The sequence below is a fragment of the Miniopterus natalensis genome, chromosome 7 (genome assembly GCF_054644295.1).
Source record: "Miniopterus natalensis isolate mMinNat1 chromosome 7, mMinNat1.hap1, whole genome shotgun sequence".
In the NCBI taxonomy this organism is placed as follows: domain Eukaryota; kingdom Metazoa; phylum Chordata; class Mammalia; order Chiroptera; family Miniopteridae; genus Miniopterus; species Miniopterus natalensis.
The window spans coordinates 83,543,083-83,662,394 of NC_142087.1; the positions used below are offsets into that span (position 1 = coordinate 83,543,083).

The following is a 119,312-nucleotide window of genomic DNA, read 5'->3' on the forward strand; positions in this document are numbered from 1 at the left end:
GGGGCCCTACCACAAATGACCTACCCCTGCCCAGCTACTTTTTAACTGCTCGCCCCAGTCCTCATCTGGGAAGACCTGGCTTGACAGAATGGCATCCTCCCCACCTCATGACCCTGTCACATTTCGTAAGCAAGGCCAGGGCCTCCTGCAGCCTTCAGGTTCCCAGCACATAGCACAAGAATGAGTGAATGAATGAATGAATGGGGGGGGAGGGGCTTGGAGACATGGGAGAGGGAAGCACTCACCAGGTTGGGGAAAAGCTCCTCCTGCTGACCTTTGGGCCCTGTGTTGGTCCTCTGTCCTTGGTGCCTGGCCACCCCTTGGACAAGCCTCCCTCCTTTATCTGCCTGCCCTTGGCCTGGCCCCCACCCAGTGACTTCCTGTCTCCGCCCCACAACAAGCTTTTCCATTACATGGCCTTTGTGGGGGGTGGGAGGACCAAAGAGACCAGGACAGGAAAAGAGGCCAGAGCCAGGGCTGGAGGGGGAGGAAGGAGCCTGAGCAGCCTGACAGCCCACCTGCAGCAGCCCAGACATCCGTATCGTGCACCCTCACCCAGGCAGGCCTGCTGCAGACCAGCTGCAAGGGACCCAAGAAGCCTGCCCTCACCTTGGAGCCCAGGATCAGTGAAGGCAGGCTGGACAAAGCAAAGGGCATAGCTGACCCACTGAGGGTCTGGCCACCTCTTCTGCAACTGGGGATCCTACCAGTGGCCGGGACGAGCTCATCACTACTTCCTACAGCTGCCCACACACGTTTCCGCTGGGCCTCCTGACAGTACAAACATGTGGTGGGGGCAGGGGGAGTGCCTGCAGGCTGCCTCTGTGAGACCCAGTCCAGGCTAGGTGGCCACCAAGGGGCCCATCTGGCAGAGCCAGGGGCCCCAGCTCTTCCCTCTCCTAAATCTGGCACTGAGCCTGATGGGAAAGAAAGCCTGTTCTGTGGGGAGAAAGCAGGGCTCTGACCAGGACGCAGCAGAGGACAGGTCCCCAGACTCCATCTCTCTCCATGCTGGCCTTGCAGCTCTGGGACTGAAGCAGCTGGCATCCCTGGCCCAGGTCCCCAAGCAGAACAGCATTCTCAGGCCCCCAGCTTATTGGTCAGAACTTCATTTTTTAAAAAAATGTTTTTATTGATTTCAGAGAGAGGAAGGGAAAGGGAGAAACATCGATTGGCTGCCTCCTGCACGCTCCCTACTGAGGAACCAGCCCGCAACCTGGGCATGTGCCCTGACTGGGAATCGAACCGTGACCTCCTGGTTCATTGGTCCACGCTCAACCACTGAGCGATATGGGCTAGACCAAACTTTATTTTTCCCCTAAAACTTTATTTATTTTATAAAACATATGGAATAAGTTATACTGGTAACACTTTTTGTTATTGTTAATCCTCACCAGAGGATATTTTTTCCATTGATTTTTTTTAGAGAGAGTGGAAAGACAGGGAGGGAGAGAGAAAGAGAGAAACATCAACGTGAGACACAGGGCCTGGCTGCCTCCCACCCCGCCAGGGAACTGCACCCTCTGTCCTCTGGTGCAGGGGCCGACGCTCTAACCAATGAGCACACTGGCTGGGGCGATAACACGTTTCTTCAAATTAGAGTAAATTAACGTCTGTACTCCGGAAGCACGGCCAGGAGGCAGGAGGCCGGCTGGGGAGGCGTGCGGAGGGCTGGGCGCTGGCTAACTCGCGGAGGCCGCCTCCTCCTCGTCGCTGCCGTCGGGGGCGGCGTCAGTCCCGAAGTAGCGGTCCCCGAAGTTCCCTGGAGAAAGCAGCAGACCCTGCGGTGGGGACGCAGGCCCATCCTGCCCCCAGGCCCCGCTGACCGGCCCAGGCAGCCTCACCGATGCCCGGGATGATGCGGAACAGGTCATTGACGCGCTTGTCCACCGCCGTGGTGATGATTCTCACGCGTGGGAACGCGTAGGCCACGGAGTGAACACCCATCTCAGCCATGAGCAGCGACAGCAGGAAGATCTTGTCCTCAGGCACGTCGTGGTCCTGCACCAGAAGGGACAGGATGGAGAATCCCACCCCAGCCCAGCCGCTCAGGGCCACTGTCCACTCACCAGGAGCACGCGCACCGCCATCATGGCCGCGGCGCCCGTGGACACGGTGCAGTCCATGAGGATCACGTGGTCGTCACTGATGTCCTTGGGCAGCCGCAGGTAGTGGAGCTGGGGGCGGCCAGAGCGTCAGGGCCGGCCCCAGTGCAGGGCCGCCCCGGCTCCCCGCGCCCCGGCGGCTCCCCCACGCCCGGCCCCGCGCACCTCCGGCTCCCCTGTGAGCGGGTTGGTCTGGATGAGAATGGTGCCTATGCGCACGTCCTTGCACACGGCCCGCAGCGCCGGCTCCATGGTCTCTCCGGCTCGCAGGATGGACACTCCGGTGATCTGGGCGGAGGGTGTGCGTGAGCTGGACCCCGCCTCCAGGGCCACCCGCCCGGCCCAGGCCACGCTCCGCGGGTACCTGCTTCCCAGCGTAGCACTTGCCGGCGTAGTCCTGCCCCTGCGGCGTCTGCACGACGCAGTCCTGCAGCCGAGCGGTTGGGGGCGCCAGTGAGCACGAGGGCCCGCCCGCCCGCCCGCCTGGCCCGCACGGCCCGCCCGGCCCTCACCTGGAAGGGCAGGAAGGACAGCGCGTGCTCGATGAGCAGCCGCATCAGCCTCTTGGAGTAGAAGATGAACTCGTCCCGGCTGGTCTCCTTGTCCCTGCGGGCCGGGCGCTCAGCAAGGGGCCGCCGCTGCCCGCCCCCCCGCGGCGCCCCGGGCCCTCACCTGATGATGGTGTGCATGCCCCGCACCTGAGGCGTGCTCTTGAGGACACTCAGCGTCTGGGGCAGGGGGTGGCACTGGTGTGCAGAGGCCAGCGCGGCCCTGGGGACACAAACTGGTTGGGGATTGGAGCAGGGTGTCTTCTCCCACAGCCCTGTCCTCCCACGTCGCACACCGTGAGGGCTGATGTGGTGGGGCCGGCAGGATGTGCACGTGGGAACCCCACCTCCGTGGCTCATCTGGAGGGAGGGCCCTTACGGAGATACCCCGCCCCCTCAAGGACAAGGCAAAGGTTAGGGGACACAGTGGACAGCGGAGCAGCTGGCCATCAGGTAGGAAGCAAGGCTGCCGGTGAGCCTCCCTCACTGGAAGCAGGGTGCCAGGCAGTGAGGGTGGGGCCTCAGGCCTACAGAAGAGTCCCCACCCCAGGACACCTCTCCCTAAGGGAACAGCTGAACGTTTGGGGCAGGGCCTGACCCCCCCTCCCATGAGAGGCCCCTCAGGAGAGGGGGTCAAAGCTGGCTGAAGCCACCCCTGCTGCCCCTGCCTGGCGGAGGGAAGGGAGCAGGAGTAGGGGGAGGGAAAGGAGGGGTAGGCAGGCGGGGATGTGCGTGGAGCTGGGGGGCAGGCAGGCGGGAAGGGGGGCAGGCAGGTGCAGCCCCAGCACAGCCCACCAGGGCACCACAACCAGCGCACTGCACTCAGTCCTCACATATCCCAGCGCAGCTTCCTCTGCTCGCCAGGTGAAGAATGTGTCGGGGAGGGAACAGGGCAGGTAACCCCAGGGTTTACAGAGAAGGAAAAGAACAGAGAAAAGACCACTCAGCAGGGAAGCACAGGGTCCCGCAGCATCAGCTGGCCTGGGGAGAAGCAAAGGCGGGTGGGGGCCAGGCAGCAGGAAGACCCAGGAGGGTGTGAGCGCTGGGTCGGCATCCCGCCTACCCACGAACACTTCCTGGGGCTTTGGAGGTGGGCGCCAGCTGCTGGCTGCTATTTCCTTGGCTGACCAGAGAAAGGAAAATGTAGCTGGGCCATGTTTAGGTGTTTTCTCCAGTTTGAAACCCTGGAAACTTTTTCTCAGAGCAGAGGCTTGTAGTGGACCTGACATGATGAGACCTGTGTGTGCCAGGCCTGGGTAAGCCCAAGGACCCACACAGTGGCAGAAGCTGGATGCTCCAGCACAGTGGCAGCTTAGGGGCTCTGAGCATGAACTGGGGGGATCTCCAACAGGTAGCTCAGTCCAGCATGTCCTGACTCCACAGAAAGCCCAGGCTGTAGGTGGGTTCCCTGTGCTGCCCACTGTGTGCAGACAGGAGAGAGGTGCAGCTCCAGGACTCCCAGGATGGCCCTGGCCTGTCCAGACTGGTCCCTCTGATGGGGCAGAGGTGCTGCTGAGGGACATGCCTGTGGCTACTACCCTGGGGTCAGGTAGTGCTGGCTCAGGACAGCTGAGCCTCTGGGGTTGGGAAGGAGCCTCCAGAGAGGTCTGGCCAGCCTAGGGTCAGGACTCAGTGTGACCTTAGGCAAGTCCCTTAACCTCTCTGTGCCTCAGTTTCCTCATCTGCCCAGAAGGGGAGGCAGAAGCAGTGTGGGGGTCACCACACCCCCTTCTGTGCCTGGAGCAGAGCTGCCACAGGTGGGCACAGTGGGTGAGGACAACCCAGGCTCCTAGCCCCATGGATGCTGGGAATGCCTCCGTCTGTACAGACAGGTATGAGATAGCTTACCTGACACTGAGCTCTCGCTGCGGCAGCGACACAGGAGACAAGGGAACAGGTGATGCGTCAATGATGGCAGCATGCTCACCTCGTAGTCACCGGACAGCCTGCTGCTGCCGTGTGCCCCATCCAGACACCCCACCCAGGAATGCACATGCCACAGCCCCCATGGAGGGATGGTCCCAGGTAGTAGACTGCCAGTCACAGGAAGGGGCCAGCTCCCTATAGCCTCTGACCTGGGCACCCTCTGACCTGGGCAGGCAGAGCCTCAGGCCTCCAGCCCAGAACACGTGACCTCTGGTCAGGGTTCTCAAGGGTGCTCAGGTCGTGGGACTTGCACCAAAACCCAACAGTCCTCCCAAAGGGTGGGAAGGATAAGAGTGGCCCCTTCTGTGGAAGGCCCAGCTGAGGCTGGGAGCGCTGGGGGCACCTGATTCCCACTTTCTCAGGGAACTGTGGCCATGTCTGCAGTACATAGGGCTGACTAAGCAGGACACAGGAAGCACGTAAGGCAACTAGAGCAGGGGCTATGGGTGGTGGTGGCAGGGGGCCGGTGGGGCTGGGACACGGGACCCTGGCTTGGCTGGCTCACCTCCTCCAGCTGGCTGTGCACATGCTGGACGATCAGGTCGATGGCCACTGTGTTCCCGCTCCCTGGGGTGGGGAAGGCAGGAGGGTGACACCAGCAGGAGGGTGATGGGTAGAGCATCCCCATCTGTCAACCCACAGTATGCTCACCTCGGGGCACCACGATGTCTGCCAGGCGCATGGTGGGCTGGATGTACTGGTCGAAGGCTGGCTTGACAAACTTGTTATACTGCTTGATGACCCCTGCGATGTCACGGCCACGCTCACTGATGTCCCGTCGAAGCCGCCGTACAAGGCGGATGTCGGAGTCCGTGTCCACAAAGATCTTCATGTCCAGGAGCTGGAAGGGAGCAAGCCACTGCTGGGTGAGGCCGGCAGGCGAAAGCCCTGCCGAGGCCCTGTCACGACCACAAGCAGGCCAGGCCACATGGCAGGTGGAGGATTTGGCTGGTGGTGTGTGTGGGCCAGGGCGGGGGGGGGCAGGTGGTGTTGTAAGCTGGGCTCAGTCAAAGGGCACAAGCTGGATACTCCTCACTAATGCTGTCACACCGGGGATGGGCTTGGTGAGTCCGGGGTCTGTCTCCACACTCATCACACAGTAGGTAACCCTGAAGGAGCCCAGGTGGTGCTGGGGGCAGCAAGTTCCTGGGCCTGAGCCTCAGAACTGCCACAGGAATAGTAAGCACAGAGCTGGCTGTGAGCACAGGCCTCCTGCACGGGCCTCAGGAGGGCTGGACAGAGAGCCACCGAGGTGTGGCCTGTGGCCTGGCAGGAAGGACAAGCTGTGCCATGCCTCCCCGGGGTCAGAAGCGCCCTGTGCAGACACACAGACACAGGAGGCCACCTGCCTCCCAGGCACCAGCACGCACATGTGAACCACCCCCACCAGCCCCAACATCACAGTGACCTTGGCAACCACACGGACCCTGAGTATGGTAGAGAGAACACCAACAGGAACGGGGGTGTGCAGATGAGGACAGAAAGGAAACCAAGGTACCGGCCCGGGGCTTGCACCCAGACCTGAGGAAGTGCAACCCCTCGGGCTGCTGCCAAGGGTATTTCCATATTCTCAGGTGGCAAGCCTGCTTGTTCTGCTCAACCCCATGTTCTTGACCCCCTCCTGGGAGAGACGCCACTCCTCACCTAACACCCAGGGACTGCACCACTGGATGGGACAGGTGACCGCAAGCCATGAGGACAGGGTGAGTGACAGGCCCTGTCCGGAGGAGGCATTTAAAGCAAGTCCTACGGGTGGGGGGGGGAGCTGGGAAGGGGTGGTCTTGGAGTCCCACCCTCACCTCCAGTAGAGTCTTGTCAGCAAAGGCCATGATGCCCTCGAAGATGATGACATTGGCGCCGTAGAGCGTCTTCTGCAAAGGGAAGGTGCCTGAGCTGGGCCCATCCTGCCTGCGCCCAGGTGCCCGCACAGCCCAGCCTGCCAGGCCTACCCAGTCCTTCTTGCGGCTGTGGGTGGTGAAGTCATAGACGGGCACCTTGACGCTCTTGCCCTGCTTCAGCTTCTGGAGGGTGGACACGATGAGGTCGAAGTCAAAGGCGTCCGGGTGGTCGAAGTTGTAGTTGTTGAGGGCAGCCTGCTCCTGCTGCTGCTGGGTGAGCACCTGTGGGGAGAAGCGGGGTGCAGTGCCTGCCACTCAGGGCAGGGCAGGGGCAGCAGGCCTTCAGGATGGCGGCCACACACATGGGGCACCCCTCACCTTGTAGAAGGAGTCCATGGACAGCAGGACCACCCAGGGCACGTCCAGGGCCTCGATGATCATCCTGGCCACGGTGGTCTTCCCAGAGGCACTGCCACCACCCAGGCCTGCAGTGGGGAGCAGAGCAGGTGGTCCTCACACCTGGGTTCCTGGGTGGGCAGGGCCAAGGCAGCCCTTTCCAACCAAGTCACCACTACCGGAAACTGCTCTCCAGGCCTGACCTCTTCCTGAGAGTGCAGGTCAGCAGAATCGCAGCGCTGGCACCAGAGGGTGGGGCCCTCCTCGCCCACCTGCTGGGGGTGGCCAGGCAGGGGGCGGCCAGCTTACCGATGGCAAAGGCCTCCTTGGACTGTGTGCCGTGCTCATTGTACCAGGGCGGCCGCCCTGCTGTATAGATGGTTCTCTTGCTGGTGCGCAGCAGGGGCGGCTCCGATTTGCACTGGCTGGTGGTGCGTTTCCGAGGTGAGCGCCCAGCACCCATGGGTGGGAGGAGCCTGTCCAAGGCTTCGGCATTGTTGCTGTAGGGTAGAAGCACACACGCACCTCAGCCCAGGGGCACCAAACCTGCCACCGATGCCAGGCCCAGCATGGCCGTCCTTATGACCCACCCCATGCAGGCACAGGGGCACAGCTGAGATGGCACGTGAAACCCGCCTGCTGCCCATCCACACTGCCTCGGTCACTGTTCACGCAAGTTCAGAGGGACAGCAAACCAAGATGGAGGGACAGTGTTGTGGGTGGATGCAGGAGGGGGACCCTGGGCTGGGAGATCTGTGGGGAGGCCACTGATTCTCATCTTCCTGCATCCTGTAAACTGCAGTGAGAGGGGGGACGCCCCCACAGCCTGCAAGGTGGAAGCTCAGTCTAGAAAAGGCAGACAGCACCTGTGCCCAGCTATCACCACACTGCATTGCTTGTGGGAGTGGACATGCTGACCTCTCTGTCAGGGCTGTGGTGTGGTTACTGGCCTGATACCCCAAACCCGTCAGGGAAGGCTTCTGGGGAGGTCCGTGTAGTTGAGCGACCTGGCTCAATGCCTGCTCATGAAAGGCCTGAGACGGACCAGGACACAGATGTCTTGGACATGGGTTGAGTAAGAAAGCAACTCTAAGATGTCCATGTGAGAACCAGCAATTGGAGATCGCCAACCTGCCTGCCCGTCAAGTAACCGCAGTGAGTGGGACATACAAGTGCACCTGGGCACTGAGATTTGGAACAGGATGCTTGAATGTCTTATAAGTATGTGCCCCTTTGTTATAAAAAACAGGCCAAACCATGGTCTGTCACCACTACAACCCACGGTGCCAGGATGGTGTTTGTGCACAGGTGTGGGGGGCACAGAAGGAGCTAGCTGAGGCCCAACACCTGACAAGTCACATCAGCAGCTCTGAGGGCACAGAGAACAGTGTCCACACACGTGTGAGTGGCAAGAAAGCCATCGTGTGACAGGAGGCACCCTGCACAGTCCTGGGGGAAGAAGTTGCCAGGGCAACGCAGAGAGCAGGTACGGGATATAATCAGCCAAGTCTGTGGCACCTCTGTGGAGAGAGCCATTACCCGTCGTGTTTCGCTCAGAACCCATGCTGACACTTGCCGTGGGGCTGAGTACAGCAAATAGTAGGTGCCCAGGTGGCATAGTGGGCCTGGGGACAGGCCGTGGCACTGCCACCAACAGCGAGAGCCATGAGGAGACAGACGGTGTCCCCAGGCCCGGTCAGAGGGCAGTGCTGGCTGCTCACCTGGAAGCCTTCCCAGCAAGCAACCTCCACACCCTGGAAATGGCAGATGGAGCCATCCCAGCGGCAGGGAGGCTCTGAGTGGCCCTGGAGGCCCCTCCCCCCTGTGCCCTTCTACTCAGGGAGAAAACCCCAAGAAATCATGGTTTGCCAAGGGGCAGGGCCTGGCCAACAAGGGTGTACCAGTGCCGAGGACAGCCTCGCAGAATTGACCCCTGACAATGGAGGTCTGAGGCTGGCACTGCTCCTGTCCTCCTTGCTTCTCACACCAGGCTGGTGGCCTCTCTTGTGGGAGCCTTCAGGTCCCTACTGTGACTGTTTCTTATCCTATAGAGGTGATGACGACTACCAGCAAGGACGACCTCTGAGGCTCATGCTGCAAACAGCCTGGGGCAGACAACTTCCCATGCAAGAGGGGAAAGTGGGCCATGGATATTCTGCCTGAAATCCACCCACCTCAGCTGGTCAAGGGCCTAACCGGTGTCAGGCCAGGTCTGCAGCCAGGCCCAGCCCCATGGCCTTCTCTAAAGCCCATCTCTCTGGGAGCCAGGGACAAAGCCTCACTCCTTTCACAGTGGGACTGACTTCAAGTTGGGAAAATCGCACAGGAGACCTCATTTCCCTGTTCACAGGTGGACAAGGTGCTCTGGCTATGATGACAGGTAATTTCAGCCAAAGGATTGGGAGATGCAGACCTGACTGCAATGAACAGTGACCAGCAAAACAATTGCCTGCGGGTGGTGGGCCCTGCCCACCCCCAAGCACCTGCCTGGCTCATTTGTTTCCTGTTGATTACATACAGCAAGAGTTGCCCAAGACACAGCCAAGGCCGGTCTCTTCAGCCCAGCTGCAGCACCACAGGCCTGCTACTCACCTGCCTTCCGCTCCAAGGGCCCAGCACCCCGAGATCCTGATGCCAGGGTAAGCTGGGGGACTGCTCATGGCTGGACACAGGGTGATCCAAGGTGTCTGCAGGGGCACCACCGCACTGCCTTAGACCCACAGCAGCCCCCTTAGACAACTCAGGAGCCCCCTGAACTGCCCCTCCATGGGTGGGTGACACAGACGGTGGGCAGCCAGGGTGGGGCCAGACCACTGGCTGGCAGAGGCTGCCCACTGAGAGGCAGGGAGCCAGCAGCTGTGCTGAAGGAGCAGCACTCACCACCAGCCCCAGGGACCGAGGTCACAGGCATAAGCGGATCACCCGACTGGGGCTGTGTGCTCGCCTGATATTAATAGCACTGACCCTGCTGGAGAATAGGCCAGCCTGGGGTGTAAACTGCCCCTCTGGTGCACAGGCTGACACACTATTGGCCCAGTGCTTGGTGAGGACCACCATGTATCCCCCTAGACCCTGGAAAGAGGGTCAGACCTCTGGCCTGCCTGGAGTTGCAGAGCCAACCGCCCCCAGTGGAACACGGAAATCTGAGGTATCTCTTGGCCAAGCTGAGCTGAATGTCAATGCTGAGCTGGGCGTACCATCCCTGTCCCCAAGGTGCCTTCTAGAAGCATAAACAAATCTGAAACTCTACTCTCCTGAGCATCTGAGAATAACTGCCCGCCCCACCCCCTCAACAGCTATGCTCCGGCATGTCCCCCAAGGCCAGCCGACGCTCATCACTGGTGGGGAAGAATGACACAGCCACTCCCCAGCCTGGCAGCAGGAGGAAGAGCAGGTTCAGAAAGGGTGGGTCAACTAAAGTATGTGTCCTCAGGTCTGTACAGGGATTTCCATCCACAGGTCCCAGCCTCCTCCCTCCCATCAATCCACTGAATGTCAGCTTTCCTTCTGACTCAGCTTCCGACATCACTATAGCTCTAAGAACCTCAAAGGAGAAAATTCTGCATGGGGACCTCCCTTGGCTGTCCAGGTAACATGGGTTTGTGTTTGCATCCACCAGAGGCATCTGGAGGCAGGACTGGCCTGCCTGTCTTTGCCCATAGGAGCTTCCCTCCTGACCTCTGGCCTGGGCAGACAGGCAAGAGATGGCCCACTCTCAGGGAGGCTGGACCTGTCCTGGACAGGGCTGCAGAGCTGGGACAAGTACTCATGGCCTCACTCCTGTCTGACATTCCATTGGGTTTAGGGAAGTTTGCCGGGTGAGTAAAATGAGGTGGGGGGGGGGGGGTAAGGAGGAGCTGGTTCACTAGGGCCAGGCCTCAGGGGTCCCAGATGAGCTCAGGGACAGTGGTTTCAGGGTGGCCTTCTCAGGGCAGTTGCAGGAATGGGGGTCTGTGAGGCTGCAGCCCCACCCACCACCCTGAAATCTCCCTGGCAGGACCCCTCCTTCCTGCTGCTCTGAGTCAGCCTCCCTGCACCCCACAGCTGCAGCTCCAACTCCACCTGGACAAAACCAGGACACAGCCTGAGGAGCGCAGGTACTGCCACATGCGCCCACTCATCCACCAGCATGTCCAGTTATAAGGGAGTCTGAGGTCCCTGTCCTCATGGGGCTGATCCTCTAGGGGTACGAGAAATGGCAAGGTGGGCAGACCACAGGGGTGAGGCTGCAGTGTGGAAGAAGCTGGAACAGTGGGCAGGGAGAGGCTTAGGGACACCCCGGCTCCACTAGAGGCAGCTGTAGGGCCCTCTGGGACTGCATGGACTGTGGGACAAGCACCAGTGTGGGGGAGCCGTGGACACCAGCGTCAGGGAGGAGTCCTGAGCAGAGGCAGCTCCAGGGCAGACCTCCTCCACTCACTGCCCTGCAGTCCACTCACTGCTCAGGTCCTGGCTCCCCTGCTCTGTTCACAGGGCAGGGCCCGCATGGTAGCTGACGCCAATCTGTCCTCAGGGAGTGCTTTGCTCAAAAACTTATCTGGCTCTGCCCTCTCTGATCTTTGGCTAAATCAAAGGTTCTTTGGAATCAGCAGGTGTCAGCAACTCAGGGCCTATTAGGCCCTGTCGCCGTGTACCAAGCTCTTAGTCACTGCTCGCTAGGAGGGTGTGAGCCCGGGAGGACACAAGATGCTGCTTCAGGCCAAGGCAGCCTTTTCCTGCCCGACCCCCCCGCAGGAGAGCAGGGGCGCCGTCGCTGCCCGGCGGCCTCCGGGACCCGCTCCCTGCAGCCCCCAGACCGCCCAGGCGGACGCCGGGGCCCAGGCTGGAAGCGGGCCTCCCGCGGGCACCCCGGCCTCCCGCGGGCACGGGTCGGACCCGGAAGCGAGGAACCGCCGTCAGGGGCAGGCGGCCGGCCAGGAGCGAGGCTCGGCCCCCGGCCCCCGGCCCCCCGGCCCGGAGCGAGGCTCGGCCCCGGCCCCCCGGCCCCCCGGCCCCCCGGCCCCCCGGCCCGCGGCCCGGGCCCCTCCCTGGCGCCGCCTCCCCAGCCGGGGTACGGAACGGCTCCTCCCCCACTCCACGCCCGCAAGTCCCCTCGGGCAAAGCCCCGACGGCAGCCTCGAGGGCCCCCACCGGGCGGGACGGCCAGAGGGCGCCATTCCCCACCTGGCCCCCAGAATCACGACCCGTGGCCTCCGGGCGGGGCGGAGGCGGATCCCAGAACCAACCGACCACCTCGAAGCGTCAGGCAGGCACACCCTGCGGCCCGGGGGCCCGCGAGCCGGTGCACTCGGCAGGGAAACAGAGTGAGCCTCGGGGTGCGGAGCGCACCACCGGCGCGGCCTCCGCCCGAGCGCCCAGCTCCGGGCTCAGCCCCCGCCCCCGGGCCTCCCACCGCGGCCGGGCCCGAGTGCGGCGAGGCCGTGCGCCGCGGGGACCGACGGGCCGCCCCGCCCCGGCCCGCGGGCAGCGCCCCTGAGGACCGGCTGGGGCGGGTCCTGCGGCTCACGTGGGCCGCCCCTCCCACGCGGACGGGAGGGGGCGCGCGACCCCGGCCCGCGCTCGGCCGCCGCGCCTACCGGTCCTCGCAGGCGGCCTCGCTCTTCGCCACCGGCCAATCCGTTCGGTCTCCGGCTGCGGGGGGCGGCGGGGACGAGCGGGGGCCATCGGCGGAGGCCGGAGGCGCCGCCATGGAGCTCCGAGGCCTCCGCGCTGGGCGAGGGGCCGGTGCGGGCGCACAGGCCACGGGAGCTGTAGTTCGGGGCCGCGCTCCGCTCGTCCGCAGGCGCGCCGCGCGGACTACAAGTCCCACAAGGCCGTGCGGCTGGGCCTCCCCGGGACTCGGAGTCCGGCAGCCCGGCACGTGCGGGCACCGGCCGCCCGGGGAAGGACCCCACCCGGCGTGTTACCACAAACGCAGCCGCACACAATCCCTGGGGGGGAAAAAAATCAATAAACATTTATTTGATACAGTCGTATTTAATACATACAGTTGATGACCCGCCCCCGTGCCACTCAGGGCCAGGGGGCGGGGACGAGGACCGGGGACAGATGGCCACGAGGTGGGCAGGGCCCGAGCTCACCAAAACATTTTGCAAATAAACACTTTGTAGATAGAATATATATGTATATATATGGTTACAAGTGATAGCTGGAACCTCTCTTTCAAAATGCACTTATGTACGGAGAACTGGCATTAAAAAACAAACAAACCAAGAAACCCAAAGTACAGGACACGTGGCTGCCAGGCCGGAGGTGCTGCCCGGCCCCCTTGAGCCTCAGAGCTCCTGGACAAGCCTCCTGAGGCACAGCGAGGAAACGCTGGGACAGCCCTGCCCTCCGCAGGTCAGGGTGCACCAGTTCTTTCCCTTCTGAACCACAGGAACAGCAGGGCAGGGGCTAGGGCTGGGATGGCCACCGGTCACACCAGGACACACCCTCATCTGCCTTGCACAAGCAAATAAAGTGCATCCTATTTTTGTGTGAAGTGTCAGCTGCTTTAGTCAGCCCCTTTCCTGTTCTCAGGGCAGGGGGTGGGCTAGGCCAGAGGTAGATCTTCAGAAAGGGACTCCGCCTTGTGCCCAGGGCTTGGGTCTCAGGCAGAGGCCATGCCCACCAACCCTGGGAGCCTGCCACTCTGGTCCCTCTCACTGAAGGTGTCAGTCAAGGCCAGGTAGTTACCTGGCTGTATTCCCGCCAGGGTGGGAGGTGGGCAGATCCTGCTGAACCACCCAGGGCTCTGCCCCCATCAGAGGTCTCTGCAGACCAGCTTGCCACTGAGTGCAGGAAGCAGGGAGAGAAGGGGGAGACAAGGGTCCAACCCAATAGCTACTTTTGGCAGCAGCCCCCACACCCACTTTAAAGACAAAGATGGGGGTTAAAGTGCTAAACATCAAGTTATCCAGGACCCCACCTCTTCCCACACATCTAGATGGGGTTCCCACACCAGGGACCATCTGTGGACTTTGGAGGGTGACCTGGAAACACCCCCAAGCAAAAAACAGCCCCCCACTCCCCAAGGGCCAAGTACCTGAGAGGCCGGGGCGGGCGGCTGTCCCCAGTAGAGGTGTTGAGGTCCAACCTCCTCCAGCCATTGGTGACAAGGGCAGAGAAAGTGTACCTGGGGTTCCCGTCAGCGCCTACTTCCCCCTCCCCTCTTGAGGCTGCCCCTGCAGGGGCTGCCTGACCCCACCTCCACCAGCTATACACCATAGTGACAGCACAGGAAAGAAAGCCCTCCTTTCCCAAAGCCCAGCCCATGCTGCCCCACCTTGACTTTGACACTGGGTCACTCCCATGTGCCCATGTATGTGAGTGGGGAGGAGTCCACATGCCTACACCCCCTCCCTACACCACCAGGCCAGGGCTGCCCAGGATCAGAGCCTCTGGACAAAGAAGCCAGAGACAGGCAGCACAGTGACCTGGTCCCAAAGCCCCTGGGAACCTGTCCCCCTACCACAGGGCGAGGAGAGCGGAGTCTAGCTTGGAGCCCCTCCTCTCCAGGGCTGGGTGAGGATGGCAGCTGGGGGGCAGAGGGGTGCCCAGTTGGTACTGCCTCCCTGAGCAGGGGAGGTACCTCAGGGACCCTAGCCCATACCCCAGATCCACCATCGGCACCAGGAAACCCTTAGCACCAAAATGTCAGATTGTTGTAAGTTTTTGTATAAAAAACAGAATAAAAAAAGGTTGTTACTTGTCACAGCAACAAGACTGGCATCCACTACACACCCAGGAGACACAAGCACACGGGCAAATATCAAAATTCACATCATCCAGGATCGGCAAGGCCGAGCCCTCAGCCCACCCCCGCCCCCCAGTGGAAAACAGCCTCCATTCAAACCCAGCAACTCTTAGTGTCATCCTCCCCCAGGCAGCCACAGCTGGAAGGTGGGGCCCAGGGAGGAGGCCACAGCTGTTGGCCAACTCCTCCAGGCACCCTGAATTCCAGCCTGAACCCTGCCCAACCTTCAGACCTAGCTGTTCTCAGGGCCTCAAAGGGAGCCAAGACAGCCCCGAGCTCCCGTCAACCCACTGTGACCTTGGCCAAGCCCCCTCCCAGGCCTTCAGCTCCCATATCAAAAGACCACACAACCATAAACAAAGGGGCAGGTATAAAAAGGGGTAGGGTGCTCCCCTGGGAGGCTGGCCACAGGCCAAACCAGACCAGCAGACAGAAGGCTGATTCCTGCAGTGGTCATTCCTCAGAGTTGGGCCCAGTTCCCTGCCCCACATGCCCATGGCCCCAGGGCCCAGACTGGCCCATCCCTAACCTATCAGGCTATCCCAACCAGTGGTATCAGCAAAGCTCCATGTGGCCCCAACTCCTGCAGCCCAGCAAATGGAAAACCAGAGGCCCTCCCTTGCCTCAAGCAGGGAGCACCAGAGGGGATGGCAGAGAGCCTGTCAGTGGGGCCACCTTCCTCTCCAGGATGGACACAAGCTAGTGGGTCAGGGGCCCAAACACAGCAGGGCTCACACAGGCGGGGGAGGACGGACCTGGAGAGGTAGAGAACAGAAGCAAAGGAACCAGAGGCAGGGAGGGGTGAGGGGGGTGAACTGTCAGGTCAGCATGGCAGCGGTCAGACTCAGGGTCTGTCCAGGGAGGTAGCTGGGGGTGCTGGGGTTCCAGTGTTGGGTAGAGAGGCGAGGCTGCTCAGGTACCCTCATCAGCCTAGAACCAGGGACCCCCAAGCCTTGGGCCTGAGGAAGCTGATGGGGCACTCGGCTCGCATGGCCAGGGCCAAAAGGCATCTGACCACTCTGCATACCCTCATGGCACTGAGGCCCAGGTCGTAGACTCTCCCTCTGCCCCTCCAGGGCCTAGACTCTGCCAGGCCCATGAATGTCCCTCCAGGCTATTGCACTTCTGTGACTGCCACTGGCCCTTCTCAGGAAGCCCCAGCCTAGATGTGCCCTGTAGCAGCCTGCACAGGGGAAGGGCCACCTTCGGGGAGAAGAGCAGGCTGGCTGCCCCCACTGGACAAAGAGTAAGCAGGGGTGGGGGTGGGGAACTGGAGGGCAGGATGTCCCAGAGCTAGCTACCCCACCCTGGTCAGAGGAGGGCTTGGCCAGTGTGGGGACCAGGCCCCCATCACCTGCCAGCCACCATGCTCACTTCTCGGGTGCCTTGCTGGCTCCCACCTTCCGGCTAGTGGAGCCCCGGGTCCCCTTGTCTCTGCCTCCTAGGGGCCAGTCATCCTGGCGGGGGGGAATCTTGGGTGCAGGCTCCTCAGGGGGCCTTTCCTTGGGCTTACGGCCCCGCTTCTTCCCTCCTGCCAGACTCTTCTCCTCCTTTTTGGGTGCCAATGAGTCCTGGCTCCTGTGTTTGGGAGGCAAGTCTGCAGAAGTTCGGAACCAGTTCTGAGGAGAAAAAAGCAGTGATGGAGACCCTGGGACAGAAGAGGGGTCCCCAAATTTCTCGGCTCTCCTAGGGAAGCTGGAAGCCACTTGAAAGAAAAGCTACCAGATCTTTCAATGTTGGCCTCTCACTCAAACATCACCCCACCACCCCACCCTGGTACAGTGCCTTCCATGGGCCAGCCACAGGCCCCAGGGGTCCCACACAGGCCGTGCCACCCACCTCCGAGTGGGCCTTGAGGATGTGGTACTTGACACCACTCTCGGAGCTGAACTCCTTCGGACACAGCAGACAGCAGTACTTTCCCACCAGGTGGTCTCCCTGCAAGAGACGGCAGCCCAGCCCAGACATTGGACCAGGACTCCACCACACCTGCGGCTACAGGGTAAGGCGACCACAGCTTATCTGGCTAGGTCAGTATGCCCACTTGTACCCACAGAGGAGCCCTGGTGGGCGGACCAACTGGGGACTGACTGACTTCTGGCTAGGGCAGGGGATGGCAAAGAGTCCTAGGCTGGGTTGGTCACGGACACCAGCAAGTCCCTGGGCTCATGGAGGAGGCTGCCCCAGAGGGCGAGGTTGCATGTCCCATGTGTGGGGATCCCTGAGGGGAGTGCTGAGCACCTATCGGCCATGGCTGAAGCCTAGGACTCACCTTGCTGCAGCTGGTGAGATGGGCCTTGAGGCCGGACACACTGGAGTAGATGGCTTCACAGCACTGGGGCAGAAGACAATCATGGGAAGGATCTCCTGGCAGCCCCTCACACATGCATAGCCCCTACCCCAGCCCAGGGACTCTGGGCCTCTCTGGACAAGTCAGGGGCCTGACCACAGGAGCCTTGGGATATGGGCAGGCTGGGCCTCTGAGGCTAAGGTCGAGGCCTCTCTGCCAACAGGGTTCTGTCTGAGCACCCTGCAGGGGTCCAGGGACCACAGGCAGGCTAGCCACTTGGAAGGCTCCCACCCAGGGCCACATCTGGGCTCTCTGTCCCTAAGTCCCAGTGTCCCCATGCCCACCCACCAGCCTGCCCCAGCTCACATCATTGGGACAGTTGACATGGCCTTTCTCCTTGACTTCATTCTTCCAGGCCTCCAGCAGCTGGGGGCTGAGCGTGGGGAGGCCTGGCCGAGTGTAGTTGAGCTGTAAAAACAGGTAGGCATGAGGGTGAGCCCAGGCAACGGGCAGAGCTGACACTGACACCCCCACTGCCCTAAAGAGGCCCTCAACTGTGCCCTCGGCAGGGAGATCTGAACCTTGGAAGGTCAGCCGATGGCCCAGGTCACGGGGGCAGGGCTATCACAGGTGACCCCATTTGGAGGCACGTCCTGCTCAGAGACCAGGCGGCTCACCCGTGCCGTCTCGGGCACCAGGTCATCTTTCATCTGCCGCTTGGTCCAGTCTCGGGCCAGTTCGTCCTCCGCAATCTCCTGCAGGTGGAACACAGCAACCTGGGCCGACGTGCGACGGATGCGGCCGCTGGGGGTCCGCTCAACACCCAACAGGTCCTCAGCCTCAGGGGGCTTGTCTTGGGGCTCCTCAGGAGGCTGCAGGGTGAGGAGGCCAAGGTGAACAACAGGAGCCATATGGTCTGCAGGTGCAGTGAGTCAGGCATGTGTCTTGGCAGGGACATAAGCAAGCGTGGTGGGGACATGTATGCTCAGTGCCTGAAGGACAGGAAGACCTGCCACTCACCGGGGCCGTGTGCTCGGAGCGCATGTGGTAGTCATGGCCGGCCTTAGAGCGGTAGGTCTTGCCGCAGTGGGTGCAGGGAAAGGAGGGGCTATCCACCTCACAGGGCGGCTTCCCACAGCGTCGCTGATGGTACTGGTAGCCCATGAGGCTGGAGAAGGCGGCCCCACAGCCCTGGGGGTCAGGGGTCAGTAAGAGGCCAGCAAGGGGCTGTGCCTGGCCCCACACTGCCCCCACACCCACACTGTCCCACTGACCTCCTGGGGGCATCGCAGCCTCCCCATTTGCTTCAGCACCTTGCGTAGCCGCTCACGTTCCTCCTGCTCACTCCCCTCAGAGGCCTCGGTGTCAGAGGGCTGGGGGGCAGGCCCAGCCTCAGTGCCCGTATCCCCATAGGGCCCCTGCCCCTGCCCCATGTCGGAGCCACAGATTCCGTAATCAGGCACAGTGAGGTAATGAAAGGTCAGTGTCAGAGCTGGGCAGGTGGGGTGGAGTGAGATGAAGTGGGAAGCCTGTGGTCAGTGGTCAGTGGTCAGTGGTCAGGGCTGGATGGCAGCTGGGCCCCGTGGTGTACCTTGGTGCTGTGCTCAGCCATGGTGTGGTAGTTGAGGCCGGCCTTGGACTTGAACTGCTTCCGACAGTGTTGGCACTTGAGGGCATCCTGCAGCTGCAGACATGTGACTCATGAAAACCTGCTCTGGGGCACCTCCTCCTGGAATCCCCAGGGGAAGCCTTACCTTCTGACACACCTCCATGTGCTTCTTGAGCCCCACGAGGGTCTTTCGGGTGACCACATTGCACGTGGGACAGACGGCCTCCCCCCGTTCATGGATGGCCCGCTGCCACTGTTCCTCAGGGCCACCTGTGGGGCAGGGCCAGGGTCTCAGGGGCTATGGCAGGCTCCTGGATGCCCTAGACGCCAAGCACAGAGCCCATGGTCCACACTCAGCCCCCCCTCCCTGTGTGGTCCAGGATCCGCCTCATAGTCAAGACCAGGCCTAGGGCCTGCCACAAAGTAGTCCCACCTGGGGTTGGATGGGCCACAGGGGCCAGCACCTCCTTGCTGACAGTGCTGGAAGGGGCTGGCACCTTCTTCCGGAAGTCCTCGGGGCTTGGCCCCTCCTGCTTCTTGGCACGGTAGCCTCGGGATTTGTCTTCCGCCTTGGCCAGGCCTGTGTGCACATGTAGGGTGGGGCAGGTATGGGCCAAGGGTGTGGGCACACCTGTGCATAGGCCCAGTCCCAGGGGTGCCTGGCTGACTGGGGCCTCACCTTTGAGTCCAAAGGTTCCTGAGATGGATGGCTGTTCCCCCGTGAACTTCTTGGGTGTTTTCTGTTTCCTTCCTGACTCAGGGGAGAAAAGGAGGGCCAAGGCTGGTCAAATAACCATTGGGAGGCTGGCTGCTGCCCCTGCCCTGCCCCCGCCACCCCCTCTTACTGTGCTTCGTGCGCTCGGCTCCCTCTTCAGGTAGGGACACAGGGCCGGTGGCCCTTGGTGCCTCCTTGTCCCCCAAGGGCCTGCTGCCCAGAGAAAGGGGGCCACTGCTGGGGTCTGTGCTAGGCTGGAAGGCTGAGCCCTGGCCTGTGGTGGACGGGCTGTACTCCCCATTCTCTGACCTCACCTGCTTTGGTGGAAGAGGGCAGGTGTCCATGCCATCTGCAACCCTGCAGGAAGCATTGAGGTAAGGGGCAGGACGGCTCACTGTGGGCCATTACCCCAGGCTGCAGCTGGGGAGTACCCTACCCCCAACCCAGAAGGCACCCCGTACCTTTTCTTCCCACTGGCCCTCCCCGTTGCACGAGGAGTTTTATTCTCAGACTTGGTCAGCAGCACCATTTTGCAGGACGGTGTATGTCTGCTGATGGCAATGGGCCTGCTGACTGTCACCAGCTTACTGACCACAATGGGCCTGCTGACCGTCACCGGCTTTGTGACTGGAACAGGTTTCGTAACTGTCACAAGTTTTGTCATCGGCACCGGTTTGTTTGTGGTCACCGGTTTGGTGACTGGCACAGGTTTGGTGACTGGCACTGGCTTGCTGACTGTCACTGGCTTGGTGACGGGCACAGACTTGGTGACCGGTATGGGCTTGGTGACTGGCACAGCCTTGGTGATCGGCACGGGCCTGGTGACTGTCACTGGTTTGGTGACTGGCACAGGCCTGCTGATTGTCACTGGTCTGGTGACTGGCACAGGCCTGCTGACCGTCACTGACTTGGTGACTGGCACAGGCCTGCTGACCGTCACTGACTTGGTGACTGGCACAGGTCTGCTGACCGTCACTGGCTTGCTGATACCGATGGGTTTGCTGACACCTACAGGTTTGCCAATAGTGACAGGTTTGCTCACTCCAATGGGCTTGCTGACCCCAACAGGCCGGCTGATGGTGACTGGCCGGCTGACTGGCCCAGGCTTGGGGGCAGGCAGGGGTCGGTCCATGTGGTTCCAAATCCGGTGCTTCTCCAGCTGGGTCTTGGAGGTGAAGGCGGCTTCACAGAAGGGGCAGGGAAAGGTCAGCCTTTCTGAGATAGCACCCTGGGTGGAGAGGGCAGGCGTGGGATGGGCCGCCCAGGCCTCTGTGCAGACATACCCCGAGCCAAGAGCTGGGGCAGGGTGGGCTCAGGCCTCCTCTTCCCCAGCCCATAGCCCCTTACCCCTTGGCACCGCTGGTAATGGTACTTGAGCCCGTAGATGCTGGGAAACTCCAGCCAGCACCCTGAGTTGGGACACTTCACCCGTGAGTGCACCTTGAATTCATCTTTCCACTGGTTCATCAGGGAGAGCTGGGCGTAGGAAAGGCCAGGCTGCTGACTCCTCAGCCACCCCAGCCTCTGCTGACCTGAGCCCCAGACTCAGCACCCTGCCCATGCCTACAGGGCAGAAAGGCTGCAGGAACCCTTAGATCTTGGGACCGGAGCAAGATCCAGGCCACCCTGAGCCATGAGGGTGCACTAGACCTGCTCAAGGGGCCCCAGGCCACCCCATAAATCCCTGAGGCACAGAGTGGCCCACTGATGTGGGCTGAGAGCTTGGTGCTGGATGTGTGGACGGCAGGCAAAGACAGGGCAGTGGCCTCAACCGGCAAACCCCAGCATGAGCCCCACCCCAGCCCTCAGGGAGCTCACAGGAATGTCTCGGAGGGCCTGGTTCTCAGCTTTCGGACGCCCCTTTTTCTTCCCTTCTGTCCTGTCGCTGGCTGGACTTCCCGGGTCAAAGCAGAGTGGGGCCTGGCTGGGTACTGTTTGCCCACCCCGGGCCACCGGCAACCCTGCAGCACATGGCACATCATGGCTTGGAGGCTGTGCTTCTTGTAGCCTTATCTGCTATCCAGGAGGCTGGTCAGGCCTGGAGTGAGTCTCGCTCCCCCCACCAATGAGGCATGGGGGTGTGTTGTGTGGAAGGTTGTAGTCATCCCAGGACAAGAATCCAGGACCCCTGGCTGCCCCACCCTGGGAAGGCTCTCAGGAACCCAGGCTGCTACCTGGCACCTAGGAGCTGGACATTTGGGACATGGCCCACACTCAGCACTGGCTGCCCCGTGACAGCTTGGAGTTGACCTTGGCATGACCTTTCTTACCCAGCTTTGGTGGGTCATGCCGCACAGGAAGACGGACCTCATTCCGGCTGCCATCCTTCCCAGGCCCACTCTTGCTGGACGCCGGGAGTCGGCGGCTGCCTCCAACACAGAAGGGGTCAGTCATTGCTGCAGAGCAAGTAGACAGACCTGTGAGGCCTACTAGGACTAACTCAGGACTTGGAATGACTGTCCTTGCACCCCACCCCCAGACAGACCTGCTCTTTGGTTCCAGGAAAGGGAGCCTGCCTGCCTGGGCTCTTGGTTACAGGGAAAGCAAGTGATGGGGGACTTCTGGTTTAGGGGAGTGACTGCCCAGCTGAGGTCTCCCCAGGAGACACCATCAGCTTGGAAGGATCTAACCCTGTCCTGAGCCCTCACCAGGTCGGATGGGCTCCCTCTGTCCTAGACACAGTCCCAGACGGTACGGAGAACCACGTACCTCACACCCAGCACAGGGCGAGGTGACCCCAGGAGTGGTGGAGTGCTTGGGCAGAAGGAGGCCAACAACATCCTTCTGGAGGCCAATTACGACACCAGCATGGCTGATGGCACACAGCCTGTGCCAGCCTGGCACCGCGGGACACCTTCCTTCACAGCCCCACCCAGACCCAAGGCAATGCCACCCTACCCAGGCAAGTGCCCCTGGATCCTTCTCCCCAAGACAGAGATGGAAGATGGCCAATGTGGGCACCAAGGGTCCCTAGCCCACTCCCCAACCACATGCGTCCCTCTCCAAGGGCAAGAGGGGTGGAGGCAGATGAAGGACAGAGGACCCTGCGGCACCTGGTTTTGTAGATCCATCCTATATGATTCCTTTCTCTGTTCCTGTTGGGGCCCCTCCACCCAGATGGAGGCCTCGTGCTGGCTGACCTCCTCGCTCCCGCCCTCTGGAGCCTCTCTGTCCCCCATCTACAGGGCCACCAGCACCACTCCAGAGACCACAAGCCACCAGCCACAGGGAACACTGCGCAGCCTAAGCTGGTTCTCCATGGGCATAAAAACTGGAGGGACTGAGCTCAGTCCTGTTGGGTCCTTCAACAGGAACACCCAGGGCCACAGAAGAGGGTGGGTGGGGGGATTGTGTGGCCAGGTGATCCCTCCCCTGATAGTTTCTAACTAACTTAGATAGGAGAGGAAGGAAGGCGCTACTGTGCCTACCAGATACAGAAACTCACAGGGCAGGCTAAGGTCAGAGGTCAGGATGGTCACTGACCATTGCCAAGGAGGTGCCCATATCCTGGGCCTGGAGAGAGGTATGGGTCTAGAAAGGTCTAAACAAACTTCTCAGAGTCCTCACACTGCAACTTCCAAAGGAGACGTGCCAACGTCAGTCCCCCCAGACTCATGATGACCCCAAGGGGCCCTCGGTGCAGGTGCCTGCTAGGACCCCCCTTTCCAGTCTGTCTTCAGCTCCGGTGGAGAATTCAAAATTGGGGGGCCTGGGGCCAGGGCTGGCATAGGAGGCAGAGACCTGTGACTCAGGGCACCAGGAGAAAGGGCTTCTACCCTCCTGGAGGGCCCAGCGGGGACGAAGAGGTGGGCTCTGCGCGGGCGCCTGGGGGGCACCACGGACTGACCGCAGGCAGCGGAACCACGGCAGGGTCCGGGCCGCTCCGCCCGGGGCCCGGCTCGGTCCGGCGGCGCAGGAGCGGCCGGGGTGCGCGTCCGGAGGCTGCCTCGCACACACCTGTCACCTGCGGCGGGTGCGGCCGGCCTGGCCCCGGAAGGGCCGATCGCGGGCGCCGGGAGGGGGGGCGAAGGCAGTGAACCAAAATGGCGACTTTTTCTGGAGAAGGAGGAGGCACGAACGCGGCGCCGGCGCGGGGCGCGGGGCGCGGCGCCGGGGGGCTCCGGGCGCGGCGGGGCGCGGCGGGCGGGGGCTCGGGCGCGGCCCCCCGACCTTCGCGCGGGGTCGGGGTCGGGGGCGCGGCCGGCGGGGGGCTGCGCCGGGACCCGGGCCGGGGGCGCGGCCGGGCGCTTACCTGCGGCGCCCAGCGGGACGGAGGTGGGCGGGGGCCGCGCCGGGCCGGGGCGGCAGGGGCGCGGGCGCGGGCGCGGGGTCCGGGCGGCGCAGGCTGCGCGCCGCGCTGCGCACATGCGCGCTCCCGCCCCTCCCACCTTTGACAGTTTTACTGCGGGGGGAGGGGGCCAACTCTCGCGGTATTCCTGCGGCCGCCTCGCGGCGGGAGGCCGGGGGGGCGCGGGCTCGCGCGGGCGGCTCCGCAGGCTGCGGGGCGCCGGGTCGCGCCCCGGACGCCTCCCGTGCCGGCCCCGGAGGGCGCGGCCGCCGTGCGGCGGGACCCCGCGCGCCTGGCCGTGGCGGCCGCGCGCGAGCGCTGCCCCCGCTGGCCTCGGGCCGCCGCCTGGGGCCGCCCGGGGCGTCGCTGGCTCCTGGCACGTGAGGCCCGCGCGTCGCTGGGGCTGCTGGCCGTCGACTGGACGGCCCGCCAGCCTTGGGAGGGGCGCCCAGGCAGCGGCCCCGCCTTGCCCCCCGGCCCCGGGGCCGGGCCCCTGCGGGAAGCTGGTGCGGGCTGGGCGGTGGACGGACGGCGACCGCAGGGGACGTGGGAATGAAGGGGAAGGGGCGCCAGCGAAAAGCGGAGGCCCTGCCCCGCGCCCGCCCCCGCCCTCCGGCCGTGCGCCCCACCCCCACCCCGCCCCGTGCACCCTGCAGTGGGCTCCGCTTCACTGCCTGGGCGCAGGGCACAAAAGATGGCACCTTCGCGGCCCACCTTCCCCCAGGGGCCCTGGGGATCCGCTCCCTCCAGGCCGACACGAGGCGCTCGCACAGAGGCCGGGCGAGGGGCGCGCTCTCCGGGGGGCTCGGCCCGTCAGCCCTCTTGGAGGTTAGGGACGGAGAGGGCTGTGTGACCCCGGGCGGAGGAGGGGATGTCCTTCCCTCACTGCCCTCGCCCACCCTGAGGCGAGGACATGCAGGATTTCGGGAGAGGCCAGCGTGTGCGCTGAGGCACATGCAGGGTTGTCAGCTTTCCCCGTAAGTCCGCCTGTCCGTGTGTGATGTCGATGGCGGCAGGTGTGTGTCCGAGCGGCCATGGACGCCCGTGAGGGTGTGTCTGTGCCCTGCGCGGGGGGAGAGGGCGCCCGAGCCTGTGCTGTCTGCGGGCCTGGGGTCAGGGCCCCGCGCAGCGCCGCGCGCCTCCGCTGGGGGTCGCGCGCCCGGACGGGTCGGAGGTGCTGCTGCGGGCTGTGCCCGCGCGCTCCGGCTGCAGGCCGGCTGAGCCTTTCCTACTGGGGTCGCCGCTGCCCGCCTCCCTGCGTCGGGGCCTGTGTTAGGACCCATGTGCTTTTATGCCAGGCATTGCCCTGTGGCAGCCTGCATGGGGGTCCCCAAAAGGTAGCCACATCAAATCCCTGGAACCCGCGAATGGGACCTTGTTTGGAAAAAGGGTCTTTGCAGATGTGATTAAGGATCTTGAGATGAGATCATCCTCCATTATGCAGGTGGGCCCTACATCCAGTGACAAGTGTCCTTGTGAGAGGGAGAGTGGAGACAGATGGAAGGTGATGTGACCACATAGTGCCGGCCCCAGGGATGTGTCCCTGAGCCCAGGACTCCCCGGGCAGCCACCAGCGCTGGAAGAGGGGAGGAAGGGCGCTCCCCTGCGCCCTGAAGGAGGCCGGCTCTGCAGATTCCAGACTGGTGGCCTGCGGGGCTGTGAGCGAATAGTGTCTGCTGTGCGAAGGCTCCCAGCTGTCATGTTGCAGCGCCAGGAGCCCGGCGGGCCCCCGTTGCCGTGTCCGGGGTAGCGCAGCCCCTGCCCGGGCCCTTCGCCTAGTTCCCCGGGGAAACGCACCACTGCCCCCTGGTGGCCGCCGCGGGCGGTGCGGGGCCCGGCAGCCCCTCCTCCCAGGCTCAGGGCCGCCCAGGGCTCTGCCCACCCGGCAGGCCCGCAGGCCCGCTGGCTGGAGCCCGACACCACACTGGGGCACTTGAAAACCAGGTTTATTTCTGGTCTTTTTCTCAGAATGTAAAAAAGTGAACGCAAAACAAGGAAGACAAGACAGGAGGTTGGGGGCAAAACAAAGGAGGGAGAAAGGGGAAGAGATGGGAGGGGCGCTCTGGAAAGGGCGATATCCTGATGGCACGGGCGGGGCACACTCACTGCAGCCACACAGGACAAGGGGGCTTCCCCTGAGGGACTCGGGGTGGGGGAACACCAGGCCAATTATTCAAATTCCACCTGGGACCTGAAACCACCAACCTCCTGTCCTGAAGCCAGCTCAGGGCACAGAGGTGGCTGGGGGCTCAGCCTCATCTGTCCCTGAGGTTTTCAGAGTCCTTTAGGGCAGTGGCAAGCGGGGGACGAGGAGGGAGGAGACTGCAGGGTGGCCCTCACTGTCCCTCTGCTGGGCAGCACCAGCCCCAACCTCGGGCCCTCTGGCCCATGGAGTGGTTGTCAGGTGCTGGCTGGGTCTCCAGTGGGCAGGCATGGGGGGGCGCAGTCCTCAGGACCATCTCTTGTGAGAATCCGGGTTTTCCTGGGGAAAGGGCAGTGGGAATGCCCGCCCATTACTGTGCCTCCAGGGTGTCCTCCTTGAGCCTGGGAGGAGGGAAGCTTTCCCAAACCCAAGGCCAGGACTGGGCCCAGCCCAGTGCTAGGCGCTGGGTCTCTATCATGCTGCATTAGGTCTTGGGTGCTGGGCAATCCTGGACCTGCCTCTCCTCAATTCCCATAAATAGATGTGGGCATGGTAAGGGTCTCATAAAAAATGAGTGAAGGCCCTGGGCAGGGTGCCTGGCTGGGTGGACGCCAATGACCATCATCTGGGCGGTGGGTTGGGCCTGGGCTGGGGCAGGGGACAGACACACAGCAAAGGGAGTCTGGCAGTTTATCCCACCTCTGTGGGTAGTCTTCTAGGTGTTGGGGGAGGGTGTGGAACTGGATGAGTGGGCAGACAGACAGACCTCTTGCCCTGGGAGAGGACAGGATGTCCAGAGGACATGGGTGAAGGGAATATAAATAAACACTCCCTGGGAGTCTGGGGGAACATTCAAACCCCCGGATCCAGGTGGCTGCCCCTAATGTCGCTAGCAGCACCAGGGGGTGGGCCTGGGCTCAGGTTCTGGGAGATGGGCCCATACTCAGGAAGCCCCCATCCACCCCATCCCAGGCATAGCCCAGAGTGCACAACCAGAGGTGGCTGGAGGTGGCAATCCTGGTCCCACCTGTACATTGGGCCAGGGTAGGCCCCTGGGGGCTCCTGAAGGTCCGAGAGGGGCTGTGCCTCGTCTTTGCCATGGGCTCCGGTCACAGTGCTGGGGTCTGGGGTTCAAGCCTCGGGCAGCACTAGGACATGTGTCCAAAGGAAGCTATGGGTGGATCGGTGAGGAGGAATGGGGGCCTCTGGCATTGTCCACACCACCGTGGGTGTAGAACAGCCCTTACTGGGGTCCCACAGCCGCCCTCCTGAGGTCCACCCACCCTCCCTGAACTCAAGAGGGGGAGGCTTGCAGCCCAGCCCCCTAGATGGCTCCAAGCCTCTCAGGCATTCCTGGATCCTCCCACTGACCTTGGCTGAGCAGCTGCAGGCTCCGCCCCTCCTCCCGCACCTGCAGGCGCAGCACCTGCTGCAGCACCTCCTGCCGTTGGGCCTCCTGTGCCAGCCCCATCCGCTGCAGCTTCTCCGCGTTCAGCCGAAGCAGTGCCCTACCTGGAGGGAGGGGAAAGGGGTTGAGCCAAGGTCAACATCCAATGGACATCAGGAGCCAAAGCAGAGAGAAAGAAGTGGGGAGGGGGTCACAGACTCAAAGACAGGGAGGAGAGACAGAGAGAGAGAGAAGGGGGGGAGACAGACACAGATCAATTCAGAGAGAGAGGGAGAGACAAGTTAGATAGGGACTGAGCAGAGAAAAGCCAGATGAAAATAAACAGGAGAGACTGGGAGAGACGAGAGATTCTGCAGAGACAGACCTGACGGAGAGGCTGAGTCAGGAGGAAACAGAAAGAAGGTAGCAAGAGAAAGCAGAGGCTCTCTGGACCCCCGTGCCCCCCCAGCCCCAACAGCACCGGTGATGGCATGCTGGGAGAAGGCTTCCACGTAGACGAGGTAGTTGTGGGGACAGTGCTTCTTGAGCCACTTGCAGACGTCCTGCTGACTCCACAGGACCACAGGCCTTGTCAGACCACCCAGGGAGGGACTTGTGTGATACAGGCCACAGTGGTCAGAGTATAGCCGGCCCTGTGGGGGAAAGTGCAGCAGATGCAGTGAAGTGGTGGGGAGCGCAGGGGCTGAGGCTGGTATGTTGGCTAGGTACCTGGGGGGCCTCTGTGCCCGGCTGCTGCAGGAGCTTGACCGGCCGGCCACCAGCTGCCCTCTGACTGCGTGAATCATGCCACGTGAGGCTGGTGCCTGGTGTCCTAGGCAGGTGGCAGGGGATGCTCTCAGCTGACATTGTGTGCTCCAGGAGGGTCCGGCAGAAACTAAAGTGGGCAGTGGCTGTGGAGCAGGGGGGCCTGGTCAGAGTGGTCAGTTGCAAAGCCAAAGGCTCCTCCCCCTGCTCAGCCCATTTCCCATCCACTGAAAAAGGAGCCACTTTCCCAGCTAGGGGCTTCTGACCCCATAAAGGCAGAAGGAAGCACCAAAAGCTGTCTTGGGGATTCCACCTAGCTCAAAGATGAACAAACACCTTTTCCTCTGAGTCCAATGCCCACGCCCTGGGGAGCAGAACAAATTCTGCCTAGATTAGAAAGAGGACATGCTCACCAGGGAGCCCAAGACTGACAGCCAGGGGCGGGGCTATCCTGGGACAGCCCTGACCTCACCCTTGCCCTGGGCTGGCACATGCCACACCAAACCAGGGTGTACACACTGGACATGCCTTCGACACCCTGTGTGGTAGGGAGGCCCCTGGGTGACTGCCTGCCCTTCCTTGTAGACTGAACTGAGGCTCTGCGGCCATGCGTGGAGCTGAGGCTTGGCCCTGTCCAGCTGTGTTCACTGGGAGTGACTCATTGACAAGAAGCCTGGAGGCCGGGCAGCCAACACCCAGGATTCCTCTCCCCACCTCCCACAGGGTCCTGGGCTCAGGACGTTCCCGTGCATGGCAGCTGTGTAGCTGGCTTGGGCAGCTAAGCACAGGAGTGCAGGGTGCAGCCATGTTCTCAGGGACCCATACACTTGTCAAGTTTTAGTTTTACCATCATTTCTGGGCTTGCTGCTGACATGAGTCAGCAGAGGGCAGACACCTGGACAGGCCCCACCCAAAGAGGCGCACAGGTCTTGGCACACAGGCGGTGCCCAGAAACATTGTGAATGAATGAACAGATGGACAGGGCACCCGGGCTTGCCCCCATCTTTACAGCATCCAGGCCCTGACTCAGCAGGCAGGGGCAGTTTCCCAGGCCAAGGCCTTCCCCCAGGAGAGGGAGAGGCCCTCCCTGCCAGCCCCCGGGGAGGGGAGGGGAGGGGAGGGCCGGGCCATGTGCCTGGGCAGGGTCTCAGTAATGGGGGAACCCACATCTTGTTCCTCCTTCCACCTCAAAAGATTCATCTGATTCAGCGCCTCCTCATTCTCGCAACTCCGTGATCAGAACCTAGTTGACTCTAAATTTGAGGTTAGGGTCAGGCGGAGTGTGACCAGTGTGGCTGCCGCCTTGAGGCGGCTTCTAGCACCGTGGGAAGAGGCTGACTCTAAGCCGGCACCCGGGAGGGAACCGGCGCCGGCGGGCCGGGCGGGGGGGCGCGGCGCGGGGCAAACCAGTCGGCCGCCTCCGCCCCCCGCACCTGCCCGGGCCAGCCGGGCCCCGCCCATCTGTTGACCGCGCTCGGTGCGCTATATTCGTTCACACTCGGTCTTCCCCTCCTCCCAACCCCAACGTCATAATTCCAGTAGAAATGGGGCGGGGGTGCCCGAACCTGGCTGCGGCCTCGGCCCCCTCTTGGCCCCAACGTAAGGGCTAGGGTGGGTTTTTTTTTTCTTTCCCCGAGCGAATAAAAGGTGACCTCACGGTGGTGCCAACCTGGGGACAGGAACCCCGGTCAGTCACCTCCCCCAAGCCAAGGGTGCGTTGATCCCCAAGGCCCGAGGCCGCGCCACCTCCCCCGGTCCCCAGAGCAGGACAAAGACACCAGGAACCCCGTTCGCCCAGGACGCGCTCCCCATTCAGCCCGCCGCCGCCGCTCGGAGTCCGCCAAGTCCCACCCGCGTCCCTTTCGGTCCCCAAGGCCCCAGCCCACGATATCCCCCGTCCGGGTCCAGCCCCGCTCACCGTCCACATCCCGGCGCTCTCCGAAGCCGGCGTGCACAGCCCGGGCGCGGCCTCGCGGGGGGCTCAGCTTGGTCCTCAGCTCCGCGAACATGGGGCCCGCGCGCACGCCCCTAGCCGGGCGCAGGGCGGCCCTTGTGGCCGGCGGGGAACGCGCGCCACCGCCCCGCCCCGCCCCGCGCCCCAACCGGTCCCCGCGCCGGGCGAGTCTGCGCGGCGAGGCACCTGCCGCTGAGCCCCGAGCGCCCGGCGCGCTCCGGAAGCTCGGAGGTGTGTCGGCGGCGCGCGGGTCTGCGCACGCGAAGAGTGTCCGCCAGCGCCCGGGGCGGCCGAGCGCACCTGGGCATGGCTCCAAGGGCCAGTGACTGCGCCTGCGGGGGTCCGGGCGTCCCCAGGCGCCTGTGAGGTCGGGAGTAAGGAGAGTCGGCCCGTGTGTGCGTGTGTGTGCCAGAAGGGGGGCACCCTACCGGGTGCTCCTCGGACCTTTTGCCCCTGGGGCCCAGGTCAAAGGCCAGACCAACCACGTCCAATCACTTCTCTCCATTCTCCTACGTCGATTTACTGCTTTAATTTACACAATTTCCAGACTTTTCCATAGGTCTCTCCCTCAAGTGGGCACTTGTTTCCTAGGTGGACAGCCGGGGAACGCTCCCTCCCCTCTGTAGCCCCAGAATCTGACTCAGTGCCCAAGGCTTGGCATTGAAAGGGGCTTGGCTGGCGACAGGGAGGAGAAACTCCAAGGAGGCTGCAGCACGCAGGAGGGATGCTTGCTCCAGGACACCAGCGAGAAGGGCCAGGGTGGGCTGGGGGCTGCCTGGTCCAGCGGGAGGCCAGGCTTCCGACCTGAGTTTTGCCTGTTCTGCCAAGAGCCTAATTGTTCTCCCCAGGTTTGTGTCCGGGCCAGAGAACGCCCCACCGCAGAGTGAGCGAAGGTGCACAGGGACGCGCAGCTGCATGCAGAGTACGGCCAGGCATGTCCGCCTGAAACTTGAGCACAGGGAATGACCTGTACCCACGACCGCCAACACACGCAGTAGAGGCCTGCACGGAAGTCACCCACGTGCGGTGGTCGACCTACCACGTACTGACTAGTTCTCGACATAGGTGCTGCATTTATTTACTTTCCTCAATGCGCTCTGGGCTGCGCTCCTGCCCTCACTGGAATGTTCGGGGCGCGATGGGTGCCGGCGTCTGAGCGCTGAGAGCTAGGGGGCGGCGCCCGCGCCCACGCGGGAGGGGCGCGCGCAGGCTCCGCACCGCCGGCCGCCGTGCAGCCGCGCCGGGGCCAGGGCGCCTCCGCAGGGCAGGGCAGAGCGCGCGGCTGGCGGGCCCAGGCAGGTCCCCCAGGGAAGCGTCGAGAACACGCAGGAAACAGGTGCCCCGCTCGGTTTCCGGGTCCCGCGGGGATGGTTCCGGATGGCGTCACCCGGGAACCTCGCCGGCCCCGCTGCCCCCCGCCCCTGCGCCGCGGCCGGAAACCACGTTTCTGGAACTTCCGCCCGGGAGCCCGAGGTGGGCGGGGCTTCGTGCGGACCGCGCGCTCTGCTTCCGGGGCGCGGATGACGCGGTGCCCGCGACTCCTTCCTGCGGCGGAGAGCCGGACGCCTGCGGTCCTCGGCCCCGGGCTCGAGTCGGCGCCTTCCCTTCCCGTTCGTCGTCGCCATGAACAAGAAGAAGAAGCCGTTCCTGGGCATGCCCGCGCCGCTCGGCTACGTGCCGGGGCTCGGCCGAGGGTGAGCCCTGGGCCCCGGGGGGCGGCGCGCGGGGAGGGCGGGGGCGGCCCGGGCCCGGCCGAACTACCCGACGGCGACGGGGCTGCGCGAGGCGAGGCCGTGTGGCTCCAGCTGGTAGGAGGACCGGTTTCGCGATCAGGACCGACCCCAGTGCGAGCGCCCCCGGCCGCCTGGAGCTGCGCGGCGCCCGAGCCCGCTCTGGCCCCTGCGGGGTCTCGCCCCGCCTGGCAGGTCTGCGGTCGGGGAGCGCGGGCTGCCCTTCCGCCCACGGACCCGCCCGCGCCGAGCGTCACCGGTCCTCTCCGCACCACCCGGGAGATGCCTCTGGCGGCCGCAGGGCCGCCTCCCTCCCGGTGCTGTGCGTGCTCTCACCTGCTCCTTCAGACTCTCAGCTCCCCGAGAGCCGCAGGCCGCGGAGACCGCGTAAATGGTTGGATGAGCAAGCAGCCGTCCTGTCTGTTCCGTTACTCATTAGTTAGGAAAAGTACTGGCTTTCTCTGGTTCGCGGCATTGTGTTAGAACCTGTGGGTACACATAGGCCTCATACTTGCCACTGTTTTTAGAGGACCTGCAGTTGGCTAGAGGAGGTGAGGTAAATGCATAAACTTATAAAGGGTAACATCTAGAACTTGGGCCCAGTGGTCAGGCGACGCTCTGTGGAGTGTTAGCATTTGGACCTAGTTTAGAAGGATGCAGACATGTGGCAGGGTTATAGGCGAAACTGGCATTTTGTGTGTTGGGCAGTTAAGGAAACAGATGAGGCATGGAGGCAGGTGAGGGAATAGCAAGGAGTCCGTGAACACAATGTGTGGTGACGGTAGTAGAGTTCCTGGAAGCGTTGGAGAGGCAGAGCTTCAGAGTTGTGGGGGAGGCTGGAGGCCAGTGGCTCAGTTGGTTCCCAGCCGATGGGAGTCATAGTCTGGGAGGAGGGTTTGGGAGGTAGACTCAGAACTACGGGGCAACAGATGGGATGGAGGAGGAGGGAGAGGGAGGCAAAGCTGATGCCACGGTATCTGCCTTGGTTCCTGGATGGCACTGTTGCCATCAGCCGAAACAGCCCAGAGCAGCCGCAGGGTGGGCACAGAAGAGGAACTCTGATGGGGTTAAGTTGGGTTTAAGGGCCTGTTTGGATGGGAGGGTTTTGGGAATGCAGTCTGGGGCTTCAAAGGAGAATCTCTCCCAAGGAGAGTGTGGTGGCAAAAGCAAGCCTGAGTCACCTTCTCAGGGTGGTTAGAAGGTTTGCTGCCTAAAGAGAACGGACTGGAAATGCATGAGAGCACAGCCATGTGTGGTTTACTGTGACCGGCATCTTTGGAGGTGTTAGGAAAAGAGGCCTTACTAAGTGACGAGTGTGGAGGGAAGAACGCAAGAACAAGGTAAATGGGTGTCTTGGGGTCTCCTGCAGCGCCACTGGCTTCACCACCCGGTCAGACATTGGGCCTGCCCGGGATGCCAATGATCCTGTGGATGACCGCCATGCGCCTCCGGGCAAGAGGACCGTCGGGGACCAGATGAAGAAAAGCCAGGCTGCGGATGACGATGATGAGGATCTGAATGACACCAACTACGACGAGGTGACTCGTGGTCTCCTGGCCAGTCTCCAGAAGGCTGAGCCGCTTCTTAGTCCTGTGTGCTGTTGGCACCTGTGATGGGTGGCTTGGCATGGCTGCTACATTTCCTGTTTCACCTATTCGTGGGGTTTCTGTACCATAGTGTGATAGGAGGGTAGGACAAATGAAAAGATTTGTTGTCTCTTCAAAAGAGATGTTCTTGCAGCTGTTACAATCACTGCATTAGGTTTTGTCTTGGCCAGTGGTGGGGGGGTGTACTTTTTTCATATTATAAAAGAAAGTTTACTTAGCGAGTTACAAAGGAGCATTTGAGATCTTGCTTCCTGGCTTATGTCTTCAGTTTGACTCAAATAAACTCATACAAATTTTTTTAAAAAGTTACAGAGGTAGTAGAAGTGAGCAGCTGGGCTGCGTAGACTCAGGAAACAAGTTACAGAAGCAGAAGGAGGGTCCTCGGAACTCAGGAGAGTATGTTGAAGATTCCAGTGGCTGTGCTCTGGGGGGTGCGAGCCTTGGCCGGTGGAAATGTGAAGTGGAGTTGGTGGTGGCGTTTGCTCCTTTGCTTTAGTGCCCACCCTCTTTGTTCCTAGTGCTTGGTCCATTGAAGCCTGCTTCAGATCGTTCTAACAGGTAGCGGTTTTCCTCAGAGGAGACGATTTTTAAAATTTAGTTTTGAAATAATTTAAAAATTACAGGGAACTTGCAAGAGTAATGTGGAGAATTCCTGCATACTGTTCACAGGCTTCTCCTCACCTCCCGTGACCTTAGTACAGTTATTGAACCAGGAGGCAGCGCTGACACAGCACTCTGAACTCATCTACAGGCGTTAACTCCAGTTTCCCGCCTGTGTCCTTACAGTCCAGGACGTGGTCCAGACCCTTGTTGCATTTGCTCCCTGAGTCTCCTCTGGGGAGGACAAGTCCTCCACCTCCTGCTCTTGACCGCCTTGAGTTTGTCTGATTGCAGAGTATTGTGCGGCAAGGATTTGCAACTGGACGTGTTCTGTTTCTGCGGGTGGGGTTTCGTGGGAGGAGACGCTGACCCCAGGTGTGTTTCTGGTTCTCAGTTTAATGGCTATGCGGGGAGCCTCTTCTCAAGTGGGCCATATGAGAAGGATGATGAAGAAGCCGATGCCATTTACGCAGCGCTGGACAAACGGATGGACGAGCGGCGGAAGGAACGGCGGTGAGGCCAACTGTTGCCCTTCACGGTCTTTTGTCAAACCTCTACTTTTATTTTTTACTTTTTTTTTTTTTTTTTTACTATGTCTTTATTGATTTCAGAGAGAGAAAGGAGAATGAGAGAGAGAAACATCAATGATGAGAGAGTCATTGATGGGCTGCCTCCTGTACGACCCTGCTGGGGATCGAGCTCGCAACCTGGGCATGTGCCCTGACCGGGAATTGAACCGTGATCTCCAGGATCCTAGGTTGACGCTCAACCACTGAGCCACGCCGTCCGGGCATTTTATCCAACTTTTTAAAAAAAGTTTTATTTTGTCTTAATTCAGCCTTGGAGAAAAATTGCAAGAATAGTATGTGTGTCTGCTCCGCTTTGAGCCCCTGGGTCTTGTCTGTGTCAGCAGCACCTGGATAAACTGTGGGCTGAGGACTACAGTGCAGAGCTTACGAGCTCCACCTTGGCTTCCAGAACCCTGCAGAATTGGGGGGATTATCCTGACTACATGTCAGGGTTACTGTCTTTGGGATGCGCGTAGTGATGTTGATTAATGTATGTTGAGTAATTGGAAATTATCTCTGTAAGTTCTTTATATTTTTAATTTAAAAAATGCATTCTGCCTTGGCCAGTTTGCTCAGTGGTTAGAGCACTGGCCTGCGTACTAAAGGGTCCCGGGTTCAATTCTGGCCGAGGGCACATACCTCAGTTGCAGGCTCCATCCCCAACCCCAGTCTGGCACATGCAAGAGGCAGCCAACCGATGTGTCTCTCTCACGTTGATGTGTCATCTCTCTCTCTCTGTTTCCCTTCTACTGTCTCTGAAAAACAATGGAAAAATATCCTCAGGTGAGGATTAATTTTTTTAAAAAGCATTTATTTATTTATTTATTTACTTTTTTATTTTACTTTTTAAATGTATCTTTATTGTTGAGAGTATTACAGGTATACCATTTTCCCCTGCAACTGATCCCCTCCACTTTGCTCCCACTCCCTCCACAGGCCTTCACCCCGTTATTGACTGTGTCCATGGGTTATGCATATATGCATATAACTTCTTTGGTTAATCCCTTCCCACCCTCCACCCCCCCTTCCCTCTTTCCTCTGAAATATGATTGTCTGTTGCATGCGTCAATGTCTCTGGATCTATTTAGTTTGTCAGATTCTTTTGTTCATTAGCTTCTTCTAAAAGAAGACCCTTCAACTTTTCCTGTAGTGCTGGTCTGGTGGTGATGAACTCCTTTAGCTTTTTCTGTGAAGCTCTTTATCTGACCTTCAGTTCTAAATGATAGCTTGATTGTAGTTCTGTTTTTCATCACTTTGAATATTTCTTGCCACTCCTTTCTGGCCTGCAAGGTTTCTGTTGAGAAATCAGCTGAGAGTCGTATGGGTGCTCCCTTGTAGGTAAATAATTGCTTTTCTCTTACTGCTTTTAAGATTCTCTCTTTGTCTTTAACCTTTGCCATTTTAATTATGATGTGTCTTGCTGTGAGCCTCTTTGGGTTCCTCTTGTTTGGGACCCTCTGTGCTTCCTGGACTTGAAAGTCGATTTCTTTCCCCAGGTAGGGGAAGTTTTCTGTAATTATTTTTTCAAATAGGTTTTCAGTTCCTTGGTCTCTTTCTGCCTCTTCTGGCACCCCAATAATACGAATGTTGGGCCTCTTGAAGTTGTCCCAGAGGCTCCTTATACTATTTTCATATTTCTGGATTCTTTTTTCTTTTTGTTCTTCTGGTTGGGTGTTTTTTGTTTCCTCATGTTCCAAATTGCTGATTTGATTCTCAGTGTCCTCTACTCCACTGTTGATTCCCTGTAAATTATTCTTCATTCCAGTTCCTGAACCCTTCATATCAAATTGGTATTTTATTATGTTATCGATTTTCTCAGTTATTTCCCTAACCATTTGCTTAAACATCTTTATAACCAAAATTCTGAATTCTCTGTCTGTTAGCTTGCTTGGATCTATTTCATTTAGTTCCTCTTCTAGAGATTTCTTCTGTTCTTTCCTTTGTGACATGTTTCTTTGCCTCTGCATTTTGGCTGCTTCCAGGTGTTTGTTTCTATGTATTAGGTAGAGCTGCTAGGTCTCCTGGAATTTGTAGAGTGGCTTTGTGTAGTAGGTGTCCTGTAGGGTCCAGTGGCTCAGCCTCTGCAGTCACCTGAGCTGGGCCTTCTAGGTGCTCCCCTGTGTGTTCTGTGTGCACTGTTCTGTTGTAGTTGAGCCTTGGTTGCTGTTGGCATCACTGGGAGGAATTGACCTCCAGGCCAGTTGGCTGTGAGGACCAGCTGCAACTACAACCAAAGAGCTGCTGTGCTGGAGGCACCCCTATGGAGCAGGATTTACTTCAATGGAGCTTTGGTGTTCACCAAGTGCACCCCTTGAGTGTGTCACTCGTGGATGTGGTAGGGTTGTAATCCAGTGTGGTTGAGTCTGACCACCAGGTGCACTGTCTCTGGGGCCTCCAGAGAGGTGCAAAGTGAGCCTCTGCCAGTGCCTTGCCCAGGGCCACCCAGCATGAGCTACACAGCAAACCGTAGTTGGCTGCTCCTTGTGCTGGGCTTGGAGGTGTCCAGGAGAGGCCAACCTGTAAGCCAATGCAGGCTGCCACTAGTGCCATGCCTGGGGTCACTTATCAAGCCGTATGGGGCCCGCTGCTGCTTGTTTGAGAGATTCTAGGAAAGTCCTAAGCATGAGGCTGGAGAGGCCACTTGCACAGAAAAGCCCCTGGAAATGGCCTGGGTGAGCCTGCAGGTGGGGAGGGGCGGGGCCTCCAGGAATCAGGGGCGGGGCCAAAGGTGCGAGTCAGGCGCTGGTGATTCAAGTATGGTGCCCGCCTGCCGGCTGTGTGCGGGGAGGACTCGGCAAAGGAGCAATGGCCTCCACCAGCTCCTCTGCCTGGGAGGAAGCCACCCCTCCACCCCTCCACCCCTCGCCTGGACTTCAGGCAGGTTAATTCCTCCCGAGTGTCCCAGGTCCTTTCAGGCTGCCGCCCAGCCCTGGGCTCCAAGGGAGTGCGCCTGAGTGAGTCCGTGCGCGGGCCCCTGAAGAGGAGCTGCTGGGGCTCCCACAGCCTCCGCGACCCTCAGTGACAGTCCCCGCTTGTTTCACAGCCCGGGGTTGTGGGGCGTCTCTTCTCGGCCTGGAGCCCTGGGCTGGGGGCCTGCTGTGGGGCTGGGACCCCTCCCTCCTCCGGGAAACCTCCGCCACTGAGATTCCCTTCCGGGTTTCAACCTGGGCACGGGGTGTGGGCCCAGGGCCACGTCTCTGCGATTCAGCCCCGATCCGCCCATGTCTGCGCCCCTCCTACCAGTCTTGATGCTTCTTCAGCTCCCTGGTTGCAGGGCTTCTGTTCAGCCAGATCTCAGGAGGCTCTGAGTGATGGTGGTTCTGTATTTTAGTTGTAATTTTGATGTAGTTGCGGGAGGCAGTGGGTGCAGCTGTTACCTATGCTGCCATCTCGTTTTTCCTGGGCAGCGGTTCTTCTAAAAAAGCATTTTTATTATAGGACATTAGAACAATAAGGTTAAGCATAGGTAAGAGAGTGACATTTATTCATAAACCCAGAAAGTGACAGTTGACATTTTGGTTCACTTTCCTCTTTCTGTTGCTTGTTACACATGCAATTTTGTAACTTCCCAAAATACGTATAGCATTTTTAATATTTTCACGATCATTTTAGAAGAATGAAACTGTCCTTTTTATTAAATTGATATGCACAAACATAGTAATTAAGTGCACAAGGTTAGCATATTAAAGATTTGATTCCAACTTTCTGGAAGTCATTTATTAAAAAGCTGAGCCACATGGATACTTATGGAAAATTGTATTAAGTGGTCTTAGAAAAGTGGTTGGCTTTTCAGAACTTCATTATGAAGGTTTCAAACAAGTAGAGAAGTGCAGCAAATACGCTCGTCCTGTGGAGTCGCAGCACTGGTCCCAATTGGCACATTGCCTTCTCTTCCCGTGCAGGTGGTCTTCGCTGGGCCACTCAGGGTCAGTTCACCCTCAGTGTTCAGCAGGCTGTCTTCCACATGGACCAGCACCTTTGTTCCGCCCAGCAGCATGTACCTGAACCTGAGAGCCGGGCCATACCCGTATTCCCTGCTTGTCCCAAGAACATGGCAGAGCTGTTTTCCTCCGAAACTAACGTATAGTCAGGCCAGTTCCCATGTCCTGTCTCCTAAGTCTCCCCCTACCTCTGCCTGAAGATAGTTTTTCCATTTCTTTTCAGCAAGAGTGGAAGGGAGAGAGAGAGGAGAGAAACATTGATAGGTTGCCTCCTGTATGCACCTCTACCGGGGCCAAGGATCGAGCCTGCAACCAAGATATATGCCCTTGACTGGAATCAAACCTGAGACCCTTCAGTCTGCAGGCTGATGCTCCTAACCACTGAGCCAAACCGGCTAGGGCATGACATTGGCTTTTTGAAGAGATCAGATCAGTCATTTTGTAGAAAGGCTTGTCCTTTAACCTGTCCTGCTCTCTATTCTTGTGGAGCAGACACTGGAGTCCAAGGACTGACTTACACCAGGTGGAGCATTTTTTTTTAAATATGTTTTTATTACTGATTTTCAGAGGGGGAGGGAGAGAGAAACATTGATGAGAAAGAAACATGGATTGGTTGCTTCCTGCATGCTCCCTACTGGGGATCTAGCCTGCAACCCAGGCATGTGCCCTGTCTGGGAATCAAACTGGGGATCAATCTGTGCATGGGACAATGCCCAGCCAACTGAGCCACACAGTCCAGGTGCAGCATCCTTCGCCAGGACACGTGATAGGTACACCTGTGCATTGCTCTGTCAGGCCGTGGCGACTGACACTGCAGCTCATGGAGAGGGTTTCTTTCAGACACACCGTTTGTCACAGTACATTCAGACTCCTACCTACAGATATCTTTCTTTTACCTTATAGAGGAAAGTATGAATCTCAGTGTTAGGAAGTTTTAGCTGCTTGGTTCCCGTCAACTCGTTTGCCAAACTTGGTTGATACTTTGTTACAGTGCTTATTACTCTGTGTTCAAATATAACCTCAGATTTCTTCCCAGTTTCTGGACCGGGTCCCCAATCAGCAGTAGCCCAGGAACTCTCTGTTCCTGGAGCCCAGCTGTACAGGGATGGTGCAGACCACTGTTCCTAGTCAGTGGAGCAGGGAGGCTGGCAAGGGCTTACTGTTTATGTTAGGTGGAGAAGAGGAAGGGCAGCTGGGCATTCATAGGATGGCCCTGCCTTTGTGATTTTGTAGAATTTTAAAGCAGCAAATATACTTGTGTTCAAATGCAAGTATTTATGTCAGAATAAGACAGCTTGTTTTTATTTTGGTGCATTTCTGCATGTTTTCATTTGGTAGATAATTGAGTTGTAATCTTTGATGATTTAATTAAGTATGATAAAATGATTTTGTTTCAGAACGGACATCCAGCATTTGTAATGTGTGCACACATTTTACTTCCTAGGGAGCAAAGGGAGAAAGAAGAAATTGAGAAATACCGTATGGAACGCCCCAAAATCCAACAGCAGTTCTCAGATCTCAAAGTAAGAAGGGGTGGCACCCAACTGCCTTCAGAGAGCCAGCCTGCTCTGGGTGGAACTGATGAGACTTCTCTAACTTTGCTCTTCATTTCACTCAGATGGTAGAAGATCCCTGCTTTAGTCTGTTTAATTGTATGTCTGTGTGCAAAAAGCCTCCCTCCCCCTCCCCCACCAAAAAAGGTGGGACAAATGTGGGTATTTTCTTTGTGACTTTAACTCTGTTTATACATTAGGTTTTCTAAACTGTATCTTCTGGGCTTTGACAGAACAGTTTACATGTGAGTGATGTCGAGCAGACCAGCAAATTGATTTTTGTAAATGAAATAGATAACCATTTCTGTATCAAAGTCCTTTCTACATATGATGATCTGGAGGCTGGGGCTAGGGAGAGCATATGAAATTCTGCCAGAGAATTAATGATTGGGGGCTGGTGTTTCCAGAGGAAGTTGGCAGAAGTCACAGAGGAAGAGTGGCTGAGCATCCCTGAGGTTGGCGACGCCAGAAACAAGCGCCAGCGGAACCCGCGCTACGAGAAGCTGACCCCTGTTCCCGACAGCTTCTTTGCCAAACATTTGCAGACTGGAGAGAACCATACTTCAGTGGATCCCCGACAAACTGTGAGGATCTGAAAAGAAGGGGATGGGCCTTGTTTAGTCTGGTTACGGTTAGATAGGTGTGGGGGGTGGTACTGGGGATGTTGGACCTGCTGCTTCCACAGTTCAGGCTCTGCTGCCACCAAGTCTGTCTGCACAACCACACATGTCCGGAAGTGCCTCAGAGAGAAGGTTCTTCTAGCATCTTATTCCTTCTCTCCTTAGCAATTTGGAGGTCTTAACACACCCTATCCTGGTGGACTGAACACTCCATACCCAGGTGGAATGACACCTGGATTGATGACACCTGGCACAGGTGAGCTAGACATGAGGAAGATTGGCCAAGCGAGGAACACATTGATGGACATGAGGCTGAGCCAGGTGAGAGTTCGTGTCATGTAACATCTCCTACGGATGATATTTTGAAATTTTTGTTTCCTGATTATAAAACTAATACATTTTTGTGGAAAGTTCATCTTTTGAAGTGTTTTGTCACAAGATAAGCAGACCTCAGTGCTGTACCATCCCTGTCCTGTTACACAGAGGGGCAGAATTCTGTATTCAGGCTTCTGGGTGCTCCACCTGCAGGGCGTGCACAGGTGTGCTGTGCTCAGTGCCAGCTGCCAAGGACTGCCCTGGCGTGTGGACTGTTGATGAGGCTTGGTGTCCACCTCTCTTTACCTGAAATGCAATGGATGTATTTTTTCCCTTCATGCCTACAATGGTGATGGCCCTTAGGGGGCACACATTCTGTTCAGTGCTCTGGAAGGAAGACCCAGGGGAAGTGAAACCCTTTCTTATTAGGACATGCATGTCAGAAACCAGGGAGGAAAGTACTTTCAGATTTGATTACATGTAAATATAAAGCTTGCACAACAGCACTGTAAAGTCAAAGAAACCAACAGATTGAGTGAGCGACTCATCATGCACATGACAGCTGGTGGCAGAGCAGTGTGTGTGATCTCCCTTTGTGTTGGAGAGAGGCATACCCTCCCCCCCGGATGCCCAGGGAACAAGGTGGGTGCACTGAGGCTTCCTGGAAAGTCCTTCTAAGGATCAATTTCACACACACTTAGAAGTAGAGAAAGTAGTGTTGTGAACTCTTCAACCAATGCAGTGGACACTTACATTTTAATTGATCTCTTATTGTATTCTTGAACTTCTTATGGTGAGCAAAGATTTTATAAAAACTGGTTGCTTCCACCTTTTGACTCTTGTGAATGGCGTTGCTGTGAGCCTTGTGTACTAATAGCTATTTGAGTCTCTGCTTTCAGTTCTTTTGAGTATAAATGCAGAAGTAGAATTGCTGGATTGTATGGTGGTTCTGTGTTCTATGTTCTGTTGCCCACAGTGGCTGCACCATTTAGACCAGCACTGCAAAGAGGTTTCAGTTTCTCCACATCGCTGACATTTGTTACTTATTTTTAAGACAGGAAGGGAGGGAGAGAGAGTCACGCGGGTTTGTTGTTCCACTACTCGATCCATTCATTGGTTGTTTCCTGACCAGGGATTGAACTCGCAGCCTTGGGGTTCAGGGATGATGCTCTGAACTGCCCGGCTGGGGCCTGTCTTCTTTTCCTTCTACGTGTCCATTTTCACCCAAGGGCATGCTTTCTTTACTCATCGAATATTACAGTGAGAGGAAGGGGGAGAGAAACAATGATCAGTTGCCTCCCATACGCCCTGGCGGAAGACTGAGCCTCGACCTGGGTACGTGCCCTGACCGGGAATTGAACCCTGACCTTTCTGGGTCATGGGTCAGCACTCAACCACGGAGCCACACAGCCCAGGCTGTTTTCATTTTTTAATAACTGCTGTCCTCAAGGGTGTGAAGTAGTATCTCATTGTATTTGCATTTCCCTGAAGTAATGTTGAACATCTTTTCATGTGCTTATTTGGTCATTTATATATTTTCCTGGAGAAATGTCTATTCAAGTTCTTTGCTTATTTTTTAGGACTTTTTTCTTAAGGAGCAGTTTTAGATTTACAGCAAAATTGAGAAGCAGGTACAGAGGTTTTCCACACACCCCGTTACCTGCCCCCATACACAATCCCCCATTATCAACTTCCCCGTCAGATGGTACATTTGTTACAGTCGATGAATCTGTATTTACACATTGACACCCAAACCCATGGTTTACATTAGGGTTAACTCCTGGCATTACATGTTCTCTGGATTTAGTGTCAGAGTAGTTTTACTGCCCTAAATATTTTCTGTGCTCCACTCACTCATCCCCTCTCCCTCCAACCTCTGGTCTGTTGACTGTCTCCATAGTTTTTATTTTCCCAGATGCCACATAGTTGGAACCATACAGTGTGTAGCCTTTTCTATTTGGCTTCTCAGTAACAGGCATTTAAGTTTCCTCCATGTATTCCGTCACCAAAAGGACTTCTTTGAGAAAAAGAAAGGATTGCAATCGGTACGTAAAGTGAGACCTTGCAGACATCCGCAAGAAGCAGCAGGAAAACCCTTTCCAGGGAGCAAGAGGAAGTGAGGAGGGCTCTGCAGCCACAGAGGCAGGGCTCCTCTGTTGTGAACGGACTTCCTGGGGGCTCTCATGGCCAATCAGGGGTGTGAGCTCCTCCCAAGGCCCTCCTGACACCTGTCCAGGGCAGTCTCTGTCATGCATTGTGACAGTTCAGGTGTCTGTTCTTTGAATCCTGTGTTGGCTGTCCTGGGTCTTTGCCCTCCTACCATATAATCTTTAGAATCAGTTTGTCAGTACTCACAAAGCAACCTGCTGGGTTCTGAGTGGGTTGCATTGAACCTGCAGGTCAAGTTGGGAACCACTGACGCCCTGACGACACTGTCTTCCTGTCTGTGAACGTGGGGCATCGCCATTGACTTAGTTCTTCTTTGGTTCCATTCATCAGAGTTTTGTACTTTTCCGCACAGAGATCTTATGTGTATTTGTTAGATTACATACACGCTAGTGTTTTACATTTCGGTGCTAATATAAATGGTATTGTGTTTTCATTTTATTTTTATTTTTTAAATATGTTTTTATTGATTTCAGAGAGAGAAAGGGAGAGGAAGAGAGAGATAGAAACATCACTGATGAGAGAGACACTGATCGGCTGCCTCCTGAATGCCCCTACTGGGGATCAAGCCCGCAACCTGGGCATGTGCCCTGACCGGGAATCTGACCGAAACCTCATTCATAGATTGATACTCAACCACTGAGCCACACTGGCCCGGACTCCGCTGGGACTTTTATGCTTTCACTTTTTTAATATAAATCTTTGTTCTGTATGGATGAAATTTGTTTGTCATCATCACAAACTTGTTTAAGTGAAGGTGGTTTCCTACTTCTAAAGTTTCTGAATCCACTGGCAAGGCAGGACTGTGGGAGGGGTGTCAGGGCCCCTCTAACCAGCGTGGCATGTCTTGCAGGTATCTGACTCTGTGAGTGGGCAGACTGTGGTCGATCCCAAAGGCTATCTAACAGATTTAAATTCCATGATCCCGACCCATGGAGGGGACATCAAGTGAGTGCTCCGAGGAACCAGGGGTGGGCTGAGACACAGGTTGCCTAGAATGTTTGGATTTTTTTTGAAAGATACGCAGCCAAAACAAGCGTGGGTATTCTCAGAAACATGGTGGAGTAGTTGGTTTTTCCATTTAAATACATTTTTGTCCATTTCTCGTGGACAGACATATACTCAGTGCTGGTCTGCATGGCTGCTGAGCAGACTGGGAACCACTGACTAGGGCTGCGAGCTGGGTCTCACTTGGGCTTCAGCTCTCACAGGAGTGTGTGTGTCAATGCCATGTGCCTCTCTCTGGGCCTGGGCATACCTCGAGGAGTGGAGGCCTAACCTGTGCCTCCTTGCCCTGTAGTGACATCAAAAAGGCCCGACTGCTCCTGAAGTCTGTTCGGGAGACAAACCCTCACCACCCCCCAGCCTGGATCGCATCTGCCCGCCTGGAGGAAGTCACCGGAAAGCTTCAAGTTGCTCGGAACCTCATCATGAAGGGAACAGAGATGTGCCCCAAGGTGAGGCACATGGGGGGCCCAGGGGACCCTCTGTATCATGCAGGACTCCTGTGGGGTATACTTGGGTTAGAGTAAAGCTGTCTGTCTGTTGAAGTTGAAACTACAGACAGTAGGACAGGTGAGGGTGAAGAGGTGAAAAGTGGGTGAGGGGTTTTTCCTGCTTGTCTTCACCTGGAGCGAAGGCCCGTCCACCATTAGTTTAATGGCAAGATAACCTTAGCTGGAAAGAGCAAAATTGCCCCCCCCATGTAAAAACCCTAAAGATTAATGCTAATCTTAAGAGAATATTCCACTTTTTTTTGGAGGTGGAGTGATTAGACAAGCTTTAAAATGTCCAATGAGACCCTCTAGGTGACCCTGCAGTATTGTGCAGACTGGATGCCTTTGACACGGGACATGCCCTGTGTGTACTTATCCCAGACTCTCGTGTAAATGAGAGCTTCCCAGGCAAACTTGGGGCCCCTGCCTATCTGTCTCCTCTGGGTCTGGATGGCCCCTTACTCTGCAGGGTGCTGTGCTCCTCTCACGGGTGTTGCCTTCCCTTCACTCCAACAGGTGTGCAACAGCCACAGTCCCAAGTGTTGGCGGGACAAGGGGTCCAAGAGATGACTTTTTGTTTGATTATAAAACCTGGATCTGAGGAGCCAGCCCTGTGTCCCGAGGCTGTGTGCATGTTTTGGGGGCTGCGCTCCATTGGTGCTGCCAGCTTGCATGTACATGTGCTGCTCTTTCTGTTTGCCCCACAGAGTGAAGATGTCTGGTTAGAAGCAGCGAGATTACAGCCTGGGGACACTGCCAAGGCCGTGGTGGCCCAAGCTGTCCGTCATCTCCCACAGTCTGTTAGGATTTACATCAGAGCAGCAGAGCTGGAAACGGACATTCGTGCCAAGAAACGGGTTCTTAGGAAAGGTGAGCCTCCATGGAGGTACTGCCAGGAGCTATGTCCTGGGCTGTTTTCTGCATGAGGGAGAGGTTGCCTTCTCCACACCTGGTGCCTGAGCCCCTGGGGAGCAGCTTCCCCTTGGCTGTGCTCAGGTATTGGTGGGAGTGGTTAAAGAATGGGTGACGTTTTCCAGGCCTTTTTCTGGCTGAGTTACCTCTGCCTTTGCATCCTCTGTGGGCGGAGTTTCCACCTGGCTGAGATGCTCAGGCACAGATCCCACGCCTGCCTTTTCCTGCTGTGCGACCTGCAGTGAGCTGGGTGGTCATGCTGGGATAGGCTTTCCTCCTCTGCAAGGTGGGGACAGTGCCCATTCAGAACCGGCTTCTGGGGGCCGGTGGGGTGGCGTGTGTGGGGGCGAGTGCGCGGCTCCCGGAGGCCAGGAGCTGAGTCTAACAGGTAGAAGCGGCCACAGCAGAGCTGTGTTAGATGAACTCCTTTTGTCTCATGGGACTCCTGCCAGTCAGCAGGTGGCCCTGACTGGTGCTGTAAACCAGGTAGCGGGGCCAATGGGTGCGCCACCTTTAGCAGTTTGAGTGCCAGGGAAACTGACTCCACCCAGGATTTGCTGTGGAGATGCAGCTTTGTAGGCATTGTTCCTTCCTGAGGAATTGACACACAGTAGTTTTTCCTTCACCACAGTAGTGGTGGGCGATGCTTTTGATATTTGTTCCAGAGCAGATGCTAGTTGGGGGTCAATCAGAGTGAGCCTGAATTTGTAGCACAGGTAGCATAAGGTGTATTTTTGGCAGTGGGGGCAGCTTTCAGTGAGTGGTTCCCAACTCTTGTGTTTAAGACGTGTGTTTAAGTGATACAGTAGAGGTGTGTGATGTCAGGCCTGCAGGTGTTATCACCTACAGTTTCTGACTCTTTACCATCTGTGGTTTTTTAAATTTTTTATTTTTTTAAAGTATGTCTTTATTGATTTCAGAGAGAGAGAGGAATTTTTTTTTTTTCTTTTAATATGTCTTTGTTGATTTCAGAAGGAGGAAGGGAGAGAGAAACATCAATGATGAGAGAGTCATTGATCAGCTGCTTCCTGCATGCCTCCACACTGGGAATTGAGCCACAACCTGGGCATGTGCCCTGACCGGGAATCAAACCATGATCTCCTGGATCGTAGGTTGATGCTCAGCCACTAAGCCACACCGGCTGGGCTACTGGCTGTGTTTGTTAAGAGGCCAGGTGGCATCCACCTTGTGTGTGACCCTGACTGCAGGTGTGTGTCATACTCTCAACTATTTTCCTCTCACGTCTGCTTCCCCCCTCCCACTGCTTTTTAGAGAGGGTGGAAGGGAGGGAGGGGGAGAGACAGAGAGAGACACATCAATTAGTTGCCTCCCACACGAGCCCTAACCAGGTCTGGAAATCGAACCCATGTCCCTTCGGTGTGTAGGCCGACTCTGTAACCACTGAGCCACACTGGCCAGGGTTCATGTCTGCTTGCTTAATTGCAGCCTCACTACCCATCAAATGCTCAGAGCCAGTCTCTTCAAAATGGGGCCAGGCCCGGCTGGTGTGGCTCAGTGGTTGAATGTCGACCTATGAACAAGGAGATTACGGTTGGATTCTGGGTCAGGGCGCGTGCCCAGGTTGTGCGCTTGATCCCCAGTAGAGGGCTTGCAGAAGGCAGCCAATCAATGACTCTGTCTCATCATTGATGTTTCTCTCTCTCCCCCCCTTCCTCTCTCTGAAATCAATAAAAAAACATTAAAAAAACACACACACAAAACCAGGGCCAGGAGCAGAAGCTTAGCACCTTTTTTGGTTTATAGAAATGAGCTTCCTACCTTTTTTTAGCCAGGAAACTACTTCTCTAATGACAAACACATTGAACCAGGCAGTTAGCATTATTTACTTAGGAAAGCTCTCCTGCACTTCCCCTGCCACAGCATGATGAATGGTTCACCACAGATAACCTGGGCTTGTTTCCAGTTGGCTTCAGATGTGGAGAAGGAGAGGCCCAGAGGAGCCTTTACTGGGACTGGGCTGTCCCAGACCTGGAGGAGCGCCGGCCTGAGCCATGCTCAGGTGGAAAGAACTTGGAATCCCCAGGTGGCCTGGTGCTGGTCCCTGCGCCCATTTTTTGAGGGGTTCCCGAATCAGCTTTTATTTCCAGGTGCCTGGGAAAGCTGGTGCTGCCTCCCTGTGCTCTTGATGAGCACTTGACAGCCACCACTTGAAAGATCTGATTTTTGAAAAGTAGGATGGTGCCATCAGTGACTCAAGACTGTGTAGGCTCCAGTCTCTGGCACGTGAACTCTGCCAGGAGAACCTCAGCTTCCGCTGCCGGCCAGGGACTCACAGCTGGCTGAGCAACCCTGGGCATGGTGCTCGACTTCCAGGCTGCAGTGTCTTCCTTTGTAAGAGCTTGTGGGTCTGCAAGCCTTGTGCTCTCAGGTGTGCCTTGGCTGCTTCCTGGTGTGAAGCACTCCATCGCTCTGCCAATAGTGCACTCACATAAAGTGGGGTCGTTTTCCCCGAGAGCATGACCTCTGGCCCGTGGAGTGTGGCAACCTGCAGCAGGCCCAGAGGAGAGGGACAGCACCTTAGTGTTCTCCCCACCGAGCTGCAGGCTGCTCGTCACATTGGCCTCTGCATGGTCCCTTCTTCTCACAGGCATCTCTTGTTCAGACTGCTCTTTTCTCCTCTGGGCTGTCCTTTACACGCTGTGAGCCACAGTGCTCTGACACAGCCTGGCAGAACTTTGTGTAAACCAGTTCCTGGATCCCAGGGGACTCAGCTGCCCTCAGATGCACACCAGCCTGGGCAGATACACATCCCAGGGTCATTTCTGTTTTCTTTTCTCATGGTTTCTGCATCCTCGCTCACTCACCACCTGCCTGCTGGCCCGTCCTGTGTGGGGGGACTGCCTTCTTGGCCCTGCATTGCTTTGTTTTCTAACATTGATTTTCAAGTGTGAATTATTGCCCTCTGCTATCCCCCAGGCCGGGGAGGGCCTCTAGAAAGAGCATGTCTCCTGTCCCAGCTCTCACCAGGATGAGACCATCTGACTCTGCTGACAGCAGCATCCTCTGGGACCCGCCGTCCTGCTTCCACTTCCCCTTTTCTGTGACCTAGTCTCTTGTGTGACCTTTCCCAGCCCTGGAGCATGTACCCAACTCTGTTCGCTTGTGGAAGGCGGCCGTTGAGCTGGAAGAGCCTGAAGACGCTAGAATCATGCTCAGCCGAGCTGTGGAGTGCTGCCCCACCAGCGTGGAGGTGAGTTCTGCAGCCATTGTCACTACTGCTGAGGCCTGAGCCCAGGCCCAGTGTCTGGAAGTGGCATCAACTGGACATTGAATTCATCCAGGTGCAGTGAGAAGTCACAAAAGCCGCCCGTTCCAGCTGCAGGAGGAGCGGGCAGTCTGGCTGTGGTCAGCCGTGCTCCTGGTGGATGTGCAGAGCAGTTGTTGCTCAGCCCGACCAGAGGGCTCTTTGTGGAGCAGTCCTTTAGTCCTGACGCCGAGCAGAGTTGGCAGATGGGACCTGAGGGGAGCGGGCAGTAGAAACTATTGATCTATCTTTCTGCCAGTCCAGCCTGAGGTCAACTCCTTGCCCCTTGGCTAGTTGGATTTCTTTAGCTCAAATATTCTGGTTCACAGCATTCTGTGCAGTGATTTTTAGTCTTGGTTTTCTGATACCCAGCATGTCTTTAATTACTCTAAGGGGTATTGTGAAATTCTCCAAACAAAATTAATCTCAGTTTGTTTATATAAAAATAAATAGAGCTGCACACATTTTTGGTTTTGAAATGCTGCAGTCACCAGCTGGGGTGTGAGAGCTCAGGAGGCGGAACAGCAGTGTGACTGTGGCTTGTGAAGCAGCCTCGTGTCCTGCTCACCTCCGTTCCATGCCCATGACACACATTTAACCAGTGCGTGGAAGGTGTAACGGGCCTGTCGCTTTTCCTGTTGACTAGAGAGTCACCAAGTCAGAGCATAACAGCTTTCGGATGTGGAGATGCTGCTGCCATGTTCCTGGGCCCTGTGCAGGGGTCCTTGAGAGATCCTGGACCTGGGAAGCATGGTGGGGCCCCTGAGGTTGACTCACCTCTGCCCCTCAGGTATCAGTTTCTTATTCCTCTCCACACAGCTGTGGCTTGCCCTGGCAAGGCTGGAGACCTATGAAAATGCCCGCAAGGTCTTGAACAAGGCCCGTGAGAACATCCCCACAGACCGGCACATCTGGGTCACCGCTGCCAAGCTGGAGGAGGCCAACGGGAACACGCAGATGGTGGAGAAGATCATCGACCGAGCCATCACCTCCCTGCGGGCCAATGGTGTGGAAATCAACCGCGAGCAGTGGATTCAGGTGGGGCTCCAGCTGCGCTCAGGTCACGGCCACAGCTCCAAAAATGGATGTCATCCCACATGTGGCATCTTGTAGAGTAGGGTTGTTGGTGGTGCCCAGGTCCCACGCTGGCAGGGAGCAGGCACAGGCTGATCCTTGCGTGATCACAGCCTAACTGTGTCGCTCAAACCCCAAGTACATCTTGGGGTAGGATGCTCTGAAGCCCTTTGAGCATGTGGACTAGAAATAACCCATCTGAAAGGTGTGGCAGACGGCCCTGGCCAGCTTGCTCAGTGGTTAGAGCATTGGTTCTCACGCTGAAGGGGTTGCGGGTTTGGTTCCCGGTCAAGGGCATGTACGTGGGTTGCAGATTCGATCCCTGGCTGCAGTCTGGGAGCATGTAGGAGAAAACAACTGATGTGTCTGTCTCTCTTTCTCTCCCCCATCCCTTCCACTCAAATTATTTGGAAAAAATATCCTCGGGTGAGAATTAACAAAAATGATAAAATGATGGGAGTCACAGGCGATGTGAGCTGCGTGTAGGCTGTATTTCAGTGCTGCTGATCTTGTGTGTGTGAAATGGCACTTAGGATAGCTTAGTGAGCGTTTAAAAAATAAGTGGCTTTGGCCTTGGCCAGTGTGGCGCGGTCAGGTGTCGTCCCAGACGACATGTGCCTGGGTTGCAGGCTCGGTCCTCCGTAGATGATGTGCAGGAGGCAGCCAATTGACGTTTTGCTCTCACATCGATGTTTCTCCCTCTTCCCCCTCTCCCTTCCTTTCTCTCTAAAATCAATTTTAAAAAGTGGCTTTGGATTTCTTTTCAGATATTTAGAAGTCATTTGCATTCTTCTGTTTTGGAAAACTGTGTGTTGTGTGTCTCTGTGTTGTTGGTCCTCTCCCATATGATGTGCGAGAGATGCCAGGGATGCGTGTCTGGGCCTCCTGTTCTCTTCCTCCACTCACCTGGAGCCCAGTGCTCTCCTGCTGGCCAGCCTGCCACTGCCCTGTTCTGCCTCACCATCTGTGGGAGGCTCCTCAGTGCCCTGACAGGTCTTTCTATCTGGTTGGAGTGTAAATTTGTCTTTTTCTCCAATCTCTTTGGAAGTTTCTTTAGCATAGGAACCTCTAATAGCTACTGAGTTGTGTCCTGCAGCACTTTGTATGCAGTAGGTGTTTATTTAATGCTCCTCGGGTGATGGATGCAGCTTCATTCTTAGGCATTGGTCAAGCATTGATCTGGGTGCAGGGATGGGCACATCAGTGAGCAAGACAGACACAGTCAGAACCTTCAGACCTGCAGTACCAGGGCTCTCGGTTCTCACCATCAGTAGCAGTACACCCCATTGGGCATCTGCACTCTGTGCTGTGAATGCAGTTTTGTGTCCCTCTTTTAGGATGCCGAGGAGTGTGACAAGGCTGGGAGTGTGGCCACCTGCCAGGCAGTCATGCGCGCCGTGATCGGCATTGGGATCGAGGAGGAGGATCGGAAGCACACCTGGATGGAAGATGCTGACAGTGTGAGTCTGGTCCGAGGGCCTGGAGTCTGTTTATGGGGAACTGCAGGCACCTTAGATGTAGGTTAGGGTTTGAAAATCTCCTTGATCTGCTGATTTGTAGACATAGTTGCAGTTGTAAGGAATGGTTCTCCTTAACCCAAGTTCACATGAAAAGCTGCTTTTTTTTTTTTAAATCCTCACCTGAGGGAGGATATTTTCTCCATCAATTTCTAGAGAGAGTGGAAGGGGGAGAGAGGGAGAGGAAGAGAGAAACATGGATGTGAGAGAGAGACATTGATTGGTTGCCTCCTGCACATGCTCTGAGCAGGACCGGGGCAGGGAACCTGCAGTGAGGTACATGCCCTTGACTGGGAATCAAACCCGAGATCCTTCTGTCCTCGGGCTGATGCTCTGAGCACTGAGCAACACTGGCCAGGGCAAGAGCTGCTTTTTGTACCTACTCGCCTGTGGAGCTCTGGGAGGCCCAGACTCCAGGCTCACACAGCTTTCTTAGCTATTCACCTCTGTACAACTGGCTGGCCCCTACCCCGTTTCTGTTTTAAATTGCACTCAGAAAACATTTTGTATGAAAGCATTTACCTGCTTTGAGATTATTTCCTTAGAACAGGTTTCCAGAGAGGAGATTATGGGGTGAAAGTTGATAAACACATTTAAAGTATTTTATTCCTTACATGTAGCCCCAGTAGCAAAAACTGTACAAAAAATTCTTTTCTGCCATTCGCTCAGCTTCCTGGCACTGTTACTACTACTGTTATTACCCTTGGAGTGGACCATGCTTTTAAAAAAATCTGAGTTGGATTTCCATTGTTTAAGTCTAATGCAACCCCTAATCAGGAGAGAAACAGAGGAAAAGACTGAGATTTGTAGAAAGTGATCTCCACCAGAAACAATTCATAGTCTATTCTCTTTCAGGGATGTGCTTTTACATGGAGCCTTTTTGGGGGAAGGGGCTGTTTCTCATAAATGTCTGCTTAGGACAGGCAGCATGCCCTGCTGCAGCAATTTTCAACCATTCACTTTTTCATTTTCCACTGCGCTCACACACTCACACACACGCACACTCGTGCACTCGTACGCGCACACATGCCCTCACATCTTTTTTGAGTCATTTGAGAGTAAGTTGTAGGTGTCACGACCCTTTGCATCTCAAGGCTTCAGTTGGTATTCCTTTAAAAGCAGACATTCTGTCGCACAGCCGCAGCACAGCTGCCATAGTCAGGGGTCAATGTTGGTGTAGTCCTGTTACGTAACTTACGGGCTTTGTTCAGTTTCAGCAGCTGGCTCAGCTGCGTTCTGTTGTGTAGCTGCCAGGGTCCCCTATTCAGATCTTCATGACCCCCACGGCCTTCAGGAGGGCTCTAGTCTGTCTCTGGTCTCTGTGAGTCTGGCGTTTTTTAAGTGTACAGGCCAGTAGTTCTGTGGAGGCCCCTGGACCCAGCCCCCACTGTGTCTCATGGGTAGATTGGGGTCTGCCTCCTTGTAGGGGCTGCGTCTTCCTGGTGGGCTGGGTGACATCTGCGCCCATTCGACTGACAGCTCAGGTGGCGCCTGCCAGGCTTGCCTCTGGAAGGTTACTGTTTTTTGCTCTTTTAATTAATCAGTATTTGGTGGAGAGACACTTTGAAACTACACAAATACTTGATTCTTGCCAAACTTTGACCTACTGGTTTGTGGGTCCACTAACGATATTCTTGGCCTTTGTTGGTTATTACCATGGTATTTGCCAAATAGAGATTTTTTTTTAAATATATTTTTATTGATTTCAGAGAGGAAGGGAAAGAGTGAGAGATAGAAACATCAATGACAAGAGAGTCATTGATCGACTGCCTCCTGCACACCCCCTAATGGGGGTCGAGCCTGCAACCTGAGCATGTGCCTTGACTGGGAATTGAACCACAATCTCCTGGATCAAAGGTTGATGCTCAACCACTGATCCATGCTGGCCAGGCACATTTCCTAAATGTAATTTCTTCTGCATTTATTAGAGTTTATTAGCAGAAATTCCACAGTAAGAAATAGCCTCCCTCTCTCCTCATTCATGTGAGTGCCCATTCCTTCACATTAGGAGAGACTGGGGTTTCCACTCGATTCTGTGGGCGTCCACTCCTTTACATCAGGAGACACTGGGGTTCCCACTTCGTTCTGTGGGGTTCTGTCCACTGTGGCCATTGTCCCAAGTCTTGCATGTGCCACAGCTCCGAGTGCAGGTGCTGGGGGTGGCCCTGATTGTTGGGCCCAGCCTGCAGATGGCCTTGTGCACACTGAACACACTGTCGTTTAGTTAGGGAAAGCAAGACACAGGCCAACCGTGACTGTTTATTAAAACCTTTTACTATGTAATACGACATACAGAAGTACGAAGGGTAATTTAATAAATATCCACAGCCTCTATTGGAAGAAAATCTCTAAACACACAGAAGACCCCCAGGCCCTGGTTGCTGAGCTTCTGTTTACTCCAAATGCGGTTAGACATTGTGCCTGTTTGCTCTCCTCTGACACGGTGGAGGTCTGGGTGGGCGTCACCCTGTGGATAGCACGCTGGGAGTAGGAATCCACAAGCTGTTTCAGATTTCCTTGTTTTCATCGTCATTCACACTCACCGGAGTGAGCACAGCTGTCTGGCAGAGAGCTTGTGGTCCGGGAGTGAGAACAGAGTGTTTTCCTGGTGCTCACCACCTACAGGCCCAGCCCGACCACACCCAAGACCTTGGGCTTCCTGTCAGTGCACGTGTGGCCATGGAGGCCCGAAAGCCTTTGTGACTGGCCTCCAGGACCTTGGTCAGAGTCATAGAGAGAGTGCAGGCCAGTGTGCACAGGGTCTGATTCTCACTTCTTCAGATGCTCCTGGTCAGGACACGCCCGTGCAGGGCCCTTCCTGGTGTCTGTGGTGGTTGAATGAAATGAGGCCACAGGACCGAGGAGGGACCCAGTCTGCACAAGGAGGTCTCAGCTGTGTTGCTGCTCTTTCTTCTCCTCCACACTCATGGTCCTTGAACACTAGGAGGCTTGCTGGTAGTCTTCCTGGAGGAGGCAGCTGTTGATGTGTGAAGTGGCCTTGGGTGGCTCAGGTGCCCTCCCTGAGCAAGGACTGCACAGGTGTGAGGCAGCCCGTCTGGTTTTAGTTCACACCATTTTTACTCACAGCTGCAGGACTTTATTCCTGACACCTTTCCTAGTGGCTTTTCACCTCAAGACACAGGTCTGTTCTTGGTGCGAGGGGACCTTGAGCATCTGCAGAGCATGTGTCCAGCATTGATGCCAGTGCTGGGCACTGGCTTTCGCCCTGTGAGGCTCCATGTTCAAGAGAGATTATTAGTGCAGGTAGTGACTGGCTTTTGCATCATGTTGCTTGATGTCAGCCCGGGAATAAAACCCCTTGAGTAAGGAAGACACACCTAAGGGACATAGAAGGTGTTTTTGGTGGTTCTGAGGAGATGGTTTTTTTCTTTCTCTTCTTGGTATTTCCTTGTGTCTTACAGGTTTACACTGAGTGTAACTTATAATTAAAAACACTCAATACACTTTTTTTCAAAAGGAACTAATGTGTATGACATGCTCCCCCCATGCCAGTCTCGCTCACCTGCAGCTGTGGCATTTGCTCCTGCACCAGCTTCCATGGTCTGCCTGGGCTGGCAGGCAGCCCCATCATAGCCCCACATGCTCCCACTTTGGTGCTCATGTCCCCACCCTCTTGGGATTCCTTCCTGTGTGGTACAATTTCTAGCAGAGAGCGTCATTGGGGAGGGCACCACACTTCCTGCTCCGAGGCCAGTGCTGGGCTACCTGTTCTCACGCCTGTGTCTGCTCTAGTGTGTGGCCCACAACGCCCTGGAGTGTGCACGAGCCATCTATGCCTACGCCCTACAAGTGTTCCCCAGCAAGAAGAGTGTGTGGCTGCGAGCCGCATACTTCGAGAAGAACCATGGCACCAGGTACGTGGGGGAACTGTCTGCCTGCCTGTTGGCTGAACCTTCAGCTCTAGGCTGTGTGGTGCTCTTGGCAGGTGGGCAAGTGCCTCACCTGGAACTTTGCAGCTGGAGCTGTCTCTGTGGCTCCTTTTGAGATAGGATTATCACTGTTGTATAGTTGAGAAACCGAGGCACTAGGGGCCTCTCTGCCAAAGCGAAGCACCTACATCCAAGCCCGTGGCGGTCCTGGGGTACCAGAGCCCAGAGCCTGGAGCCCACGTTGTGCTGGCTGTGGCTCCAGCAGTGTGGGCGGTGCAGCATCTGGGTCCAGGCAGGCATGGTTTTCATTTAAGCTGTGCTGGCTTTGGGTTGGGGCTGGATTTTGTGCTCTGAGGAGGTCCTTCACAATTTTCTCTAATTGTACTCTTTAATTGAAAAAACCTTTCGGGTCTGCCTCATTGGCTACACTGCTGATTAGATTAGGTGTTGCAACTCTGGTAGTGAATGGGCCCCCCCAGCATTGGCTCATGTCACTGTGCACCCTCTGTCAGGGCCCTCTGCTGCTGTCCCCTGTGCTGGGCAGGGACAAGCCTTGCTGATTGCACTAGGGTTGCCGCTGGGAGCATTGAGTCCTCTTTCTTGTCTTTTGTGCTCCTGTACCCTCCTCGTTCCTGCCAAGTGCTTTGTGTTGTGAAGTTCACTCCTTGGGGACATTTTAAAAAAAACAAACGTCTTTATTGATTTCAGAGAGAGGAAGAGAGATGGAGAGAGAGAGAGAAATATCAATGGTGAGAGTCATTGATTGGCTGTCTCCTACATGCCCGCTACTGGGGATCGAGCCCACAACCCGGGCATGTGCCCTGACGGGGAATCAAACGGTGATCTTCTGGATCCTAGTTCAGTGCTCAACCACTGAGCCATGCTGGCCAGGCTCCTTGGGGACATTTTGAGATGATGGTGCTCGCTCACCCTGTACAAGTTCACCTCAGACAGTCCTTTTGGAGCAGAGCCTATCCTCCCACCTGTGGCCTTGGTGGCACTGCTGCTATTGGCCCCTGGCTCAGAGCAGCCCCCTCCTCCCATCTGGCCCCTGTGCTATCTGGCCGACTCGAGAATGAGGGGGGCAAGTGCTCAGGGTCTTGGGTCCAGGGTTGTGTGCTGTCAGGCTTCCCTCACAGGCTTCACTGGGTCTCGTTGCTGAGGTCTGAAGAGGTCACCTGTGCCAGGTGGTGTGAAAGAAGCTGTGGGCTTCACACCTGGTACCCAAGCTGGCAGTCTTTCTTGCTCAATAGTGACCTAAAATAACTTTCTTCCAATAAGATGATTTCTCTGGATGCCAGAGAATAGATGGAGGCCATAATCTTTATCAGCGGATCTGTGGTTGGAGATGAAAAGGCCTCTCCTGTCATCCAGACCATGAAATCCTCGCTGTTTCCAGGACACAGGCTATAAAAGGGCCTCCTGAGAAGCTCCTCTGTCGGCTCGGCTCTGCTGTTTAAACAATGCACTGCTTTGTAGCACCCTCTTCAGTAGTTGATTTTAGAACCTTTATGGACAGAAAAGATTTCCCCACACTCTCCCCATCGTAAACTTGGTAAATCATTGATAGTGTCGAACTTTGGAGCGGGAGCTGTCTTTCCAGTGCCCACGCCACGGCTGCGGCACCCTGTGTACTCTGGGTGACCATGGGCCCTGTCTTGCAGGGAATCCCTGGAAGCGCTTCTGCAGAGGGCTGTGGCCCATTGCCCCAAAGCGGAGGTGCTGTGGCTCATGGGTGCCAAGTCCAAGTGGCTGGCAGGCGATGTGCCCGCGGCGAGGAGCATCCTGGCTCTGGCCTTCCAGGTGGGTGAGGTTGGCTGTGCTACAAGGGCATAGGTACGCACATGTCCTTGGGGCCTCCCCCAGCTTGCTGATGGAGCTGACGCCAGGCGCCAGGACTCAGGCTGCTGTACAGGCAGCTGGGGACCCACGGGGGCCTGAGAATAGGGACGATGGCCCAGCTGGTGGACACCTAGCTCTTGGTCACTGCCATTCAGTGTGACCACTGGCTAAATGTTACAGAACACAGGGCGCACAGGTGGCAGCCCCAGGAAGGATGGGGCATAGAGCAAGTGGCAGTTGGGGTCTGGCATGACTGTTAGGCTGTCCTCAGAGGAGGAAGCCCTGTGCCCCACCCCTCAAGCACAGGGGTGCGCTGGGTCACACGTTGGCAGCCTTACATTGGCACAGCTGAACCTAGCCAGACTTGTCATGGCTGAGGTAACTTACTTTTATTATCACATGTAGCACCCTGATACTTTGTGACAATATGGGCCTTTGTCAGTAGCGTGCAGCATCCTTTCTCATAAACAGGAGTGCTGTGTACAGGTGGATCTGTTGTGACCCAGGCTAGCAGGACAGAGGTGGTTGTTCTTGAGTCAATTCCTTGAAAAGGGACTGGCCTGGAGTTGACTGTGCTCTCTGCTGCCAGATTCCCCCTCCATCTGCCTGGGCCCCCCTGCTGGTCACCATGGGGTCACTTATTGGGTATGGCGTGATTGGCATGAGTGTGGCTGGTATGTTCTCAGGAGGCTTCGAGGGCACCACCCACATGTTCACTGAATTCTGGGTTGTATTTAGCCAAGTCCTGATCCTTGGGAGTCCTCTCCACACCATCAGCGACGCTCTGGGCATCCTTCTGTGCTGCCCTCATGGACACACTGGGGTGGCCAGTTCCCCATCACCAGGCTTGGGAAGGAGCAGGGTTGGGTGTGATGGATCCCCACGGGTAGGAAGTGAGTGACCCACTCCTACTTTGAGAGGCCCAAAGGCTTTGGGGGGATCCTGGAGACAACGGCCCTGCAGCTGCTGGCCTCCATCCTAAGTGCTGTCGAGGCTGTACATCCGCACCAGTGAAATAGTTGGATGTCAGCATCTTGGGCTGGGATCTGCTTAGATGGGACTGTCCTGCAGCAGAGGGAGCCTATTCCTGCTCCCTCTGTCCTGCTCCCACCTTGACTCTGCCCTGCTCACTCTCCAGGCCAACCCCAACAGTGAGGAGATCTGGCTGGCTGCCGTGAAGCTGGAATCTGAGAACAATGAATATGAGCGGGCCCGGCGGCTGCTGGCCAAGGCTCGGAGCAGCGCACCTACTGCCCGGGTGAGCAGGGTGGCTCAGGCATGAGGGGCCCTCCTATCCTGCAGAGTCAGGAAGGGTGGCGGGGGAGGACCAGAGGCCATGATGCTTTAGGCCCCTTTGTTCAGACTTCATTTTAAAATGTGCTTGTGTGTAAACCCCTCCTGGTTCCACAGCTACAAGACAGCTTACAAGGTACGTAAAGCGCACCAGGACAAACATCATTTAAGGCGACCTGTTGTGTGATGTTGAGCATGTACTGCAAAGGCACCAGCCCAGCCCCCGCCCAGTGCTAGAGTCTGGGCCAGAGCCAAGTTGACCGGCTGTCCTATCCAGACAGGGTGAGGGCAGGGGTGGCTGCCTGATCTGTGCCTGCCCCTAGGTGTTCATGAAGTCCGTGAAGCTGGAGTGGGTGCTAGGGAACATCGAGGCTGCCCAGGAGCTCTGCGAGGAGGCCCTGAAGCACTACGAGGATTTCCCCAAACTGTGGATGATGAAGGGGCAGATCGAGGAGCAGGAGGAGCAGACAGATAAGGCTCGGGAGGCCTACAGCCAGGGGGTGAGCTCTGCACACTGTGCACCTGTGGGACCCGTGGTCTGCACCTGTTTAGGCCCCTGCCAGGCCTTCATCCCCTCCTCAGTGCAGTGCTTCTCCTCTGCGCACTCCTGTTTGTCTCTGACACCTCCTGACTCCCCGGGTCTTCAAAGCTGTATGCCCTCTACTCAGTACAGTGCTGGTTATGGCATCTCTAAAGCGTGAGCTACTGTGTGCACGCCCTGTACACATGTGCCCAGCACAGCTGTGCACATAAAACCTTTAACCCAGACTTGAAGCGGGTGGGTCTTCATGGACTGGGCAGCTCGACTCTCCAGGCTTGAGGAGTAGCCATAGCTGTCACTGTTCCTCTTAGACACCAGCCAAGTCCCTCTCTTTCTTTCTTGTCTCTTTTTTGGCCACAGCTGAAGAAATGTCCCCACTCCACACCCCTGTGGCTTTTACTTTCCCGGCTAGAGGAGAAGATTGGGCAGCTGACTCGAGCTCGGGCCATTTTGGAGAAGTCTCGCTTGAAGAACCCAAAGAACCCCGGCCTGTGGTAAGTCTCAAGTTCAGCTCGGGCTCAGGGGTCATCCTCACTGGTGGCTTGCGTGCAGCTGTTTGCACAACATTCCCAGCACAGGTTTCTGGGAAGAGTGGCAGGTGCCAGCCATGAGGAACGGTGGTCTCTTCTTTGGGAGGGTTCAGCTCAGGTGCTCAGATGGGCCTGTAGATCATTGGATGTATTTTCACTTGTCTCTGAGAGAGGGTGTGCAAGGGAGCCAGGAGCTAGTGATGGGGGATTAGGGATGGAAGAGGCGGCGTCCGGGCAGGACCAGGGGGGTGACGGGGTCTCGGGCAATGGCGTTTGCCCACAGGAACCTGTGCAGAGGCGCAGCATGGGGTCAGAGTGTCAGGTGGGAAGCTGAAGGAGGCGCCTTTCGGGTTGTGCGCTCGCAAGTCCCAGCAGCCTCAGCGTGCCAGTCTGTCTTCACCCTGCCCATCTTCACCACGCCGGCAATGTCGGAGTATGGGGCTCCATGCGGGGCCATCGACGTGGGCCAGACAGCAGGTGGCGCCGGCATCTCACTGCTCTGCTTGGCAGGAGGCTGGGCAGCTCTGTTGCAGGCTGTCTGTCCCCAGACGGGCACTTCCTCTCCCTCTTGGGCCTGTCCTCAGGTTGGAGTCTGTGCGGCTGGAGTATCGGGCGGGGCTGAAGAACATCGCCAACACGCTCATGGCCAAGGCGCTGCAGGAGTGTCCCAGCTCTGGTGAGGCTCGCTGGCAGCCCAGCAGGGCAGCGGGCACTTGGCTTTAGTCAGAAGGTTCACTACACTTGTCATTGAGATGCTGGAACTAAGTTCCTTGTGTCTGGGGAGTTGCACTTCCTGCTCTGAGGTGCTGCCGTTCCTCTTCCTGTAACTTCTTTGTTGCCCCAAGTAGTGCACACTCAGCATACATGGGCTTGGAGTGGAGGGGACGTGAACATCACCTGTAAGCCCGCTGCTCAGAAACCGCTCCTTTGAGCTCACTTGTAAAGTCATGAAGTATGTTTAGTTCTGTGCCTTTACTTACTTAGTTTTCAGTCGTCACCCAAGGATATTTTTTCCATTGCTTTTCAGAGAGAGTAGGGGGAGGGGGAGAGACACATTGATGGGTTGCCTCCCACGTGCACCCTGACCACTGGGGCCAGGGATCGAGCCTGCAACCAAGGTACAGGCTCTTGGTCAGAATTGAACCCCAGGACCCTTTAGTCTGTGGGCTGACGCTTTAACCACTGAGCCAGACCAGCCAGGGCTGTGCCTTTTTTTAAAGCTGAAAACTGTGAGAATTTTTCATTATTGTAGAATCTTCAGGGATGTAAGTTTTTTTAGTGGTTTTACGGAATTTTGTAAATATGACAGATCCCTGCTCACCTGCTGCTTGATTTTTTATCTGATTTTAATCCAGTGTTACTACCTTTCTGCTTGACTCTTTAATAGCATTTCTGATTGTTTCATTACAATAAATGCTTAGATGTGAAATTGCTGAGTTGGGGGAGTGAAACCTTGTTGTTACTTCCCCAGTCACCCCTAGAAAGTTGTCCAGTCTGTGCCCTCGGACCCGTGGGGTCCCAGGCAGGCAGCAGGATGGTAGGCACACGTGGTCTTTGTGGTTCTCCTCTAAGCAGGACCCCTCTCTGGCAGCTGTGTGGGCAGGCCATGTCTGAGCCGAGGTAGGGTCTGAGGTGTGTTTCTTTGTGTCTGAACTTCAGGGGTCCTGTGGTCTGAAGCCATCTTCCTGGAGGCAAGGCCCCAACGGAAAACCAAGAGTGTCGACGCCCTGAAGAAGTGTGAGCACGACCCCCACGTGCTCCTGGCCGTGGCCAAGTGAGTGGGAAATCCTTGTGGGGCTGCTGATTCTCAGGGACCTGACAAGCTCTCGCCAGGGTCCACCTGGCCTCGGAAACAGGGTGGGCTCCCTGGTCCTCCATGATGAAGCGCTTTGGCTTTGATCTGAGGCTGATGCATCTTGGGACAGATGCCACGTGGACATGAGCTGCCTGGATTGCCTGGTCCCTCTGTCCCAGGTCCTTCTGATGGGACTGCTCCTCTGTGTCTGCCACTCAGTAGTTTACATATACACATGCCCTGGGTTTCAAGACAGAGACAGACTTGCTGACGTTGGTCCACACAATTTAATTCATAAGCAAACCACCTTTGGCTAATAGGGCTGTAAGCAAGAAAACTGTTTCTCCCGTGTCGGGTGAGAAAGCAGACTCCCTGGGGTGACCTGGGAGCCATCAGGGGCATTGGTCTGGCTGTTAGGGTGCCTGGGGTGCGGAGACACACATGCTGGAGGCCACCTTCTTTAGGGCGCATGGTCTCCAGGGCAAGAGGAAGTCAGCAAGTGACCTCACACCTTGAGCTTGTGTTGGGTGCTGGGTCAGGGGCTCCCTGGGAAGGTGTGTGGTATGCGGGGTGTGGGAAGGAGCTCAGGGCCTTGGGAAAATTGGGTGAGGTTGTGGCCTGTGAGTAGAGGACAACTTCCTCAGAGGAGTGGGACCTGCGTGCATGGTGGAGATTGGTTGTGGTTGGAGGAGGCTGGGCTCCTGGTGCTGCTGCTCAGGGCTCTCACCCAGGGGAGGTGGCACATGGGCGGTTGCAGCCTGAGCAGGAGCCATGCACAGGTGGCCTCCGCCCCTCTTCTTCAGGTGCTGCCCGGCACCTCTCCTCACTGCTGTGGGGACAAGGGCTTCCTGCAGGCTCCTGAGGCCCAGCTTGGGCCTGTCTGGGCTCCCTCCCACCCTATGCTTCCGCCTCCCAGAATGACTTTTATGTGTGACACTCAGATAGGGCAGCCGTAAACCTCATAAAAGGCTTTGCTAAAGTCAACAAGTCTCTCCTTGCTGTTCCCAGGCTGGTGTTCTGGGTGCCTACTATCTGGGTTTGTGCTCTTTAAATCACAGTTTATCTAACACCAGGCAATTAAGAGCAGCACACGGCTTAAAAAACAATCAAGCTATCAGAGCATGAACTACTCCACTCTGACAGATGGCCCCGCAGCTGCCTGGAGGCGAGGGCTAGTGGTGCCTTCCTTTGCTTTGGTGCCTCAGGGTGAGAGGGAGGCGAGTCTTCCCACCGTCCTGTCCTCTGAGTGCGGAGGGCTTTGTGAGCCGGAGCTGGTCTTGGGCTGCCCTCGCTTGTGGCCTGGTTCCAGGTGTCTGCCTGCTGTGGGCCCAGGTTCCGGTGCTGACCTGAGGCCATCTCCTCCATGCTGGCTGCCTGAGGGGGCAGAAGCAGGCTGGAGCTTCATGTCCTCCCTAACCAAAACCTTAGCTTAACTTTTGTCAGGTTTACTTTCATCCCCTTATATTTACCCAGAGGAAAAGATGGATGGGAGGGAGTTTAAAGTTCCTGCTCTGTGTGTGGATTTTCTAAGAAACAGTTTGGTTAGACACTTGGATGACGGCTCTCTGTTTGTGACCTGCACCAGTTTCCAGGTGGCTTGGCCCCTTTCTCAGCCTCCTGTAGGAGCCCAGGGCTCATAGGGACAGAACTGATAGTGCCACTGCGGATCTTCAGGCTCCTGCTGCACCCACATGTGGGAGGCCAGGCCATCGCTTGGCCGCTCACCTGGCTTCTCACCCTTCTGCCTCGGACAGGCTGTTTTGGAGCGAGCGGAAGATTACCAAGGCCAGGGAGTGGTTCCACCGCACTGTGAAGATCGACTCGGACCTGGGGGACGCCTGGGCGCTCTTCTACAAGTTTGAGCTGCAGCATGGCACCGAGGTCTACACATCCCTGTGTCGGTCTCCGAGGGTGGTGGGAAGGGGGGCATAGACAGACAGTGGGGCTCCGCTGACAGTTTCTTGCCTCTGCAGCTGTTTTCTGGTTACAGTACTGTAGTCTCTTAGCCTGAAACTTAGATGTTTGGGCCATGTTAAGCGGCCTGTGAGCATCTCTTAGTGGGTTGATTGGCGATGGAGCACAGGGTCATGGTAGAAATGGGAATGAAGTTCCGGCCCTGAGGATTGCTTCCCCTTGTGCCTTGGTGGGTCTGTCTTCCTGGGCCTGAGCCTGGCGTGGCGTCCAGGGGAGCCTGGGTGTTGTCAGAGCTGGGTTCACAGGGTGCGGGTGGCCAGGTTGTATTGGGGTGCTAATGGGAAGTGGACTCAGCTTTGTGGGAATCATGGACTTGGGCGGGGGGAGGCGCACTTGGCTGTGCTGCGCACCTGTGTCAAAGCCTGCCCGGAGGCCATCGATTTGGTGGGCTGCAGTGGGGACAGCTCCCCGGGAGGAGGGACATGCCCCACTGCCAATCAGGACCCTGGCTGGGGCTGGGGGTGCACTGTGGGATAGGCAGGAGGAAGAGCCTTGGGAGGAGCCCTGTCTCAAGAGTCCTCTTTTCCCCACCCAGGAGCAGCGAGAGGAGGTGAGGAGGCGCTGCGAGAATGCAGAGCCACGGCACGGGGAGCTGTGGTGTGCTGTGTCCAAGGACATCACCAACTGGCAGAGGAAGATTGGGGAGATCCTCATGCTGGTGGCAGCCCGCATCAAGAACACCTTCTGACTGTGTGGTCCCTGTGGGCCGGGGTCTTGGGTGGCACACAGGCAGGTAGGCGGGTGCTGGTGCCTGCCTTCTGTGGTGAGGAAGAGAAGGGGTGGGAGGGGCCCCAGCTGTCTTCCTGCTCTGTAATTAAAGTTTTTCTAGGTAGGCTATAGGCTTGGTGACCTGCTGGTTTTCTCTGGGCCTTTCTGGCGTGTGCTTTTGCTGTACCAATCTGGCCTGTGGGGGCTCACAGCTCTCGTGTTTGGGGAGGCCTCTTACAGAGGAAGAATGATTGGGCGAGGTTTTGTGGAGGAGGTGGTGGGACATGCACCTTCCCTGGTGACTCATCTGTCCCCCCTGGGATGTGCATTTTCCTCTGGAGGGGGCACCGTATCACAGGTTCGCAGGGATGGGTGGCTTCCCTGAGTCTGAGTGCAAACAGCCCACGTCCTAAAGTGCCTCCCAGAGCCAGGTGCTGAAGGATGACCTGGGGGCCCTTGGACTTGTGTTGTGGGCCCTCAGGCCTGTGTTGGAGGAAGATGTCACCATAAGAAGTTTTCTCACATTTGCAGATGACATGTTTTTGCTACTTTGTAATCAGCAGTTTTCCTAAAGCACTTGGGACTGTCCTCATCTGTAAATTGAAACCAGTTACCTGGGATACTTGGCAGGTGTGAGGATGAAGGGCCTCCTGAGGCCCCTTCATGGAAGGGGCAGGTGGCTGTGGCTTGGGTCCCTTTCATCTCTTTGGGAGGAGGTGGGAGGTATCTGCACAGGGCACTGAAGATGGAGTCCGGAAGCTTTTGGGAGCTTAGTCTGTCTCTGTGCGATGTGGAAACCAAGGCCCAAAAGGGGGCAGTGACCTGGCTGTGACCACAGGGGTGTGGATGGCCTTCTGTGCCACGAGTGGGGCGTGTCTTCTGGGCACCTCCTCTGGCTCTGATGTCAGGTGAGGCTTCTTGCAGGGCCCTTGGAAAGTACCAGAGTGTCAGGATTAGCCACACATGAATGTCTTGGGGACTGATTTCTCAAATGCTTTGAGGTTCAATTATTTTTTTTCCCTGGGGACATGGAACTTCAGCTGGCATTTTCTTCAGCTCCAACTCAAGGCGAGTGGGTTCCCGAGGCTGTCCCTATTCTGCGGGCCGGGTGAGGTGCTGTGGCCTAGCCAGGAAGGGCAGCTGCTGAGTGCTGGACCAGCAGGAATTCCCACGCCATGGGCCTACTGGGGCAGGACCCCTGGATGTCAGGGTGGGTGCGGGGGACTGACACAGTGGGGGTAAAGTCTCACTTGCCTGGTTCTGCTGTGGCCAGGTTCCTAGGAGAGACGGCTCTGCTGATCGCGGAGGGAGACCCTGATGGAGGGGTGCGGGCCCCCCAACTTCCTTGGCTCCCCTCCCCCACCTGGCTGTACTGCTCTTTGCCCACTGGGCACCCCACCCCCTCCAGGACAGCACATCTCTGTGGGGCTGGTGGCTCAATCCAAGACCCACTGGATGGGAAGGGAGCCCAGCGCTGCTGGGTCCAGGGTCAGGTTAATTGGAGAAGCGATTGGATAGGGGTGGGGAGAGGGAGGGGGCAGGCTGAGATCCTGGGTCCTCCCTCCTCCCTCCCTCCTTTGCTGGAGGAGCCAACTTCAAAAGCCTTGTCCGCCTGCCGCCAGCCGCCAGCGGCTCCTCCAGAGAAGCCTTGGGCTACGGTTGGCTGGACTTGGAGCCTGACCTGGAGAGGTCGCTGCACCCCCACCTGAGGACCCCAGGATCATGTTGGAGGCTCACTGGCGGGAGTGAGGGAGGGCCCGACCCTGAGAGGCCCATGGTGAGCAGCCTTGGGCCGGTGGAGGGGACTCACGTGGGCCCAGAGGCTGGGAGCTGGGAGCGGGCACAGCCTAGGAAAGGCTGCTGCTTCCGCGGTGCCCGACCGACTGACCGACTGGGAAATCCCCTTTGGGTCTGTCACTGGGCCTGGCCCTGGGTGCTGGGCCTGGCCTTTCCTGGCAGTGTTGGGGTCAAGGAGTCAGCTGGGCTGGGCTGGGCTGGGCTGGGCTGGGCTGGCCTAAGCCTTGGGCCCGTTGGGGGGAAGGGGGGAGGACAGAACAGACAGGCCTTCTGGGGCCCCTTGGGCAACCAACATGCCCAGTTTGACGTCCCTCCAGTACCAGCTTCCTCTCATCATCACTGTGCCCTCTGACCCACAGCAGACAGAGGGGTGACTCCGAGTTGGCCATCACCCAGCATGTCCAGGGGGTTGAGAAGGGGCACAGCTAATTGCATCTGCTCTTCCAGCTGCCAGATGCACCACGGAGCAGCCACACAGACACTCAGGTCTAGGTGCCAGCTAGGGTGCTGCTCAGCCGCCAGGGCTGGGAAGCCGAGTCGAGTCCTGGTCTCGCTCGGTTCACTTGATTAATTTTCCAGTTGCTGTCCGACTCCATCTTGGGGCCTGAGGGTGGTTTGGGGGCTGGGAGCCTGGAGACAAGTCTTTCTCTTTGATGTTTGAGCTTCTGGGGGGTTGGGCTTCTATGCATGAGAGCTGGTCCCCTCCATTCTGGGGGAGGAGGGAGGCTGTAGCTGGAATGTCTGGTGGGGCATAGTGTGGCTCCCTCCCTTGCCTTTGGGGGTTTCCCCAAGCCTTCCCCTTCTAAAGGGGTGTGGCCATGAGCTCTGAGCCCCCACCCCTGTCATTTCCCAGGTCAGAGCTGATTGCAGCAGAGCCCCTGATAGGGTGGTTCTGCCCAGGGCTCCTGTGGGGAGGTCAGGTGCCCAGAAGTGAGCCTGTGCTGGGGCGTGGGGGGCACCCAGAGAGGGGCCCACCTTTGGGAGGGGTGGGGATGGATCAGACATGGTCAGGGGGAAGCTGTACTGGGGAGGGGCACCCTGCTGTAGGGCCAGGCCTAGGCCAGCCCTGCTCTCCACAGTCTTGTGGGCTCTGGCCCTCCTGCCTCGAGAACCCTCCATCTCTCCAGCCCTCACCCTGCGCATCTCAGCACTGAGCTGGCTTATTGTAGCTCTTTTAATCATTTGGTATCTGCAGTAGCAGTTGACCTACATCATTATATTAGTTTCAGGTGTACACCCCAGTGACCAGACATTACATAAGTGATCACCCCAATAAATCCTATCCAGCACGACGCCTAGTTATTAGAATATGATTGACTCTTCCCTATGCTGTACTTTACATCCTGCTGACTATTCCCTAAGCAGCAGGGATTTGTCCTGGCAGACCTGTGCCTAGACCCCTTGCTGGATGTCATGGTGACACCAGCATTTTACACCAGCTCAGATTCCCTCAGGTTGGGGGTGGGGGGCAAAGCATACTGCCTGTGAGGCTGCTGGAGGGGAGAACTCCACAGGCCTGGGTGCCCCACCCTGACCTGATCGCCTTTTAGGTGCCCCCAAAGCCTGCGCTCTGGGCGCTTCTGCTGGCGCTGCTGAGAATCTCCACAGTCCCCGCCCAGCTGCGCACCTGCAGTGTCCCTGACGTGCTCCGCCACTACCAAGCTGTCATCTCCGAGGACCTGCAGGCCGCCGTAAGGCGGGTTGTGCCAGGGCCCGCAGGGAGCGGGCCAAGCTCCAGACCTCTCCATTTCATTCAGAAAAACCAGACTGGTGCCGGGACCCTCGGTAGGCGGGGTCGGGTGGGACCCTCCTGCGGCGCCCAGAAGGTATGGAGGAGATGCCCCCGCGCCCTCCAGCCCCTTTCCTTGCTCCTCTCCGCAGTGCTCTTCTCCCAGCCCCCCCCCCCGATTTCTTCCCTTCCCTCCCCAGGAGCACAGTATTCTAGTGTCCATCGAGTCCCTGGGCCGGACCCTGCGCAGGGCGGTGGCTGGGGGCCCGCGCGGGGCGCTGGAGAAAGCCGCATGGACCGTGGCCCTGCGCACCGAGGCGGTGATGCGGCGCCACTGCCGGACGCTGCGCCAGGTGTGCGCCTCCATCCCCGCTGTGTGCGGGTCTAGGCCCTGGGTCCTCAGCTCCCACGATTTGGGGTTTCACTCGGACGCACTGACCCGTCCGCGACGCCCTTCCCCGGGGGCTAGACGCGAGCTGCGGGGGCGGGCACGGGGGTGGTGCGCGTTCGCTGACAGCCCGCTCCCCACAGGGGCGCCGGCGCCCGCGGGCCCAAGGGCGCCCCCACCGGCGCGGCAGGCGCGGGCGGAGGCGGTTCCTGCGGCGAGCCCTGGACGCGGCCGCCACCTGCTGGGAGAAGCTCTTCGCGCTGCGCGCCTCGGCCAGCGAGGGCCCCTAGCGCACCCTCGCGGGGCCTGCAGCGTCTCCTTTGGTGACGACCGCCTCCGCGCTCTCGGTGTTGACCTTGGCTGACCACTGGCCCCGCCCAGGTCTCATCCTGGCCCGACCTCCCCCGAGGCCCGGGACTTGGAGATGTGAGCCTTGCCCGGTGCCAGGCCGCCCGCCACGCCCTGGGTGGGCCGCCGTAATAAACAGCTGGTGTTGCCCGTCCGGTGGTGGTTCCCTTCACCTGCTGTCTGTGGGAGGCTGCCCCGGGCTCCGCTGCTCGGTCGGGAGGGGGTGCCGGGGCGCCGACTGCTGGGGAGCCCGCGGGAACACCCCGCGCTCCCAGCCTCGGGCAGCAGGGGGCGGCTGCCGACGCCGGCTCCGCTCAGCCCCGCCCCGTCCGAGGCCCGAGGGGGGTGCAGGCGGCGCCCCTGCGGGGCGCTCGAACGTTGTTAGGTATCCGTCCCGTCCCACTCTCCAGTGGGGGGAGGGGTGGAAACGGAGGGGAAAGGAAGGCTGAGCTTTGTGAATTCAGAGCAAAAACAGCCGGATAAAGGAAATGGGCCTGAAGGGAAGCCAGAGTCACTGGCCCTGGCTGCAAGCGGGCCAGGCCATTTCCTGCGGCCCTGGGAGGGGTGGCCATGGCCCCTTTGTGGGACTGGACATGTTGGCAGGAGAGCCACTGTCTCATGCCCTGGGGATCCTACGTTTGTTTGGGAGAATGGGGCGCCGATTCCTGAACTCAGCGACTCACAGCTGCGTTAGACCTGTTGCCTGTGACCCCTCCCGAGTCCAGCCTGTAGGCGAGTGGGGGAAATAAGGCAGGTAGAGCACCCGGCTAGGGCGGATTCTTCTCCCAGATACGTGATGCACCCAGGAGGCACCGAAGCAGGCCACGTGGAGGCAGGAGGTGCAGGAAGGATTCAGGGTGCAGCAATCAGCATGACAAAATTAGGACGGGGAAGCGGACCCTGCCCCAGCTCCCACTGTCTGTGTGTCACCACATTTAGTCTATGCAGCTGGAACTATTGTCCCCGCTTTCTAGATAAGGAAACTGAGGCACCAGGAGGTTACAGGACTTGCCCCAGGTCACATGCCAGTTAGTGTAAGAGCTGGGGTAAGACCCACGTGGCGAGTGTGGTTACTCCTGAATGTGCCCTGTGGGCAGTGGAGCCAGGCTCCTGGCAGTGTGCGCTCAGCCTTGGCTCACTTCTACCAGGCTCCCAGCCACAAAGTGCAGACCTGGGGGCCACACTCTGAGTGTGAGGGTCACGCCCACTGTGCTGGCATGCCCCAGGGAGCGTTCCGCGTGTGGCATGTGGGCTGGTGTGGGGGCTCCAGGTGGAGCTAAAATGCAGGGGCCGGAGCATGGGTTTTTAAACTGCGTGGTGCAGTTTGAGCTGAGGAGGGAATGTTTGAATCCAGATCAAGGAGGACTCCTACACTAAGTATGGGGGGCGGGGCGGGGGCGGGGGCCGGGGGGAGGCCAAAGGAACAGGCGGGACATGGGGTTGAGGGAAGTCCAGACAACCCCAGGGTCCTGACCTGAGCATCTGGGTGTGTCCTCTTGAACCTGGGGAAACACTGGTGGAGGAGCAGCAGAGGGGAGCAGGCCTGTGTTGGATGGAGCAGTCATACCCCTGGGCTCCTGCTATGTGGGTCTTGGGATGGAGCCCAGTGTCAGGGTAGGGGGAACAGGTCCAATTTGGTTGGAGCCTAAGACATGGGGCAGCTAAGTTGGGGGCTGGAGAAAGTAGGAGAGTCAGTGTCAGTGCAGGGACAGGAGGAAGGCAGGCCCTCCATGGAGGTCCACACCATGCCCCTGTTTTTCCTGGCAGCTGGCTCCCTGCACTGGGACCTGCCCCAGGCCTGGGGCTCATGGGGAGAGCACATCAGGGCATGGCCTCAGGGCGGTCATGTCTGCTGCTCACCCACAGTTCCCCCTTCCTGCTGCTTAGAGCTGTCAGGATGCACTGGGGGTAGGTGGGTGGGCAGGAGGCAGTCCATCCGCCCAGGCACAAGGAAGGTTCAGACAAACCACAGCCCCTGGGGGTGGGGGGAGCAGAGTTTTAGGGACACAATCCCCGCCCAAGTTCTGGACCACAACTGCATGAGTGGGTGAGATGCTCCTGAGCCCTGGGCCCCCTGGTAGTGTGTGTGGATGTGCGCACAGGTGTGTGCTGAGGGCTGCCCATGAGTGTACATACAGGTACTTGTGCATCACGGGTGTGTGTCTGAGCACAGCCCAGGCTCCTGCCTCCCCCTCCCCTTGCCCAGCGAGCTCCCCTCTCTCAGGCCCTCATGGTCTGTCCTAGCAAATTGAATGTCTCGGGGAAGGGCGGCGCTGGAGGTCTTTGGTCTGAGCCAGCAGAACACAGTGCCCTCACAATCTTGCTCCCAAGTCGTTCTCAGCACAACATCCCCACCCCACATCCTTCCACCCTCTGCCCTTTCTCCTGAGGCCTCAGACATGCCAACCCCCAGATAATGGGCTGGCATCATGGATGTGGGGCACCTGGGCCCCATCCCCAAACCTCAGAAGCCATTTGTATTCGTTTCCTAGGGCTGCTGTAAAAAATCACCACAAACTAGGTGGCTTAACACAGTAGAAGTTTCTTTTCTTACAATTCTGGGGGTTAGAGTCCAAAATTCTGAACTGAAATCAAGGTGCCTGAGGGCTGTGCTCCCTTCAGGGGCCACAGGAGAACCCCTCCCTGTTTCTTGCATCTTCTTGTGGCCCCAGGTGTCCTTAGCTGTGGTTGTATCGCTCCAGTCTCTGCCTCCTCTCATAAGGGTCTTTGCCCCTGGATTCAGGGCCACCTGGGTAATCTAGGATGCTCTCCTTACATCTGCCAAGACCCTTTTTCCAAATAAGGTCCCACTCACAGGTTCTGGGAGTGGACATATGTCTTTTGGGGGACAGGGTGGGCTTCGGGCTTCTGGGACGAAGTTCACTTGTGCTGAGTGGGGGCGTCCCAACCAGATCAGGTCTGGGGCAGGTGTAGAGCCCCAGCTGCTGCTGAGACAGACTACAGGGAAGGCCAGGAGTGCCCTGTTCAGACCCCAACATGCTTGCTGTTTTCCAGGCTCAGCACTGGGACCCCCTCTGTGGCTTGTTCCGCACAGCACACGGGTGCTCAGTAAATGTGCACTGCTGGAACTGGCCAGACTGACAGAAAGAGACTCAAAAACAGGGACAGAGCCATTGGCCATGGAGGCAGAGCTCCTGCATTGGCTGTGGATGGGTCCTGCCTGTCTGCCAGGCTGGTGTGCACTGCCCTCCCTACTGAGGCCCCGGGCTGTGGCTGAGCCTGGTTCTTCCAATGTAAAACCATTTCTGGGGCTCACACGTGGTCAGGTCAGGGGTGCACCCCTTGTGTCCTGTCCCACAGGCCTTCTCAGCTGCTTCCAGGGAGGTGGGGGCTGGGACCTTCCAGAGGAGGCCTGTGCAGGGTGGCAGATGGGGCTGCAGGGCACTGGCCAGGGTTTCGCAACTTCCCAAAGCAGGGAGCCAGGCCCCCCCATGTGCAGCGCAGGAAGGAGGGGCCAAGCTTACTTTGAAGGGTAACGGGTCCCACGGCCTCCCCAGACTGGGAGGGAGCCTTTGAAAGAACATCTGGAACACGAACCATCAGGAAACTAGTCTCTGGATTTGAAAAACCAAAAAGTTAGTTCTGACTTTTCCACTGTGTGTTCCCCACCCATACACCCCCCCACCCCACCCCACCACTTCCCAGGCTGCTAACTGGGGTATAAGCCTGCCCTGGGGTCCTCTCATGGGCTCCACCAACACCTCCCCGGGCCATGTCCCCTGCCGCACTGGCCACCACCCCAGCCTGACTGACCAAGCGGAGGTGGAGGGGAAAATGAGAGCCCAGGCCCTTGGAGACGCAGCTCCGGGTTCCTGGGGCAGGGCTGCGGGCAGGACGCGATCAGCCAGCCCCGCCTGGTGCTGGGTGCCGAGAAGGCCTGTCTGTGGCCGCGCCGGACCCCGAGCCCGAGGAAACACCTGCGCCGGGGCCTGAAGGGGGCGCTGGCTGCGCAGCGAGCCGGCCTGCAGGTGTCCCGAGCCGGCGCTTCAGCTGCGGCGGGGGAAGCAAACGCGGACGCTGCAGGAAACGGCGGATCCTCGCTGCGCGGCGGGCGCGGGGCGCCGGCCCATTGTCCCGGCCGGTGGCCTGCCGGCCCTGGGGATCGCCCAGGGGCAGCCCCATCCTGGCCCCTCCCGGACAGGGCCTGGCTTTGTGCGCACGGAGACAAATAACCACCCTCCCTCCTCGGCTGCGCCCCCGGCTCCAGCAGGGAGCTGGCACCTGGGGGGAAGCGGCCCCCGTGTGCGGAACGAGGCAGGACGGGGGCGGGGGGCGGAGCCGCGCCTGCGGGAGGCGGGCGTCGCGGGGCTGGGCGCCGCCCTGGGTCCCCTCGGCCCGCGGCTCGTGGCGCCTCCCTCCAGCGCCCGGTCGTGACCGCTGGCCGGGCTGGGCGGGCAGGGCGCCCCCGCCGGCGCGGGGCGAGGCCAGGGGTCCCGCTGCGGCCCGCGAAGCCCGCGCCCGCCGCCTCCCGCGCGTCCTCCCGGGGGCCCTCCTGCTGCCGCGCGGCGGCCGGGCCGGGGTTCCGGGGGACCGGGTCGCGGGCAGGCCGTCGGGGAGGCGGTTGTGGGGACCTTGGGGGCTGGACAGCAGGCGGAGGTGCGGGCGCTCGGCCGCTCCCCGGGGCTGGGGGCGGGCGGGCGGAGCCGAGGGGCTGCGCGCTGGAGCAAACGGGGTCCCTTGGGGCTCCCTCGTCCTGCTCCCCGGCCTGGGCCGGGAGCCCCCACGCGCTCGGCCCAAAGCCTCCTGGGACTGGACTGGCCTGACCCTCGGGGTTCCTCCCCAGCCTGAGGCGGGGTGGGGTGGGCCGGGGGGGCGGTGGAGCCTGGGTTGGGGAGGGGGCGTTGGAATTGGGGTTCAGAGGCTCTGGACCCCCCTTTTGGGGGCATCTCCTCTAGCATGTGGATTTAAGGTGCTTAACTTACTTGCTCAGACTTGGTCACCAGAGATACAAGTTTATGTAATTTTAATACAACCACATGCACACAGAATGTTCCCAGCAGCCCAGGCCCGGGAGCAGCCCGCATGCCCACGCGGGCGGGCGGAGACACCAGTGTGGTCTGTCACTCAGGCCGTCACTCAGCCCCAGCGAGGACGGGGCCCTGCGCTGCGCGCAGTTGGCTGAGGGGTGCCCCTTGCAGGGCAGAGTGCTGGGTTCCCTCCGGTCAGGGCAGCGCCCAGGTCGCGGGTTCCATCCCCGGTTGGTGCTTGTGTGGGAGGCAATCCATCGATGTTTCTCTCTCACATCAATGTTTCTGTCTTTAAAACAAACAAAAAACCCCAAACAACAAGCAAGAGGAACAGTCTGGATGATGCTGGAACATGGACGAACTTTGCAAATACGATGCTTACTGAACAAAAGACTCAAAAGGCACTTACTGTGTGGTTCCATTTATATGAAATGTCCAGACGGGCAAATGCACAGACAGGAAGTAGACTGGTGCTGCTCAGGGTGAGGAAGATGGGGCGCGACTGCTAATGGGCACAGGTTTTTGGGGGGATGTGCGTTATAGAAAAACACTGAAATTAGTGGGGATGTTTGTACAACCTGTATGTATACTAAAACAATGAACTGTTTACTTAAAAATGTATGTGGGTTTTGTAGGATGTGAGCTAGGCAGGTGGGTTGTCTAGTGTTTGCCCAATGGGGTGGAGGGTGATTTAGGTCCCTCCTTGCCCACCCAGCATGGCCTCTTTGGGGTGAGGTGTGTGAGCATCGAGTTGGCCCTGGTGTGTCCCTTGATGTGGTGCTCCCCAGGGTGTCCAAGATGGTGGCCTGGTCTGCTGGGGAGAGGGTGCAGTTTACCTGCTCTCCGCCCCACCTCCCTGACTCCTCTCTTCGGCTGCTTGCTGGCAAATGTTCAAGACCTCCGCCCGCCCAGGTCACTCCAGGGCCAGCTGGGTCCCAGGCGGGGTCCCAGGCGTGGGAGCTGAGGCATGTGCCAGGCCTGGCTGCTAAAACTTCCCACCAGGCACTAGGCTGCCTGAGTCTGTTCCTGGCTGGCCTGACTCAGCCAGAGCTTGGGGTGGGGACTTCCCTTCTCTGACCCTTGGGGAAGCAGGTGGGTGGAGCCAGGAGCCGGAGGGGTGGAAAGCCTGACCTGGGGCTGGAGCCACCCAGGCCCTGGGGCTGTGGTGCAGCCGAGGAGGCCACTCCACTCTGTCCAGCTGGGGCAGAGTCAGGCCCCTTGGGGGGCTCCCTAGGAAGGGATCTGAACAAAGGGTCCTCTGAGGAGACCCCTACCCCCTCACCCAGCGCCTCTGCTGAGGAGCCAGTATTAGAAACAGCTGCCCTTGGTGGGAGGCCCTTTTGTGTCCTGTTTCCGACCGTGTTCCTGGATGCCCTCGGCCCCTGGCACAGGGCCTCCTCCACGTTGAGACCCCCACTGGCCTCCCACCCTGTTACTGAGGGAGTGGTTTCTGGGTAACAAGCTGCTCTGGCCCCCCACTTGGGCGGTGGGGGAGGGTGCCACCCCAAGGCATCCACGGAACTCCTCATCCTCTTACCCTGGGGAGCTGGAGCGGTGGGTCCTCTGGGTGGGATGGGGAGGGGTGCTGAGCCCAGAATGGAGGGTGTGAGAGTATTGCTCCGGCCTGCGCCAGAAAACCCAGACACAGCCCCGTGTGCTGCCCTGGCACCTTTCTCTGTGTGTCTCCCTGGGTGTCTCTGGGCCGGGGCACCAGTGGGACAATACCTGGGCCCAGGCAGGGAAGACCCCAGTGGGGTTGTTCACATGGCTCTAGGCAGAGAACAGGCTGGGGCTGGTCCTCCTTCCCATCTGCCCTGGCCAGGGGGTGGGTGAAGAGGTTAGGAGGGCCCACACCTGGGGCACAGGGTCCTGGACTCCAGCTGCCATAGTGTCTAGCCCTGGGAGGGACCACATTGGGGTGCACCTTGGCCCAGCTGGCCCAGGACTCCAGGAGATGGGTCACCTGTTTCCCCCAGCAGGGGCAGGCCCAGAACAGGAGTTGGTGGGCCAGGCCATGAGAGCTGGGTGTGGCTTGCACCTTCATGGGTAATGGGCGCTTCTCTCCATGCATGAGCCCAAGACTTAACAGTGGAGCCTCAGAGCTGCCCCCCATGACAAATGTGTCTGGACTGGACCACCCTTGTTGCTTTGTGTCTCAGTTTCCCTGCTTCCTACTGTGTGCCAGCACTCATGTGTGCTCTGAAGGAGCAAATTATATTCTTGGTGTCCTGTGGGCTATTTCTGTCTGTCCCTCCATTCACTGGGGCATCTCTCTCCACCTCTGAGTGCATCTCTGGCCCTCCTCAGCTTGTCTCTCTCCATCCCTTTGTCTTTGAGTTTTCTGGGCCCTGCTGCCGATTGGGTAGGGGATGAGAGCCCTGGTGCAGCTCTCCCACTCTGCCCATTGAGGTGCAGGGCTCATGCCAGTTAACACACAGGTGACTCATTCGAGTCTGCTTCCAAGAGGCAGGAGACCTATAGCAGTCACATACCTTCCCCCCGCACACACACTCAGGCAGCAGACCAATGTGTGTGGACACCGAGTCTTACACACACATGCGCATCCAGTCCCAGGCTCAGAGCCTCATGTGCACACACATATACGTGCTGGCTCATAAGCACGCTCACACATGTGTATTTAGATTCATTTTCACCTGCAGTCACAGAGCCCACACATCTCATAGACACTAGTGTTCCCCAAGGCACACGCTCATGGGAGACTGAGTGTGACTGCCCCACGTCAGGGTAGGTAGGGACCAGTGAGACCCCCCTATACCATGGGTGGTGGGGGCTGGGGCAGGACAAACCAGAGGGACATGTGACCCCTCCTCTTGGCTTAGAAGACCTGCTAGGCCCTGAGAAATATGTGTAGGGGGTTCAAGCCTGGGGGTGCTCCTGGGCTCTGTCCCACCCAAGAAGGTGATTGTTGCCAGCTTTTCCTGAATCAGTGGGTGGTGGAAAGGAGCTGAGACCAAGAAGGTGGTGCGGAAAGAGAGTGTTCAGTCCTGGGAGGGGCACAGGGCTAGTGTGATGTGATTCCAGAGTTGGAGACATGAGATGTGAGGCCTGAGCCTCTTTGCTCTGGTCATTGATCAGTCACTGGGCAGAGCTTGGACAGGTGACCCTGGGGAGCATCAGGGTGTGTCATGGTTCTGCCCTCTCTAGAGACACTGGGTTGAGAATAACAGGGCCCCTGAGATGCCACGTCTGCATACAGGTGTTAACCCCGCCAGCCTCCTTCCGAGAGGAGCACTATCTTGGGCAGTCCCTGGGCTTAAAGGAAGTTTTAAGGAGGAGTTTGACGAAACCTGGGTGGGGGGGATTGCTCCGTGTAGTCTGACCCGTTACACTTGAGTTAAAATGGGGTGGGGCAAGAGGGGAACAGAGGGTTGGGAGGGTGGGAGCGCCCACATCTCCTGCCTCCCACCCACTGTGTCTGGGGGAGTGACCTCCTGGGAAGGATGAGGAAGGGGTCAGGCTATGGAGGGAGCTCTGGAGGGAAGGGGCGTCCAGGGCCCAGGGGGGCCTGCTCTGTCCTGTCCTCCCCAGCCCGACAGAAGAGGCAGGTGTGCAGAGGCAAGGATGAGGCACTTTATTGTGGCCCCACCGGGCCAGGGGGCCCAGCTCCAGGCTCCTCCTTTACAGCAAACATTGTTATGCTTCCTGCTTAAAAGCTCCTGCTACATGGATGCTTCCATCACTGGAACGCCTTGGAAGAAAAGGTTTAAAAGTTTAATTAAAAATTAAATACAGTGTATCATGTATATAAAAAGGCGAAGTAAAAAAATACAGCTTGGTTCTAGAAAACACTGCAGGAAAAGGGTCAGGCGCTTCAAAAACTGAACCCTGCCAGGGCCGCGCCGGGCTCCAGGCCTGGGCGCCTAGCCCGAGATGCAGGCGCTGTAGTAGACGGCGCTGCTGGCGTCGGACAGCGCGGCGATCAGGCCGCTCTCCTCGGGGCAGGACGTGGCGCGCGGGCCCAGCTTGGCCAGCGCCATGGGGTACGGCAGCCCCGCGGCGTCGGGCCGAGTCCGGCTGCCGCTGAGGTACTGGTCGAACTCGGTGAGGTCCACGTCGGCCCACAGGTCGGCGGCGGGCCCCAGCGGCTCGGCGCCCTCCAGCGGCGGGGCCTCGGGCGGCGGCGACAGCGGGCCGGGGTACGGGCCGGGGCCGGGCGCGCCCAGGGCGCCGTAGTAGAGGCCCGAGAGCGGCGCGGCGGGGGCGGGGGCGGGCGCGGTCCTGAGCGCCTCGGCCAGGGGCGCCCCGTAGCAACCGCCGGCGTCGCGGGGCAGCTCGGCGGGCGCGTAGGGCGCGCGGAAGGCCCGCAGCGCGCAGTCCTCGGGCGCGGCGGGCGGCGGGAAGAAGGCGGCCTCGCCGGGCTCCAGGCCGTCCAGCGGCGAACGCTCGGGCGTGGGCAGCCCCAAGCCGTCGAACTCGGCTCCCAGCGGGGGCAGCTCGCGGAAGGCACGGGCCGGGCCGGGCGCTGCGGAGAAGGGCTCGGGCGGCGGGGCCGTGGGCGCCAGGCCCTGGAGCAGGAGGCCCGGCTCCACGCGCCGGGCCTTGCGAGCCTGCTTCTTGCGGCGCGGCCGGTACTTGTAGTTGGGGTGGTCGCGCAAGTGCTGCACGCGCAGCCTCTCCGCCTCCTCCACGAAGGGCCGCTTCTCCGCCGCGCTCAGCTCCTTCCACGCCTTGCCTGCGGGCCGCGGGCGCGGGTCGGTGAGCTGCCGTCGCGGGGGCCGCCTGGGCGCCCGGCGAGGGCAGGGGCGCCCCCTCCCGGGCGAGGTCCCCCCCCCCCCCCCCCCCCCGCGCGCCCGGCGCTCACCCAGCATCTTGCTGAGCACCGCGTTGTGCAGGTCCGGGTTCTGCTGCGCCAGCCGCTTGCGCTCGCCCTTCGCCCACACCATGAAGGCGTTCATGGGCCGCCGGATGCGCGCCTCGTCGGCCGCCGGGCGCTCGCCGCGGCCGGCCGGGCTGAGGCCATGGCGCCCCGGGTCGGGGCTGCGCGGCGGGCTGCGCGGCGGGCTGCGCGGCGAGGCGGGCCTGGCGGGCGCGGCGAGGGCGGCGGGCGCGGCGGCCCCGGGCCCCGGGGCCCACGCACAGTCGCGGCGGGCGGGCGGGTCGTCCTGTGCGCCGGAGCCGGGCGGCGATCTCTGCATTCCAGCTGGGCGCGGCCGGGCGGGACGGAGCGCGGGAGCGCGGAGGCGGGCGGCGGTCCCGTCGGGCCGGGCGGGCGGGCGGGCGGGCGGCGGAGGGGACGCGGTGCCCCGCGCCGGCTGGGCGCCCAGATATAGCCGTGCGGGGCCAATCGGCGGCGCGGCGGGCGGGCCGGGCGCGCGGGGGCGGGCCCTCGCGGGGCTCCCTTCTCCTGGGGCGGATTCCGCCGCCGCCTCCCCGCGCCGCCCCCGCCCCCGCCCCCGCCCCCGCCCCTTTCTGGAGGAGGCCCCCCAGTGCGGAAGGGCCACTGATGTGGGCTGGAGCTTGGAAGGGGGCGTCATCATGGGCTGTCAGACGTTCAGAGATGAGCTGCCGCCCCACCCACGGAGCCAGACTCGCGGGTGGCAGCGGGGGGAGGGTGGCTGCCCGCCCCTGAACTTACAGTGGCAGGAGGGGCCCCATTGTAACGCCCTGTGCCTGGGAGGCCGCCCTCCCAGCGGCCCTCCACTCCTCCCCTGAGTCTAGCTCAGAGGCAGGGGGCACCTTGGGAAAGCGCCCTGGGTAGAGGTGGGGGTGCGGTGCGGGCTCTGGGTGACCGCGGGGCACAGGGTCCTGGGACCCTCCACACACATGTTGAACTTTCAGCACCGGGGGCTTGGAGCCCTTCCTAAACCTGTCCATGGGGTTAAAAGAGAAGGTGGCCTTTAGGTCCCTCCCCCACTCCCAAACCAACTCGGAGCTGGACACACCTGGGCAGAGGGGAGCCAGAGGTCGGAGGATGAGCCTCCACGGCAAGTGCAGAGCCCCAGGCCTCATCCCCCTCCCCAGAGCCTGTTGGGCTGGAGGGTAGGGGCCTGGCACCAGTTCTAACTGGGTACCTGCCCAGCCCAGGCCACCTGGACAGGAAGAGAGTGAGGCTGGACCCAGGGTTGTGCAGGTGGGGAGGGAGGGGAGCCTCTCCCCTGGCCCATCAGACCTGGGAGGGTTTCCAGAGGAAATTCCAGCCTCTTCCCCGTCCCCACCCCAGCAGGAGGGGATCTGGGTTCCAAGAGCTGAGGGGCCTTCCTACTCCCCTCCTGCTGAGGGTGGGTCTGTTGGGGGTGGAGTAAGGGCACCAGGCAGCCCTGGGGCTCTAGGCAGAATTTTCCTCCTCCACATCCATCTGCAGCCCAAGAGCTTTGCCCCCCCCTTGCCATTCCAGGAGCCCCCCCCCCCCCAGTGTTGGGAGCTTCTTGGTGTGTGACCACAGGTGTCGGTGGCCCTGGGCCTGCGTGGCCAGAGGCTCTCAGCGCTCTGTCCCTGGTAGTCCCTCTAGGCCATCAGCGATCAGCACTGTGAATGGAGTAGATCCCATGTGGGTCCTACAGCTCCCCGCAGAGGCTGCTTCTGAACTGCTCCCAGGGCCCTTGTGCCCTGGAAAATGCCAGCACCCCACAGGGGTACCCCGAGGGCCCTCAGGTGTGCAGCTGGCTTCACATCAGATTCTGTCCTGTAGGGTCTCATCCGTCAGCTGGAGGAGTAAAGGGCTAGGTGTCCCAGGCTGGTTTCCAGATGTCCCAGGCCCCAGCAATTAGTCCCTGGACCTTGAACCCATCTGATGTGTGGGGAAGTCAAGACACAAAGAAGTGGGTCATCTTGGTCCAGGGGAAGACTGGCTTTTCCTGGGAGGCAGGCAAGAATGGAGGGCAATGGGGTGGACGGGTACACAGGCCCCCTCCCGGTGCGGCCAGCTTCCCTTCCACCAGTGAGTGGGTGAACCCAACAGCCTCTGTGGGGAGGTGGGGGAGAAGTGGGGGAATACTTCAGGTTGAAGGCTGGGTCCAAGGGGTCAGCACTTGTCAGAGGCTACCTCCATCCGAAGCCTTCTGGATGTGGTCTGGGTCACCAGGGCCTGCCTCAGCCTGGGCAGCAGCTGGTCTGGGGTGATGGTCACTGGGGCTCAGGAAGGAGGCCTCCAGGGTCCTCTATTGCAGTGACTCTCACCCCTTCTGACCTGATTGGGATGGATTTTCAGCTCCCAAAGTGGCTTGTCTGGCCCTTTGCAACCCCTGACAACCCAGAATTGTCCAGGCTGCCCTAAAGGCAGTGTGAGCAGCGTCCGGCATTACCTCACCCCCCAGTCCCCGCCACAGCTGCCTCTCCTGGCGCCAGCCAGTGGCCCCCACCTCTTGGTCCAGCTGTTTAACTCAGGTGTCCGGCTGTCACGTCCTGTGGGGTGGGGCTAGGCAGGGCAAGGGGAGAGCTCAAGGGTGCCCCCCCTACTTCTTTAGAAGTCAGGTTACCCTCCCCTTTGAGCTGCCTGGCAGGGGTGTGGCCAGTCCTGGACCCTCAGGCCCACTGACCAGATGGAAGAACAATGGGGGTGAAGACTCCCCAGGGCTCTACAAGGGCTGGTGTGGGTGTGGCCTGCTGTGCTAGGGGGAGGGATATCAGATGTGTGTGTCTGCGTCTGTGTGTGGTCTGTGTGTCTCTCTGCCTGGGTTTGGGGGTGAGGTGGGCTCTAGCATTGGAGGCTGAACAAGACCTAGAATGGGGTCCTGCTCAGTACAGTCCTGGCTCTCAACACCCACCAAGGGAGAGGTCCCCAAGACTTCTCTGGCCACCAAGCTGTGGTCCTAGCTCTGTCCAAAGTGTGGATGATTAATGAGTTTGGGAACCCACCAGAACCCACCTCAGGCTGGCCTGGCTCAGGTAGGCTGCTGCCCACCCTTGGGAGGCCCTGTCTGTAGCTCCTAACTCCCCAGACAAAAGGTAAAGTGGAGGGCAAGCTTTCTCTGTAAGTATGTCGCTGGCCTGGGTGTCGCATGGACACTGCTCTCTCTGCCCTCTGCCCACTCCCTCCTTCAGCCTGGGCTGGACCCCCCAGCCAGCCTCTGGGTGAAGCCTGCAAAGGATGCTGGGTAATTCCCCTCAGTGGCTCTGGGTGGGGGCATGGATGGGCTCCTGGGGTGGCAGACCTCCCAGGCACTGCCCGGGGCACAGACCTCACAGGCTCCCACCCTCCCAGCTCTGCTGCTGGAAGAGCAAGCCTGGGACCAATTACTGAGTCCCTGTGGGCTGGACCCTCCTGTTCCTGGAGGATGGGGGTGGGGTCCCCATTGGACACAGGTCCAGGTGAAAGGGACTCGCTGGTCTCCTCAGACCTCGATTTTGGAGCCAGGCCATCCAGTTCAGATCCTGCCTCATGTCCTTGAGACCAGGGCTGCAGGCCTGGCCAGGTCCTCATGCTTGTCCTTGCGGGGCTGCTCCTGGGGAAAGGTGGGGAATGTGAGATGTGGGTCAGCCTCCACCTCCACCTGGGTTGAGTGGGAGGGGCACTGAGAAATGTGTGCAGAAGATCAAGGTCCGGTAAGATCCATCAGAGGTCAGGGGTGAGCAAGGCTCTGGGAGTCATGAACTCAGAAGGGGTTCAAGGACAGGGGAGTTGGGAGTTTTGGGACAGAGCTGGGCAGGCCACCCGGTGGCCTGGAATCAAGTGGCACACACATGTGCATGTGTGTCTCTGGCCCAGTGATAGGGCTGGTTCAGTTGGACACTGGGACGCATGCCTGGGGAGAGCCGGCTTGCTCTGCAGAGAGCTGGTCTTCCAGGTGCTACGGGCCTCTCCTGGGAAAGGACAGTGGGTAGGCAGGGTGAGGGTGTGGCAGCTCTCCAGTGGGTTGGGTTTGGGGTCAATGTGTGATTCCCAGTCACATGGGCCTGCAGCTGAGCAGAGCTGTGGCTGTGGAACCGCGTGTCCCGGTGCTCATGGGGCACGGGGCTGGCGAAGGGTCTGAGCCTTCTGAAGGAGCAGAGGGGTGTGTTGCTGCCACAGTGGGTGCCTCAGTGTGGTGAGAATGGGCGCTTGTTGTGCAGGGTGTTGGATCTGGCCTGAGTGCTGCTGGGCCAGCAGGACTGAGCTGAGGGGGGTACAGGGCCTGGGGTGGGGGTTGGGGAGGCCTGTGAGTGACAGCAGGCTGCATGGTAAAAAACCATGGACAGTTGGGGTTAGGTCATATGTGGTGGGAATGACTTTTGTGGGTGTTCCAAGTGTCAGCTGGTGCTGCACTGGACAAGAGTTGGGATGTTGAGCTGTGTGAGCCCTTGAGGGCTTTGTCTGGTTGTGTGTGTCCTGGGGTGCTGCTGCTGTGTGCCCCCCCCCTCAGCAGGGGCTCCATGGGAACCAGGCTGGGGGATCCGGCTGCTCTAGGTTTCCTTGGCAACAGCAGGGAGGAGCCAGGAAACACCAGCTCAGGAAGGAAGGCTGCAGCTGCGAGGAGGGAGCCGAGGGCCAGCCTGGCTGAGCAGGCGCCAGACACTCTGTCTGTCCACTTGTCCGGCGTTCTTGCCCCTGGCTCCACTCCCATGCCACCCAATCTGAGCACCAGGCAGCTGCAGGTACCACTGTCTTTATTCAGATTTCAGTGCCCTGGGTCTGGGTCTGAGGCTGGCTGTTTTACAGAAGTTGTGCCCTGTTCCCCCCCTTAGTGGCTCTTGGTGGAGCATAGGTGGGGCTCCCTGTGTGCCCTGTGTATGGGGGCCATGTGTGGGCACACTTGAGTATCCTGGGTCCTGGAAGTGTGGTACCCGCCTGACTGCCCAGCCCTGGGCTGGCCTGATTCCACACTCTCCTGCCTAGCTCTAGTGACAGTCCTCAGCTCCCCAGGGAATCATGGAAAGGAGCAGAGCCCTCAGGTGGTCCTGAGCCCACTAGGCCCTGCAGCTGTGTTGACAAGTGGCTTTGATGGTGGGGCTGTCAGATGGGCTGGGAGGGTCTGTATTCTTAGGGACCATCTATCCCTTCTTTCTAAGGGACAGGAATCATTTCTCTATCCATTAATTTGTGTTTATTGAGCATCTGCTGTATACCAGGTCCTATTCTAGGAAGTGGGGATGTGGCAGCAAACAAATCAGACCCAAGTCCCTGCCGGTGGGGAGCTCCAGTCTTGAGGGAGAGACAATCAGCAAATCTACAAACAAGTGAGAATAGGTATGCCAGGCTGTGGTATTGCTTTGGGGAATGGTGCCATGCGCAGAGGAGAGGGGCTGTGTCAGGGGTGCCACTGACTTTCATGAAGTAACCCTTGAGCTGCTCCTTGAAGAAGAATTTGAAAGACATGAGGGGATAGTTTGGAGAGTGTTTTATGCAGAGGGACCAGCATGTGCAAATGCCCTGGGGCAGGACAATGTGCAGGCCTGTGGGAAGAGCAGGGAGGGGGCTATGTGGGACCTGGGAGGGTCTGGCTTTTTCCTCTGAAGGAGACGGCAATTTGGAAGGGCTTTGAGCAGAGGAGGGGTGTCACCTGACAGCTTCCACAGCCTCAGCACAGTGCTGTATGGAGATGGGCCTTTGTTGGGCTAGGTGACAAAGGCAGGGGGTCTGTGCTTGGACTAGTGCCTGGCCAAAGTCACCTCCCAAGGCCTGACTCCTCAGTCCCCCATTCTGCCTCCCCCATGAATTTCTTCTCTCTCTCTCCCCAGAAGGGCAGGGCCAGTGTGCCTGGCCCCCGGGGTTTGTTGACCCCCTCCTTTCACCCATAGCCCCTGACCCGCTGTTGCCTGGAGCCCCTGGGGAGAGGAGGTGGAGTGGCCGCCAGGCTGGCGGGCTGGCAGGGCAGGGAGGGCCGTGTTTCTGGGAATTGTGTGGGGGAAGCGCATTGTTAGAGCAGCCTGGAGCAGGCCACGGGCCTCTGGGGGATGCCGGCTACCTCCCCCCAAGTGCTGCCTCTGGGTGGGGGGAGCTGGGTCTGGGCCAAGGCAATGGGCTGTCTAGGGACTTTCCAAGAGACACTGCTTTGGGCAGGCGGCTCTTCCCATTCTGCAGACTGGGAGACTGAGCCACAGTGGCAGAGCCAAGACACGCACTGGTGCACAGGACGGGGGACTCTTGCTGGATCTAAGTCCCTGGTCACTGCCTTGCCTGACCTCAGAGGCCAGTCTCTGAGGGCGGCTGGGTCTTTATCCCAGATTCCTTGTGCTGGGAACCTGGGGCCACTATGGTGGGCCAGGGGTTCTGAGGAACAGGGTCAAGAAATGAGTGGGTGCTCAGCCAGGAGAGAGCTGCCTGCAGGATAGCAGGGGATGGGGGTGCTTCTGAGGCTGCAAGACCCCCCTCCTCCGCCTGAAGCCATGGGACGGGATGGGGGCCATGTGAGTTTGGAAGCACAGGCCTTCCCACAAAGGCCCTGCCCTAGCCAGAAGGGAAGCATGGATGCAGTCCACTGGGGTCATGGCCTGCTTTGGATGGGCGGGGGGCGGGGGGCAGGGGACACAAATAGAAAAATAAATGGCCTGAGCTTCTGATGTTCCTGTGGACTGAGTAAAGGGGAGGAGCAGGCCTCTGGGCTAAAGGTGTGTCCAGGCCTGTGTGGGGTGTCGTTGGAGTGTCCCCAGACCCCTCCCAGGGCCATGTCTGCACCCCTCAGCCCCCTGGACAGAATGGGGCTCCTACAGAAGGCTCCTGAGTAAAGGGGTGGAGTGTGGAATACCAGGAGGGAATCCATCCCTGCAGGATGAGCTGAGGGGAGGGCAGCCCCAGGGGAGTAGGTCAGGCTTGGTGCATGGGGGTTGTGGAGTGGGGTGGGTGGGTGGGTAGTGGCGGTGGTGTGTGTGTGTGTGCTTCTTGAGACATCATGGGAATTGAGAGAGGCCCCCCGGCGCTGGGCTGGTGGTGTCCAGGATGGCTTTCTGGAATAAGGGTGGGGGTGCGGGTGGGGGTCTAGGAGGTAAGTGTGCTGTCTCCCACCTGAATCCTCTGACCTCTACTAAGGAACCCCCTATTCCCACACATCCTCCAAACCCAGCCTGGAATAAGGCGAGGGCAGTGCAGGGAGTGGGTCTGGAAGGACCCAGCCCTGGTGGGCACCCTGCTGTCTGTGGCCAGGTTCATGTAAGCCCCTGGAAGGAGAGCCCCATGGTCTAAAGTCACCCTCTGGGAACAGCTTGCTGAGGGCACAAGAGGGTCTGCCGGCCCAGGCAGCTTGTTGGGGAAACTCCTTGGAGAAGGAAGTTCCCAAGGTCGGGTAAGATCCATCAGAGGTCAGGGGTGGGCAAGGCTCTGGGGGTTATGAACTCATAAGGGGTCCAAGGACAGGGACTTCTCAGGTGGGAAGTTGGGAGTTTTGGGCTTGGCCAGTGCCACTTCAGCTTGAGCCCTGGCGAGGGTGGGACCCACTACAGCCTCCACAAGTGAGGACCTCTCTCCAGGACTAACCACAGCCCCACTCTGGCTGCTTCAGGGTGGTGGCCCCACCTACTGGACCTCCCTAGGGGGTGGGCTTATGCTTGGGAGGCAGGCCGGTCTGTGGCTCACTCCTGCCACCTAGAGGGTGCTGCTCATGCTGGGCCACATAGACTCAAAGCAGCATCACCCCACCTGGACCCTGCACTTCACTCACCTGGCATGGAGCCACACCCCTCCCCTGCGGTGGTGGCTTCCCTGTAGGACTGCACTGCGTAGGGGTTCAGGGCATCTATCACAGGGGGAAGGGCTGTGGCCCCCAGGTTCCCAGCGTGGAAGCCATCTGCCTCCACTTGAACTGTCCGCCTCCTTCTTCCATTACCTGCCTCCCCGGATGCCCCGCCTCACCCCCACAGGCTGAGCCCTCTGCTGGGCACTCATTCTGCAGGGGCCCCCACCTCATGGCCATCATCCTGGTGGGGTGACAGTGTCTCGGTCTCCTGGGTCTGCAGCATCAGTGGGCCTCTGATGCACTGAGACATGCCAGGCTCCTATGAGCTGTCTCCCAGAGGTGGAGACCACCCGGCTCCTCATGGAGGAGGGGAGAGGGTCAGGGTGGGTAGGCAGTGTGGGATTTCCACTCCCTCCTCATGGAGGAGGGGAGAGGATCAGGGTGGGTAGGCAGTGTGGGATTTCCACTCCGGCCAAGCAAGGGAATAGCTCCTCCTTTCCTGTGACCTTTAGTGCACAAATGGATATTTACAGAGTCGCGCTAGCATGTCTTTGTGGCTTAAAACATTCAACCCGGCCAACACATAGAAGCATCTTTTTTTTTTTTTTTTCTTTTTAATGTTTTTATTGATTTTGAGAGAAAAGGAGAGAGAGAAATGGAAACATCGATGAGAGAGAAACATCAACATCTATGGCTGCCTCCTGCATGCCCCCCGCTGGGGATGGAGCCCAAAACCCGGGCATGTACCCTGACTGGGAATCCAGCTGGTGACCTCTTGGTGCATGGGTTGACGCTCTACCGCTGAGCCACAGCAGCTGGGCAGAAGCATGTTTTATGGAAATCCCCTTGCACAGGATAATAGGAGACCTCTCCTTGCCAGGGGCAGTCTACCCAGGCAGGGTCAAGGTGAATCCTCAGGCTGATTCTCCAGGGTATCTGCATGTCCGCTCCCCTCCCAGCACTTTGTGCTGATCCATCCCGTGGAGAGATCAGATGGGGACTGGCCTTGAGGCTGGCTCCTTGGCAGCAACCTACTCCAGGGGGCTGTGTTGACAGCTCAGACTCTGCCCCATTGAGGCCTGGGCCAAAGTTGGGCAAATGGCACACACCCTTCTTGACAGCCCAGGTGAGGCTTCTGAGAGGCCTGTCCTTTTGACTCTACTCTTAGGGACCAGAAGCTGTTTTGAGGTCTCTTGGATGTACATCTCCCTGCTGCAGAGGGTAGAGACTGAGGGCTGCTCCACACTGACCATGTGGGTTTACCTCCCATCCCTGTGCTCCAACTTTTGTTGGATTCCCAGTCGTGGTGCTTAGACGTGGTGTCAGCACAAAGGGGAGTTCCCTCTGAGCAGTCCTTGAGTCCACTTAACCTTGTCTGTGTGAGGTGCTGGCTGGGCAGCCTCATGGAGACGTCCTTGCGGGAGATGGAGAGCCAGATTTGCAGTCCTTGCAGCCTGATCTCCAGGGCTGGTTTCTCTCTTACAGGACCCTGGCCAGCTCCTTGTTTTGGTCAGTTGTCAGAGGGGTTGAAGGGTGTGTGGCTCCAGCCTCCCTAGTGTCCCAGTGTTGCTGGACCCTCAGAGGCTGCACACACTCTCGGACCAGGAGATTTTGGCCTTGAGGACTTGCATGGTTGGGCTGGGCTCAGAGCTGTGGCCCAGGCTCACGGTGATGGGGAGAATCAGAGCCTGTCTGTAAACTGGCGGTGCTGTGCTCATTTGTTACAGGGCCTCTGTCCTGGAAAAACCTTTGCTCCCCAGTTCCATGCTTTTTCCTTATAATTACTGAGGAATCTCATAACCTGTGTTTCTCTTTTCATTGGCTGCTGGGAAACTCAGTTATATCTAAGTAATGCCACTGAGAGCCCGAGGCATGGTCAGCTCAGGTCATCTGGACAACCCATCTGCCACCTGGCCTCACAGTTACTTGGCTTGAATTTTAGTGACTGTGGGGCCCCGACAATGGAGGCTTCAGTCCCCCGGCCTCTACCCTCCCCCCGGCCCTGTGCCCCTACAGCGCACCGCCCGGCGCTGCACTGCGGGGAGGCGGCAGACACTGGGTGGCGCGCTGACGCCTCGCCCGCCCGGCCCTCCGGGGCCCCGCCCGGGGCCTCCAGCAGCGCGGCGAGGACACCCGCCCGCTCGCACCGTCCTGACGGCAGCCCCGGGAGGCAGCCACTGCCAGCGTCCCACTTCACAGCCGGGGAGACCGAGGTACGGAGGCTAATGGATGACTGGCCGGGATTCGCCGGGAGCTGGCCGCCGTGCCCCTGGCGCCTCGCCCGCCCAGCCCATTCCTCTCCCGGACCCGCCGCCGGCTTCGGCTCCCTCCCGCCTCCAGGCGCCGCGCGCCGGCCTCGGGCGCCAGGGCGTCTCCGCGGGATTGGCTCTAGGGCACGGGAGTCAGGGCCCCGCAGCTCCGCGACTGCCGAGGCTGGCGGGGGAGGGCGCCCCGCGGGCGGAGGGGGGCACGCCCTCTAAGGCGCCTCCTCCCGGCCCGCGCAGGGGGCGCCCGGCCCGTCCGGGGCGGGGGATCGGGAGGGGCCCCCCGGGTCCGCGCCGCGCCAGGCACGCACAGCCCAGCCCCACGCGCCACCGCGGCGCCTTCCACCGGCTAACAGGACCGTCCTGGGGCTTGTGGGACTGCGAGTCCCCCTGTTCCGTAGGCCTGTGGTGACGGCCCACGACGGGACTACAATTCCCAAGGAGCCGTGCGTACCCTTGTGGCTCCTGGGAGTTGTGGTCCAGAGCGGAGAGAGCGAGCGCGAGACGGGCGGGCATGGGGACTACATGTCCCAGGATGCAGCGCGGCTGGCGCGGGGGCCGAGGGTTTGAACAGAGGGTCTCCCTCCCGCGGCGGGGCTGCGTCGGCTGCGGCGGGTGCGGGAGGCGGCCGCGGCCGGGGTGGCGTCCGGGCCGGGAGGCTGAGGCTGAGGCTGGCGCGGCGGGCGCGGGGGCGCTGCCCCTGAGGCAGTGATGGGCAAGGAGGAGGAGATTGCGCGCATCGCCCGGAGGCTCGACAAGATGGTGACCAAGAAGAGCGCGGTGAGGGGCGCGGACCTTCAGGACCCCGGGACCCCCGTCCCGCCGAGCCCCCGCCGAGCCCGCCGAGCCCCCGTCAGGGCCGGGGAGACCCCCGAGGGGCAGGACGAGACCCCGCCGGCGGCCGAGCCGAGACCCTGCCCCGGCCAGCCCTGCCCATCACCCCGCACCCACGGCGGAGGCCGCCATCGGGCCTGGACCTTGTCCCGCAGCCACCGCTCTGGACGCAGACCCCGGCCGCAGGCTGAGGCCCCGCAGGCCTAGGGCCGCCCCTGCCCTGTCCCCACTCCCAGCCCCGCGGGGGCCGGGCAGCGGCGCCCCAGCCCCGCATCCTCGCGGCTGCCCCCGGGCTGGGCCGCGGCCTCGCCGCCCCTGCGGGAGCCGGACCCGGCGCCGGCCGCGGGCCCTCCTCCTCCACCCCGCCCCTCGAGACCAGGTGTCCCTAATAAACGCGTTCCCTGCTTGAGCCAGGACTCGGCCCGCAGCACCTGGGGCGGGCGCACAGCGGGGACCCCGGGGCCTCGGGGCCCCGCCCGCGGCGCGCGGGCCTTTGCGGGAGGGGCCGGGGCCTGGCGGGTGGGCTGCAGCAGCCCCGAGCCCGGCACCGGCGCGCCCCGGCGCGAAGCCGCCTCGGTGGGTGGGGCGGGCCCGGCGCCCCGCCCCCGCTCGCGGGGCCCTTGGGTCCCAGGCCGGGGGTGGCCCCGGCGGCAGAGGGGGTTCAGTCGTGGGCTCGCCGCCCCTGCGCGGCCACCCGGGGCTGTGTGCTGGCCGGGGGGCCTTGGGGCCGCGCGGGGTTGAGCTGACCCGGCCTGCGACGGGAGCTGGCTCCCGCTCTCCTCCACCCCGCAAGGGGCGCCCCTCCACGCCGGGCGCCTGTGGGCCGCACACGGGGCCGTGTGGGCCGTCTGTAGCTTCTTCCGGAGATGACCAGGGAAGGAAGCTGCTTGCCCCTGAAGGACACAACACCCCCCGGGGCTGGGGCACTGAGAGGTCCGGAAACCCGTGGAGGCGGGTGGGGGTCGGCCGCACGGGGAGGGGCGTGCGGAGGGAGCGCCGCCGGTCCTGCCCCGGGGCGGGGCGGGGGGGGGGGGGCAGCTGTGGCCCTGGCCCGGGCCGCGGAGGTGGCGGGGTTGCGCGCCCCGAGGGGAGGTGCCGAGAGCTAGCAGGGGCTCCTGGTGGGTCAGCGCCCACAGGCCCGGGGGAGCCGCCGTGCTCGGGGGTCGGTGGCTGTGCTCGCGCCTCTGGCTGGAGCCCGGGAAGCTGGCATTGTGAAGCCTGAGGTTCGGTCTGCGGAAGATGAGCAGTGGCTGGCACTGTGCCCTTGGCCCTGGCGACCATCTGTCCCCTCTGAGGAGGTCACCCCAGGGCTGTATCCTGAGCAGAGATGCCACCCAGATTGGTGGTCGGGGCAGGCCAAGCCCTCCCACGACCTGGGCTGCAGGACACTGAGGCTCTCACGACCTTGGGTGGCTGAGTGGGGTCATCTCTGCCCCTTTAAATGAGAGACACCCACACATGAAAACATTCCTGCGTTAAAAAGTGAGGCGTCTGTGGAGGGAAGAAAAGCAGGGAGGGGGAGGGGTGCTGGTTGCTGAGAAGGCGGCATTTAAACAAAGCTCCCGAGGAAAGGAGGGCACAAATAGTTGGGCATCCTGGGAGAGACAGGCCCCTGGCGGTGGGAGCAGCAGATGGGAAGGTCCTGGGACCAGCAGCTTGGCACACCCAGGGAACACTGAGGAACCGTGCCTGGTCGCATGAGTGCTTTGAGAAAATGTGGGGCAGGAGAGTGAGGAAGAAAAAGGAGGCCAGGGGTCTGGGCGAGGGGTGGTGGCTGGTTGGGGTGAGTGAGTGCTGGGGAGATTGATTTGATGGGGCAGGGCTGGGTGTGGGTATGGTGGAGGTGCCCTGAGAGTTTGGCCTCATCAGGGGACACTGGCGGATCCTGGGTCAGCTCCTTTCAGCTGGTGAGTGGGCCACTTTAGGAAGAGGCTACCTGACCCACCTGGGCAAGGGACATGGGACAGAACGGGGTGGGCACCCCTGGGGCTGTACCTTCCCCTGGCTCGGGCCCTCCAAGGCGATTCCTATCCTGGCTTGGTCAGTGCCCGATGCTGTGTGAAAAGTCACGTGACCTGTAATGCCAGCGTTGAGTGCACAGCCACTTCTCGTTCCTGTCCTCCCTGGGCATTGGACCCCAGGTGGATCTCCAAATTGTCACTGCCTTGTATCTGCCCCACCCTCCTGTGTTTGTGGGCTTGTCTACCATGATCTTAAAATCCTCCATGAAGGTACCCCTTTCTCCTTCTAGGAGGGAGCCATGGATCTGCTGCGGGAGCTGAAGGCCATGCCTGTGACGCTACACCTGCTCCAGGTAGGGCCCCCCAATGTCCCCTGTTTGGGACAGCTCCAGGGACAGCTCCTGGGGGCCTAGCAGGGCTCCCTGGCCCCCTGCCCTGTCCTTGGTTAGCACAAATACTTTCCCTGAGGAGACCATCCCTGCCTTTTTCTGTTTTTCTGAGATGGGGAGGGTCATCCAAGGGTGCCCCACCACTGAGACTCCTAGGTCCCAAATGTGGCAGTAGCCCTCGGAAAGAGTGTCCCCCTTCCCTTGCTGATCCCAGCCCCTGCCCGGTGGGAGCCTCCAAGGGTCTTGAGGGTCTGACACCTGCCCCCAACCCAGGCTCTTGCCTTGCAGTCCACCCGGGTCGGCATGTCTGTCAACGCCCTACGGAAGCAGAGCTCTGATGAAGAGGTGATCGCACTGGCCAAGTCGCTCATCAAGTCATGGAAGAAGCTCCTGGGTGCGCATCAGGCAGCATGGGCTGAGCACTTGGCAAGGGGCACCTTGCTGGTGCTGGCCAGCTGTCCCTGAGTCAGGGCCACCTGGGAATGGGGGCATCACAGACCCATCCAGGAAGCCGGGGCTCAGGGTTGGGAGGAGTGAGGCTTGTACGTAGGGCCAGGAGAGAGGAGAATTGGGGGTGGGTGTAGGGCTTGGGAAGCCACACAGGAGGAACATGTCAGGGCAGCAGAGGGCAAGGAGTTGCCCCCAGCCAGGGGAGCAGAGCAGGAGGAGGGGAGAGAAGGGCCAAGGGGTGAGGAGGAGGAAGGAGGGGAAGGGAGAGAAGGTGGAAGGTGGCAGAGGATGGGGGGCATTGCCACTCAGAGGGATTGGAGCAGCCTCTTTCTGGGGACAGCAGGGCGGCTGGGGGTCACAGAGGTGCCCACCTGTCTACCTGGAGCCCCCACTCCTCCTTCCAGCCTCTCCTGGGCTCTGTCCAAAGCCTGCAAAGTACGGATGTGTGTCCTGGGCCTCCCTCCAGTCCTGCATAGCCAGAGGGCCACATGCTGAACAACTGTTTATTTTGGTCGCAAGTGGGATGCTCCTCATCCCGTGGGAAGGCCCCCAGGGCAGACTAGGGTCTCAGGAGCCTAGTGGGGGGTGTGCTCAGTGGATGGGGGCTCACTGTGGTTCCCAAGGTCCAGTTGGGGAATGGGCACGTACTGCCCGCCTGTAGTGATTGGCCTTTGTCGAAGTTCAAATGTGTGTGTGTGTGTGTGTGTGTGTGTGTGTGTGTTTGTGTTTGTACTCAGGGATCACTCTGGGTGGATGGCAGCCCCCTCCGGCAGGACGAGCAGTGGGGTGGACCCCAGAAAGGCCCACAGGCAGCCTGCTTGAGTGCGCAGCATGTGTGGGAAAGGTGTGTGAGGGCTCTCCTGAGTCTGGGCAGGAGAGGTGCCCAGTTGGTCATTAGCAGGAAGGCTCAGCACGGGGGCTGGGTAGGGGGCAGGGTTGGGGGCCTGGCAAGTCAGCTGAGGCTGTGCTTTGGAGATCTCCCCTCCCTGGCCTGGCCCTGCCCTTCCGCCTGCCTTCCCCTAGCCAGCCAACCCCCCACCCCCTTTCTGGGCACTTGCAGATGCTTCAGATGCCAAAGCCAGGGAACGGAGGAGGGGCGGGCCTCTGCCCACGACGTCCTCGAAGGAGGGCTCCGAGGCCAAGGATCCCAGGTAGCGCACCTGGAAGGCAGGTGCACACCCTCTGCCACTGGGGACCTACTTGCTCAGCACGAAGGTGCTGATTTCTGTGCTTCAAGCACGATGACACATGAACATGGGCCCTTTTAGCCTCTTGGAGGTGACTCTCCCTAGGCAGTCACACCTGGCTGGCCTCTTGGTGATGCCTCCCTTCCAAAGCTCCTCCGAACACTGTCTTCAGCCCAAACCATCTAGGGGTGAGGCTGTGTCCAGGCTGCAAAGAGGTGCTGCAACCTTGAGCGGGCTGGTGGGAGCCCCCTTCCCACATCCCTTGGCTCCAGGCGGGTCTTGGGCTGGTTCTCGGGTTGCACACCCCTTGAACTTGCATCACTCACTGCTGGCCTTGCTCTCCCTCGTGGGGTTATAGGGGCATGAGACTGTGATGGGAAGGCTGGAGAATGCAGCCTGAACAGCAAAGAGCCCCGGGGTGGGAGCTCCCAGCCCTGTGAGGGGCAGCCATGCTGGTGGGCAGACCTGGCCTTGGGCAACTGCCTGCCCCACGTGCCTCTCCCCGATCTGGCAGCTGGTGTTGGGTGGTGTGGCCCAGGGATCTGGGCCTCCCTGGAGGCGATGCTGTCCCCATTGTGCCCCTGTTGCTGGGGTGGGGCATGCCCCACCCTGCTGGGCAGACCTCACAGGCACGCTGGGCTGGACTGCACATGCCCAGGGTCATGGGCTGCTCTCAGGGTGGAGCAGATGGAATTTAGGGGAGACTGGCTGTGACACTGGCTTTACTGGTGACCAGTGTGTCATGAGCTAACATGGCCCGAGCGGGCCTCTCTTTATCCAGCCACAAGAGGCCGGAGCTGCCCAGGATGCTGTCGACCCCGAGGATGACCACATTTCCCCCAGTGCCGGTCACCTGTGATGCTGTGCGCAACAAGTGCCGTGAGATGCTAACGGCCGCCCTGCAGACAGACCGTGAGTGCCCAAGTGATGGCCCAGTCCACAGTCACTGAAGCCACGTGGGTGCTGGGTGGAGCCAGCAGGGCGGCTGGTCAGGGCTGCTTCTTGCAGGTGACCACATGGCCCTCAGTACGGACTGTGAGCGCCTATCGGCCCAGATTGAGGAGTATATCCTTTGTTCAGGGCTTAAGTAAGGGCTGGGGGTTTCACTGCCCTGGCGCTTTTGCCAGGCTGTTGGGTGGTGGGGTAGGTGCACCCCAAGCCTGCTGAGGGCTGATTCTGCCTGCTGGTGGGGCCTGGGTCCCCGGGACCTTGAGCCTGAAACTGGGACTCAGCCAGGACTGGGTCCGGGGTGGGCTGCCCAGCAGCCCCTCAGCTCACCTCCAGACCTGGGTGGGCAGACTAACAGAGCACTGGGCTCCTCTTCCCATCCCAGCCCCCACCCCTTCTGACCCCACTGGGAGGCCCTCCCTGGCCTGGCAGGGTGGGTGGAGGGCAGCAGCCTCAGCCTAGGAGGATGGGTCCTTAAATGCCTGCACGCATCTTCCGGGATGTGGGGAACACGGACATGAAGTACAAGAACCGTGTGCGGAGCCGCATTGCCAACCTCAGGGATGCCAAGAACCCCGACCTGCGGCGGAACGTGCTGTGTGGCACCATAACGCCCCAGCAGATCGCGGTGATGACGTCAGAGGTGAGCCTCCCCGCCCCTCCCCCCATGGGTGGTGCTGTCGTGTGAGCTGGGGCTGAGCAGCTAACCGGGTCCTCCAGGAGATGGCCAGCGACGAGCTGAAGGAGATCCGCAAGGCCATGACCAAGGAGGCTATCCGCGAACATCAGATGGCCCGCACAGGTGGCACACAGACAGACCTGTTCACCTGCAGCAAGTGCAGGAAGAAGAACTGCACCTACACACAGGTGCGCCGCTGCCACCACTCGGGGCCCCATTCTCAGAACTGACCCTGTGGGTGGGGTCCACACTCTTGCACCTGGACACATGGTGTGAATGGTGCCAGGGCTGGGGCTCAAGCCAGGGAGTGATGGTCACTTTTGGGGCCTCTCCCCTTGCCCAGGACCCCTGGTCCCCAGTAAGCAGTGTCTGAGGGGGTGGGTCCTGCTTGCTGTGGACACTGAAGTTGGGACACCTGGCCCAGCCCAGCATGGAGGGGCCTGAGGACTGTTGCTATTGGCGGGAGGGGGTGGGCCCAGGCCCATGGAAGCTATGCTACTGTGGACCCCAGGAGATGTCGGGGCCCTGGTAAGAGGAGAGTGGTCAGGGTGGTTGGAAGGCTGGGTTGCTGGGGCAGCCTCAGCACAGGTCACCCACAGAGGCCCCAGGGCTGCGAGGCCATCATGGGTGGCCTCCCATGCTGTGACTCTAGGGAAGACCTGATGCTTGGGGCCTCCCACTCCAAATGATAGCGTCTCAGTTCCCTCTGGGCTGGGGGCCCTCACCACGTCTCTCCCGCAGGTGCAGACCCGCAGCTCTGATGAACCCATGACCACATTCGTTGTCTGCAATGAGTGTGGGAACCGCTGGAAGGTAGGTGGGTGAGCCCAGGCCCTGCAGCCCCCTCCTCTGGGGGTGGGTGTCTTCAGCCCATGTAGGATCCAAGTGGTGCGAATTGGGGGACAACCCTGCTCAGCAGCCTCCTGGGAGCTCTGGAGAGGGTAGTAGAGACCCCTCCCCTACCTCCTGCCCTGTGGGGTCACCAATGCTGAGTGGTCAGATGCCTATCCCCCCATTCCTTGCAGTTCTGCTGAGCCTGCAGCGGTGGCCAGTGCTGGCCGTTGCTCTCCTCACATCCTGTCGACAGACACAGCTTCTCTGGAGACCCGCTCTCTGCCCTCCAGGCTGTCCCCAGAAGGCAGCACACCTTGCCCTCCCCCATCTGCAGTGCACCTTTCTCCCAATTATTAAATGTTTCTTTTTGCCACTGTGCTGTCCTTGGCTTTTGGCTCTGGTGGGCCATGCACAGGCTTGGGCTGAGGCAGCCCTCCTTCCTGGGGTCAGGTGACACTTGGGTGTGGCCCTGGTGGAGCAGTGCTGCAGGGAGTGGGTGGGAGTGGGCCTTGGCACAGAGGACCTGAGTCTCTCTCCCCAAGCACTGCTGCTCAGGGCCCAGGGCAAGCTGGGTCCCACAGTGTCTGCTTGCAGCCCTTTGTGATGGCTAGTCCTCACTCTGCCTGGTTTTGGAGGCAGAAGGGTGGGGTTGGACCCCCGACTGGCTCTTGGGGCCCCGGACCAGATGCAGTATTGAATCCCTTTGTGTCCCAGAAATTCATGGATGGAGTGGCCAGCGCATGCCTGAGAGACAGTGGAGGTAACCTTGCCTGGCACCTGGGGACCCTCAGGGAGGTCACCCCCATGTGTACAGCCCCAACCCGCTAGCCTCCAGGGATGAACTTTGATGTGTTCCAGGACCCTGCCCATCCAAGACTTGGGCAGTGCTTCTCATTGCATCACTAGTTTTGGCAAGGTGCTGAGGGGCCACACCTCCCGGGGTCATGGCACCCTCACCTTGCAGGGCCCTCATTTGAGGAGGGGTGGGGTGGGGCAGAGCTCCTGGGGCAGGTCCCCTCAGAACCCGGCTGCTCCTCTGCCCTAGGTCTGAGATGTGGAAAGAGAAGAGACTTGTTTTAAAAATATCTTCAATAATGAGAAATCCCATTTTGGGGGGAGGCAGAATGGAGATAAATATAAAAACTTTTTTTTTTTTTTTTTAATAAAATACAGTGAAGACATGTTTCCTGGTTCAAAATTAACGAACATAGAAGAGAAAAACTGGGTCCTGTCACCTTGAGCCTGGTTTGGACGTTCTGGGTTTGATTCCCAGAAGCAAAGAGCTCAAGCTAGAGGGTCTCGCCAAGTCACAAAACTAGACAGTACAGAGGCCCTCTTCACCAAAGGCATTTCTTGAGGTCCCTGGCTGCCTGGGGCAGGTGCCCAGTGAGGCTGGTGGGTCCAAAATGCCTCCTGGAGGGTCTTCCTCTCAACAGGCAGCTGGTCAGCACACCTGCCTAATAGGACCTCAGGGCACTAGGTTCTCTGGGTGGCAGGTGCTCCTGGCCTGCCCTGCACCTGGAGCTCCTGCCTAGGACAGCCCCAAGGGTGCTGGGCCTGGTGTACCTGACACCAGCTGCCACACATGTGGAAGGTGACCTGAGTCTCTGCCCACATGAGGGGGCAGTCTAGGCCTCATGGGAAGACTGGGAGTCCCCCCGGAGCAGCAGGGCACGGTAGGCGGGGGAGCTGAGGAAGCGGGGGTAGGAGTCCCGGTGCATGAGCGTGTAAATCTGCAGCTGCGCGTCGTCAAACGTGTGTGCAGACGGCTCCTGCATCTTCTTGTTGATGCCTTCCCGGACGCGGGAGTCCAGGCTCACCTCCTTGGGGGACAGTATGGACACATAGTCCTCGTAGATGAGCCGTGCCTTCTCGTCCACCACGTGCTGGTTGGCCTCAGCCTTGAGCTCCTCGCAGGCCAGCCAGAAGAGCATGTTCTCCTCGCTGTACTCTGTGCGCAGGAATGCCCGGAACGCACTGCGGCCCGCGGGGCTGTGCATCAGCTTGTCAAAGGACTGCGCCCAGCTCTGCACCTCCTCAGGGCTTGGCGTGCTGCTGGGGCACCCGCCGCCAGGTCAAGCACCCGTTGCTCCCCCCAGCCCCCCAGCCCGCAGATGTTCAAGACCCCAGACTCACCAGGCTTCGCAGCTGGGGAGGGGCTGCAGCTTGCTCTCCCCGGAGGCCCGCCATGCTCGCCGTCGCCCTTCACTCCTGATGGCAGACACACAGGCCCTTGTGTGAACATGGGATGCTCAGCACGTGTAGGTGTGAGGCCTGGGGCTCTCAGCACGCGTGAGCGCACTGCAGGTGGCAGCCCTGGGATCTGCTCCTTCTACCCCTCCTGTCCCAGACTCAGGGCCAAGGCCGCTTCAGCTGCATTTGACCCAGGCCCTCTCCTGTGTCTTGCCTTTGGGGCTTTCACAGGCTCCCGGGGTACCCCCCCCACCCCCGTGCCTAACCTCATTTGCCCCCTTTCTTCCAAAGGCCCCACTGATGGAATGGGAAAGCTTCTGGCCTGAGAGGTTGACTCCCAACTCCCCCTAGGAGCCTGTCTTCCCTCCTGTGGCTCCTGGCACCATGTCAGGGCTGGCTCCCAAATCCATACCTGGCTAACAGACACCTCACACCAAAGCATCCGCACAGAACTCAGCACCTACTGCCGCCTGTCTCACCCTAAACCCTCCCTTGGCCTCTAAAGCCAAACTCAGTGAGTCCTAACTCTTCATGTTCTCCCATTCACAGGCCACCCCTCTTCCACCTTGAGTCTGGGCTCAGGCCTCGCTTGCTCATGGGTCAGTTGGTCCCCCTTTGGTTTCCCACAGTGCTGTACTCAATAGTTGAGGGCCGGAAGCCTGAGTAGCGCCAGGCCTCTGAAAGGCACAAAAACTCCAACAGCTTTCCAAGTGCCTACAAAACCCTGGGACCACCTGGAAGCCCCACACCCACTCTAGCACACTGCCCCTTAGGCTCGTGCCCATTGTCCCACGGACAGGTCTCTGCTTAGCACCCCTCCACCTGATGGTCTGGCCCCCTCTAGATGGCCCAGGGCCAGCTCTAGGTGGTGTAGGTGGTGTGTGTGCTGAATAAAAGGACAGAGGGGCACGCGCACACAGGGCCTACCAGTGCCTGCGCACCAGGCAGAATGCCAAACACAAAGGGGCCTGGGCATTGGCTACCGGCTACCAGAACCCAACAGCCCCTGGATAAATGTGGGTGGCAGAGGAGTCTTGCCTGCAGGCGACACCTCAGAACCACCCAAGGGTCAGGGAGTGGGACCTTGGGCCCAGGTCTGCTCCCCCCCCCCCCCCCACGTACCAGGAGCAGCTGCAACAGCAACACCAGCACAAGCAGCAGGGGTTGCGGCTGGGGGCAGCCGGGGGGGCCACATGACTGGACATGGAGGGAGGCTGGTCTGCCTCCTCTGGCCCTGTGTGCTGGGGGAAGATGGTCCGTCTCAGTCACCGGGCAAACTGCAGGCCCACCCACCTCTCCTCACAGTTGCCTGCTGGTGGCCATGCTCCCAAGGGCAGAACCCTTCCAGCCTCCCAGGTGCTGGTGGGTCCCTCAACTCCTTGTTGCCCTCCCAGTTTCCCAGGGGGCAGAAGCAGGGGTGGAGGTGGTGCACCTGCTTCTCAGCCTCATGCGCGGTGGGCATGGGTGGGTAGAGGTGGTCGCCTGGGCTCCGTGGTGCTGGCTCAGGACCCTCACCACAACCTGGGGGTCTGAGAAGAGAGGCCACGGTTCTCAGAGAACCTGAGACCCCAGCCCCTGCATGCCCCCCGGGGGGGGTGTCTTGAGAGTTGCCTTCCTCCTTCCTGCAGCCCCAGTGGGGCCGGCTCCCCTGCCTGCACCCCCACCCCAGCCTACACCAGGGCTGCCAAGGGTGCACGGTTGTGAGGAGGGGACCCGACGAGAACTCCACAGAGGTTCTGGGACACCACCATCTGCTAGGTCCCTGGGAAGCCGGAAGCCTGGGTTCCTCTTTCTTGGTTTCCGGCTCCTGGCCCCTCCCAAAGAGGCTGGGGGCCCCAAGAGTCTGGGGCTATCAGGTGGGTGCATAGGGGTGGTGATCAGACATTCAGAACCCCCATCCCAGCTCCCTCCATCCTGGGTTTTCTGTGCGTGGGTGGGGTGGGGTGGTGGGCAGGGTTGCTTCCTACCAGGAATCCGGATCTGCCTGTGGGCCCCAGAGCAACAGGTCTGTTCACTGGGACTCAGCAAGGGGCAGCCGACTATGCCTGAAGCATGAAGGGTCTGAGTGGGGAAAGGAGCAGGACTTCCTGAGGGTGTGGGAAGCGGGGCTCCCGCGGACCCACCTTTCCTCCATCCTAGATGCGGTCTCTGGTGGCTCCTACCCCCAGCTGACCACCTACCGCCAGGTCCCTGGCCTCCCTCTCCCCTTCCCCCACCAGGCTGCGGAAACCGCCGCCTAGAGACAGGGCGGCGGGCGGGCGACGCCGAGGGGGGCGGAGATGGGTGGAGGTCGGGGCAGGACGACGCAGTGGGCGGCAGGGGGGTGTCCTGCTCCCGGGTTGGGCTGCGGGGTACCCTGGGGAGGCAAAGGGTGTGTCCTCAGCGTCTGCGCAGCACTGGAGGCGCAGGGAGGGTGGGCGCTGAAGGCACCAGCCTGGCAGCCGCGTGTGTCCTCCGCGCGGCCGGCCGTGGATTCCAGTGCGCGCAGCGACAGCACAGGGCAGCCAATCAGCGCCCTGGAGGCAGTTTTGAACACCCCCACGACCGCCCCTGCCTGTGCCCACCTCAGCCCCGGCGAGGGCCCGCAGGGCGGGGGAGCCCCCCGCACCCCGTGAGAGCGGTGCTCAGGGAACAGCACGTGAGTTACGCGCACTCAGGGCAGCCCTGCCTCCAGGGCCTGGGCACACAGAGGCCCCTGCCTGGACCCGCATCTGCCCCGTACCACTTTGGGATCATGGCAAGGGGCGGCACGCTCAACCTTGGGCCCAGGGGCTCCCAGCAAGCAGATAGGGAAGCAGCAGCCCCACAGCCTTTCCCTCAGGGGTCAAGTTTCTAGGGAAAGGAAGGGGTGTGGCAACCGCTGAGGTCTAGTAGCTGTACCCCAGACTGCTGTGACTTCCCCAGACAGAGCCTCTCTTCCTCCTCTGCACCCCCACCCACTGTGAGTGGGGGCAGGGACTCAGTCCTATCCCCTACCCCCTAGCATCTGAAGAATATACCTGCATTGGCTGTCATTTCCAACTCAGCTCTGAATTAGAGGGAACCTGTCTGAGGGTGCAGGGCCCAGGTGCTGGGGTTCAAGTTTGGGGCAGGGGGAGGTCAAGTTCCTGCTGTCCAGGTTGCAGGTCCTTGAGCTGACGCCCTGCACCCTTTTAAGGCTGGTTGGGTCATCTGTGCCCCCAGGGCACCCACTCCCTCTCCTGGGCAAGTACAGGTCTGAACGGAGGTTCCCACTCCTCACCCTGGCATTTGGAGAGGGGGCTCCTGCCCCAGCCCCAGCCCCTCCAAGCTTGGTCGTCTCCCCTGCCCCCCAGTCTGGAATGAAAGAGGCTGGACAGGCAGCAAGTCTACCCTCTGGGGACAGAGGCTCCCTTGGGAGCAGCTGCTGCTCTGCCCCACAGAAGGAAAGGACTCCCCAGTCCAAAACAAGATTGAAATGTTTGAAGACCCAGGAAAATGCCATAACCTTTGGGGGTGTTTGTGTGTGTGCGACAGAGGGGCTCCATTCCCTCCTGACCCTCCCCAGTACCTTTCTCATCTGCTACCCCCTCCCCCCCCCATTTGGCTGGTAGGGAGAGCCCCAGACTGTCTCCTCCAAGGCAGGCCAGTTTTCCTAACCCTGGTGACCTTCACTCCCAGCCCACCTTTCCAAATGGGGGGCGCTCGCTTCTCTCTGCCCCCGTTTCCGCTGGTAGGATCTGGCCTGGAAAAGCCTGTCTCCTTCTGCAGGGACCCCCTTCCTCCAGTCTCCCACCCTCCCACCCCTACCTGAAGGAACTCGCCATGGCGCCCCACTCACCAGCGACCCAAAAGGTGAGGTGGGGGCGGGAGGGGCAGGCTCGGCCTGGGCCCCACCCTGGCTGCCGGAGGGGCGTGCACCGCAGCAGCAAGGACTCAGGTCAGACGGCAGGAGGGTCTCCCGCGGCGTTCTGGAGGGAGGCCGGCGCCGGGGGGCCGACGAGCTGGGGGGGGGGGCGCGGCGCCTCCTCTGCTACTCGCAGGGCAGAGAAGCTGCCAGATCCAACCGAGCGGGAGCGGACAGGGTGTCCCGCTTCGGCCCCTCCCCACCAGGCTGAGGGGGGCGGGAGACGCGGAAACCTGGGTTCTTCCGCCCCCCCTTTGAGCAATCACTTCCCCAGGCTCTGAGCTACGAAAAAGGGGAACCCGGCTGCAGCGCCCCCTCCCCCACGCGCGTGGAGGCGGACTCCAGTCCAGCCGCGGCCCAGGGTCCACGTGGACCCCGCGGCGGAGTCCTGGGGTAGGGACCCCAGAGCCTGCTCGCGCGGCTCCCGCCCCGCACGGGCCCGCGGCCCGGGGGCGGGGGGCAGGGCCGTGGCCCTGGGCGCCACGCGCGCGCACTCACCCGCAGCGTCCTGGGGCCGCTCGCGCCGCCGGGCCCGCGCTCCGAAGTCCGGCAGGCTCGTTGCGGACGGGGCGCGGGGCGGTGTGCGCAGGCGCCGGCCGCACTTCCCCAAAGCGCGGGGCAGGGACTTCCTCGCGCTGGGAGGCGCCGGCCCGCGCGCGCGGCGCGCCCCGCCCCGCGCTCGGCCGGCTCTGCGCACCCCCGCCGCCCGCGCGCCCGCCCGGCGCCTGGGTCCCCGCGGTCCTGCGGCCGGGGTGGAGGTGCGGTGCTGCTGCTAACGGGCCTCTGGCCGCAGGGCGTCCGGAGCCAGCTCCGGAGCAGCTGGGTGTGGCCATTCCCCCGGCTCTGCTCGGCCGGGCCATTCTGGCTCTGCCGGTCCTGTGGGTGGCACGAGACGCTGGTCCAGTGTCCCCGAGACTCCGGCATCCCCATATGCTACTTGACCCGCTTGAATAAGAGGAGGCCAATGGAAAGGACTGCCGTGGACCCGTAGTTGCTCTGCCCGCCTCTCCCCGGCTGGGGTTCGGAGCGCGCTGCCTCCGTGTTTACGGGGCTCACCGAGGAGGCAGGGGTCCTGGGCTGCGGTGAGGTGGATGCTGGGCATACGGTTTCTTGCATCTGGAGTCACCAAATGTCTTAATCCGTGGGGCCTTGGCTGAGTCCCTTCTAACCCCTCCTGTTGCCCCAGGGTGTCCTACAGTTTAAAGCCACATCGTCCCCTTTGCCAGGAAAGTCCTGCCCCTTCTCTTTGGGGAGCTCACCTCATATTCTATGAGCTGGTACAGCTGTTAGTTCAGTTTCTCATCCCAGCCAGCTTTCATCCAGCGTCACAGTGGCCCTGACCCTGCTCTGGAAATGGCCTGTAGGGTGTCTGCGCACCCCTGGTCTCAGACCATGTACAGCTCCTGTTCTCCCGGCAGGTGTTCAGCCTGCTCAGCTCCTGGTGCCGGGTTCTGTTCACAGAACAACTTCCAATTGCACAAGTCACCTTGTATACATGTTTGCTGAACTCTGAGATGTAAAGGGAAGTGGAGATTGTACACTGCTCTTCATTTATTCAGCAAGTACGTGGGTGTCCCGTGTGCCAGGCAGTAGGACCCAGCAATGTGCGAAACAGACCAGCCCTGGAGCAGACAAGAAACAGACTGCACACTGGGTGAGGGGTGAAGAGGGCAGGGAGAGCGGAGGAGGGAGGGTGTGCAGGGCTGTGCTGTCCCCACAGAGCCTGGGAAGGTGGAGGCTGTGCTGGAGGAGGGGGGGCAAGGCAGAGAGGTGACAGGGTCCTGGAGCATGGGGTACTTGTTTTGTTTTTTTGTTTGTTTTTTTTCAGAGAGAGAGAGAGAGAGAGATAGAAACATCAGTGTGAAAGAGACACATCATCATATGTGCCTTGGCCAGGGCCGGGGAACGAGCCTGTGACCAAAGTATGTGCCTTTGGCTGGAATTAAACCCCAGACCCTTCAGTCCGCAGGCCAATGCTCTAACCACTGAGCAAAACCCGCCAGGTCCTGGGGCATCTCTTGATGCTGTGGGCCCAGGGAGCCTGGCTGCCATGTTGATAGGCTGACTAGGACGGGGGCAGAGGCCGAAAGCCTGTCCAGACAGGGAGCAGCTGCTTTTTCTTTAGCCCTGATAATAGTCCTCAGAGGTAGGTCCTACAAAGATGCACCAGTACCTGGTCAAGGTCAGGCTGATCCCTTGGTGTGGGGTCTCCACCCACCTGCTGAGAAATGTGAGGGGCAGCTGGCCGTGGGTGGGGGTCTAAAAACTTCTTTGCCCCCTTGGGTCACTCCCCCATATCCTCTGGCCACTTGGGCCTGCTCTCCATTTCCCTTGCCTCAGCCTTTCTGTGTCTCCTGCACCTCCTCTGGGGAGTCTGTCTCTGTAGAGTGTCCCTGTATTCCATGGGAGGAGCCCAGGTGGGCTGGGCAGGAACACACTCAAGGCCATGCAGCAGGTATTGGTGGAGGTGAGATTTGAACCCTGGACCTTCTGTCCAGAGCATAAGTTTGCAGCCCTGAGAACGCACCTGATCCCTCACTGCCCCCAGTTGAGCCTTGGCCCACATACTTCCCTTGCTCATAGCAGCAGCCACCTCTAAGCCCCCCTCCCCCCACTTTTCCTTGGCCTCCTCTGTAGACCTAGGGTCCCCTTCCTAGCATGGGGATCAAAGGGTGCCCTGTGTGCCAGCTTGTCGGCTGGTGTGCAGCCATTTGTTGCTGGCCTTCTCAGGGCTTTGTGAGTATGTCTTGTCCTTCTGTCCTCAGGTGCCTGCCTAATGCAGAGTGACCCCTCCCTTGTGGAGTAATCACTGTGTGGAGAGAGCATGGGGCCAAGTGAGACTCTTGAGACCTCCATTTTAGAGATGAAGAAATGGAGGCTCAGAGAATTGATGAAATGAAATGTGCTTTCACCAAACAGATGGAATCATCCTGGGCACTCAGTCCATCCGTAAGAGACAGGTGTTGGAGTGCAGACTGCTGGGAGCTTGGCCAAGCTCCCTGCAGGGCCAGGGCTGGCTGTCAGGGTGCGAGGGGCCCCTATTTCTGGACAGAAATTGCCTCCCCATCCCTGTCTATCTTTCTCCTGGCCCAAGCCACCTTCTCTGTCTCCCCCCTTCCTGAACACCTTCCTCCCACCAGCTCCACACACACCTCTTCCCACTCTCCTGGAGCTGCCAGACTCCAGTTCCACACACGGTTCTGGGTGTGATCCAGGCCAAAGGCAGCTATAGCCCAGAGAGGGCAAAGGGTCACTGCAACAGGAGAAGGGCTTGCTGAGGGCACAGAGAGCCCAGGTCCCCCTGCGGCTGTCCCCATCCTGAGCTGGGACAGGGACAGTGACTGCCACTGAGCAAGATTCCTTGCCAGACCCCAGCTTTGACCTCAGCGGGTAAAAAATGCAACCTCCAGGATCTTCTCTGCTGCAGCCCACTCAGCAGGAGCCCCCTGGCAGGGGCAGGGCTTGCCTGAGTCCCTGTTGCCCCCACTTCAGCCTGCTAGCTGGGGCTGGGAGAAGTGGCTGAGGGAAGTCCTGGGCTCTGCAAACAGCAAGAGTATTCTTAAAGGTCTGTCCAGAAATTTGGAGGCTCTTCAGAATCTTCAAGGTTTGCAGGATGTGGGTTTGTCCGATGGGACAGGGGTGGTTTCCTCCCACCTGTGTGTGTGTGTGTGTGTGTGTGTGTGGTGGGCTGGAAAGGGAGATGGAGCAGGGCAGAGGAGGCCATTCAGGATGGAAAGAAAAACCAGAGGGGCAGCAGGGGCTCCCTGCTGAGGTCTCCCCTTCCCCAGTCCCTGAGTTCTCTGCAGGATCTCCCAGCACCACCAACTCTGCGAATGCCAGGTTTGGCCTGTGCAGTCACTTCCCCTGCCCAGAATGTCACTTTCCTCCCTGAACCTCTGAGGGGATGACCTGCAGTCAGGTGTCCCACTCGGGGTGCACTTTCTCCCTGAGGCTGCCCTTTCTTCTGCTGCAGCCATGACTATTGCTGAGCCAGGCTCTTCTTGTCCCTTCTGGCGGCCCCAAGGACACACAGGGCAGGAGGCTGCCTAATGGGGGCAGCCTCGGATTTGGGGGGTTAAGGGTGCCCCTGTTGACACCCACCCCCTTGCACCTTCTGGCTTTGTTGGAGGTGCCCCATTCTGTGTCCCCCCCATGTCTGTGATGCCCGATGTGGGAGAGGCAGCATCTACACCCCCTTTCCCTCCTGGGGGACCTGGAGGGGGAGCGTAAAGACCAGCAGGACTGGAGAAGGAGAACTTTATGCGGAAGGGTGGGGCGTGGCCGCGGCGTGGCCCTCAGCGCAGGGAGCTCCAGCCTTCCACTTTTTCCTCCAGGATGGTCTCCACGCGTCTCCGCTGCGGGGAGAGGGGCTGTGGCCAGGTGTGCAGGGGGGCGGGCGGGCCCCCTCTCCGTCCCTTCCCGGGCTTGCAGGCACCTCTTGGCGGTCCAGGGGGTCCGGGATCCGCGTGGGCTTCAGCTGCGGCGGCAGGAACAGCTCCAGCCGGATGGCGGCGCGCGCAGACTTCTGTCGCTGGATTAGGAGCGAGATCTCCTCGGCCTGGGGCGGGGCGGCGCGGGGCGTTTCCGAGCGCGCCCGGGTGTCGGCTCCGCCCCGCTCCCCGCAGAGGGCCCCGCGGGTCCTCCCCGGCCCCCTCCGCGCGGCCCTCGCAGGGAGCCCCCGCCAGTCCCCGCCCCGCTCGGCCGGTCTCCCCTCCCCCTCTCCTCCGGGGCGCGCGCGGCTGCCCCGCACCTTCTCGCGCGCCCTCGCCTCACCCGCAGGCAGGTGTAGCGCAGCCGCAGGGCGCGGACTCGTCCGCGGGCCTCCGCGGCCTTGAGGACGCCGAGCAGCCGGTCTTGGCGCACCGCCGGCGGCTCGAGGGCCTGCGTCCAGGCCCGCGGGTCCGGCATACCGTACCCCAGCTCCGTTGACTCGCGTGGGAAGATGGAGGCGGCCGCACCCACGTCTTCCAGCAAGTCGCCGAAGAGCAGGTGGCGGTGGCCCTGCTTGGGGCTCATCGCCTCCAGCCCCTCCAGCGTTAGAGCCCAGCCTGGCTTGGGGGGCTCGCTCGCGGGTGCCCCCTCGGTGTACGTCTCACAGGACCCTGCGCGCTGCGCGCCCCGCGCGGCTGGCTCCCGCGGGCCTCGGCGCCCGGCCTCCTGCGCCGCTGGCGGCTGCATCTTCCCTCGCCAAGGGAACAGGGCGTCGCGCTGTGGGTGCCGTCGGCGCCCGCCACCCGCGGTCGGGCCTCGCCCCTCCAGCCTCTGCACCTCCGCTCCGCCCGCTCAGTCCCGCTGGAACACTCCGATCCTCTCGGAGCTCCTGGACACTCCCCTCCTGCCCACGGGCTGTTTCCCTGCCCTCTGAGAAAATGCTGAGACCCCTGAATTGACCTCAGGCCCGACCCAGGGGTGGAGACCAGGTGAAAGCGCTCTAGGAGGCTCGCTGTGCTCCAGGTCCCTAAATCTGCACCCCCCGGGGAGGCTCAGAGCCAAATGGACAGCTGGCTTGCTTCAGGGGAGACCCACCCTCCTAGTCAGTCCCCAGCTGGGTCTAGAGGGAGGCGAGGATAGAGGGGGGAGGGCCCATGACGGGGAAACGGGAAACACCCCGAGGGCCCGGGTTCAGCTCTGCGGGGCTCCTCCCTTCTCGGGGTCCAGGCCCCAGACCCGGGCCACGTCCTGGTCCCACCCTGCCACCCCTTCCCAAGCCCCTCCCACACCCTTCCCACACCCTATACTTTTTGCCTTCTGGAGTCTGAGCCTCCAACAAAGCCCCGGCTCTCTGGGGCCTGTTGACTCAGTTGCGGGGCAACCGGGAGCCCCGCCCCTTACCAACCCGGCGGGGGCGGGGCTGCCCCTGGCGAGGGGCGTGGGCAAAGCCCGGGTCTCGGCGCGCCCCCGGCGTCGCTATCCGGGACGAGACGCCGTAGCCTCCCCAGCAGATCGTAGACTGTGGAGGTGGCAACTGCCAGCTTTTCCAGCCCCGGTGCGTTTTCCTTCCTTTCTGGGGAGCCCCAAACACACTGTCCTGGGGCCTGTGGGCCCAGCTTCCCCTCTGGAAAGGTTTTTGGCGGCTAGTGTTGAGGGCAGGGGGCGCAGCTATGCAACCTTCCCGATGAGGCCCTTTCCCTTTGCATAGCCCGCCCTCTACAGCCGCTGGTGTTCACAGAGGGGAAATGGGGAAAACGCAAGACCACTCGCTTCTTCCAGGGCAAGGTTGGGGTCCCAGGGGTCCCGCAAGATGAGACCCGATTTTGTTGAACCCTAAACCTCTGGGTCCTGGATTTCTGTAATCTGTGTGTTTGCTAATTTCATATTATTCTATGATCAGTTCACTTCTCAGTTTATTCTATAATTTATTCATGCACTCATCAGTTTATTCTGGAATTCATTAATTCATATGCTCATCCCACCCTTTACATTGAGCCCAAATTAGTGCTTTCATTCATAATTTGTTCAAGTATCAGTGGTTTTCACAGTGCCTGCACCACGCTCCCCTTCACTCATGGATGTGTCCTGAGGGCAGTGGGTGCTGGGGCCCATGATTGTGCCTTTTGTGAATTCAGGACCTGATGCCATGAGTGTTCAGGCTTTGGAGCGGGTCTCAGCTGAAGTTCAGGCCTCTCTGCTGGAGTATGTTGGCTGTTCCCATTGTTTCTGCAAGCTTGCTCTGGCCTCCTGGTGAGAGGGTAAACTATGAGTCTCTGCCTCTAGATTCCTGAGCCTGCACCCCACCCCCAGGCTCCACAGAAGGACTGTCCAACCTCCACCCCCCCCCCCCCAGGCCTTTGCACAGAGGTTTCCTGGATGCAGGAGGGACTGGGGTTGGCTGCTCAGACCTTGGCTAGCCTAGCCAGGGGCAGTTGCAGGAGGTGACCCTCTCAGTTTCCTGAGGTCAGTGAGATCAAGCTTCACCTGGAGAGGGTGGTGCACTTGTGTGTACCCCAGGTGTCTAAGTGAGACAAGCCAGTGAGCCAGGACAAGTGGAGTACAGAAACTGAGACAGACAGCTGAACAAACTGACAGTACAGTTTACGGCAGATACAAGTCGCCTCCCTAGAGATAACATCTAGGCCTCAGTTGTATTTCAGTTCAGACCCAGAAAAGCAGTAAAATCAGGTGGGCATACCAGGACCAGCTGCAATGACTGACGACCCCCCTGCCCTGACACTGACCAATCAGTGGAGACCAGGGCCTTGGAGGAGCACACCTAGACAACTGATGAATATCCTGCTAAAACCCTCCCCTGAGACCTCTCCTAAGATTCCTGTCTGAAAGAGAAATAAATGCCTCAAGACAAAGGACCCAACACGTGCTCTCCCTCTGGGGAGCACCTCCACCCTGCCATTGCCTTTTCCCTCTTCTTCCACAGGCACGCATCTCCTAAACTCTCAGGGACCCCATGAGACTTGCAACCAGGGGAGCAATGGGTAGCGGCGGCTCATCACAGGCTAGTCCCCTGAACCTGTCTCCAAGGCCCCCTTTTCTCTGACTTCCCAGAGAGCCAGGGCAGCCCAGCCTGGGCTCTCCTGTTGCTTCTCCTAAATATAAGCTCTTTCTTGTTCGACTGTCCCCAGCTTTAGTCATAGTGACCTGGACTAGTGTGGTAAAATTTTTCCTGCACAAAGTCAAGGACCCTGGTCAAGAACCCATACACTGCCTGCTGGCCCCAGGCAGACCTGCTCAGGGCCAGGTCCCCTTTCCAGTAACATAAGGGCCTGGCTCTATCTGTCTGCCTGTTTTCTCATGTGTAACCATGTGCCTCACTTGCACTTTGGTGTGGGTTTGCATGTATGCAGCCCATGTGTTTGTGTGTCCCTGTGAGTGTCTGTACATACTTGAGCATGTGACTGTCTGTGTGTTTTCCCATGTGCCTGTTTGGGCATTTTTGTGTTTGCAGGCATGTGAACCTGTGTGTCTCTGTGGACATGCCCCATGTCCACACACGTGCCTCCGAGTCGGCTGCTGAGAAAATGCAGAGATGAGTCCTGGGGGACAGCTTGAGATGCTGAGTCCTGGGGCATCTGCCTGCTCTGTCCTCTCCTGATTCGCCAGGTATCCTAGCGACGCTGTGCCAGTCACCTAGCAACCAGGTCCCTATCCTTGGAGACGGATGCTCAGACAAGGTCTGGGATGTGTGGGCAGAGCCTGTGCAGGAAGACCGACCCCATGACTGGGTGGGGCTGACTTCTCAGCTGAGGGGTCCCACACATGGCATGTGACCCCAGTATTAGGAAGGAACTTCTCCATGGGGGTTGTCAGCTGTGTAGTTGCTGAGGGCCCAGGTGTGAGGGAATGATGCTCAGATGTTACTCTGGAACCCAACTGTGGCACAGACCTCCTTAGTGTATCTCAAAGTGACACATAGACCTGGGTTCAAACCCTGTCTCTGCTACTTTGACAGGTGGCTTCACACTTCTGAGTCTTAATGCTTTTGCTGCACAAAGGTGATACAGAGAGGAATGGCCAGGTGTGGTGTGGATGGATGAGCTCATGTTTGTGACTGGCTTGGAGCCAGGAGGCATGTGGGGCATACAGTAGGTACACAGGGTGAACAGGAGAGTCCAGGTATCCTGCTTGTTGACAAGACTCTGATCTCGCCCCGCTGGGCGTGGCTCAGCGGTTGAGCGTCCACCTAGGATCCAGGCGATCAGGGTTGGATTCCTGGTCAGGGCACATGCCCGGGTTGCGGGCTCGATCAATGACTCTCTCATCACTGATGTTTCTATCTGTCTCTCTCCCTCTCCTGTCCTCTCTCTGAAATCAATAAAGATATATTAAAAAAAAAAAAAAGACTCTGATCCACTCAAGACTGGCCAGGTAAGGCACTGCAGTGTCCACCCACCTGCTGGCCTGCTGTGGCTCAGCTCCCTTGGGAGCCTCAAGCAAGGCTGGTCTGAGTCTGTCCAAGGCCATCTCTGCATGTAAGACATGGCCTCATACTGTGTCCCAGTCTGTGTGTTTTGTGTGCACCTTCCCATGTTTCTGTCCCATGTCTGTGTGTGTCTCCATTTTTCCTTGTGTGTGTGTCTGTCCCGTGTGCCTGTCCCTGCGTCTCCATGTGTCCTCCTGTTTGTCTGTCCACATGTCTGAGTTCCTGTCTGCATCTGTGTTCCTGTGTCTGTGTCCCAGCCTGCTCGGTCTGGGCTCTGTGGGTCTGAGCCTGTCTCTGTCACTGACCTCTAAATGCGCGCCCTAGTCCCTGTGCCTGCCCCTCAGGCGGGGTCTGGCGGCCCCCTTCCCTGCAGCCCCGCGGCCCCTGGCGGCCCCCTTCCCTGCAGCCCCGCGGCCCCTGGCGGCCCCTGGCGGCCCCCTTCCCTGCAGCCCCGCGGCCCCTGGCGGCCCCTGGCGGCCCCCTTCCCTGCAGCCCCGCGGCCCCTGGCGGCCCCCTTCCCTGCAGCCCCGCGGCCCCTGGCGGCCCCCTTCCCTGCAGCCCCGCGGCCCCTGGCGGCCCCTGGCGGCCCCCTTCCCTGCAGCCCCGCGGCCCCTGGCGGCCCCTGGCGGCCCCTGGCGGCCCCCTTCCCTGCAGCCCCGCGGCCCCTGGCGGCCCCCTTCCCTGCAGCCCCGCGGCCCCTGGCGGCCCCTGGCGGCCCCCTTCCCTGCAGCCCCGCGGCCCCTGGCGGCCCCTGGCGGCCCCCTTCCCTGCAGCCCCGCGGCCCCTGGCGGCCCCCTTCCCTGCAGCCCCGCCCCCTCCGAGCCGCAGTCTGCTCCCCTCCCCCAGCTCCGTGCGCCGAGCCGCTGCGTCTGGTCCGGCGCTTCCCGAGGAGGAGCGGCTGCCGCTGCTGCAGCCGCGTCCGGACCCGGTGCCGACGGGGCAGGAGCTCCCAGCCTCCTCCGCTCGTGGGCCGAGGGTTGGGGTGTCCACGGCCCCAGCCCCCCGGAGGTGCCGAGGTCAGGCCTGAGCTGCTGGGCGTTGGGTGTGGGGCCGACCTGCAGCCAGCCTGCAGGTCTCAGGGAGGGGCAGGAGGAAGCCTGCTCGGCCACCTCCTGTCCTGTATCAGGTATTTCTGGGCACGTCTCGGTCCCTTCTGTGCCCGTGTGTGCATGACGGCAGGTTTGGGCATCTGTGTGCGTGTGTATGTGTGTGCGTGTGCGCGCACACGTGTCCCCGTGCTTGTAAGCACATGGGCAGCTGCATGTGCCCGAGTCCCTGTGGGTGGACACGTCCCGGTGTGCAGCTACATCCGCACATCCCGTGGGGGAGTCTCCTGGCCAAATGCCTGCGCCCTTGTGTGTGCACTCATGGTCTGTGCGCGTCCCCGGCTGTGCTTCATGTCTGTCTGTGTGCTTGTGTCCCTTGAGTGCATGCTTGTGTGCCTGCGTGTCCCTGTGTAGGCAAGCATGGCTCTGTGCTTTATGCGTCCCTGTGTATGCACATGTGTGTGCCTGTGTCCCTTCGTGCATGCATGTGCCTCTGGGACTGTACTGCCCATGGGGGCCTGCTGGGCCATGCACATGGTGCTGGAGGCCTCAGCCAGGTGGGCGTCAGGTGCTGTGTGTCCCTGTGCCCTCCCAGGTGCCAAGTCGCTTCACACGCAGGCCAGCAGCATGGAGTGCCTCTTCCCCACCCCACCCTGGGTGATCTACAGCAGTGACCTGCAGGACAACCTCGTGAGCCCCAACCACAGTTTGCTGCCCCCTGACCTGCTACTCAATGTCAGCCATGGGGCCTTCCTGCCCCTTGGGCTCAAGGTCACGATTGTGGGGCTCTACTTGGCTGTGTGCATCGGGGGGCTGCTGGGGAACTGCCTCGTCATGTATGTCATCCTCAGGTAAGCTGGGCCCTGCTGAAGTCCCTGACTGGCGAATCCCATGCTGCTGCAAAGGGGAAACTGAGACAGGGGCTATTCTGTGGGCCTGGCAGGTGGCTGATTGTCCTGTCATGGACTATGGTCAGTCCTTAGGCCCTGGATGCTCAACTCCTCAGGGTGGGGGCACTGGACTAGGTAGAGAGGGAGGAGAGGGGACCAGCCTTGTTCTGCCCCAGACAAAGTATCACCCTGACTCCTGACATATGATGTTCCCTGGTCTGAGCCACAGGCCAGGCTTCCAGCCAGGAGAGTCTCACAGGTCCTACAGTGACCTCAAAGGCAGCTCTTGTCAGTCTATCCCAGGCTCCTGTTCATTGCTGGTGTTGGGCCTCCTCCAGCACCTGTGGGTGCTCAGAATGCAAAACCTGTGGGGCCCAGAGGGGTGGCCAGGCTACGAGGGCCCCACACATCCCCACACATCCTAGGGACAGTGTGGGGGAGGGTGTGGGGACAGTGGAGGCACAGCGTGGGAGAGTATGGGGACAATGTGGAAGGACAGCATGCAAGGACAGGGTGGGGACAGTGTGGGGTTAGCATGGAGGGACATTGTAGCGGGACAGGAACATGTGAGTATGTGCATATACAAGTGTGTGCATGTACCTGTGAGTGTGTACCATACAGCATACATGCATGCGCACACATAACACATTCACATGCACTCGTGCACAAATGCAAGTGTGTAAATATATGTACCAGTGTGCACATGTGTATCCAAGCATGTACCTGTATGTTGCGACCATGCACACATGCATGCAAATGAGCACATCCATGTGCTAGTATATAGAAGTGTGTGCAAGCATGCACATGCACGGTCAAACATGCACACAATGCACACATGTAACCAATCATGTACATGTATGTTCAAGTGTGCACATGTATGTGTGCATGGTGTTATGTTGGTGTGCATGCTCACACAAGGGGATGGGAGGAGCAGTTGCCCCCTTCCCAGTGCTGACCCCAGTTCTAAGCCTGTCTCTTTTTAAAAGACTACTTTTTTAGAGCAATTTTAGGTTCACAGCAAAATTGAGAGGAAGGCACAGAGATGTCCTGCATGCCTCCTACCTGCACGCATGGACCATATTCTCCATTACCAATGCCCTACCAAAACATTACAATTTTTAAAAAATATATATATCTTTATTGATTTCAGAGAGAGGAAAGGAGAAGGAGAGGGAGAGACAGAAACATCAATGATGAGAGAGTCATTGATCGGCTGCCTCCTGTATGCCCCCCAACTGGGGATGGAGCCTGCAACCCGGGCATGTGCCTTGACCGGGAATCGAACCCTGATCGCCTGGATCCTAGGTCGATGCTCAGCTGCTGAGCCACCAGGCAAAAGAGTACAATTTTTACAGTTAATGAACTTATTTTGACACATCATAATCACCCAGACTCCACCAGGTCACTCTCAGGGTTGCACATTCTGTGGGCCTGGTGAAATGTGTAATGACATGTCCACCATGACAGCGTCACTCAGAGCAGTCCCACTGCCCCGAGCCCTCTGTGCCCCACCTGTTCAACCTCCTCCCCAGCCCTCAGCACGGATCTGTCGGCTGTCCCCAAAGCGTCGCCTTTTTCAGAATGTCACATGTTGGAGTCACACAGTGTGTTCCTTTCAGATGGGCTTCTGTCACTTAGTCATATGCATTTAAGTTTCTCCATGTCTTTTCATGGCTTGTTAGCTCATTTATTTTTATTGATTTTAGAGAGAGGAAGGAGGAAAGGGGGAGAGAGAGAAACATCGATTTGTTGCTCCACCTATTCATGCATTCATTGGTTGATTCTTGTGTGCGCCCTGACTGAAGACTGAACCTGTAACCTTGGTGTATTGGGATGACGCTTAAACCGACTGAGCTGCCTTGCCAGGGCAGTTCATTTCTCCTTAGTGCTGAGTAACATCCCACTGGCCAGATGGACCGCAGTTGACTTATCCATCCACCTGCTGAAGGACGTCTTAGTTGTCTCCAAGTGTTGCTAATTCTGAATAAAACGACAATAAACATCCATGTGCAGGTTCCTGTGGGGACACCAGCCTACAGCTCCTTGGGGTAAACACCAGGGAGCATGACAGCTGGATCCTACAAGTATTTACTTTTGTGAGAAACCACCAAGCTGTCTTCCAAAGTGGCCGCACCGTCTGCGTTCCCACCAGCAGTGACCGAGCCTTCCCGCTGCTCCGCGGCCTCGCCAGCACTTGGCGTTGTCAGCGCTCTGGATTGTGGCCGTTCTGATAGGTGTGCAGGGGAGTCTCATTGTCGTTTAATTTGCCTGATGACATGGGATGTGGAGCGTCTTTGCATTTGCTGAGTTGCCACCTGTGCATCTTTGGTGAGGGGTCTGCGAGGGCCTTGGCCCATTCCTTAACCAGTTGTTTGTGTTCTTATTGCTGAGTATTAGCTTTTTGCATCTGGATAACAGTCTTGTATCTTTGGCAAATTTTCTCTCCTGTCTGTGGCTGGTCTTCCTGTTCCCTTGGCCCTCTCAGTTGTTTACCAGCTCGGTGGCCTTCAGAAGACACTTAGGTCCTGTGAGCCCGAGTGTCCTTCTGCATAGAGTGGGGATCAAATTAACATTTTTGCAAACTTAAATAGGATAAAATCCATGTGAAGAGCTTGACTCAGGAATCTGCCTTTATCCCTGTTACTGGGTCATAAGCCAGGCTCCCTGCGGCTTTTCTTAATCCTTGCCCGAGTGCGTATCTCCCACTGTGTTTCAGAGAGTGGACGAGAGAGACGTGGGCTGCCTCCCGCACGGGCCCAGGAGGGCCGGGGATCGAGCCTGCAACCAGGGTGCGTGCCCTTGGCCGGAGCCGAACCCGGGACCCTTCAGTCTGTGGGCTGACGCTCTAACCGCGGAGCCACACTGGCCAGGGCTCTGTGCTGATTCTTAATCCCTCCTTAAGAGTCGGAAGTAAACCTGGTAATTCCCTCATGACGCGGTCATTCTCATCTCTGGTGTTGCCTCTGCCAACACCATTGCCACCTCCACCGCCGTCACCATGACTTCCACCACCACTATCACAACTATTGCTTCATTCAACAAATATTTCTGGAACACCCACAGTTTCCCCAGCCCTATTCCAGGTGCTTAGATACAACCAACCTTGTTAGCACCACTCCCATCACTGTCACCATTTCTGGTCTCCATGGCTGGACAACAATGTGGCCTGGGAGGCCTCTGATGTGCTCTTTCAGACCTGAAGCCCTGGGGGACTCTGGCAGTTGTAGGGACAGCATTTTCATCCACGAAGGGCCTGGGGGGAAACTCCAAGGGAGGAGGCCAGGCTCTTTCTCTCACGATTCCCACCCTTTGCTGCATGCAGAGTCAGGTGTACTCTGCTACCCCTCACTTTTCCAAAGCAGACCTGTTCTAGGCTTGGAGCCCTCTTGTGTGTTCCAGAAGTACTTGAATCTTGTTAAAATGTTTTCCCCCAGGCGCAGTACCCGGGAGCCTGCACTCGAACAAGGGTCTCAGAGTGGGTGCCCGTCATGGTGGCTTTGCTCCCAGGTCCAGCCAGTGGCCAAATGAAGCTCTCCTTGTCTCCTCTCTGTACTCCCTGCAGACACACCAAGATGAAGACAGCTACCAACATTTACATCTTTAACCTGGCCCTGGCAGATACCTTGGTGCTGCTGACACTGCCCTTCCAGGGCACAGATGTCCTCCTGGGCTTCTGGCCGTTTGGGAATGCTCTGTGCAAGATAGTCATTGCCATCGACTATTACAACATGTTCACCAGCACCTTCACGCTGACCGCCATGAGCGTGGACCGCTATGTAGCCATTTGCCACCCCATCCGCGCGCTCGATGTCCGGACGTCCAGCAAGGCCCAGGCTGTCAATGTGGCCATCTGGGCCCTGGCCTCTGTCATCGGCATCCCCGTGGCCATCATGGGCTCAGCACAGGTTGAGGATGAAGGTCGGTTGGGGGCCTCTCTTCCCCGGGGCCCTGCTCCCCTGCTCCACCTGACCCTTCTTCTCTCCCCCCAGAGATCGAGTGCCTGGTGGAGATCCCCACCCCGCAGGACTACTGGGGCCCCCTGTTTGCCGTCTGTGTCTTCCTCTTCTCCTTCATCATCCCGGTGCTCATCATCTCGGTCTGCTACAGCCTCATGATCCGGCGGCTGCGAGGCGTCCGCCTGCTCTCGGGCTCCCGAGAGAAAGACCGGAACCTGCGGCGCATCACGCGGCTGGTGCTGGTGGTGGTGGCCGTGTTCGTGGGCTGCTGGACGCCTGTCCAGGTCTTTGTGCTGGTCCAAGGGCTGGGGGTCCAGCCGGGCAGCGAGACGGCGGTGGCCGTCCTGCGTTTCTGCACGGCCCTCGGCTATGTCAACAGCTGCCTGAACCCCGTGCTCTACGCCTTCCTGGACGAGAACTTCAAGGCCTGCTTCCGCAGGTTCTGCTGCGCGCCCGGCCTGCGCCGTGAGGGCCCGCCACCCGGCCTGCGCCGCGTGGCCAGGGATGTGGCCCTCGCCCGCAGGACCTCCGAGATAGTGCCGCGGCCGGCATGACTAGGCGTGGACCTGCCCATGGCGCCTGTCAGCCCACAGAGCCCATCGACGCCCAACACGGAGCTCACCCAGGTCACTGCTCTCTAGGCTGACGCACAACCTGAGCCCTGAGCGTCACCAGCCTCTGGAGGCTTTCCTGTGGCCCAGAGGCCTGGTGACGTCATGCGACAGGTCAGAGCTTCAGGGCTGCCCGTGGCCCGAGTCACACCAATCCTGTCCTGGTGCAGGGTGTGAGTGTGCATGAGCTCACCACTGAGTGTGCCTGGCCACAGCTCCTGCAGACACACCCACGGTTCATGGGACTCCATGGCCGCTCAGCTGCACCCTGCGTGCTCCAGGCGGCACACATCTGGCCGTGTAAAGCAGTGTGTACAGCCGTGTGTCCCTGTGCTGTGCTGTCTGCATGAGGGCAGTGGGACTTGCCCTTAGCTGGGAGCTGCTGACATGGACTTGCCTGAGCCTCACTCTGGTGCCGCCTCATTGCCCCCCACTTCTGCTTCCTTCCAGCCACTCCTCAGGGAGCCTTTTCCCTCCAGAAGAGCAGTGAACTCTTGTGCTGCAGACGTGGCCAAGTGTGTGGGGCTGGCTGGGGTGGGCGCGGGGAGACGGCAGGATGACTGTAAGCTGCTCTGTCCGTCATTTGCGAAGCAGCCCTGTGCATCTGTTCTTGATTGCTTGATGCCAGGGGTTCCCGCCTGGGGGTCCCTGTGCCCGCCTGGGGCTCTCTCCCTCACAGTCTCTCCTTTGCTTGAAATCAGAGGTCAGCAACTGTGCTGCTGGCAGGATACTGTGCCCTCTTTAGGTCTTGGTGGTCTTGAGAGGGTGGCAGTTGGGATGGGTTTTGCTCTGCACCTGCAGTGACTGACTCTCTGCTTCATTTCCAAGCCTCCAGGTGTCTACAGGGGAGGCCTGAGCTTCCGGTGCCAAATCAGAGGACAGTCTCACCTTTGGAGCTGGGGTGTGAGGTGGGGCTCAGCGGGGCCTGCTTGAGTGAAGCTGTGAGAGCCATCTGGGCTGCGGGACACTAGTGGGGGCGTCTCCCTGCTGTGGTCACAGGAGAAGTGCCCCCACCCCACCCATTCTGCAGATGGAAGCTGTAGCTTGGTGACTTTGCAAATAGTCCTCCTGCAAGGTTGAAAAGACTATTCTGCTTCCACCTGTGAGCTGAGCTGCAGCCCTGGGCCAGGTGACCTTAAGCACCTGTAAAGAACAGGAAATGCTGACTCTGGCTGGCTTCTGCTTCAGGAGCCCTGACCCTGTGGGGTTGACTTGGAAGCTCTGAGGACCCAGCCACCATGGCTGCGCTTTCTTGCCAAGACTGAGAGATTCGTGGATTTGTGCCTGTGCACCCTGTCTCTCCATGTATTTATGCATGTGACAGTGTGATCACCCTGCATGCAACCACCCTGAACCTGTATCTAGGGCTCAAGAGAAGGCTCATATTAAACCCCTGCCCACTGATCAGGGCACACTCCTCACAACAGGGGTTTCTGACTCCTGCTGGGATAACTTCTCTGGGGTAACTTCTCTGGGATTAGCATGTGTGGTCTTCCCACCTGCTCTGTGCTCCTCACCTGGCCAGGCTCTGTCCTTAGTGGAGGGTTCCACCCCAACCCCACCAGCTCCAACTTTGGTAAGGGGTGGGACTAGCTCACGTGTTGGGGGCTATTAGCTTTCATTCAGCACAAATAGTTTCTCCATAAACAACCACCACGGCACCTCTCTCTCCTGCAGTGGGAGGTCCCTGTGGATCCAGCGTGTGCAGGAGTGGATGTGGCTTCCTTCACTCCTAGTCCCAGCAACCCCCGCCCCAGCCCTGTTCTCCTTCCTTGAGCAGCTCTGAGGTGAGTTTTGATGAAAGATAGACAGAAGAGCCTCCTTTGGTGGCCCTGAGATTCAAGGTGACCTCCTGGCTTCTGTGTGGGCCCAGTTCTGCCTAGGTTGACCCTCGGGGCAGATGACTCTGTCAGAGGGGCTTTTCTGAGGGGATGGCAAGGGTGACCTTGGCTGAAGTGCTTGGTCAAGGCAGACAGGCCAAGGTGCAGTTTCTTTTAAAAAAAAATCCTTACCCCATGTTATTTTTCCATTGTTTCAGAGAGAGTGGGGGGCGGGGAGAGAGAGAGAAACATGGATGTGAGAGAGACACATCGATGGGTTGCCTCCCTCACGCATCCAGACCGGGGCTGGGGATCAAGCCTGCAGCCAAAGTACCTGCCCTTGGCCAGAATTGAACCTGGGACCCTCCGGTCCACAGGCCGATGCTCTAACCACTGGAAAAAATTGGCCAGGGCCAAGGTGCAGTTTTAGACAAGCCTCAATGATGAGCATTTTGCTGTTAAAACAAAAATTTACTATCAAGCCCTGGCCAGCATGGCTCAATGGTTAGAGTGTTGGCCTGTGGACCGAAGGGTCTCGGGTCTGACTCCCGCCAAGGGCATGTTCCCGGGTTGGGGTTTGTGCCCTGGCCCTGGCCGGGAGGCAGCCAGTCCACGTGTCTCTCTCACATCTCTCTCTCTCCCCCTCCCTTCCTCCCTTCCACCCTCTCTAAAAAATCAATGTGAAAAATACCCTCGGGTTAAGATTAACAGACAAAATTTAGTCTCAAGGGAAAGTCTGAGAGGAATGGGCCACACAGTGGTAGTTAGGCAGCCACCCCGAAGGGCACTCAGGAGATGCTGTGGTCCGGGGAGGGGCTCGGGCGTGGGCTCCTGGGGATGTGACCTTCCCACCACATAGGCTGCGTGTCCAGGGCGACTCCGCAGTGACCAACCATGCTGATGGGCAGGGAGCAGTCAGGTTGTGTCGGGCCAGGCAGGGTTGAGGGGTGGGCAGCAGCCAGGGGGACCTTGAAAGTCAGCCATCCCCCCTCACCTCTCCAGGGAGGAGCCCCATCTCTGCCCCCACTCCCAGCTCCCGCCCCGCCCCCTGCCTTACTGTGGTTCAAACCTCTGT

The 119,312-nt window shown here is 59.4% G+C and overlaps 10 protein-coding genes across 24 annotated transcripts; 4 read left to right on the top strand and 6 right to left on the bottom strand.

Moving 5' to 3' along the window:
* Positions 1–1,306: 1,306 nt before the first annotated feature.
* UCKL1 (uridine-cytidine kinase 1 like 1) lies at positions 1,307–12,517 on the bottom strand. 3 transcript variants are annotated; one of them, XM_087819253.1, is made up of 16 exons: positions 11,977–11,991; positions 9,406–9,500; positions 7,123–7,313; positions 6,796–6,902; positions 6,529–6,699; positions 6,379–6,450; positions 5,231–5,420; positions 5,085–5,146; positions 4,502–4,518; positions 2,778–2,876; positions 2,618–2,711; positions 2,470–2,532; positions 2,271–2,393; positions 2,070–2,177; positions 1,845–2,001; positions 1,307–1,762 (listed from the first exon to the last, which is right to left on the bottom strand). In XM_087819253.1, the coding sequence occupies exons 2-16, from the start codon at positions 9,471–9,473 to the stop codon at positions 1,683–1,685; spliced, it is 1,602 nt and encodes a 533-aa protein (XP_087675379.1). In that variant the 5' UTR covers positions 9,474–9,500; positions 11,977–11,991; the 3' UTR covers positions 1,307–1,682. The 3 variants fall into 3 exon arrangements, with proteins under 3 accessions (XP_087675379.1, XP_087675378.1, XP_087675380.1); XM_087819252.1 differs by lacking the exons at positions 9,406–9,500; positions 11,977–11,991 and adding an exon at positions 12,390–12,517; XM_087819254.1 differs by lacking the exon at positions 9,406–9,500 and having other exon boundaries at positions 11,977–12,105.
* A 378-nt stretch (positions 12,518–12,895) lies between these two features.
* ZNF512B (zinc finger protein 512B) lies at positions 12,896–23,480 on the bottom strand. Its single transcript, XM_087819251.1, has 17 exons — positions 23,418–23,480; positions 21,436–21,561; positions 20,984–21,126; positions 20,513–20,641; positions 19,627–20,393; positions 19,296–19,522; positions 19,130–19,201; positions 18,884–19,030; positions 18,596–18,720; positions 18,433–18,525; positions 18,116–18,214; positions 17,862–18,032; positions 17,519–17,713; positions 17,208–17,309; positions 16,824–16,886; positions 16,391–16,489; positions 12,896–16,170 (listed from the first exon to the last, which is right to left on the bottom strand). The coding sequence occupies exons 2-17, from the start codon at positions 21,557–21,559 to the stop codon at positions 15,922–15,924; spliced, it is 2,805 nt and encodes a 934-aa protein (XP_087675377.1). The 5' UTR covers positions 21,560–21,561; positions 23,418–23,480; the 3' UTR covers positions 12,896–15,921.
* A 2,653-nt stretch (positions 23,481–26,133) lies between these two features.
* On the bottom strand, positions 26,134–29,825 carry SAMD10 (sterile alpha motif domain containing 10). Of its 2 annotated transcripts, XM_016203188.2 has the most exons (5): positions 29,667–29,825; positions 27,713–27,894; positions 27,465–27,636; positions 26,968–27,108; positions 26,134–26,767 (listed from the first exon to the last, which is right to left on the bottom strand). In XM_016203188.2, the coding sequence occupies exons 1-5, from the start codon at positions 29,755–29,757 to the stop codon at positions 26,745–26,747; spliced, it is 609 nt and encodes a 202-aa protein (XP_016058674.1). In that variant the 5' UTR covers positions 29,758–29,825; the 3' UTR covers positions 26,134–26,744. The 2 variants fall into 2 exon arrangements, with proteins under 2 accessions (XP_016058674.1, XP_087675381.1); XM_087819255.1 differs by lacking the exon at positions 26,134–26,767 and having other exon boundaries at positions 27,063–27,636.
* Positions 29,826–31,223: 1,398 nt separating this feature from the next.
* PRPF6 (pre-mRNA processing factor 6) lies at positions 31,224–63,894 on the top strand. 2 transcript variants are annotated; one of them, XM_016202101.2, is made up of 21 exons: positions 31,224–31,396; positions 32,802–32,970; positions 34,034–34,152; positions 39,594–39,672; positions 40,110–40,286; positions 40,488–40,643; positions 43,657–43,751; positions 44,104–44,260; positions 45,007–45,169; positions 48,304–48,422; positions 49,296–49,514; positions 50,888–51,010; positions 54,821–54,942; positions 56,622–56,760; positions 57,938–58,057; positions 58,416–58,592; positions 58,994–59,127; positions 59,748–59,839; positions 60,823–60,937; positions 62,713–62,839; positions 63,468–63,894. In XM_016202101.2, exons 1-21 carry the CDS (start codon positions 31,326–31,328, stop codon positions 63,618–63,620), a joined length of 2,826 nt encoding a protein of 941 aa, XP_016057587.1. In that variant the 5' UTR covers positions 31,224–31,325; the 3' UTR covers positions 63,621–63,894. The 2 variants fall into 2 exon arrangements, with proteins under 2 accessions (XP_016057587.1, XP_016057596.1); XM_016202110.2 differs by lacking the exon at positions 50,888–51,010 and having other exon boundaries at positions 63,468–63,892.
* A 2,679-nt stretch (positions 63,895–66,573) lies between these two features.
* Positions 66,574–67,877, top strand: C7H20orf204 (chromosome 7 C20orf204 homolog). The gene is given in 4 exon segments (XM_087818655.1): positions 66,574–66,941; positions 66,944–67,263; positions 67,367–67,519; positions 67,698–67,877. Coding segments are annotated over 4 exon segments (711 nt in total). The 5' UTR covers positions 66,574–66,850; the 3' UTR covers positions 67,845–67,877.
* Positions 67,878–76,771: 8,894 nt separating this feature from the next.
* Positions 76,772–78,046, bottom strand: SOX18 (SRY-box transcription factor 18). Its single transcript, XM_087818656.1, has 2 exons — positions 77,713–78,046; positions 76,772–77,583 (listed from the first exon to the last, which is right to left on the bottom strand). Exons 1-2 carry the CDS (start codon positions 78,044–78,046, stop codon positions 76,772–76,774), a joined length of 1,146 nt encoding a protein of 381 aa, XP_087674782.1.
* Positions 78,047–82,357: 4,311 nt separating this feature from the next.
* On the top strand, positions 82,358–95,469 carry TCEA2 (transcription elongation factor A2). 8 transcript variants are annotated; one of them, XM_016202022.2, is made up of 10 exons: positions 82,358–82,421; positions 90,785–90,847; positions 91,172–91,277; positions 92,394–92,484; positions 93,302–93,432; positions 93,514–93,585; positions 93,957–94,111; positions 94,189–94,335; positions 94,889–94,964; positions 95,173–95,469. In XM_016202022.2, exons 1-10 carry the CDS (start codon positions 82,389–82,391, stop codon positions 95,433–95,435), a joined length of 1,137 nt encoding a protein of 378 aa, XP_016057508.2. In that variant the 5' UTR covers positions 82,358–82,388; the 3' UTR covers positions 95,436–95,469. The 8 variants fall into 8 exon arrangements, with proteins under 8 accessions (XP_016057508.2, XP_087675387.1, XP_087675384.1 ...); XM_087819261.1 differs by lacking the exon at positions 82,358–82,421 and adding an exon at positions 88,380–88,479 and having other exon boundaries at positions 93,529–93,585; XM_087819258.1 differs by lacking the exon at positions 82,358–82,421 and adding an exon at positions 88,381–88,479.
* A 515-nt stretch (positions 95,470–95,984) lies between these two features.
* RGS19 (regulator of G protein signaling 19) lies at positions 95,985–101,482 on the bottom strand. Of its 3 annotated transcripts, XM_087819263.1 has the most exons (6): positions 100,974–101,482; positions 99,142–99,235; positions 98,607–98,703; positions 98,297–98,415; positions 97,118–97,213; positions 95,985–97,033 (listed from the first exon to the last, which is right to left on the bottom strand). In XM_087819263.1, the coding sequence occupies exons 3-6, from the start codon at positions 98,634–98,636 to the stop codon at positions 96,610–96,612; spliced, it is 669 nt and encodes a 222-aa protein (XP_087675389.1). In that variant the 5' UTR covers positions 98,637–98,703; positions 99,142–99,235; positions 100,974–101,482; the 3' UTR covers positions 95,985–96,609. The 3 variants fall into 3 exon arrangements, with proteins under 3 accessions (XP_087675389.1, XP_087675390.1, XP_087675388.1); XM_087819264.1 differs by lacking the exon at positions 99,142–99,235; XM_087819262.1 differs by lacking the exons at positions 99,142–99,235; positions 100,974–101,482 and adding an exon at positions 99,298–99,313 and having other exon boundaries at positions 97,118–97,192.
* A 3,774-nt stretch (positions 101,483–105,256) lies between these two features.
* On the bottom strand, positions 105,257–106,217 carry LKAAEAR1 (LKAAEAR motif containing 1). The gene is made up of 3 exons (XM_087818657.1): positions 105,813–106,217; positions 105,475–105,597; positions 105,257–105,394 (listed from the first exon to the last, which is right to left on the bottom strand). The coding sequence occupies exons 1-3, from the start codon at positions 106,215–106,217 to the stop codon at positions 105,335–105,337; spliced, it is 588 nt and encodes a 195-aa protein (XP_087674783.1). The 3' UTR covers positions 105,257–105,334.
* A 4,608-nt stretch (positions 106,218–110,825) lies between these two features.
* Positions 110,826–118,374, top strand: OPRL1 (opioid related nociceptin receptor 1). Of its 2 annotated transcripts, none has more exons than XM_087819256.1 (3): positions 110,826–111,811; positions 115,413–115,768; positions 115,840–118,374. In XM_087819256.1, exons 1-3 carry the CDS (start codon positions 111,381–111,383, stop codon positions 116,358–116,360), a joined length of 1,308 nt encoding a protein of 435 aa, XP_087675382.1. In that variant the 5' UTR covers positions 110,826–111,380; the 3' UTR covers positions 116,361–118,374. The 2 variants fall into 2 exon arrangements, with proteins under 2 accessions (XP_087675382.1, XP_087675383.1); XM_087819257.1 differs by having other exon boundaries at positions 111,621–111,846; positions 115,417–115,768.
* Positions 118,375–119,312: the final 938 nt, after the last annotated feature.

Excerpts from the sequence above, each read along its gene's own strand:
- UCKL1 (XM_087819252.1), bottom strand. The coding sequence starts at position 12,502 with ATGGCGGCGCCTCCGGCCTCCGCCGATGGCCCCCGCTCGTCCCCGCCG. Across the intron at positions 2,178-2,270 it reads CGCTCACAGGGGAGCCGGAG|CTCCACTACCTGCGGCTGCC; the intron begins GTGCGCGGGGCC and ends GGCCGCCCCCAG. Across the intron at positions 2,002-2,069 it reads TGGCGGTGCGCGTGCTCCTG|GACCACGACGTGCCTGAGGA; the intron begins GTGAGTGGACAG and ends CTTCTGGTGCAG.
- PRPF6 (XM_016202101.2), top strand. The coding sequence starts at position 31,326 with ATGAACAAGAAGAAGAAGCCGTTCCTGGGCATGCCCGCGCCGCTCGGC. Across the intron at positions 40,644-43,656 it reads TGGACATGAGGCTGAGCCAG|GTATCTGACTCTGTGAGTGG; the intron begins GTGAGAGTTCGT and ends CATGTCTTGCAG. Across the intron at positions 62,840-63,467 it reads AGCTGCAGCATGGCACCGAG|GAGCAGCGAGAGGAGGTGAG; the intron begins GTCTACACATCC and ends TTCCCCACCCAG.
- LKAAEAR1 (XM_087818657.1), bottom strand. The coding sequence starts at position 106,217 with ATGCAGCCGCCAGCGGCGCAGGAGGCCGGGCGCCGAGGCCCGCGGGAG. Across the intron at positions 105,598-105,812 it reads TGCGCTACACCTGCCTGCGG|GCCGAGGAGATCTCGCTCCT; the intron begins GTGAGGCGAGGG and ends GCCCCGCCCCAG. Across the intron at positions 105,395-105,474 it reads ACCCCCTGGACCGCCAAGAG|CGGAGACGCGTGGAGACCAT; the intron begins GTGCCTGCAAGC and ends CTCTCCCCGCAG.
- OPRL1 (XM_087819256.1), top strand. The coding sequence starts at position 111,381 with ATGGCTCTGTGCTTTATGCGTCCCTGTGTATGCACATGTGTGTGCCTG. Across the intron at positions 111,812-115,412 it reads GTCATGTATGTCATCCTCAG|ACACACCAAGATGAAGACAG; the intron begins GTAAGCTGGGCC and ends TACTCCCTGCAG. Across the intron at positions 115,769-115,839 it reads AGCACAGGTTGAGGATGAAG|AGATCGAGTGCCTGGTGGAG; the intron begins GTCGGTTGGGGG and ends CTCTCCCCCCAG.
- ZNF512B (XM_087819251.1), bottom strand. The coding sequence starts at position 21,559 with ATGACTGACCCCTTCTGTGTTGGAGGCAGCCGCCGACTCCCGGCGTCC. Across the intron at positions 20,642-20,983 it reads AGGCCCTCCGAGACATTCCT|CTCTCCCTGATGAACCAGTG; the intron begins GTGAGCTCCCTG and ends TCCTACGCCCAG. Across the intron at positions 19,523-19,626 it reads AGGGCCAGTGGGAAGAAAAG|GGTTGCAGATGGCATGGACA; the intron begins GTACGGGGTGCC and ends TGCTTCCTGCAG.
- SAMD10 (XM_087819255.1), bottom strand. The coding sequence starts at position 29,757 with ATGTTCGCGGAGCTGAGGACCAAGCTGAGCCCCCCGCGAGGCCGCGCC. Across the intron at positions 27,895-29,666 it reads AGAGCGCCGGGATGTGGACG|CCACTGCCCACTTTAGTTTC; the intron begins GTGAGCGGGGCT and ends CCTGCTCCACAG. Across the intron at positions 27,637-27,712 it reads CGGGCACAGAGGCCCCCCAG|GGCCGGCTATACTCTGACCA; the intron begins GTACCTAGCCAA and ends TTTCCCCCACAG.
- RGS19 (XM_087819262.1), bottom strand. Across the intron at positions 98,416-98,606 it reads CGCATGAGGCTGAGAAGCAG|CACACAGGGCCAGAGGAGGC; the intron begins GTGCACCACCTC and ends ATCTTCCCCCAG. Across the intron at positions 97,193-98,296 it reads TGCTGTTGCAGCTGCTCCTG|GAGTGAAGGGCGACGGCGAG; the intron begins GTACGTGGGGGG and ends GTCTGCCATCAG.
- SOX18 (XM_087818656.1), bottom strand. The coding sequence starts at position 78,046 with ATGCAGAGATCGCCGCCCGGCTCCGGCGCACAGGACGACCCGCCCGCC. Across the intron at positions 77,584-77,712 it reads GGTGCTCAGCAAGATGCTGG|GCAAGGCGTGGAAGGAGCTG; the intron begins GTGAGCGCCGGG and ends CGCGGCCCGCAG.
- TCEA2 (XM_016202007.2), top strand. The coding sequence starts at position 90,345 with ATGGGGCAGGGCTGGGTGTGGGTATGGTGGAGGTGCCCTGAGAGTTTG. Across the intron at positions 93,433-93,513 it reads GGCCGCCCTGCAGACAGACC|GGCTGCTTCTTGCAGGTGAC; the intron begins GTGAGTGCCCAA and ends GCGGCTGGTCAG. Across the intron at positions 93,586-93,956 it reads ATCGGCCCAGATTGAGGAGT|GCATCTTCCGGGATGTGGGG; the intron begins ATATCCTTTGTT and ends AAATGCCTGCAC.